Source organism: Labrus bergylta, chromosome 3, assembly GCF_963930695.1.
Source record: "Labrus bergylta chromosome 3, fLabBer1.1, whole genome shotgun sequence".
In the NCBI taxonomy this organism is placed as follows: Eukaryota; Metazoa; Chordata; class Actinopteri; order Labriformes; family Labridae; genus Labrus; species Labrus bergylta.
In genome coordinates, this window is record NC_089197.1 from 32,161,376 (window position 1) to 32,281,879 (window position 120,504).

Genomic DNA, 120,504 nt, shown 5'->3' on the forward strand with positions numbered 1-120,504 from the left:
TAAATGTCACATTCAGTATGTTTACAGATTACAGTAAGAAAAGCAGGTTCAGTTAATTGCTCCCATAGCTCTCAAATTATCAATAGTATCTGACTTTGCCCCTAAATGATGGTGACTACTGTTTTTGTTTAACTAGGTCAATATACAAAAAGATATTAAAGAAAACATATCAGCATCACAAGGCAAGGATGAAATAATGTATTTTTGATGCTTCTTACTCAGATAAATCTAATGAAAGATCTCTCTTTGAGTTTAAATGAATTGAGCAAATTACAAATTCACGTGTTTAAACACTGCTTTGTTTGCTGTGATGGGGGTTGAACACATTTCCTGACAGGGTTTGCAACCATCCCCCATGTTTTTCAGTTCTCTTCAAACATGGAAGAAGAAACAGACAGGAAGGGGGATACAGATTGGTTTCCAAGACCCCTTCCATCTGCCATGTCTTACTGCTTATATGATATCAAGCTTTGCAAAGACAAGAGAGGAGCACTTCTTTGAGTGAATAACAAAAAAAAAACAGGTCCGCTTTTTTTCTGGTGACGAAGAATTCAAAAATTCTGTATTTAAATAGTTTTTACACTGCGAGTCTTACATCAGCACATTCCCCATTGCTCTTTGCCTGACACTTACAACAACAATTACTGTGACTACTGTATGTGGCATGGCAGGTTTTAACAATGATCTCTGTCTTACATAATAAATAAGTATCTCAAAGGGAACTGTCACTCATTCAGAAGTCTTTATTCATTGTATTGCGTGTGTGCTCGTGGGTGGGTTCAATGTATTTAAATCTCTGTAGATGTCACATAATTATCGATGCCACATGTTCCTTCTTCTTCAAGATTGAACAGCCATGCTAGCTGCTCCGTGAGGCACTGCAATGTTTGGAGCTAAATGCTAACATTAATGTAAACAGTGTCATCTTTACACCTGTCTCTTCCGTTGTGTTTTTTTTTTTAATTACACAAAATTACTCTGCATTTGCCAAATGAATGTTTGACTGATGTACTTGTGTTGTAGTTTGCAGCCCTGTCTTCCTCTGTATTCTTCTTCTTTGGTGATGATAGTGATTTTGCCCCCTCCCCTGTTGTACAATTTCCTGTGGGAGAGGTGGTTGTAATTTTTTCTGCTAATTTATTACCTTCATCCATTCCCTTCTGCAGTAGTGTCTTTCACCATGATGTATACATTTAATTAGCAAGTCACATAGAATTGTTTTGTGTGTTACAGCAAGCTAGCTAATAACATGCTCTGCAAATTAAGCTAACATTTGTTTTATGTATATGTGTAGCTACTAAGAGCATAGGCGGGCTGAGAAATGTCATGGTGGTTTTGTGTCTCATCCAGGTATGTTTTGTACATTTATTTTTTTGTTTTGTCACTGTTGCCCTATTGTACAATTCCCTGCGGGAGAGAAGAAAGCAGCATCGTCTGGTGTTGAAAAGGAAGCCAATGGGGAAGTGCAAAAAAAAAAAACACAGTTCCTCGGGTGTCACATTGACTCTGACTCCAAGACACCCGGAAGTCAAATAAACACCACGTAAAAAAAATGTCCAAAAACGATTTTGGTCTGATTAGTTATTGTCTTCATCAGCACACACTGTACAGGGGGTGCCTAACTAAGCTCCAGCTCTTAGCCTGTCGATAGGTTGACTGAAAGTTGGGTTGAGACAGCATTCCAGCATGGCGACCTCTACCGATGGGTTTCCAGAGCCCCCCTGCAGCAACAGATGGATGATGTTACGCCGGCTTCGTCCATTAATATTTACAGTCTATGGAGAGGAGCTGGATTATGTATCTCATTCAGTCTCTGCAAGATTAAATCATGGTCAACGACAAGAATCCAGGCATCACAGCATCATTTAAAACTATCACAACACAACACAGAAACCCACAGATAAGTCACTTAATTCATTCATTCATTAACAAGCAAACATCAGCAAGCTATCATGATCTAAATGACAGTGCTAACATGCTAAATTGAAGTTTACAATGTGTGCCATTTTGGATTGCATTGTTAGCATTGTAACTTTTGCTCCAGTAGGCCCGAAACACAAAGTACAGCTGAAGTCAAGCCTGTTTGGCAAGGCAAAGACAAAATTGGGAGAAAGAAATAATTGAAAGAACTCTAAAGAACCACCTTACGGAGAATATTTGGAGGGTCAGTGGTACAAAATGAGCCAAGGATGAGATAATGACAGTCTTCAAGAAGATGAACCAGCAGAGTGTAATGTGAATAAGAAAAACAACAACAGAGGTGTTGCTGCAGTAGTTTCCAGCTTCATTGTAAATCTATATAGAATGTCCAATGTCAACACCCATTTTCATCAATTACAGTTTGAATATATGACCTGTGTGTAAAGCTGCCATGATTGTGAGATTGTGAGGGGTGACTGATTAAAGATCATGCATGTGAAAATAGGACAACTATGATTGCCTGAAAAGAGGAGACAGCAAAAAATGACCCTAACAGGCAATTAAAGCAACCGTGAAATCTATTCCTGGACAGTTTGTCACACAGTTTCTAAACACTAACATCTTTATTTTGTTGGTTCGGTATAAGTTGAGAGGCCTGCATGTTGTAATGGAAAAAAAACACCATGCTGGCAGACTTTTTTCCCTTGAACTCACAAAATAGTAGTCTGAAAATCTGAATGCCTCTGCTTATTTGTTGACAATCTTCCCCTCCCTCTTTCTTTCACCCATTGTCTCTCCCCCCCCCCCCCCTATGATGCATTGTGCACAAGCTGGAGTCCTGTATTAGGCATGTGGTGCAGGGAGTGAGTCAGACTGCCCACCAGCTGAGAGCACGGCTCGCCGGTGAGGAGGTGTAAAGACATTTCATGCAGGGCAGGCAGAAGCCAACAACACTAGTGGGTGATTTACAGGGCAATTAGGATGGAGGCCAGCAACAAGCTACCAAAACTTGAGATATAGCCCAGAAAGACATTTTCAGATGTGTGTAATACTGTGCTTTCAAGTGAACTTGCATATGCTCCCCAGCTCCGAATCAACAAACCAGTTAATCAGAGGTTCAATTAGGCTACCTTGAATAAACATTAATCATAGTTTGCTATGACCTTTATTTGACTGAGGTTTTACAGGTTATAAACACTATAATGGTGTCTTTGGTTTAGTTTATTTGAATATTTATATCATTGGGTAAACTTAAATACACATAGCAATGAGGTTTTCAAAGGATTGTTTTGCTTCTTTATAAAAGCTCAAAATGATAAAATACATTTTAATAAAGATATTTATTTTTTGCATTTTTTGTGTTGGGAATGACGTTAGGAGCAGGCCCACCAACAGAAATGACAGAGTCCCTGAAATGAGCCCTCATCGGACAAGTTTGAGCCCTAAATCTGATTTATTAATATCAATGCATGTGCCTGCTCTCTCCACATGCACTTTTAACATTAACAAATACATTTCAGGCTATTTAGGCATAGACAATCACATATGCACACAAACACATTCCAGGGCTTTTACAGTGTTTGTCCACATAGTTTACCTCATAATTAAGGTTGCAATTCTGACATGTTGGCTTTAGATTAAAAAAAATAAAAAAATGACATGACCAGGATACATTGTACTTGAGAAAAAACAAAAATAATATGGAGTTTTATTTGAAGTCACAGTGAACATCTGAGTTCATCTATTGCATTGCTTATCTTCAGTATTAAGTTTATAGGTGACCTCCATGGGCCATATGGTCTAATCTAGCTTTCTCTATCGACGGCCCTGGGCAGACTATACTTTCTCAGAAGGAGTTAAGGTAGGACTGGGAGTGGCCTTGATGACACTCGTTGAGTCGTGACAGTTTATTTGAAACCATGGCAATGAGATTGCATGGCCAATTTCCAAAACTAAATGTAACCAAATTTCATGTAAAAATTTGGCATACGCCAAAGTGTATGTCAAACTAATGTGGAGTGTGGACACCCAATTTTTTTGCTATCAAATTGGATTTACGTACGTAGGCTACATCTCGTTGGTTTATTAATCTCATTCATCTTTCTTTCAGGCACATGAACCACCTGCCCTGTGCGTGTAACCCCGACGCTGGAAGCATATTATCCAATTAGCGGTGTTAGACAAGGGGTCGTCCTTGGCACGGCAATTTGCCAATTAGAGAGGAGCACGTGAATTGGATCCCCTACTTAGAGAGCCATGTTAACGGGACAATCGTGTTTTTGCTTAAAACAGACCAAACTGTGAGTGGGCAAAAAAAAAAAAAAACCGGAGTGGAAAAAAGCCAAACATGCACGCTTTAGTGAACGCCTTTATGCGTTGTCTCTCCTTCCTCCTGCCTCCCTCTTGGCTTTGTGTCACATTTTGCTTGTGGGTTGGGAATGAGTGCGAAGAGACGCTGCCGCGGTCCAATCCCAGAGCTCGTTTCAAAAGCAGAAAGCCTCTTACATATGAGGAAGTAGCAGCCGTAGCAGCAGCAGCAGCATTAGAAGCCCGAGGAGGCTCCAGCCCGTCGGTCTCGTCAGGTTCAGGCTGCGTCTCGCTGGCTGCTAAAACCCCCGCTGCTCCTCAGGGCCCTCATACGGGTCGGATCTGGATCGGGGGTCTCTGGCGAGCCGTGGAGCGCGTCTTCGGAGCCCCTTTGGTCCTTCTCCGCCATCACTGGTGCCCTGAGAAGCATCGAGCAGGTTTACGCACCCCGTATCCTGTCTGTGCCTTCGAGTCGAGCAAGACTGTAAGCTTCCAGGGCGGCGCTGCTGCTGCTGCTGCTGCTACATCCGAGGACGAGAGGCGAGAGGCGGGTGGAGGAAGCACCTTGACTTATCCGGGGAACATGAGCGGGTCTGTGGGGATCCTCGATCCGAGCTCAAAGGAGTGCGCCTTGGAAACGTCAGTGGAGCAGGGCGTCGATGAAGTAATCACTGTGGATCAGCACACGCAAGAGATGGGGACGGTGACGATAACAGTGGCCATTCAGGCAGCAGAGGACGAGGAGCCTGAGGAAGTGTCATCTAATATCATTGACTTCCTCGGAGGAAGCTGCAGCGAGGATGACATCGGAAGACATGATAAATCAAGGTTTGACTTTTGGCTACTTTGGGTTAATTTTCTTAACTCACGATGCTCTTGGTAACAAGGACGCAAAGCTCATATTGGGTCAATTGTATAATTCACTATTAAAATAATGTTGTCTTGGCAGAAAAGTAATCTATAAAAGTAATACCTGGAAAGTCAATTAATGCAATTTTAAAAATCCAAAATCACGTGGAAGAAAAACTTAGTTCAGCAAAGTTTGAGATTGAATGAAACGTGTTGCTCTTTTTGCCAAGGATACTGAAACCCTGTTTGCCTTTCTTAGTTCCCTATTTGATACGTTCTTTGCACATATCTTCACTTAGTGGCTAAGTGGACTGTCAGGTGAGCTGTGAGGATGCAGTTGAGTTATTTAACTGAAAGAATGCCAGCCGAGTAAAGAGAGGCTACTGTACAAATACAATTGTAATCCACACAGGTAGCTTACCACTATGACAACAGGAGCCAGTCAACAGCTTCACAATGTGCCCTGAGAACAAAAAGCTGGCCACAATTGTGGGTGTTGATCCTCCCTGAAAATAATACTTCAGGGTTATTATTATCTCCTGCCAGCTGAACAGGAAGTGTTAAACCACCTGTGGGCAGCATCCGTGCTGTTAAAGCAGACACCTGAAGGAGAGTGGGGAAGGGGGGGAGGGCTAAATAGAGGAAGGATGGCACCTTCACTTTAATCTAATTCCCCTGCGTCATGCACTGCTATTTTTATCCTCTGGCCTATAAGTTGCCTTCTCAGAGTATGTGAGCAGAGTGAGTCAGAAAGGCCAGAGGGGAAAATAAATCATTGTGTCCAAATCAAGCGTTTGCGTGTAGGTCACACCATATTGTTTCTCAAACATAAGAGTCTACAACACCTGTGCACCCCCGGGGCTTTGTGACATCTTGAAAAAAGGTAAAAGTTTGGAGAAAAGATTGTGCATGTTGCTGTTTTAACTAAATTTTCCTGCAGAACTCAAATTGAACTCTCTCTCATGGCTTTTTTTTTTTATTTCCCTACTTTTATGCTGTGATTTCTTCTTTCATTCACATTTTTTTAAATTCTCGTGTGTGTATGATGATGTTTCCTCCTAAAAGGCTTCCCTCCTGGCTGTCTTTGTCTGGATTACTTTGAAAGCAGAGTGCTCGTGCCAGCTCTGCGGTCAGCGTGCTGGAAAGCTATTGACTGTGAGGGTGTGTGTGTGTGCGAGTAAGGGAAGAGGTGATGAGTCATCCACCAAATTTTGTTCACTCTCTTTTTAATCTTCAGACTACCTGACCGTGCAGCTCCACAGCTCCTGCCAGGTGTCTGATTGGGATTTAACTGTGCCTGAAAGCTTTGACTGTAAAGTGAGGGCACCAGGTTTTTGTAGGTCATGTGAAGTTGATTTGTTGAGCCTCCATATTATGTGTAGGAGGGAGAGCCTGTGACTCTGCACTCTTCATATGGAGAGGTCTTGGCAGGTTCAGGGTTGGTGGGACACTGTGGTGGGTCTGGCACTGAGCCCCGGTGACTGTGGCTGGAGGACTCAGCCTGTCAGCTGCTGTGAGGAGAGCTATGTCAGGATGAAGATGTAGTCATGCCAACAACTTGTAATCCTCTGGCTGTATTGTGAAAATGTGTAACGGTTGTAATATTTGGCAGATCAGGATGTGAAGCATTCTGCTGGTTCAGTGATAAACTAGAGAAGCGAGTCTCTGCTGACCATGATGAATGTTTTTTCTTCCCACGCAGTGGAGCCGGGACCAGCGGAGGGGAGCTGGAGGAGGAGAGCTGGCAGCCCCCGGATTCAGAGCTCATCCAGAAGCTGGTGGCTCAGATCGAGTACTACCTGTCCGATGAGAACCTGGAGCACGACGCCTTCCTGCTCAAACACGTCAGACGCAACAAGCTCGGCTTCGTCAGTGTCAAGCTGCTCACATCATTCAAAAAGGTAAACATTATGGAAAGGAAAGCAAAATATGAAACAGTTAAACATTCCTTTTATTGTAGATATCGTGCTCTGTAAGTAGATTGAGATAGAAACCATGCTAAATAAATGCCCCGAAAACATTTTGTAACGACCAAGTGATGATGGAGACAGAAAAGGTGAGAATTAAATCAGTAACTGACAGTTATAGTGTCAACATACTAGCTGTTGGTAATATGACATTCTCGTACTACTTCACAGCAGCTGGTGCCACTCTGGACTCATGCATGCAGATTTGTTTGGGGTGTTTTTTTTTTCTGTTTATGCCACAAGTGAACTGAATCCCCTCACACACAGTCATTTATAAATATAAACAAGGATGCAAATGTGAGATTGAGAACGCTGAGATGATGCATATCTCTCCATTTTCAAATCTCATCTCAAAACACATCTTGGTAAACTGGCATATTATTCAGTCTGATCATTCTCCATCTGGTTCTCCTAACTCCTTTACATCCTGTACATTTGTGTTTTTAATGTTAATTTGATTGTTGTGTTGTTTTTATCTCTGCTCTGTCAGGTGACCTTGAGAGTTTTGAAAAGGTGCCTTTAAATAAAATGTATTATTATATTGAACATGGGTAAATTGGTGAAGTGATTAATGCAGTGAAACCAGAATGTTTTGAGTGTGCGAGTCTGTGATTATGCCGTCAGCAAAGGTATCGATTGAAGAAGTGCAACTGATGGAAGATGGTACGCCAAATTGATTGAGCTATTGTTTAGCCAATTCTTCAAACCAGAGCTTCATGACTCTCAGTTGAACCTAATGGTCCTTAGATGAACCTCTTAAACCCCCTTGACAGCTCACCCTTGTAACACGATTATTGTCTCTCTGTAGGTGAAACACTTGACTCGTGACTGGAGAACGACTGCTTACGCTCTGAGACACTCGAAGGTGCTTGAGCTGAATGATGAGGGCCGTAAGGTGCGGCGTAAATCTACAGTGCCAGTCTTTGCCAGCGAGTCGCTGCCCAGCCGCATGCTCCTGTTGAGTGATCTGCAGAGGTGGCCGGAGCTGGCTGCTCTCACTAAAGACAATGGAGGCATTGAAGGTGGAGCCATTCAGCAGGAGCAGCTGATGAAGCTGCTCCTGAAGGAGTTTGGAACGTATGGCGCCATCGCTTCTGTCCGAGTCCTGAAGCCGGGGAAGGACCTGCCGGCGGACCTGAAGAGGCTGAGCAGCCGCTACGCACAGCTCGGCACAGAGGAGTGTGCCATCGTGGAGTTTGAGGATGTTGAGGCTGCTGTCAAAGCCAATGAAGCTGTGGGGAACGAGGATGGAGGGGCGGGTTCTCTGGGGTTGAAAGTAGTCCTGATTGGCACCAAGCCACCCAAGAAGAAGGTGCCAAAAGAGCGACCTCGCGAGGAAGGAGGGATGCGCAAAAGTCGCTCGCTCAACAGCCGAGTAAGAGAGCTGCAGTACCACGGGGACGACTCGGCCTGCAGCTCCTCGGACACTGAGAGCAACCCCACGTCCCCTAGGCTAGCCCGGAAGTCTCAGTCCTGCAACAAGCTCAGTCCTACCACCGCAGGCATCAGTTTCCAGAACAATCACTTGAGTCCTGGTATATCCCCGCGCAACAGTCCCTGGTCCAGTCCCCGTGCCAGCCCCTGTCCTCAGCGCAAATCTCCTCACTCCCACAAGTTCCCCTTAGCCAGCGAGGGAAGACTGAGCCCGGAGCCCGGCCGCCGCTGGGCAGACTACTCCTCGGATAGTAGCCTGACTCCTTCAGGGAGCCCGTGGGTTCAGCGGCGTAAGCAGGTGGCGTCTCAGGAGAGCAGTCCAGTCGGCAGCCCCATGATGGGTAGAAAGATCCAGAATGCTGACGGTCTACCACCAGGCGTAACTCGGCTGCCAAGGGGTCCTGACGGAACACGCGGCTTTCACTGTGTCACTGTTGCCGAGAGGGGGAAGACGGCCGCCACTCAGACTTAGTGTGTGGAGCTCCCTTATGCATTCCTGAGAAGTGTGTAGTGATAGGTTGGATATTTGAGCTGTTCTTGGCCATGTCACTCAGCCCCCCCCGCGCCCAGCATTTGAGACTGTGTAGATATATTTTTGTTGAGTGCATCAGTTTTCAGTCTTTGTTATATTTTTATACGACTTTTTCAGTTACCATGGTAACATTAGTGATTTACCAATGGGAATTTTGAGTGAATGTAAATTGACAATGCTTTTCAAAATGGACCATGTCATCTCCACTGTTGTCTAATCTTGTTCAACATGGGGCAGGTTGGAGAGGGAATTCCACTTTTATTTGAATTGAAAAATGTCCTCTGTCTTGTGTGTCTGTGGATGGCGTGTAAATGTGTTCTTGGTTTAAGTGACATAGGCACATGGACTTGATAGAAGTATCACCATATGCCTTTTTCTGTATTTGTCTACTGTGAGCTCCATTTTTACATGCTATTTAAACTGAGGCCATAATAGCTCCACTGCCATACAGGTTAGATGGTCAAACCAGGACATGACGTTTATTTTTTTTGTTTTTATTTTGCCTTTTTTAATTTCAGTATTTTCAGTACCTTTTGGCACTTTGTTGGTAGGGGTCTCTATAGCCCTGTAAATGTTTATTTGTTCAGCAGATGTCTGCTTATTTATTTTTTAGCCTTATTTTATTTTGTTTTGGCATATCTTTTTTTCCATCAGTCTGCGCTTGCAGTGAGGTTTGAGGGATCAGGTCAGGCAGAACGAGTGCTCGTATGTTCTTGCCTTTACATCTAAACCGGGAATGTTTGTACAGTGCAATTCCTATTGTACAAATAAATCACTAAAAATGCAATAAGACTTCCTTCCTTTTTGTTTTTGACACATTTCAGGTAGTCATGGTGGGTTGAAACATCCATAAACCAATTGTGTTTTTTTTACTTCAATATGTAGGCAGGATCTAAGTGTGATATCGTTGCTTTGCCAGGACTGAAGGAGCTTTCCAGTAGAGAGCAGAGTTGGCACAGATTTTGAAAAGGGAAGCACAGATGGGAGAATAAAAAGAGGGAAATGATGGCTTATAAGCAACAGCAACCCTCCATGAGAAGACAGAATACACAAAACGGTGTAGCAGACTAGTTCCATGAGACATTTATGCAGACTGCCTGTATCTTGGCGGGTGTGTGTAAATAGTTTTCTATGCCCAATGGCTTCTTTAGTTTGACAAAGTTGAATGTAGCACACATAAGATGTTTGTGACACATACAAGGTACCTTTTAAACGTGTGCACATTATGTCAAACAAGGCATTCCCAGTTTTAAAAGAAGCTTCCGGTGCATGTGATTGAGGCCGTCAGGTTTGAACATCTTTAAATACCCTTTTTTACACTGCTACAGCTCTGCCTGTGTATGGAGAATCAACTGAAATTAAATTCTACCCAGACTGTCAATTGGATTTAGATGTGTGCTCTAAACTGGACTTTATAATTGTTGTTTTGAATGTGGTTCACCCCCATCTAGCTTTTAACAGTATGTTTGGCGTTGTTGTCTTGCTGAAAAATAATCTCCCAGTTATTTTGCAGACTGAAACCAATTTTCCTCCCATGATTTGTCCTTGTTTTGTTGCATTTATTTCTTCTTTCATACGCCTTCTAGGACCTGCTGCAGAGAAGTGTCCTCACAGCATGACGCCACCACCCCACCAGGCTTCACGCTGGCAGCCGTGTGTGTCTGTTTATATGCTCTTATCAGACAGAAATATCATTTTTTTAGGACAGAGCATTTTAGGGGTATTCAATGCCAAATTGCCTTGAATCCTTGCGCTCTGGCGGGTCCTTTCCTAAGGTTTTGTTGAAAATGTATCTCGAGTGTCCTGTCATTAACTAACCAGTTATCAGAACATCAGAGAAAGGTGTGTCAGTTTTAAAATCACTTATTTCTTGTTACACACACACAGGTGTTCTTCATTATATTAATCATGGGACGTTAAAAACATTGCCTTCAGTAGTGTTGGTTTGCATGCCATTGGGAGGGGCTTTAGCAGTTACACAATCACTATTTTTTCTTTTATATGTTCTACATAAGATCACATTGTCAAGCTTTTTTTTTTTACTTTGTAATGAAAATGGTCCTCTCTGCAGCTAAGTTTGGAAAAAAATAATAATCCTTTGTGATTCGATGTTGCATTATAAAACAAAAAGAAGTCCAAGGGTGGTGCATACTTTCAACTAACAGGTAATTTCCTCCCTGTCCTCAGATGGTTTCTCCTTAGAACAGTCCAAATGTAAGAAGAAGGCGTACACACAGCTGGCCGTTTTTGTAGAGCATTTAGACTTTTGAATTCATGTGGTTACAGCTTTGTTTATCCACTTTTAATTTGGAGATGTAATCTCCTTTAGGAGTGAGCACAATGGGCGGACACAGGCTGAAAACTGAGGGTCAGAACCGATGCTAAAACGTTCAGAGCTGCAGAGGGACTGTAAGTGGGATTGCGTAAGAGGAGTGAATAAACTTTTGTTCTCCTTTTTTTAATAAGCTATTCAAAATCAGGAAGTCCTGACACTGTGTCTTTAACAGACAATATTTTGGCTGAACTGCCAATTACTGTGTTTTCTAAAAGTGAATAATGACTAATAACATAACTACCTTAAAATTAAACTATTATCCTTATAAGAATGAGTTCTCTGTCAATGTAATTAAGTATACTCTCAAAAACAGAAAAAGGGAATATCATGAAAAGATAATAGCTGGACCTAAAACCCTTATAGCCATTATGTCTAATTGGTCAGCAGACATTAGTGTATGAATAGAAAGTTACGTATTGCTACAATTCAGTTATTTTCTACTGGCTTGGTTTCCTAGATATGTTTGATCAGGCTACATTTGTTAAGACCTACCATTTTTATACTTTGGCTTAGTACTGGAGAAGTGTGTTTGTGTAGTGTTACTGTGCGCACAGATTACTGTTAAAATAATCTACAATTATATTATTTATCATAATGGACTTAAAAGTAGATGTACATGTTAAAAATAAACTCATATTTAGATGTTTATACACAAGTATGTTTCGACATGTCCAGTCAGTAAGTCAGTTTGCAATGGAAGTAAACATAATGACAGTATATCATACTGAGGTCACGGCAGAGCAGTCATTAACAACAATCATAGGGATCATTGTGTAGATGGATTACAGAGTCTTCTGTCAGTATTTAAAGCTTCCCTAAGGTAGAAAGACTTCTTACAGGATATAGGTGAGCACTTCAGTCTCCCCCTCAGCACAGAGCATATGACAAACACTTGCATCAGTCAGTGGGAGGGAGCTGAAGTGGTTGTGAGTGGGTGGTGTCAAAATTGAGGAACTGGAATCAGGGTGGAGTTAGTATGAAAGTGACTCCGCAGAGCAGCCAATTGGAAAAGTCGACACATAACACAAGAACTTACCAGCAAGAAAACACTTTTTTTTTTTCTTACTCTCTCACTGAACAAAATGAGCAAAGACATATCTACTGAACCTGAGCAGGCAGTGCTCCTCAGCCACTACGGTACCCTTCTGACCCCTCCATCTGTCACAGGCTTGTGAGTAATAGAGGCCTCTGGCACCATTCACTGAGTTTAATGAGAGAGAATGCACAGACATCTGTGAGAATGACCTGACTTATAATAAAGTGCTCTGAATTCCTATCAGAGGCTGCAAGGAGAACAGTGTACGAGCAGTATTATGAGCTCACATCCTTTTGAAACAAAGCATTCACCATGTTCAAGATCCCAATAGAAAGAATATGAGACCTTCAGAAAATGACAATCACCACTATTAGATAACAAGAAGACATGTAGGGTAAAGTGCAATGAAATAATGCATATATTTTAACAATTTTATTTTCATAACTTAAATGTAATTTAAATTATAAAAAAAATGCAATTTACAGTGTTCAACAAAAAAAGACCAGACACTTGGAAAAAAACATATTTACATGTAGTGGGAGGTCAGCCACACAGTCCCAAGCAAATATCTTACAGTGTGAATACACGTTTATTTACAATGTGGAGAATGATAACGGGTGCAAGGGAGAATAGCATTTAGGTGCAGAGAAGATGTCTCATATTCTCAGACACCAGAAACCACAGGCATCAGCAATATGCAAGTAACACACATGAGAAGTGTTTCAGGGTATATCATATTAAAACATTAACTGTTCAATTATAAACTGTGCATTTTCCATTAATGAGACGAATACATTGTTCCCCTCTCTGCTGTTCTTCTTGTTCTCCAACAGTTCTAGATGCTGTTTAAATGTACGGTAACGCTTTGTGTAGTTATTAACACAACATATGAACTTCAGAAGTGAACCTGCATTGTCAAACATTTTTCTAGTATCGCAAATCTTTTGAAAGCCTTTTAATGCAGACTTACAGTTGAGACCTTCATGGCTGACCCATTTTAGTAAAAAAAATAATAAGATATCAAATAACTGTTGAATCATGAACAGAAACACACATCAGTCGTCAACATCTCAACATATTCCCATCTGCATATTCATGCCTTCCCTCAGGAAACTGATATAACCTTTCAGCAAGTCTATTGTGTATGGTGTCACCATTAAAAGCTGTTTCCATGGTAACCATGTGACCCCCCCACTGATGCATTTACCTTGCAATGAGGGAGGAGCCTCACAAAGCTCCTAGGTGACAGGATGTCTGTGAAAGCACAGCTTCACAGGAAACCAAACCTATCTATAGATCAGCATGACACAGTCCAACCTGCAGTTTAGTCAAACTGACCAGATAAGATGTAATGACTGGTTTCTCATCCCCCTGCACAGCTCCATCTGCAGGAGACAGACACACAGTGATTGGGATTGATCTGATGATTGTGTGGGTAGAGTCAGCGTTGCTAAAGTGAGGGAAACACTTCCTGCCTGTTAGCAGATGGGATGAGGATGTGTTGCACAGCTAGCTTGGGCAGGCAGACGTGCAAAGAACACAGCATCTCAGATCTTCGTTTTTTTGTGAAGTGGTTCAATGCAGAGGAGGGCACAAACCATCTCCAAATTTGACTTCAGATGTAGAGAGAACCGTCAGCAGGTCCCACATAACCGACTCCTATCAGGAGAACGTCTATTAGAGTCCAAATGCCCAGGCCTCCAAAGCTGAACAGTTTGCCCAGACCCTCTCTCCACTGGCCCAGATAAAACCGGTCTGCCCCAAAACCACCAAGGGTAATGCTACAGAGAGACAAAAGAAAACATTTAAAGTCAAACATGCTTTAAGTCAATAAAATGATTCAACAGACGGTTTCCAGCAACCAAGCTGGTCGTCGTTCTTGAGGAATAATGGGAGGTTTTACCTGAGTGCCAAAGCTGTTGACCATTTGTATCCACCAGTCCAGTTACAAAATAAACGTTTCTGAAAACGTCTTTTACCTACAAGAGAAGCAGACATTCAGTGGATTCAGACAGCTGACCAGATGTTTAAAACATTTTTCAAACAAATTGACTAAACTCAAAACCAGAAAACTTCTAGAGAATGTCAGGAGGACTGCCCCTGTAATCCTCCTGATCTGGTTGTTCACACATACACCTCACAGCGGGAGACTATCCCTCTCGGATGGAAGGGGGGGGCGGGGGTCTCCTAAGGCAAGATGAAAAATGAACAACGCGGAAGTGGCTGATGAAGCAACAGAGTCCACTATACGACACTGTAATAAGAATATTTGCCTGTGTAGTTTGACAGAATCAAAATGTCAATAAAGGAGCGGAGAAGAACATACTAGAGAACAGAAAAACATAACGCAGCAGTTTCATTACATGCACGGCGATCACACCAGTAGGGCACACACAGTCTATAGTTGTGCATCGATCGCAGGGAATAAACATTACCACCCCTTCCCACTCGCTTGTGGTGAATTATCCTGATTACATCCTGCTGCGTTCACACATCAGCTCACTTTGGCAGGAGAACCTCTGGATGAAGTCTGAGTGAAAATTATAGTGTGGCTGATTGCGTTCACACATGCAGCTCACCCTGAAAACGTCTTAAACGTTCTTAAAGTGTTCTGGCAAGTGTGAACAAGACTTAAGTGACACTACAACCACTGGATACTGCAATACCTCACCACAATCTTCCTTTTACAAATAGCCTCAAAAACCTACAAAATCAAAACATGTGGGTACATTTCTTTACACAAAAAGGTTGGGTTGGCCTTATTTTGCATTCATAAAAATACATTGTCCCACAAAAACTATGAAGTGCTCATTAGCTTGTGAAATACAAATGCATCGTAGTTTGTACATTTATTAAAATCATTTGCCTCTTATGTCTCCAAAAATCCTTTTTCATGAAATTTTAATGACCTATTCATTTTACACGTTTACACCTAGATGACCTTAAATAAAAAACACACACTGCTTAACTGTGCAAATCAACTCAAGGACAACCCTTACAGGCTGTCTGTTTACACTTACTGTTGAAGATCAGAAAACGTCATTAATGTCGTAAACTTTAAGCAAACAGTTCAGCAGCTCAAAATATTTACGTCTACATGACAGACTGAGACAGCAACCCGAATGGCAGTATAGTAACCAAGCAGGTTTTGCAGCAAGTCTCATCCTACCTAAACAATGTACATGGTCCAACACATCACAGGTGGCGTTGTAGCGCTTGCGTGGGCAGGACACCGTCATACAGTTTGTAGAGTTAGAGCAGCGGTACTGGGACTCATCCAGCTGCCAGCAAAACTGACAGCTGATGGAGAGAGAGAAGTTGGTTTGCTGCTGTCCCGACTCACCCTGTAAGAACAAAAGACAGCAGGTCATTTTCCCACAGCTGTTCCAAATTAGAGCATCACACCTATTTGTCAAAGATAATTTCAAAGACTTATAGCAGGCTGACAAAACAGCTACAAACACTTCATGACCTTTTAAGAAGAGCTAAATGAGGGATAAACATCCATGATCAAATCTGCAACCATTTATCTTCAATATCAGAACACAGACAAACTGCAAGATGAAGTGCTACTCACTACACAGTGAACTCCTTGTTTTGGTTTACAAAAAAAGGTAGCTGGTTTCCTGTAGGTGCAGTTGTGTTGGTAATTGCACTGAATGCATTTAGCTGGCAGACGACTACACACACCCCCACTGGGACACTCCGAAGAGTAGCTCTCGTCATCTGCAGGCGACACTGCAAAACACAAAACATAGTTAAAGGAGAGTCAAAGGAGTTTCCTTTCCTGGCTAAAATAATCAACAAAATGTTTTTTAAAAATGTTGATGATTGAAGTTAATGATATCACTGCATCATGCCAGTTTCGGGAAAACAATGCTGTGGTGGGTAAATGACTAACAATCCTGCCTCAACAAAAGGACAATAAAGGAGCCTGTGAAGCAGCACAACTCTTGATTGCTCCATTGTGGGATGAGCTTCCAGCCAGAAAAGAAAAGAATGCTTTTACACTGCTGAAAAGTAATTACCTTGTCAAAACCTCAACAAAGGAATTGTTTGCAAATAGTTAAATCTGATGAATTGCCAATGAGCCATGAACCAGAGACTGTGGTTACATCTATGGGTTACATCAGGGGTGGGCAACTGGCGGCCTGGGGGCCACATGCGGCCCCCATCAACCCTCAACGTGGCCCTCAGTTCAATTCTGACATATCAATTAATTAAAAACATGAAGACAACATGACAAAATCTGCCATGAAATCATGAAAACCAGAAACATGTCCATAATAATATTTGATCACTGGTATATGTTGAGATAAATTTGAGACATAATTGACTGTAATCATTTATGGAAACTACAATTTGGCCCTCTGGCAGTGAGAATTAAATTAATGTGGCCCCTGCTGTGAGCAAAGTTGCCCATCCTTGGGTCACATGCATGATTTTGTATTGCTGTTGTAGTTTTGTGCTATAAAAAAGTAGATCTTCAGTAATAATGTGGTGTAAAACAAACAGTAGTGTCAGGTTATTCATGCTGTGTTTACCTGAGGCTTCAGCAGGGACCACTGGGCTGGTGATGACAGGTCCATGCTGAGCATCTCTGGTGTAGTGCGGCTCCTGGCCGAGATGAGGAGAGCTCAGATAACCTGGTTAGGGTCAAAGGTCATTAGATCCCTTTCTGATATAATCACAGTTACAGAACCACAAATCATGTGCAAAATAATGTGGAAACAAATACACAAGAAAACCAGGGCCGGCTTTTTGAGTGTGTAACAATAAGAAGGGCCAAAAACGTATGGTTGATGATTATTTTTACCTGAACATGTAGAAGTGATGAAAGACTTTAAAAACAAACATCTGAGCTAGCTACAACACCTCGCTGGCTAACCAGTAAATGCTAACTCTTTAGCTAACGTTAGACGAATACCGAGAAATAATCCAGTCCCAAACATCTACTGGTCATATAAACCGGTCTCTGTCTCCTTCAACATACCGTGGGCACACTGTAAAGCCATGTCCATCAACAAAACGACCGCAATTCCGTAGGATTTGAAGCACCGTCCTCGGTCCGGTCTCCATGTCCGACAGGCAGCGGCCATTGTTGCAGCAAAACAGCTGCGTTCACGGACTGTAGGAAACTGCAGTAGTCAGCGGTGCACTGGGTTCAGAGCATTGACTGTATAACATTATTTGTCCAAATAACATTATTTAGAGTCAATGTTTTAGAAGGTGAGCAATTTTAAAGCTGGTAAATGCGTCTCTGTAAAAAAGTAAACACAGTAAACATCCACTAAAATCATTGACGGTAATGTTGATCATTATAACTGCATTGTTTTGACCAAACAGTCTAAATGCTATTTTCACCATTTCGTAGGCTATCTTAAGTTAATATTTGTCACACCATCTACTGCTACAAGTCAATCAATTAAATATGAAAACATTATTTCAGGTTTTGAAAGGTGTTTACTGTATGTCCCCTGACATGCACAGCATGACAAGCATCGGAACGTCCTCGTCCCCGTGTTGTCACCATGGTTGTCATATCCAACACGCTCCGCCCACAAAACCCTTTAAATTATATTTTAAACTGTCATATAGATACTGTTATATCGTTGTTTTTATTTTATTTTACTATTATATATTTTTTTAATCATTATCATTATTTTTCTTTAGTATTATTATATTATTTTTGCGTTTTTTAATTTTTATTTATTTTTTTGTGTCTTTTCCTTTTGCCCCCTGGTATGGTTATGTTATTGTAATTTATGTGTCTATGTGTGTGTGCATGTCTGCGTGTGTATATGTATGGGCGGGGAGGGGAGGTATGTGTCATGCTACCAAAAAATAAATAATAATAATTGTCCTTAATGATTATTGTATTATGATACCTGTCAAATTAATAAAGAGATATTTCAAAAATATACATATATTTTAAACTGTTTACATTTGAACAATTTCAACACGTTTTTATTTGTATGCTCTTCTATATCTTGTCTAAATATCGTGTTTAGTTTTATGGGGGTTTTTTTTGTCTCAGAATATTGTTGATCACTATCACTTCTCAAAAGAGCTCTAAAATGGTAAGAGGAACCATGAGAGAAACAGGTTTTTATCTTCTGACCCAATTAGCTCTATCAAATTGATACATTAAGATGTATTTTAATATGTAGACTAACAACTGTAGAATTATTCAATGGAAACTTAAGATTCCTTAACCTACGTATGTCTGTGCACATTGACGTAGTTAGTTAGCTTCTCCATCTCTCTGACTACTGCCAAGACACATGAGGACATAACAGCTTGACACACACTCACACACACACACACACACACACACACACACACACACACACACACACACACATACCCCCACATGCCTTGCTTTGTGACTGTGAATTCAACATTTGCAGGTGGTTGGCCAGCTATAATATCCATTTTCTTTTATGTTAAATCAGTGAGACTTTAGAATTAGAATTAATATTCTAATGGTGAAAAAAAAACAGTCAAATATAGGACCAAATGTAGGCTCCTTGTTTTTTCCTACATTCTAGTTAATTATTGATTAGACACAGCACATTTCAAATGACTCAGTAACCCAATCATTGTAAAAAGGGTCAAACAAATGTGAGAATCTCAGACATGCATTAAGCGGTCTTAAAAAATCTTAAAATAGACTGTGATGTGACTGGAAGTAAACAAATGTACCTTTGTGGTAATTGCAGGCCACCCAGAGAGAGCAAGTATGTGAAGTGCTATAAAATATACAATTTCTCACCCAGAGTGAAGTTAAACTGAGCCATGTGAGTGATTAGAATTTTGAGCCCAAGATGGCAGGATGGATGACGACTGGTCGGGCTTTGTCATCCCCGTCCCTCCTGCAAAACAGCATCAGAAAGACTATTTAAATGTGTCATCTTGAATGTAAACAATCCTTTTTTTCAAGGCCTTTAATATTTATTATTGCATTATTTCTATTTATTTTAATTAGTATATATATATATATATATATATATATATATATATTTATTATTTTTTTATCTAAAAAGCACTTTTGAGGTTGAAAGTGCTTTAAAGTAGAACACATTTAGACAATCATCAGATCAGTCACAAAACGTGGATGCACAAAGAAAGATTCACAAATATATTTTTGGATTTATATGTGAATGACTATCTATAAATATATATATATATATATATATATATATATATATATAGTGTTCACAAAAATATGTCCTTTTATGTAAATGTAAGAAAAAATCTTCGAATAGATAAATAAGGTATAATGATGTAGTGCAGATGCACACAAGCATGTTTCTTCTTTTTAATATATGTAATGGAAATCCAGAAATATATGTCTTTCAAACACAATTTAAGATACCCTTTTTCATCCACAAAGAACAGTGAAAAGAGGAGTTATGTGGTTTTGGGCTGACATCAGAGGGGAAGCAAGTGGTAAACTGTTGGACCAGTGTTGTGTCTTAAAGACTCTTAGGCTACATTATGAAGCTAAACTGTGGTGGTTGCCTTATTGGAAATGTTATTTTCAGCTGACTTTCAATCAAGAAGCAGGCAAAGTGGTGGAGCTGGGGTTGAGCTGCAGCCTCTTGGCAAACAGCTACAAAGCGCCCACCTGTTAGTCAACTCATGTGCACCTAATTTTGCAATTTTATGCAAAACTCTTAAGTTTAATATAATGAAAAAAAAACCCTCATTCAATTTTAGAAGGTAAAAAATTTGGTAAAGAGACAAGAACTTTTTTGAAACATGTTCAATTCATGGCAGTCTTTCTGATGTCTCCTAATCTCTTTTCATCCTCCTCCACTTGACTGTGGCATTTGATGCGGGCGATCACAATATCCTCCTGCACCACCCACACAGCACCATTGGACTCTGACACTATCCTTAAAATGTTTCGAGTCTTATCTCTCTTATGAAATTGTATTTCCTTGGCAGATGTAAAACCCTGGACACACCTTGTCACCTGTGGGGTCCCTCATGGATCGGTCCATGGCCCGACCATTTTCACCCTCTACTGTATATGCTCCCCCCTGGCCATGTCATCAGCAGGCATAACGAGGGCCCAAAGCACTAACGGTGCAAAGGACCCTATTGAAATGCAAGAATTATAAAAACCGCAAGCGAGAGTCCAGCAGCAGTGGGCTGTACAGATTGATTTGTGTAAAATTTGTAGTACTCGCAAGTTCGAACAGGCAACGCTATGAGGATCACAGAATATTTATATGCAGAGCGGTTCAGGCTAGCACTGTCATGATGCACAGCTGCAAAGTGTGCTGCAAAGTGCCGTCTTTAGGCATTTTCACATATGCACTCCTGAAAATATGTAGATCATTTCAGGAGTGCTCCGGATTTTCTCCTGACCTGGCTGTTTCTCCTGCACAGCTGGAGACTCCTCCTGTCAGACAGGAGCGGGGCAGGAAGTTTCCTGAGGTAAGAACTTTGATAGGAACTCCAGCAGAGTTTTTAATTTTCAATTTAAACATCTGTGATGTGTAACTTGTAAACTCTGAGCTTTAATATAATCAAAATTCTTTACATTCAGGGTTTAAAAAAGCAATGTGACCATAAGATCACAACAGTAAAACGTGTTGCAGCTCGTGGTCATCATAATCATTAAGACCTGCAGTTTTATTTAAACACATGCAATATAGTGCATTTATCATCAAGTGTGATTTTTAGTTTTAATAAGGATGACTGAGCGGCAAGATGCACAGAACGCAGAGAAGCAGCGGTGACTTCACACATTTTGCCTTCTTGTTACTCAGCACATCTTCAGCACCTGTAGGTATTTATTCTGTAAATAATTAAAGTGTGGATATTAAGTCAGGGCATCTCTGACACGATCATTAGGTCTATATATGCTCATAATTGGTCACAGAACACATCTAGGTTGTCATGTTAAAATGAGTTTTTGTTCATTGATCAAACCTTTTATTAATATAATAGAGGGAGGGGGACTACTGACTGAAGTGACCTCTCTGACAATATATGAAGAAATCAGTGTGGGTCCCGTAAACATATAAACATTGCAGATATACTCGTGCATAATGATGAACGATGGATGTTTTGGCACTGGAAGAGGACAGCGTAAATGCAGCAGCATTTACATGGTGTCATTCTCTGATTTTTCTTATGTGACCCACCTGCTGCAGTAAACTACCGATATGTCCATTCTTACCTTCACTTCATTCACAAGCTCCTCCATTTCTGAGTCAGAAAGTTTATTTTCTTTTTCTGTGCTGAATACCTTTGACATCATAGTTTGACAGTATAGGCTGCAGCCACACCCTTTGAGGTAGAATCATGGTTCGCTCGACTTTAGATCCTCAACATGTCTAGAACACACTGACATTGAGTTGGAGATGATCCTGAGATGGTTCATATACATTAAAAAATGTCATCCATGTCACTTTACTTTAGCGGTCCGCTCTGCAGAAATTAGGCAGAAACAAATTAAGGTGCAACAACTCACTTCACTTTAGCAGTCTGCTGTGCAAAATTAGTAGGAAGTTAAACTGGCCTGATCAGCGGAAGTTATAGGCAGAAACTTGTTAGAAGTTAAACTAATAACTCAGTTACTCGACTATGAGGCAGAAGTTGCATATAAGGTAAGTCAACTATGCCATCATTTGACAACAAGGCTGTCAACTGTGCCTGGCCAGATTCTGTTTTGCAATGGGCCTATACACGCATCGCCTATCACAATCAGGTAAGGCCAATTTAGATTCCCACTCTCACAACCCTATGCTATCATGTCCATGTAAAAGAATATAGGCCTAATTACAAAGGTATATCATTGCATACTTTGCATGTGATCTCAATTATGCATATCAACAAACTTGGTAATAAAGAACTTGGTACTATATAAAATAGTAAAAAATAAGTAAAAAATAAGTAGCTAACTGCTTATTGGGAAATTGAATACATTTATTTAGTTAACATTTCCAAGGTAATTATAATTACAAGGAACCAAGGGCCTAACTTCATATTACTTTACTTGAAATGTATTTGAGAAATTAGCAGCTATTTATCACCTCCTTCTCTGGAAATAGCAGAATATAATTACTCTGTGATGTTGGGATAATATTCCATACCTTTTGAGGTAAATTTTGATTTAATATAAAAGAAATTAACTTGCTTATTGTCACCTACTTCGGGGGTAATTTCAATGAAACAATAATGTAGCTACTAGCTCAGCTAACAGCGGCTGGAGGCAGAGCAGTTTGCAAAAATTTTAGCCTACACTTAAAAGTTTCTCTTTGTTTGTTTATTTAAATTAATGTGGTGTGCAGGCCATAGTTTTGCCATTCAGTGCGGTATTTAGGACCCGTCTCGTTTTTTTAAATATGTACAATAGTTTTCAGTAAAATACGATAATTTTAAAGCTGCAGTACGATATTGCTGTATTTTCCATCTGGCAACACTGCGACGAGTAAGTATTCTACAGAGCAGGACGAGGAGCAACAGTTTTTCTGACCGTCACCGTTTTAGTTTTAAGCAAATCTGAGAGGTTTTCATGTAGTAAACGTGTGATATTTATAAGAGATGTGCGTTTATTTTGTAACCTGCAATTTTTGAGGAATAAATCGTCTTTTTTGTCATTTAAAATCTGCCTCATTTCAACATTGGATTACATGGAAATTTGTCTTTTGGAAAGCACGAGTTAGAAACTTCTAGTCCTGCAAGAAGTGGCAAGATGATTTTTGAGTTCAGTTGCCACTACATTAAGTCAGAAAAACTGCTCCGCAAGTGGAAAGATAACAGCGACTCATGGAGTTCATTTATGTTAATTAGGTGCATGCTGCCGGAGCACATGCTTATGCTAGCCTGGGAGAAGTTCAGCAACAGGCAGATGATGCTAAAATAATGGATGCTGAGGTAGAACCTACAGATAGTGCCTCAATGATATCATCAGTCAAACACAGTAGTGTATCACAAAGTGGCCGGTCTGTTTCAAGTGTGTCCACAACTACATCTCCTGCTTGACTTAAAGTAGAAGCTGAACGGGCATCCTTGGTAGGATGTGCAGGGGCATTGAAACAAAAACTGGAAATTGTGAGAAAAGAGGCTTTGCTGAAAGCAAGAAAGGAGGAATGGGAGTTGCAGACAGCTAGTGCTGCAGCTAGTGCAAAACTGGAGGTGTTAACTGTAAAAGAGCCAGCTGATAGCACTTCTGCTGTTTCCAAGGATGGAATTACTTCATACCTAAATGCTGTAAGCTATCTTAGGGCAGGCAGCATCGGAGCCGTGCAGTCAGAATGTGTAGACTTCTGCCAAAGGAGTAGGCCAGATGTAACAAAGAAAATCAGACTGCAACATAGCTCTGAAAGAGATGCAACACCCCATCATCAACTCAGTTGATGATATTGGAGATTTGTTAAATGTCATGGAGTGATAAAATGAGATTACTAAACTTTTAGTGAAGCAACAAAAAGTCTCCATTCGCCCACCTCTAAATTTTCCAGTCTTTAACGGAGATCCCCTGGAGTTTGGTTTCTTCATGAAAGCGTTTGAGCATGGGATTGAGGAAAAGACTGCATTTCTTTAAGCAGTTCACCCGTGGCAGACCTAAGATTCTCATTCTGATTTGTTCACATATGCATCCAGACAGAGGCTATGTAGAAGCTAAGAAGCTCTTGAACAAACATTTTGGGAATGAATATCCCATTGCCTCTGCCTACATTGAAAGAGCATTAAGATGACCTGTTATTAGATCAGAAGATGGAGAAGCGCTCACAGAGTTTGCTCTGTTCCTCACAAGTTGCTGTAATAAAGTTGACAGCATGGACTATATTGAAGAAATGGATAGCCCTACTAATATGAGAGCAATCATTTCCACGCTTCCCTTTAAGTTTTGAAATAAGTGGAGGGGAGTTGCTTGTGACATCCAGGAAAGGTCAAGCAGAAGAGCCAGGTTCAGTGATCTGGATCTGGAGCTTCGTGGACAAGCAGGCAAAAAACTGCTTCTCATCCATTGTTTGGCAACATACAAGAGCACACCTCGTCAAGGGATTGCAACAGATGTCAAACCTGTGCCAAAGCACACAGAGCAAGCAAGAAAGGAAAAGGAAAGTACTGGCAGCACAAGTGAGAGACAGTGTCTTTTCTGTCACAGAACAAGGCATAAACTGGATTTCTGCAAGTTCATCAAGCAAAAGTCACACAAGGAAAACTTGAATTTCTAAAGTCAAAGGGTTTATGCTCTGGATGTCTCACAGGGGCATTTGAGCAAAGGTTGTCAACAAAGGCTCATTTGTCAAACATGTTTTCTGAAATATCCCACCATCCTGCACTTAAGTAAAGAGGAGTTAGCTCCCTCTGTTGGTTAAAGCAGGAATGTCAAGCAACCAGTTTCAAATTCTTCTCTCACAACAGAAAGTGAAACTTGCGGTTGTACTGGGGCCAGGGAAGCAGCCTGTGCACAGTCTATTGTTCCAGTGAAGGGCAGATGTGTGAGGAGCAATAAAACAGTTGAGTCATATGCATTTCTAGACCCGGGCAGTATTGGAACCTTCTGTACGGAGGAGCTGATGAGAGACCTTAAAGTAACAGGTAAAAAGGCCAACATTATGCTCCGCACCATGGGAAAAGAAGGAACAGTCAGCACACATGTTGTTAAGGGGCTCGAGGTCAGCGGGTTGGGTAAAAACAATTTCATAGAACTGCCCCAAGTGTTCTCACAAGCAGAGATTCCAGTAAAAAGGGAAAACATTCCAAATCAGAGTGATGTGTCTCAGTGGCGAAGCTGGAGGACCTTACTCAACAGCAAATTAAGTTTGACTTCCCCGAGCAGCCAGGGGCAATTCTAGAGTCTGCTGTGGCCCTAGACAAAAATTCACAGAGGGCCCCTCCAATCAGCGTATATCACCATCATGTTATAAATAATCGGACAACAAACATTTTTTGCAAATAATTAACACTTTTATTTTCTAAAGCTTAAATGTGCATAATTAAAACAAAAAACATTGAACATAAAAATTACCATTTAACAAATATAAATATAAAGAACAATGATAAACAGAACAATGAAAACTAATATAATAAAATAATTAAGTCAAAACAACTGAAAAAGTTAGCATTCAGTAGAGTGCAATTAGTTGGCACAATATAAAAATACAAGACAAAGAAATAAGTAACTTCAAGTAAAAACTAAATTAAATACAGTACAAAAATAAAGTATCTTTACTCTGCAAAGTTCTCCTATTAAATAAAAACACACATTAAGAAGGAGGTGATCATGATTCATCCACGCTGTTTGAGCACTGATTTTACAAATGCTGCTTACGGGCCTTGGCTAGTGCAAATGCTGTTACTATGTCCGCCAGATCCAAAGAACTTCGCACCTTGCGCTCTATTGAAATAAGAGCGAGTCCTGAAAGTCTCTCCTGGCACATAGTTGACCTGAGATAAGTTTTGATGAGTTTTAGGGCCCAGAAGCTTCGCTCTCCAGAGGCAACAGTGACCGGGAGAGTTAATAGTAGATGAAGGGCTATGCTAAGGTTTCCATAGAGATCCAGAAGCTGTTTCTTGTAAATGTGATCCAGCATCTCTCTTGGGGAGGAAGATACATGATCAGGAAAAGAATGGACAGCAGCCCTGAACCTCTAGAACAAGATCCTCAGAATCTATGTCATGTAATGTTTTCTCGAGTTTGCCACTATGAATAGCATTTGACATGTCCTCTTTTGAAAACAGAAAACCATAAAGGTGATGAACATCTTCCAGTTTTGAAAATCTGTCATTTAAGCTGATGAGAGCTGTGTCCACTAGGGGGAGGAAAAAACTCTCTCTTACATTGCTCTTCTGGAGTGGATTGATTTTCTTCTCTGCCCTCATACAGGAACTGCCGGGTTGTTTTCCATTGTCTTTTTGCTGGAAATGTCCTGTCAATTTCAAGTGTTTCTGCTATCTCTCTAGCATCATTCTGACAGTCAAGAAGTCCATTTCCCCTGAAATCTTCCAGATACACTCTGACTGTGCTTGTTTCTTGTTTCAGTGTTTCAAGAGAAACACTGGGGCTCTGAAGAATCTTGCTGACGTGGTTGATCTGATACAGTATCTGTACCAGACAACAGTGCACAGTACAAAACTCCATGTCATGAGTTCACCCTTAATGCTGGTGGCTGTTGACAATGTCTCAGAGTCCTTCTTTTGTACTGAGTGAGTTTGGAGAGCAGACAATGCTTGTATTTTTTCCCTGTTTTTCATGACCATGTCATGGTTTTCCTTTGTGAATCTACGTGGATTTTTCTCTGTATTCTGGGGGAAAACTAGGTATTTTACCTGTATAGGTCCTCTTGTAACAAGTATGCATTGTTCAGCATGACCAAGGACATTTGGCCATTGTGCTGGGTCTTCTGATGTGGTCAAACCTTTTTCAGTGTTGGTAATACTGATGCTTGAGGTAGAGGGGGAAGTGTCATCTTCAATGATGAGTTGTTGCTGTCTCGCTGGTATGGAAGACTAAAAGTGCCAAAATGAAATATATAAATATATAATTAATTAAATCATTAAATGTGTCATTAATTATTTAAAATTGGTAATATATAAATAAATAAATAAATAATTTATGAAATACATAAATAATTAAATAAATGTTCATTCATTCTATGTAAAAACACATCTATTTATTCCACTATTTATTTAATTATTTCATGTTTCCTGCTCCAGCAGTGCATCATGAAATAATTTTATCTGTCATCCTCTCCCATCAAACTCAGTGGGCGGGATTAACGCTGATCGAGTCACAAACCATTGCTTTGGTCTGAAGGGTTGCCAGACTAGGCGGTTTCCCGCCAAACAAGCAAACAAATATGGCAGCAATCACAGAGGATCTGCATGAGCTCTCCCGTGAGTTGATAACAGATATTTTAGACCTGGCAGAGAATGTTGACGCTGGAATTTCGGACCCTGAACATGTGGCTAGCAAAGCAGAGGGATTTATTGAAGTTCTTGGAGTTATTTCCGGTCTCTTTGACCAAGATATTGACCGAAGAGTGTTCGCAAACTTAGAAGAAGTTCTCCAGCGCTTCTCCGGTACGGGGCCGCAGCACACACCCGGAGCAGGGCGCCCGGCTTTTGACATCCCCACTGCCGTTCTTCAGCATCATGTCCGGTGTGGGCTACCAGCGAGTGAAATTGCCGAGAGGTTTGGAGTTTCGAAGAGGACAATCAGAAGGCACATGAAACATAGTGGCCTAAGGTATTCACAGTTAAATTCACGGATTTTATTAAGATTATTAGTAGTGTACTGGCGATGTCATTCATTTTAAAAGGTGTTAAGTGAAATGTAACATTTAGTTTTTTGGTCTGCGCAGAAAGACAGATCTACACACCTGTTGCTGATGAGGAGTTGGACCGTATTGTAAGTCCACAGAAGCCATCCAAACACCGGCTACAAGCTAATGCGTGGATATTTGAATGCTAGAGGTGTGCATGTTCCAAGTGAGTATGATCCGAGCCCAATATGAATAAATATAAATAACCATGAACTAGGCGTAAGGTCAATGAGAATATATATTGTTAAGGTAAGGCTCATGTATGTGTGTATTCTTTTGCAAAGTAGCGGCTGATATATCTGAAACTCATTTCCAGGGTAAATCCAGATTTGTATCCTGTTATTATGAAGTTTTATATATCATGTTGATGATAGATAAGGTGAACTCTGGTAATTTTTGAGACTGGTGGTTTTGTACTGGATTTACAAATTTAAATCCATGGTGTTGCCATTTATTATTATTTATTTATTAACACCCTAACACTATCAAAATACTTCTAAATATTTGAAACTCTGATTTTTTTTTTTCCAGTATTTCTCAGTTAGATTTTTAAGTGTTTTTTTTTTTAAATAAATAGCAAATGAGTGTATGATTCTTTTCTGCTCTAAAGTCTCAAGACTGAGAGAGTCTTTGCACAGAGTGGATGCTGAGGGAGTGTACATGAGACGTCTACGGCTGCATGTAATAAGACGACGGCAGTATTCTGTTCCTGGCCCAAACTCTTTATGGCACATAGATGGTCACCACATGCTTATAAGGTATCAGTAATATTAGTTGATAAACAATGCAACGTTCTATAGATGTCCAAAGAAATTATCACATTAAAGCTATTTTGTGTTCAAAACTGTCTGACAGGTGGAGATTTGTTGTCCATGGTGGGGTGGACGGATTCAGTCGACTGGTGGTCTACCTGAATGTGGCTGGCAATAATAGGGCTAGCACTGTCCTACAGAGCTTTATCAATGCCGATCAGCAGTACGGGCTGCCGTCAAGGGTACAGTCTGATAAAGGAAGAGAGAATTCAGACGTAGCAGAATTCATGATCAGGAGCAGAGGTACCAACAGGAACTCTCACATCACAGGCAGAAGTGTACACAATCAGCGGTAGGTAAAATATATCTGTTTGGTGACTACTTGTACACAGTGGTGGACAAAGTACTCAACTCCAGTACTTGAGTCAAAGTATTGATACTCATGGTCAAATCTTACTCAACTACAAGTAAAAGTTGCTCTGTCAAGATTTTAGTCAAGTTAAAGTAATTATTTTTAAAACTACTTGAGTATTCAAAAGTACAAAGTATATTTTCTAATATCAGTGCATTGCTGTATTGTTTTCTCAGTGCTTATACACAACCTTGTAACTCTCTGAAACCACCTAATGATGTATTGACTTACAAGTCTATAGAAACACCTGTAAAAACTTCAGCGTAAAAATGCAATCAAAAACAATAAGGACAGCTATTGTCATTTAATTTTTTTATTTAAACATCCCCACCCAAAAAAAACAGGAGGGCCTTTTTTTTCTCCCCGTACATTCACTGTGGGGGAGTTGCAAGTTTACTGTTCAGTCCATTACTGCGAACAAACTACAACTCTGCTTTCATGAACTCGTCATCCAGTTGAACCACTTGGCTACATGGCAACATAACCCTTGCCTTAATAAAATCTGTAAACCGCCCTGCATTTTTCCATGTCTGTGGAAAGTGATGAAAATCCCTAAAAGATGGTGCACATTTAGTCTCTTTCCTCAGCTTCTCCTGCCATCTCCATTGCCAAATCCATCCCATGTGTGAGCGGTGACTGTGATTGGTTCCCTTCTATGAGGAGCACAGCGTAAGGCCAATTGCATTTTAGAAAAGAAAAACACCAACAGCTGACTACAAAGCTATGCTGAGCCTAAAAGGAACCAGTAACGACGAGCTTCCTAGAAATGTAGTGGAGTCGAAAGCACAATATTTGTTTTGTAGTGGAGTGAAAGTCATAAGTTTCCAAAAAAACAAATACTCAAGTAAATGTACTCCGTTACTGTCCACCACTGCTTGTACAAACCATAGCAGCTCGATGTATTTTAAAGCTTGAGATTATATATTGATTAACAATTTGTCAATTCCATTCTAATTGCAGAATAGAGAGGATGTGGAGAGATGTTTATGAGCATGCCCTAGACCTCTTCTATCAGATCTTCACTTCATTGGAAGATCAGGGGACACTCAATCCAGACAACGAAGTCCATCTTTATGCCCTGCACCAAATCTTCCTTCCCCAAATTTAGAGAACCCTCAGCTCCTTCAGAGATGCTTGGAACTTTCATGGACTTAGAACTGAAAGGAATCAATCACCTAATGAACTCTGGAGAAGATACAGAGAGCAAGGCCCCATGGAGGATCCTGCAGAGGTTAAAAAAAAAGATTGTAGTTTTACACTATTATTGAAACCTTTTGAAAATATATTAATATTTTGTTGGTCAGGAGATACAGGTGTTTGTCACTGATGTTTAGCAGATTTATTTTTCCTCAAATTTCTTAGAAGAAACATTTCAGACAGATGATAATTGGACCCACTATATTTTAATAAAAGGGTTTCTGTTATCACTTCGTTCTTGTTTTTGAACGAAACATGAGAGAATCTCTTCTGTCTCCTGAGCTCTGACAGAACAACATCTGAGCAGCAAAGTGCCTAAAACTTAATTTGTCACCAACATAAGGACCAATGATCAATCCCATGAATCTTGTGTGATGACATGTCATAGTAGTTTAAACAATATGTCAATCAAAGTTATCCTCTGTTCAGGTTTACGAAGACTATGGGATCGACTGGAATGGGCCTCACAATCAGCATGGAGACACTGTGTCAGTTCCTGAGATTCAGATGGCCCGTGAGCTCTCAGATGAAGAGGTTGCCATTTTGCCGGTTTCAGGAGTTTCTTTAAATGATGCAATTGGATCATATTTGGAGACAGTGCAAGTTTTGTCAAGAATCATTGGAAACTGATACCTTAACCAGGCTTTATATTTTATTTATTAAGCATGTGCAAATGTCACTATGAATTAGTTAACTTGATTTGTCAATACAAATCTGAAATAATAATATGCTGTTTTAATGCAAATAAAACCAATTTTTCTAGCATAAAGAGACATTGCAACAACCTCATGTAGCCAATGACAACAGGCAAGGACAGCAAGGTGATGCACAGTTAAGTATCAAACAGTTGACAGAAGAGCAACAACAAAGCAGTATCATTTTCAGGGAAAGAAAATACTACACTGTATTTTAAATGTTAGAAAAACACTGAACTCACTTCACTCAAATTGACCTTTTCTACTGAATAAAAGCACAGCAACATCATTGCCTGAAAATACTTAAACAAGACCAAATCCAGTGTGTGCACTATTGCAGCAACAAGTGCTTCCTCAAAGTCTTTGTAGGTGTTGTAATGAGCTGGCAGCTTCAGTGTTTCAAAGCATGTGGAGGATGATGGGAAGGTTCCCCCGGAAAACTCCACTTTGAGTTCTGGAGGGAGCATTTCCCAGCCGACCCAGAACTTCAGCAACTGAGCCAGTGTATCTGATGAAGCTAAAACGTCATAAAGTGGATTAAGAACACAGTGCGCTGTAACTGTTCAAATCCCTATGCATTTCATATATTCTACAGTGTTAAGTGAGATGTTTATGGGACATAGAGACATTGGTAAACATGAAAATAAATTGCAAAATACGATAGCTATACCTGTTTCAAGGAACACCCGTAGAAAACCAGTGATGCGGCACTTGCACTCAATGTCAAGTTCTTCATCACTGTCCTCCACAGGCCATGTGATTTTGTCTAGGAACATCTGAAAAAAAAAAAAGTTTGAAAAGTATTTTGATGTCTAGGATAATTTATAATTCAACACTGATGAAAAGGAATATAGATTACATTAGTCTTGGTAATTGAGAAAATATCCAGCTCAGTAAATTAGACAATAAGATTTGCACACACATTTATTAATATTTTAAGTATTGTTAATAAGTTGGATGTACTAAATCACCTGGGGTACAAACTGCATTCCTGCCATTTTCGGAAAAAGAAGTGGGACAACATCTGGCCTTGATGTCAGCAGGGGCCATAGAATCACATCTTTCAATCCCTTTCTCAACTGTTTAATTTGGCGCATGGTCCTCCCGATGACCTACAAGAAAGGCCAAACCCATATTACTGACCAAATATTAAAATTCTACAAAAGTTGGCACAGTAGAAAGTGTTTATAAAACTCTAATGCAGTGCTTAAGATGTATTTTTCCCCAATTATATCCTTTCATATTGCAACACCAAACCACTCCCTGCCTAGATTACAAGTTAAAGAGAGTTTAGGTTCTGTAATAATCCTACCTGCAGTTCCAATTAGTTTGTGATTGAAATACAGATGTGCAAAAGAAATGCAGACGTGATAGAATTGCTTAGCTTGAAACATAATTGATGGATAAATGGGGGGAGAAGGAGAATTCACAAAATCAGCAGGAGAAACTCACCGCGTGTACTAGAAGTTTGTTATGTAGCCACCTCTGATTCGTTTTAGTGACTGCTGGGAGATCCCAAGACAGGGAAAGATCTGACACTGTGTCCTTCTGTTCCTGAGTAAGTTCTTCAAGTTCAAGCTACAGTTTGGATCATAAAAGGTATTACACCTGTCTAGGAATTTTGCAAGGCAAAGGTTTTTTTGTTTGTGTGTTACATACCATTGTTACAATACTCCTGATGTGCAGATCAGGACAGTCCTCGACAACAATTGTTGCCATTTCAGGGTCCCCATTGAACAGTACGTGAATAACAGCAGGACTTAATCCGGTGACATGGGGGCCATCATCCAAAAAGGAGTGGGCTATCATCCTTCCTGCAACCCGGAAGAGGTTGCTCTCAATAAGCACCTCTGATGCAGCTGGAACGAGATGGTCAGGCTCACCTTCAAATAGCAGACTTTGGCCCACTCCTCCTGTAAGTACCAACAGAGCAGGGGTTAAAATCAAACAATTAACTTTTAAAATGCATGACATTAACCTGAATAGTAGCACATTTACCAAGATTCATTCTGAATCCAAACTGGAGTTTGGATATTATTGTTGTCAGAAAGTACCGCATCACTCCCTGTCCAACAGCAGCATCACCGATTTAAAAAAAAAAAAGAATACTCTATACTGTTAATAACACACTGGAAACAAGCTGTAACAAGGCTATAGGTGCTTGACAAGTTTTAGGAAGGAAGGACAAACACATGAACTGTTATGCAGACAGCATGAACAGCCAATGCAGATTATCATATAATGATTAATATCAGCCAAATGACCTGATGGGACCAGTAAACCACTAATACCATTCCATATAAGACATATAATTGATATTAATGTAACAGGATATATTTATATTATGAACTCTATTCTACTAACCATCAAGGGTACAATGAAGTGGACATGCCCATTCCTGTTGCTGTTTATAGAATGAGAGAAGTGCCCGTTCCCTGTCCTCCTCACTCTCCCTTACATCCATTTTCAGTTTAAGAGGCTTCCCGGTTGCATGTTCACTTAGTAGATTATCTTTGAAAACTTGGGCAGCCAGAGTTGGTTCTTTAATAAGCTTCCAGTCTAGACAAGAACAAAGATAAATTTAACTACTTTGCATGTTAAATGCAGATAAACTCTCCCAATCAACAGAAAAGGAGGAACACCTGAAAAATGTGACAGAATCCAACAGCCTTTTAATAGATACTAGGAAAGTCCATTTCTACTTCACTTTCATCAGAATGATGCTTATTTGCTGTTTTAAGTCAACCAAACTTCACTTAGATGTGGAGTCTGTGAACTGTATGAGGAAGTGTTTCTAAGGTTCTATAAAACAGCAGTGATAATGGCATGTCTTATAGTCGTTATTTATTATGGTTAAAAGGTGTTATTCTTCTATTAACTGAGTTCTAATCATGCACAATATTATAGCATTCCTACTGTGATGACACAAACCATTGTCAAGTTCTTTAAGATCAATCTTCTCACTTTCAATCACTACTGGTTCTACTTCACTCTCTACAGATGTTTCAGGCCTCACTGGAACGCTGTCCCTGTCAGTGGGTGGCTCTCTATCATTCTCCTCACCACGGTCTCCCTCTCCTTCTCTGTGTGTTTCCTGCATGGGGGTCCTTGAAGTTCAGAAAATGTTATAGTCATTTCCTCTCATCTGTGTGCACAAAAACTAAAAAGAAATTTCTTATTGAAAAATGTATATGTAATTCTTACATAGCTTTAACAAGTGCATACCCATCACAGTTAGCTCGGTGCAGTTTCATTTCAGAGAAGGGAACCTCCTTCTGACAAGTGATACATGAGATGGCTGGACCAGAGGCATGTCCCGAGCTTTCCTAAGAACAACAAATCTGTTAAGTATTGATTAAAACTCCACAGCGCAATTTATTTTAACTATGTATCAAATGGTGACAGTGTAAATTTCCATACTGAATCAATGGGTAGGTCCTGTTGAAGTGGGCGTATGTAAATTGTAGCCTGTCCAATTGTTGTAGATGGATCTTTTAGATAGGCAAGGGTGTCCAAGATTTCGACTGCGAGTAGATCCTACAATTTTTAGAAACTCAAAGCCTCCCCCTTCTTGCAGCTTTGGAAACACCTCCATCAGTTTGTTTGTTACAACCATGGGATCGTTGTCATTTCCTGTAAATATACATAATGCACATTAACTCAAATGCCAAAAGCTAAGCTGTTATAACAAATACACACCAAGAAAATCACATAATTAAAGTTTGAGTCTAATATGTAAAATAGGTGAACACAAATGGCGATAAAATTAAATTAAAAATACAACTCCTACTAATGTCAGGACTCAAATTTCTTGTTTCAGACCCACCTGAAAAGATCACCCTTTGTTCTCCAAGTCCTGAAGCAAGAAGGTCTGCTTTAAGCTGAATGCTTGGAACTTTATCAGCCTTGTTGTCAGCCAAACAACAGAAAGTGTGTGTGTAGCTTCTTCGGATGACTTGGCTCCGTGCTGGCCGTCTCCTGGCGCTGTTGTTGTTGTTGTTGTTGTTGTTGTTGTTGTTGTTGTAGTAGTTGTAGTTGTAGTATAGAGCAAAGAGCCTTGCTACTTCGGCTGCAACACAGAGAAAATGTTACAGCTCCCATGATCGCCACTCAGCTAAAACATCCTTAAGTCCCTGCTTAGAGTAATTTCAACGAATGTCACTGATAAATGTAATAAAGAAAGCAAACAACAACTAAAAAGAAATAACTAATAATACTCCAACTTAAGGGCTGCTGACATGCTAACACCATTCTGCCGACTAGCTAGCTTCGTTTAGAAGCACATCTGACTATCCTTACCTACCTTGAACAGGTGTACGTGGTGTGCTGCCGGTGGAGTTCTCCACAGAGCTTCTTCAATCAAATTAGCTGCTTCTCTTAGCAGCTCCGGAGAGGTTTTGGACATCCTGCACTAACACTTTGCACCAATGGTGAGGTGATTGATCCGTCTTCACTTGTATCATCAGCAACAATTTTTTCGGCGACAAATGAAGAGCGTACCGAAACGAATATATGGATGAACACTGCCACTTAACGTATCGGAGTGCATTCACTGCTTCAATCCATTATCTGGGATCGATCTGTCATGACTTGCTTTGCTGAGTAACCAATCAGATGTTAGAAACTTTGACGAGCAGCAGTGACAGATAAAATTATTTCAAGATGCACTGCTGGTGTAGGGACCATGAAATGACAAAGTAAATAGTGAAATAATTAAATAAATAGTAAAATAATTAAATGTGGTTTTACATTAAATGAATTAACATTTTAAATAATTAATTAAACATTTCATTAATTAATGATGTGTTTCATAAATTATTTATTTATATATTACCAATTTTAAATAATTAATGACACATTTAAATAATTATTTAATTATTTAATAACACATGCATTTAATTAATTAAATAATTATATATTTATTTATATATTTGTTGATTTATTTCCAATATTAAATAATTGATGACACATTTAATGATTTAATTAATTATATATTTATATATTTCATTTTGGCACTTTTAGTCCTCCATACGCTGGAGGTGGATGTTGCCAGGGCTGATTTGAAAAAAAAAAGAAGCGAAAAGGAACATGCTATGAATTGTCATACATAATCCCAAGAAGGCAGAGAATATGTTTTTAAATAAATTTAAAAAATTAACTCACAGATATTGGAACAAGTACTCTGAAAGGGAGCTTGTTCTGTCGGTGGTGTACCTTCCTGTTCACGATAAGCAGGAGGTGGGGTGGCTGTCCCACAACTGGAGGTAGTTGCTAACTCAGCTGTTAAGACCAACAAAAATAAAGAAAAACTAAACACACAATGTATGGCCATAAATAATCTTGAAAGGGCACAGTATATGTTATCTGTCTGTGGAGCATCTTCCTAGTGATGAAGGGCAGGAGGTGAGGTGGCTGTTGTACTACTGGAGGATGATGCTGCTAAATGCCCGATAAATGTGGACCCCTGAACTAGAGATGCACCGATACCACTTTTTTGCAAACCAAGTACAAGTACTTACATTTGGGTACTCACCGATACCGAGTACCGTTACGAGTACTTAATGCCCTGATCCGCATCGGTTTCTTTGGTCAAAAGTCTCTGAAGCACGGTCACAGCAGGAATTACATCTGATGCTAAAGCATCGGACGAGCTCACTTTTCGGGTTAACCCCTCAAACGGAGCCAAAACAGACCAAGTTTTTTCCAGAAGGGTCCACTGGTGCACTGTAAGATTGTCAGACCGATGCCGAATACTGGTATCGGGTCATCCCTACCCTGAACTGATATGACCAAAATAGAAACATGGCATGTTATGTGAAAAATAATCAATGCATATACAGTATAATTAATTAAAAGTGAAATACTAAACTTAAAGACAGTTACCACTGTCAACTTTTGGAGAGGGCACTTTGTCCGTTTCTTTTGTTGGGGTTAGAAACTTCAGCAATGATCCTTAGGAAAGATAATAACATGATATAGTATATTATGGTTATAATTATAACAAGTAAATAAAGTGAAGTTTCACATTATAGAACTACAGTTTCTAATACACTTGGATAATTTAGTACACTTGGATAATTTCTACTGTTCAAAAAAAGCTACTGTCTAAATTAGCTGTTTCCCTCATCCCCCCTCCAAATCACTCCCATTACTTAGTTGTGGGTCACTGCTAGAGGTTGAAGTTTGTTTGTTGGCAAGCGGGGCCTCTGCGAGCAGCAGCTGACTGAAAGTTGGAAATGTCTGGTGAAGACAGACAATTTATGGACTCTGTGTCGCAAACAGCAAAGCTCGTCAATGGCCATTATAGCATTGGCCTTCCTTTAAAGAACAAGGACATCACATTCCCAAACAACCGTGCTATTGCAGTACAGAGAGTGGAAAGCCTGAAACGAAAGTTGTTGAGAAACCAAGAGTTCCATCAGGATTACAGAAAGTTTATGACAGAAACAATGGAGAAAGGCTATGCTGAGGAGATTTGCTGAGGACAATCATTGAAGATTCAGCTCAGATAAAATAAATACTGTCCTAAGGAACTTTTATGTAGACGACTGCCTCATGTCTGTTAGAAGAACAGGCAGTTGCTCTCATTCAGGACCTCCGAGGCAGGAGGTTTTAAGCTCACTAAGTGGATTTCTAATAGTAGAGCTGTGCTGGCATCAGTACCTGAGGATGATAGGGCCAAGGAGATCAAGGAGCTTGACTTGGAAAATGATCATCTCCCTATTGACAGAGCTCTAGGGGTTCAGTGGTGTGTAGAGTCAGACATGCTGAAGTTCAGAGTTGTTATGCAGAACAAGCCACTGACAAGAAGATGAGTACTTTCAATGGTGAGCACTATCTATGATCCCCTTTTCGGATTTTGGCTCCACTCATCCTGCCAGTGAAGCAGATACTGCAGGAGCTCTTCAGAATAAAACATGCATGCATGGGATGATAGCATGCCAGACGCTCTAGCTCAACAGTGGCAACAGTGGGTTACAAGCAAACATCATCTCGCCAGTTTCAAAGTAGAGAGATGTGTGAAGCCAGTCGACTTTGGTGAGACCACTTCAGCTCAACTTCATCACTTTGCGGACGCAAGTAAGAAGGGGTATGGCACAGCAACATCCAAAAAACAATCAGAACCAGAATCACAGCGCACTCGTCATAGGCAAGGCTAGGGTCACGCCACTGAAACCAGTTACCATACTACGTCTCGAGCTCACTGCTGCACTTGTAGCTACAAGGATGGACTCAATAATGAGAACTGAATTGGAAATGAAACTGGAAAAATCTGTCTTTTGGACTGACAGTACAATAGTCATTCAATACCTTAAGAATGAGTCAACCAGGTACTGCACATTCGTTGACAATCAGGTTGCTGAAATCAGATAAGTCAAATGTTTCTCAGTGGAGATACGTCAATACTTCAGCCAACCCAGCAGACTGTGCTTCAAGAGGTCTTAGAGGAGACCTTTCTTAAAGCAAAGACCTGGATAAATGGTCCAGACTTCCTAACAAAGCCAGACACATTCTGTCATGATGTGTAGCCTGCAAACGCCTGCGAGGAAAAACATAATGTCAAATTGTGGCTGATCTCCCAAGTGAATACCTGATGAGTCGCCGTTCACAAGCGTTGGCCTGGACTATTTTGGTCCTTTTGAAATCAAAAGGGGAAGGACCATGATTAAAAGGTATGGTGTGGTCTTCACTTGTTTGACAATGAGAGCTGTGCATATTAAGATGGCGAGTTCTTTGGACACTGACTTCTGTATTCATGCACTGCGCCGCTTCATTGCTAGGAGAGGGCAAGCTGATGCCTTCTGATAATGGAACGAACTATGTGGCAGCAGAAAGTGAGCTACGGGAAGCAGGGCAGGCTTCGGATAATGCAGAGATTCAAGACATCTTGGATGCAAAAGGTATCACATGGTTATTCAACCCAGCTGCTGCATCTCATTTTGATGGAGTATGGGAACGGCAGATACGCACAATAAGAAAAGTACTCAACTCTGAAGCAGCAAAGAATCGATGAGGAAGGGCTACACACTTTGCTGTGCGAGGTGGAGGCACTAATCAATAGTTGCCCCATCACAAGAGTCTCTGACGATCCGAATGACATTGACGCCTTAACACCAAACCATCTGCTGTTGATGAAAGCCAAAACTCCACTACACCCCTGGCTTATTTGACAGGTATGACATGTACTCCAGATGCAGATGGCGCCAAGTTCAATATTTGACAGACTTGTTTTGGAGATGCTGGACAAAGGAGTATTTACCAGATCTACAAGAGAGACAAAAGTGGGCTTGCCCTTCTATTATACACATTCCAGAAAATTTTCTTCAAAAAGAGTTCCTGTTGTAATAAGAAGACCAGAGAACGTTGGACATTATTGCTTAATGACAAATGTTTTGTCATACTGTTTTTGAAGATGATCGTAACATGGCTCTTATGAATATGGGAAGACGTAATTGCTTTGTAGTTCAAGAACAATTAGGGGCCGTAATGTTAGAGCCATAGAGGACAACAGGTTAATTTAATAAAATAATTTGCCCCAATAGTATTATTTTGTATTTATACGTTTATACTTAATAGAGTTTTTGTTTTTGAATTTTTTTGAATTTTTTTTTAATGTTTATCACGTATTGAAACATTGTGTGGTTATAGTAGGTCTGTGTGGTTATATGTGCTCAGTTTATGTGTCCTGCTGCTGTCGTAAAGCGCAGCTAATTGGCGTAAATTACCATGTGGGTACAGGTGAATAAATAATCAGTTAAGTTGCCACTACAGTGACAATTTCAAATATATAAACTAAGAAAGGCATACAGTGGGTACGGAAAGTATTCAGACCCCTTTACATTTTTCACTCTTTGTTTCATTGCAGCCATTTGCTAAAATCAAAAAAGTTCATTTTATTTCTCATTAATGTACACTCAGCACCCCATCTTGACAGAAAAAAAACAGAAATGTAGACATTTTTGCAAATTTATTAAAAAAGAAAAACTGAAATATCACATGGTCATAAGTATTCAGACCCTTTGCTGTGACACTCATATTTAACTCACATGCTGTTCATTTCTTCTGATCCTCCTTGAGATGGTTCTGCTCCTTCATTGGAGTCCAGCTGTGTTTAATTAAACTGATTGGACTTGATTAGGAAAGGCACACACCTGTCTATATAAGACCTTACAGCTCACAGTGCATGTCAGAGCATATGAGAATCATGAGGTCGAAGGAACTGCCCAAGGAGCTCAGAGACAGAATTGTGGCAAGGCACAGATCTGGCCAAGGTTACAAAAGAATTTCTGCAGAACTCTTCCTAGACCTGGCTGTCCAGCCAAACTGAGCAATCGTGGGAGAAGAGCCTTGGTGAGAAAGGTAAAGAAGAACCCAAAGATCACTGTGGCTGAGCTCCAGAGATGCAGTAGGGAGATGGGAGAAAGTTCCACAAAGTCAGCTATCACTGCAGCCCTCCACCAGTCGGGGCTTTATGGCACAGTGGCCCGACGGAAGCCTCTCCTCAGTGCAAGACATATGAAAGCCTGCATAGAGTTTGCCAAAAAAACAAATGAAGGACTCCCAGACTATGAGAACGAAGATTCTCTGGTCTGATGAGACCAAGATTGAACTTTTTGGCTTTAATTCTAAGCGGTATGTGTGGAGAAAACCAGGCACTGCTCATCACCTGCCCAATACAATCCCAACAGTGAAACATGGTGGTGGCAGCATCATGCTATGGGGGTGTTTTTCAGCTGCAGGGACAGGACGACTGGTTGCAATTGAAGGAAAGATGAATGCAGCCAAGTACAGCGATATCCTGGAAGAAAACCTCTTCCAGAGTGCTCAGGACCTCAGACTGGGCTGACGGTTCACCTTCCAACAAGACAATGACCCTAAGCACACAGCTAAAATAACAAAGGAGTGGCTTCGGAACAACTCTGTGACCATTCTTGACTGGCCCAGCCAGAGCCCTGACCTAAACCCAATTGAGCATCTCTGGAGAGACCTGAAAATGGCTGTCCACCAACATTCATCATCCAACCTGACAGAACTGGAGAGGATCTGCAAGGAAGAATGGCAGAGGATCCCCAAATCCAGGTGTGAAAAACTTTTTGCATCATTCCCAAGAAGACTCATGGCTGTACTAGCTCAAAAGGGTGCTTCTACTCAATACTGAGCAAAGGGTCTGAATAGGAGGATAGAAGAAATGAACAGCATGTGAGTTAAATATGAGTGTCACAGCAAAGGGTCTGAATACTTATGACCATGTGATATTTCAGTTTTTCTTTTTTAATAAATTTGCAAAAATTTCTACATTTCTGTTTTTTTTTCTGTCAAGATGGGGTGCTGAGTGTACATTAATGAGAAATAAAATGAACTTTTTTGATTTTAGCAAATGGCTGCAATGAAACAGAGTGAAAAATGTAAAGGGGTCTGAATACTTTCCGTACCCACTGTAAATGTTCATTAGATGAAGAATTAAACGTTGTCGTTTAAACAGAGTTCTTGAGCAGTGATTTAACTATTAGTTTAATCGTTTATTTGAATCAAGGACAGTGTACAAAAAAAAACATTAGTCTCAGAAGAGAAGAGATGCTTTGCACCAGATTTAGCTAACTAGCTAATTTCCATCTGTTGTCCCTGGGCAGATGATGGCAACAGCAAAATACAAATCAACCAGTCACACACACACACACACACACACACATTTCATAAGAGAGAAGAAAGACATAGAACAATTTACAGATATTAAAACATTATGTACAAGGTTCCCTGAGAGATGTAAAAGGTTGTCGAGATGACACATTATTGCTGACAAGACTGGTTCCTTAAAATTCATTTGTTGACTTCACGGGTGAAAGTGCAGACGTTTGTGCAAAGTTTAAGACTAGTTGGAAGACTATTCCATTCTTTAATGGCTTTAAAAGAAAAAACAGATTGTGCTAAAGCTGAGCCATTTTTGGAATACTGCAATCTCCATTTGAGGCAGACCTTGAAGATCTGCTTATCTGCTCAGAGCAAAGTTTCACAAAGCTTTTCAATGGTAGGGGAGCAGCATCATGGATTATCTTATACACTAAGCGGACATTGGTATAAAAGATTAAATTGTCAAAGCTTAGAATTTTATATTTTATCAAGAATATCACAATGATGGTACTGTTGTGCTTTCCTGTCCAGAGTTTTAAGGGCTTGTTTATGAAGTGACCTTATGGGTTTTAAGACAGTCTTGTTTGCTTGAGACCAACATGATATACAGTAATAAAAAATAAAAAAAATCATAGCATTCAAATACATTTTAGACCCTTCGACTGTAAGTGAGTTCCTGATATGTCTAAAGTTGGCTATGTTATATTTAACTTTATGGCACATCTTTTTAATATGACTTTTAAAAGTAAGGTTGTGGTCTAGTTTAACACCCAAGTATTTAAACTCATCGACCTTTCTTATCATTTGCCCACCTACATTAATATTTGGAAAAAACATTATTTTTCACAAAATACATGACCATAGTTTTGTCAGTATTAAGAGTCAGACATGAATAACGTAACCATATAATGACTTGTTCCATTGCTAAGGACAGTTTGGCAGCTACTTGTGTGTGTCCGTGACCGTGTCATCTGCACCCTGCTGATTTTATGACTAGCAAATGGCTGGGGTTTCGGTCACAGTTCCGTCTTCGAGGTCAATTAGTAAATAGCAGAGTGTTCTGTTTCCTGCTTGGTTGTTTATTCAAGATGTGTAAAAGTTTATAATATAGTTTGTCCCGAAGCTTGTCCGAGAGAGAGAGAGAGACTTCTGCTGGAAAGGTTGTAAAAAGAGAAGGATGCGATTATCATGACAATTGTAGCCCATCAGTGTTTGATCATAGGCAGCAGTAAAACAAAGGTAAAATGCAGTTATAGTTGTAAAACAGAAATGGTTAAGCTGAAGGTTAAATTACAATATGCTTGAAAATCACTTCACTTTAATCTAATCAATCATACAATTGGTTGTTAAATACAATTTGATACTTACGCTTGGCAAACAAAAAACACAAAAAACCTTTTCTCAGCATTTTTGCAGATACTGTACTTTGGCTTTGTGTGGCTTCTGATAAGGCTTCAGGTAGTAAAACACAAGAGAGAAACATTGAGCAATTTGCTTTACTGGATCCATAATCAAAGGACTAGCTTTTTTAACTGGAACATGAAGGTAAGAATCAGCTCTTTCTGTTGCTTGTAAATTATTAAATATATGTTTTTAATGTCATAAAAATTATGTGAGAGAGTAAGTGTTCATGGGAGAAAGGTAGTTTCAGCTTTAGCATCAGGTTCACCTTCTTCTCAGCAGTCCCTAGAAACAAACGCTTGTGGTTCCTCATATGTGGTTTGCAAGTAACAGCCATTCTCTTATAGTTGATAATATAAAAACTGGATATTTTATCCTTAATGGTTTACATTATAATGCATCATTATGAATTAAAATGTAGCATTATAACCCAAACTTTAAAACATGACACGCTGCAACCGTCTACAATCGAGCGCGTGGGACTATCTGGGAATTCAAAACACAAACCGTGTTACACAACAAACCAGTAACAAGATCATGGATAAAACATTAAACTTTATACTTTATTTAAGTAGATTTATATAAAAAATCTACAATATAGAAATAGTTCATCTTTAGCTGACGGTCTATTTTGCTTTTGTAGTTCAAAAAGAGGCATTAATATGTATTTTGGTCAGTTTGATCAAAAGTTTAAAAAACTTCTAACAGGAGCTATTAGACACTAAAGTCCAAATTAAGCAGGATTTAAATTGGTATTGAACAAAGAAAATAATCAGTAAGTTATTGAAAATGAACTATCTTTCCAGTTGTTACAACTTGAGAAATCAGCCACTGGGATCATTACTGGGATTTACTTGCTTTTTGAACCAGCTCCAAGTGGCCTCTCATCAGGAACTGCAGTTTTGGCACTTCAGCTTTACTGACTCTCTGAGAACTTGAAGTTGCTTCTTGGTTAACATTCGTGTGGCGGAGTTACGGAAAAAAAAAAAAGTCCAGGAAGTGTTTCAGGCAGACTTTTCTTTGTTGTATGTGCACTTCATGCAAAGTTACTAAAATAGTTCTGGTATGGAATGTTAATACATCAGTGTTATTGTTACTCATTTTGATCCAGCTCAAGTTACTCTTCTCTCTGGTGGTGACTCTCATGTTTTTGGGGATCCTGCTGATCTGGTACTTAGTCGACAAGTAAGTGTGAAAATGATATTTCCCTTTGCTATGTGCACACACACATAGACTGCTAAACCACAATGCTGATATGTTGCTTTAATTGTTTTCTGCACCCTTTAGCCTACTCCATACTGCTAAAATGGAAGTAGCCTCTGAAGACGTGTTAATCATTTCTACAAGTACAAGTACAAATTTGTTTTGCTACAGACGTCTCACAAAATGTGTTGCAAAACTCTAACAGTGCAGATTCACGCAAGAAAAGTAGTTTTTGCAGTTGTAGCGGCAGTTTTGAGAAGTTGTAACCGCAGAGTTGTGGTTGTAAAGGATAATAGGCACAAGTAATAAAAAACATGTGAGTAAATGTTGGATTACAAGTTTGCAGCTGTCATTTTATTAGTGTAAATATCAGTCTACACATTTGTGAATATTTTTTCTTTGACTTCACATTCAGATCACGCATGTGTGAATATTAACTCTACAGGTTCACATTTTTTCCCCCCATTTGTGACTTGGAATTAATTTCACGTGTGTGGATTTTTATACAAGTAAACATTTTTACATACAAGTTCACTTTTTTTTCCTTCAAGTTCTCACATCGAATTCTACAAGCTCTCCTATTTTGCAACATATCTACCTTCATAAGTTTGTCTACTGGTTGTTCATTCATGGTGTATGAAGTTGACAGTTACTGAACACTGAATTCATGAGGTTTGTATGATTACTCCATTTGCTTTAGCGTTTGTTGGAGTTTGAAATTCCTACAGAATCGCATCAAATCTTTCACTTGTTAAATGCTGATTTATTATGTCTTCTGTATGTTTTGAACAAAGAACACAGCACATTCAAAACAGAGGTTTTTGTTCTCAAGTGATGAAAACTAATTATAAAGCTAACATGTTGGCTTATGTAGGTCTAGAAACATAGCAGAGGTTATTAGTCCAAAACCTTGACAACAACACAGAGTTCAGACCAGGAGGCAGAGCTGTTGTCTTACACGCTTCTCTGCGCCTCCCTTAGATCTGTCTCCCAGTCACTATAGCTGTAATTCTGAATCGAACTGTAGTTATACTATAGGTACTGTGTCTGTCCCCCGGTCCAGACCCGTTTTTATAAGTCATCCAAACGTAGAAAAAAAAGGCATAAATCGTCAAAATCTCATTAGAATCAAGACTACGAATATGATTTTGCAAAAAAATCAGAAAATTCACTGCAGACTTTTGAACATTAGGTCCTTAGCATCCAAATCTCTTTTTGTGAATGATCTGATATCAGATCAGAATATTGATTTACTTTGTTTGATTGAAACCTGGCTGCGTCGAGATGAATATGTTAGTTTAAATGAATTATTAAACTATTTTTAATTCTAGTCTTCTAGTTAACCCTCGACCAAAGCTAATTTTTTCTTCTTTTGAAAGCCTTGTTCTTAGGTTCTTGAGACTGGATGTGAAAAACTTTCAGCCAGTTCTAGTTTTTGTAGTTTACCGCCCTCCTGGCCCATATTCTGAATTTCTATCTGAATTTGCAGAATTTTTATCAAATGTAGTCCTTAGCAGTGATAGAATAATTGTTGTAGGTGACTTCAATATCCATGTGGATGTTGATAATGATAGCCTGAGCACAGCTTTCATGTCACTATTAGACTCTATTGGTTTCACCCAGGGTGTAAACGAATCTGCTCATCATTTTAACCACACCCTGGATCTTGTTTTAGCTTATGGCATTGAAATCCAAAACCTTATAGTTTTTCTAGAAAATCCTCTTCTATCAGACCTTTTTTTTTATTACTTTCGACTTTGTCCTACCAGAATTATCTCTGCTTAATAAAAATGTGCTCTCTAGAAGTTTATCTGATAGTGCTGTAGCTAGATTTAATGAAGCTATTTCAGCTGCTTTTGATTCAGTACTGTGTTTCAACCCAGTTGGAAACTCTTATGATAGCTTTAGTCCCTCTCAGCTAGATCAGTTTGTTGATAGTGCAGTGGATTCTCTGAGAGTTACTCTTGATTCGATTGCTCCCCTAAAACAGAAGGTTATGAAACGGCAGAGGCTAGCTCCATGGTCCAACTCAGAAACCCGTACTCTAAAACAAACGTCGCGAAATTTTGAAAGAATATGGCGCTCGACCAAAACGGTAGAATCTCGTTTGTTCTGTCAGGATAGTCACAGAAAATATATGAAGGCTCTACGTCACGCTCGAGCTGCCTACAACTCCTCTCTAATCGAGGAAAACAAAAGCAATCCTAGATACCTTTTCAGCACTGTAGCCAGGCTGACAGAGTGTCATGGCTCCATTGAGCCTTGTATTCCTTTAGCCCTCAGCAGTAATGATTTCCTGAGCTTTTTCAACAACAAAATTTTAGACATCAGAGACAAAATTGGTAACCTCCTGCCCTTACCTGGTGCAGATACGTCTGATATGGCAGAGACAGTTCCGGGACCAGATATTAGTCTTGACTGTTTTTCTCTAATCAACCTTTCAGAGCTATATTCTATTATTACTGCGTCGAAACCGTCAACCTGTCTTTTAGACCCAATCCCAACCAAGCTGTTTAAGGAAGTCTTTCCCTGAGTTAGCAACTCTATATTAGATATGATCAATATGTCTTTACTGGCAGGCTATGTACCCCAGGCATTTAAAGTAGCGGTAATCAAACCTCTACTCAAAAAACCTACTCTGGACTCAGGAACTCTGGCTAATTACAGGCCTATATCCAACCTTCCTTTTATCTCAAAGATCCTGGAGAAAGTGGTAGCTAATCAGCTGTGTAACTTTCTCCATGACAACTGTTTATTTGAGGAGTTTCAGTCAGGGTTTAGAGTCCACCATAGCACTGAGACTGCACTAGTTAAAGTTACAAATGATCTACTTCTAGCTTCAGACAGGGGACTTCTCTCCGTGCTCGTCTTGTTAGATCTTAGTGCTGCTTTTGACACTATTGACCATCATATCCTATTACACAGACTAGAACATTTACTTGGAATTACAGGGACTGCTTTAAGTTGGTTTGAATCCTACTTATCAGATCGATCTCAGTTAGTACATGTTAATGTTAAGTCCTCTATGCACACCAAAGTAAGCCATGGAGTGCCACAAGGCTCAGTGCTTGGACCAATTCTCTTTACATTATATATGCTTCCTCTGGGAAATATTATAAGGAAACACTCCATACAGTTTCATTGTTATGCAGATGATACTCAGCTTTACGTATCAATGAAACCCGATGGCACCAGTCAGTTATGTAAGCTAGAAATGTGCCTTAAGGACGTTAGGACCTGGATGACCAGAAATGTTTTGCTACTTAACTAAGACAAGACTGATGTTATTGTGCTAGGCCCTAAAAACCTCAGAGAGACTTTTTCTAGTGATTTGACTGTCCTTAATGACAACAGCCTGGCATCTAGCACCACTGTTAGGAATCTAGGAGTTCTATTTGATCAAGATATGTCCTTTAGCTCTCACATCAGGCAAATTTCAAGAACAGCGTATTTTCACCTTCGTAATATATCTAAGATCAGGAATATCCTGTCGCAAAATGATGCAGAAAAACTAGTTCATGCATTTGTTACCTCCAGGTTGAATTATTGTAATTCTCTTTTGTCAGGGTGCTATGGTAAGTCTCTAAAGACTCTTCAACTAGTCCAGAACGCTGCAGCTCGTGTACTGACTTGAGCTAGGAAAAGGGACCACATTACTCCTGTGTTGGCTTGTCTGCACTGGCTCCCTATACAGTCTAGAATAGAATTCAAGATCCTTCTTCTCACTTACAAAGCTCTAAATGGCCAGACACCATCTTAACTTAAGGAGCTACTAGTGCCGTACTACCCTTCGAGAACATTACGGTCCCAGAATGCGGGCCTACTAGTGGTACCTACAGTCTCTAAGTGTACTATGGGGGGTAAAGCCTTCAGTTATCAGGCTCCTCTCCTCTGGAATCATCTTCCAGCCAGGAGGCAGACACAGTCTGTATTTTTAAGAATAGACTTAAAACGTTCCTTTTTGGTAAATCTTATAGTTAGGGCTGGTGCTGGTGTAGACCAGCTCCTAGTTATGCTGCTATAGGCTTAGACTACCAGGGGAACTGGAACCTTGAGCTCCTCTCTCTCTCTCTCTCTCTCTCGCTCTCTCTCTGTGCACATAGAGTACATCATATTACTGCATGTATCTATCTGTAAATCTCAGTCACTAACCACCTACTTTCCTGGGAGCTCTTGAGCTCTCTTTGGCTCCTCAAGCTCGTTGGTTGACGGCCTGCCAGAACAGCTACTGTAATATAGCAATAAGTAAGGTCTTTTACCTGCTTTTTTGTAATGTTAAAAGACAAAGAGTAAGGTATTTTACCTGCTTTTTGTAAAGTGTCTCGAGATAACACTTGTTATGAGTTGACACTATGCAAATAAAAATTGATTGATTGATTGATTGAATTGATGATGTGAGCTTTTGGATTATGGGTGATTTTCTTTGTGTTGGCATGAGGAGTGTCTTACCACAAAGTAACTATTAATAACTGGAAATGTGGGGAGTGGTTCATAGCATAGTCTATATGCAGATTCAGAATGTAGTGTAACGCCCCTGATTACATTATCTGATTTGTGCCTGGCTTCTGAATCATCACATCTGTCCTTTTTTTTTTGTTCGACAGCGATGTGGACCAGCACTTCCCAGTCCCTCAGCAGAAAAGAGCCCCCAAGACCTTTAACCTCTGCAAAGGCTGCAAGTGAGCGTGCAAACACTGTCACTGCTTTTCCTAACGTGACCTTTTTTGTTCATGACTGCCATCAGATGAAGGCATGTCAGCAAAACACAGGGATTACTCACCTGGTTGTTTATGTGTATCTTAATTTGTATGTTTTTTCACAGTAATACGATCAATAAAATAATGCAGAATTACTCTCAAGCCTGGAAGAAGCAGGAGGACAATCATAAAAAATTCAGGTAAAAAAAAAAAGATCGTCTTGGTTTTGAACTTTTAACATAATTGTCAGCGCATGGTATGCTACATCTCCAGTCACCATAGCTAATGTGCACTACAAACATTTACAAAAAGTATTCAAAAGTAGGTAAGAATTAGGTACTTTTAAGTTACATGATGCTGGGTGGTAAAGGAGGTCAAAAAAGCCATGACCAATAAAACCCAACATAGTGCCTAATAAGATGGTCAAGTGTGATTAAAAGGTTAAACAGTATGAAACATGAATTAGATTATAGAACTATAACCAGTGTTTGGGCTTGTTCCAAAAAAAATGCAACACAACTTTTGGGTTTTGGTGCCCAACAGCATGCAGCTGGTTGGCCTTTTTTTAAAACTTGTTTTTATCAATGCCTCTCACGAAACCTGAGTCTGCCCCTGTGCAGATCAACAAACATAACTTGGTTACAGCTGAGTCCATTTGCATTGTGATATAAATAATGATGTACACTCTTCTAAAATCCCAGTTTGGGCCTTTACCATATAACTTTACCAGCTGGGTAACTAAAGAGAGACGTTTTACCCTAGGACGAGCTCAGAAAAGATGAGTCAGAGTGCCCTCGTCCGATTGTCACAAATAGCTGAAACTCATCATATTAAGTCTATCCTTGAAAAATGTATGTGATTCACGACTTTAAACTGGTATGTTTATTTGCTCTTTTTAAAAAAACAAAACAAATATTTGAGGGAGCATCAAAACTTCAGAGTCTCTTGTACATGGTTTAACAAAGTCCTTGTGGTTCCCCAGATCTCAGCTGAGCAGCAGCTGCAGTGGTTTTGACAAAGCCATCATTACCCAGGCCAACACTCCAGTGGGATCCAAGTTCAGTTATGATGGGGGAAAGAGCAGCTACCTGGTGTCTCCGGAGGTTTTCAGCACTTTTACAAAGGTATTTTGTGAGGCACTCATGAATAAAACCAAAACATCCACAATATCTGCTACTTGTTCGGCATTTTCATTGTTCCTGTTATGTCTGACTAAAAGATTACACGCTGATTAACTGAAAGACTAAATAAATACAAAAAAAAGTAGCATGCACTTAACATGTGTATTTACACAAATAAATGTACACAAAATGAATACAAAAAGAGGCTAATAATAAAATGAATAACAATAAAACTACAAGGAGTTTGACAAACCTGAACTGTTAATTTAGAAAGTTGCGTTTGGAACAGAGTAGCCTACCCTTACATATGGGGTTTCATTTATATCAAAAGTCCTGAGCGTGATAAACTACAATCGCGAGATAATTATAATATTTCACACATGCAAATATTAACTACCGCTCGCAAATTATACGTTTTTCTGCACACAGCAACACACCTGAGCAACACCCTGCCCTGAGCATCTCTGCTCCTGGAGTGGAAATCTGCTTGCGTGTATAAACCTTACGTGGTAGATTCGGGATGCCTCAAACTATCTGAAGGGTTAACAGAGCTCCTTTGCTAATATAATCCCTGTCCTTTGAGCCAGACATCGGGCATAGCCAGCTGATAGCACTGCTAGCCACGTGGCTAACTGTGCTGCAGTTGCAGGAAGTGACACTAAGCAGCTCTTAACTTAGGCTTTCATACTCTCCTCGGTGCATGGCTCTGGACACGGTGGATGTTGTTGTGCTCGTGTTGGATAAAAAAATTGAGGGATTGCTAAAGTATTTAAATATTGTTTGGGGATTGTGATTTTCTGTATGAAGTTTCATGGCAGTCCAGTTTATTATTGCTAGTTGCTGAAACAAAATCCAACCAAGTGTACTTTGTTATGCTGCAACTGGAAACAGGTTGACAGAAAAATAAATGAACAATAAATCCACATGAATCCATCTGATGTTCTTATAAGAAATAATATACTCACTTATTTTTAAATAAAGTGAAAACGTATGAGGTATTGGAAGTGAGGAACTCTTTTCAATCCAAATCTCAGGAAATGTTCCCCTAACCACTTACAGCATGTATTGTGTAATTTTCACGACACAAATTAACAACTGTGTCATCAGCAAGTTCAAAGCTGCCAGTATACTTCACAACAAAGTAATACACTGCTGAATTTATCCATTAAAAACAAGTTTGAAGCCCAAGTAGATGTTGGAAATTAAAACCTGAAGACTTCCAGGGGGCACCCATATTTCAGCTGGCAACCTCTTTTAGGGGTGTCTGCTGCAGAGAATTTCTAAGAGGGAAACATTTGCAAATGAGATCCAGCAGTAATTTTGATCTACTGTATTATATCATCAGTATAATTATCATTATGTGGTAATACATAACCATTGATTACAATTCCAGGAGCATCCTTTCTCAAATAAAACATGGGACACGTGTGCTGTTGTTGGGAACGGAGGAATCCTGACTGACAGCAGATGTGGAGAGAGAATTGATTCAGCTCAGTTTGTCATGAGGTGAGAAAGGTGTCCATTGTGGTGACAATGTCAACTCAGTGTCAAAAATAATTTATGTTGAGATTCCATAAAAAAGATCTCTGACTTTTTTTTCTTGCTTCTTCAGGTGCAACCTTCCTCCTTTGGGAAATAGTTATGCGAAGCATGTCGGTGTCAAAACGGACCTTGTGACAGCAAACCCAAGCATCTTCATGGAGAAGTGAGCAAGAGGCTGGATTTCACTTCACTGTCATTACAGAGTTCTTTTGTCTTGTTTATTTAAAGCTGTTGTTTTGTCTCCAGGTATGAGTCTCTGATGAGGCGTCGTCGTCCGTTTGTGGAAAGTCTGCATATTTACAGCAGCTCCCTGCTACTCCTTCCCGCCTTGGCCTTACGCCAATACATTCCTGTATGTATGCGGGCCATCTACAGTATTGAGGACTTTGGAAGCCCCATGAGGCCTGTCTTCTTTAACCCTGAGTACATGCAAAAACTGACTGCCTTCTGGCGTGCAAAAGGCTTGCGATCAGGGAGGCTGAGCACCGGGATAATTATGGCTAGCATAGCTTTGGAGGTCTGCGAAAATGTGCATCTGTATGGGTTCTGGCCCTTCGATAATCACCCCTATGGACTCTACGACCTGACGAACCACTACTATGATGACAGAAAAGCTAAAAGTGTCCACGCCATGCCCACTGAGTTTGGGCTCTTGATGGGGTTGCACAAACAGGGGGTGCTCAAGCTTCATCTGGGAGATTGTCAACATTGATGACTATGAGTCATAATTGTATGTAAGAGTTATTATTTGGGTCTGTGTTTTTTTTTTTTTGGATGTTTCTTGTTAGCGTCTGTCTTTGAGCTGGCAGCTCTCACACCTATTTTATTTATTATTATTCCGCCTTTTTTTGGCTTGTATCTCCTCCTATACTAATTGTGCTATCAAACAATCAATCAGTCAAACTTTATTTCTATCGCACTTTGACAGGGGCCATTGTAATAAAAAGATGCCTCACCGTAGGTTTTAGTTTGGACATTTGGAACAATTAAAAGACCACTACCAGAAGACCTGAGGGCTCTGGTGGGCTCATAAGTTAAAAGCAAATCGGATAAATAGGGGTGCGCAAGGTCATTAAGAGCTTTAAAAACTAATAAGATAATCTTGAAATCAATTCTAAAACAAAGGGGTAGCCAATGCAGAGACTTTAAAATCGGTGTAATGTGTGCTCTCTTTCTGGTCTTCGTCAGCAGTCTTACAGCTGAATTTTGGAGAAGCTGCAACTAAGAAGTATGCTTTTTCGGAAGACCAGAAAGAAGAGCATTACAGTAATCAATTCTACAGGTGATATAAGCATGAATAAGTGTCTCTGCATTGTCCTGAGAGAGAAACTGTCGGACTCTGGCAATGTTATTGAGGTGATAAAATGCCTTTTTTGTAACATCCGAACTGAGAACTGATATGAGTTAGGAAGCTGAGGTTTTTGTCAAATATGGCACCTAGATTTTTGACCTGCTCACAGGGATTAAAAGACTTGGAGTTTGTCATTCAGTTTTTTCTCTCTGGACTCCTGTACCAATAACTAAAACCTGAGTTTTGTTCTGGTTGAGCTATAAAAAGTTGTCTGCCATCCATAACTTAATATCTAAAATACATTTAAAAAGGGCATCAATTGGCCCTTTGTCATCAGGTGACACAGCAATGTAGAGCTGTGTGTCATCAGCATAACTATGAATGCCGTGCCTCCTGATGACATATAAAGGTTAAAAACCCTGGAGAACACCACATTTCATTTTATAAACTCCAGATGAGAATTCACCCATACTTATGTAAAATTTTCTTTCAGTGAGATATGATTCAAATCAGTTAAAAACAATACCAGAGATGCCAACGATGTTACGGAGTCTGTTTAAAAGAATTGTGTGGTCTACCGTATCAAAGGCTGCTCTCAGGTCAAGTAGAACTAAAACAGGCATTTTTTATCCATTTAGAGCTGAGGTCATTTACAATTTTAACTAGCGCCGTCTCTGTGCTGTGATTCTTTCTAAACCCAGATTGAAACATTTCCCACGTGCTTCTGGAGTTCACAAAATCATGTAACTGAATAAATACAAGTTTTTCTAAAATGTTACTTAAATGGCAGGTTAGATACTGGTCTGCAGTTATCTGCTTGCTTGTTGCCTTGTTATAAATGCTCATTTGCTCACGAAAAATGTCATAACACCTTCTCTCTGCTATTCGACAGTTTCTCTTCAATTTAATTGTCTTTGTTTCTCCAGGGAGGTGTTGGGTTTGTTGTAATTTTTGTCAGTTTTAGTGGTGCCACTGTATTAAGCATTGACCTAAGTTTACTGTTAAAACTGTCTACCATAGAATCACAAGAGGAAGGTAAAATGTTTGCGGGAATTTCAAATAGAATATCATTAAAATTTGTAGCCACTTCAGTTGTAAGATAGCGTTTCCTCACAGTCTGTTCTGGAATTTCCTGTTGCTTAAAATAATTTACTGTGAAAAAGACACAGAAATGGTCAGACAAGCCCACATCCACAACAGAGGAGATGCTTGCTGACAAGCCAAAGGTTATAACAAGATCTAAAATATGGCCTCTGTTGTGAGTGGGCTGTGTTGGATAAAACTCAAACAATTAATTAAGTTAAAAAAATCTGATGCAAAGGAGTCTGATTGATTGTCTACATGCAAGTTAAAATCACCTAAAATAATAATTCTGTCTTATTAGAGTGAATAATACTGAGCAATTCTGAAAATTCAGAGATAAAAGAGGTACATCGTTTAGGCCAGGGATGTCAGACATACGGCCCGCGGTCCGTATCCGGCCCGACAGCAGGTTTCATCCGGCCCGCGAGACGTTTTGGGAAGAAGGAGGAAATGTATTGAAAAATATTTCGAGATTTTTTTACAAGTTAAATATTTGTAATACGTATTTTCCCCGAATTGTATTGAAACCTATGTAAAATGAGCAACGTAAACGTAAGATCATGATACGAATATTAATTAAACGGGGCACTTTGAACTATCTTCTCAGTAGGGAGTATCATAAAAAAGACGAGTGGCCGAGGGCACGAGCTGCTCCTGCATAACCCTGGTAATACATTGTTAGGTGGGGGTTGTTTCTGTTGTAAAAATCCAATGAAGAAATCGTGAAACAGACTGGAGATTATAACGCCATTTAATCGGCCGAGGTCAGACAACTTCATCAGACAAGCATGCTTCCAAATCACTTGACTGACAAAGTGCTGACAAAGTAACAGTGTTCACAGTGCTGCTTATATTCTGTTGAAAAGGTGCAACCCACAAATTCCTTTCTATTTGGGTGCATCACCATAAACCATGAAGATGACACTGATTTGTATACGTATCAGATGTAGACTCTCTGTCGAGCAAACAGTTGCTGACAACATATAGTTGGCTCCTATCCATATATAGATCTGTTACTACTTAGGTGCTTCACCCATATAAGGTCACAGCTTCAGACACCTAAAGGTAGGACTGTTAACACGTGGTAGACAGACTTGAATAATACATTTCACAAAGTTACCAAGATGAATGAATTTCATGAAAATTCGTATTAACATACATCACATCACACAGAATGCAGGAGGGATATTTCTTTAGTTTTATTTGTCTACAAGTCGCCAGAATTTCATCAAAGTTACGGGACTTAACCGCTGCACTGCGCACGCATCATGACGGTCTTCGGTTCTTTGCACACTTCTTACCAGTTTCTCCTGTCTTGACTGATGTAAAACAAAAGTTTTACTAATGATAACAAAGCTTCCTATGGAGTGAGCCACAAAGAGCAGCTCGTGCAAATAAAAAACAATCATCTCCGCCATGCGTAATGGCCCAGACCGTCTCCACACATCCAGACTGAATGTAGTTTGCGGACACCGGCATTGAGCCTGATGCATCTCCCAACTAGTTTTACCTCTGGTTATTGTAAAAACAGTAAATTAAAATGAATATTAACTGATTTTATTTACAGATGGTTCATTTTCAGGTCACCCAGAGGTGAACGTGTTGTGTTGATCACCTAAAAGTTTCAGCGTGACATCACTTCTAAATGCAGTAGCCTGCTGTTGCGCCTTTATCACCAGCTTTCATCAGACTGTAAAACTATAACTATTACTGAACATTTCATTCTTATCCAAAAACGATATCACGCACAGGCTGCCCGATCATACAGAGGTCCGCTGGTTTAAACGTGGAGCAGCGCTAAAATGCTTCCTCGAATTGCGCAGATTCATGGCGCAAAAAAGTCAGAGACAGATTTAGATTATGATATTGCGGACACGAAGAAGAACGGACTGCCAGACTCATATCAAATGTCGTTTAACTGAGTTTACTTAGTTGAAAAACGTGCACTCCACACGGAGCTGATCAGACTGCAGTGCGCAACGCTGAAGGATCAATTCAAGTCTGTTGGTTTGGAAACATTTTATAATGCCTAACACTAAAATACCCGAAGATGCATCAAAGACACTCTGTTTGTTTGTGACAACTTATTCATGTGAGCAGGTTTCATCTGTAATGAACCTTAACAAGTGCAAACTGTGCTGTGGCCTGACACACACAGATCTAAAGTCTCTCGCTCTCTCTCTCTCTCTAGTAATGCACTGATCCCAGGGCAGGTAGAATAACCTGAGTCAAAGTTTCTATAACCTTGAACAGTAATATTTAAACATGATATAATAATCTCAAACAAAACATAATTATTGATATTTTCTTCTGTAATGTGGTAAGTTTAAATGTGCCAACATGCAGTTTGCAATGACAGTTAACCCCTCTGCTTAATGTTAATGTTAAAGTTTTCTATACAATCATACATTAGCCTATATATCCATGTGTTGAGTTATAGTGATGTTGGCAAAATTAGTCCGGCCCACTTGAGGTCTCATTTGAACAAATCCGGCTCCCGACCCAATAGAACTTTGACATCCCTGGTTTAGGTGGTCTGTAAACTGTTAAACATAGTGTAGGAGGACTGCTAAAAGTGAAGGAGTGATATTCAAAAGATGTGTACTCATCAAATAAAATGTCTTTAAAACCATATAATGCTGCAAGAATTGTGGCTGTACCCCCAACTTGTTTACCTTTTCTTGAGGAGAATGATGAAAAATGATAATTTGGCGGAGAGGCCTCGGTAAGTGCTGCAGGTCCATCAGTGCTGAGCTGATGTTAAAAACATGCTATCAATACTATTATCTAAATTCAGGTCTTTGATAAGAAATGTTTTGTTTAACATTGGACTTTTGGGGTGAATCAGAAGGAGGTCTATGTGTGTTTATGGGTATAAGATTATTAAAATTTGTGTCTGAGGACGGTTTTGCGTTATGATATTTAATGTGCTCTCTGGTAGTAGTAATGACTGGAATAGATGCATAGTTAAGTGAATGATAGGGTCCGAGTCTGGTAGAATGTGTAGGCCGACTGTTAAAAGGGGAATTAAAATAATAGTGACTAGGACCTGGTGGACATCAATCTGTAACGGACTGGACAGCATGAGCGGGTTTGTATCTGCAAGGCTTGGAAGAATGGACCACATGTTGAACGCATATACACTTGTACGCATATTATCTTGGTGAGACGAACGAAAAGTTACATTATGACCATACTTTTAAACATACAGGAAGTCCGCTATTTTCACTTTAATTTCTAAATAAGAAGTTTTTGCGCTACCTATTTCATCGAACTTGCCCGAGAGTTTCCCAAACTCAGTGTCAGTGTGTTCTAGACGTGTTGAAGATAGGTAGTTGTGCGACGCAGAGTTTCGTCAAAGGGTGTGGCCTTGGCGTGCGTTCAAAGTTTCCAGTGCGTTTTGGCAAATTGCCAAAAAAGTAAACGCTTATATCGCTGCTATGCAGTTATCAATAGTATCCAAAGTGAATTTCTTGATTATTCACAGCGCCACCTGTTGACAACAGGAAGTTACTGCTTCTGAATAAGCACTAGCCATTGCTACACGGTAGCTCATTTCCCCCTCGAAATTGGTGTGGACCATGCTAACACCTTGGCCATACAAGACTTTCAAGCTCAAACGCCTACGTCCAACGCTGTCGCCATACGGACGCATTGTTCGCCATCAAACAGGAAGTAGTTTTTTGACGGCCTTAACATAGCCGTACAGTCCCGAAACTTCATGCAAATAATCCTGGTAGTAAAGTCAAACATCTGATGCCGTTTAAGTCAGTGGGCATTTCTTAATGGCTCAGTGGCGCCCCCTACAATATTTCAAACATTCAGCCCCCGCAGCACGTTGAACCTACAATTTGAATTTTCCTATGCATATCCATCATGACAAGACCTACAAAAAAGCCTCTTGGACCCATGCCAAAAATCAAACAAAATCAAACAAGTCCACAAATTACATTTGATTTTCAAAATAATGCCTCTTTAACAAACAAAAATGAAGATGAAGAAGATTTACTTTTTTCAATTTCAATTTAACTTTATTTGTGAGGGACCATGTGCAATTAAAACATAAAAGTAACCATTTGATGCATTGAACCAGAGCTAGCCTAAGTCCCCTACTGGAAAGAGGTATACTACATCTCATATACCTTGGGTGCATCCGAATTGTCCCTCCTATCTCCTTTCACTATCCACTTTACCTTAACCCCACGAAAACGTCATGAGGTCAAGGAAAGATGTTAGGAGAATTCATAAAGGACTTAGGGAAAGGCGATCTCGTTGCTCTGACAATCCGACCACATTTCCACTAGGCGACGTCATTAAATGTGACGGGCTGGCGGAGGTTAATGACGTGAGTCTGCCGTGTTGAAACTACAATGTTCCGAAAATGGACTACAAAAAAACGCATCTAAAAAACTCTTTCTGTGCCTTCTTACCGGTGAAATAATCCTAATTACCACAAGGTTGGGATTGAAATAAAAGAAATATAGACTACCAGGCTATGAGTAACAAAAGTGAAACCATCACCTTCCTGTCCAATCAGAAATCAACATCAACATAAATATGAAATTAATTGTTACATGTATGCAAGACAAGAATGTACAACTGAAGAAATGCACAAAACATTCTTAAGAGAATGAAATATGTTGAATAAAACATCATCTGATAAAAATGTCTCTTATCTTTTATCCCGCACATCATCTGTGTCACTTTACGATCATTGTTAATGTTCGTGAACGGTCGGATGCGCGAGTCGCTTTAAATGTTGCGGCCGCAAGGAATTGTGGGGCGGCATATCTCATCTCCTTTGGTAAAGGATGGTCCAGTGTATCCTATGCTAAAGGAGGTTATAAAGGAAGCATTGACCCACCTTTCCTTAACTTTTAGAGAATTCAAACGGCTCTTATCATGGCCGCCACTTAACTGCTTCCGGGGTTAAGGTAAAGTGGATAGTGACAGGAGATAGGAGGGACAATTCGGATGCACCCCACGTCTGATCTGCTATGCTATGATCAGGGTTGGACTCTGAACACGTTCACATAAAAATAATAAACTGTAAACATAGCGCCCCCTACTGCAAGGAGTGAGTACTTCCTCCTCTATAAAATGTTTGATATCCTCCAAATTTCACAGGTATCATGACAGTGCCAGCCTGATCTACTCTACATAAAAAATATTATGTGAACTTCATTGCGTTGCCTATTTTAACTTGCCACAACTACCACTTTTACACAAATCGATCTGCTGGCCTGCTCCTTGGCCACATCTCGCTGCTGCTGCGTTCCCTACGGTCGAGACACACCCCGACATGCACAAAGTGAAAGGACCCTTCATCACTGCTTGCGGTTTTAATTATCCCATTGCTATGCTGCTAACTCTACCTCCAAACTGACCCCACCCCTTCTGCAGCCATGTCATCAATCACATCACATCATGCCTGGAAGGAATAAAGGTGCAGGTGAATCATAACTTCCTCCAATATAATAGCTCAAAGACTGAAGTTATTCTAATCAGCACTAATCAAATTTGACCATCAATTGACCTTTGAGACTCACACCACAGAAACAGCAAATATCTCATCCACGCCTTTTTCTCCTCCCGAGCTGGATTACTGAAATGCATTATTTCAGTATCCCACCAAGAACCTTCAAAAGCTCCACTATGTTCAGAACAGTGCCGTTTGCTGATAAGATTGTTGAAGTATGACCACATCACACCAACCCTCCACTCACTAAACTGCTCGCCCAACCACCTCAGAATTCATTACAAAATCTCCCTTCTCATTTATCAGTGCATCTACGGCAGCAATTCTCTTTAAAATAGCTTCCCTTGATAAAATGGACTTTGTCTGGCACATTGACACCACATAACTCAAGCATTAAAATATCATTTTAGAGAGGGAGAGAGTCATTAAATATAAATTCATTATATATTTGTGAATCCTTCTGTGTGCATCTATTCTGTATACGACTGATCTGTCTCTATATTTACAGTACATCACATCTACACATAAACCCTTTTCACACATACGGAAATCTCCTGAAAAACTCTGGAGATTTGGCTACCTGGAGGTTCTTCATGTGTGAACGCAAACAGCCGCATTTTTCGCGTGGATTTTACCCAAAGTTTCTCCGGCCAGACCCCAAGTATTTTTTCTGCAGAAAATCCGAGTGAGCTGATGTCTGAACGCGGCAGCATATACTCCGGAGATTTCAACTCGACCAATACAAAGAGAATGACGTTTATAAACAGTGACTGCCTAAAGTGTCTGCACGTGACCACTACGATCTCCGTGCACTTAATTAAACGGCTGCATTATGTTTTTTATTCATCAGTATGTTGTTCTCTGCTCTTTTGTGGATATAAAGGCAAATATTCTCATTATAACATCGTGTAGCGGACTCTGTTGCTACGGCCGCTACTTCCGCATTGTTTATTTATGTCACGTCTTACCTCAGGAAATCCCCCTCCCCTCTGACAGGGAAAGTCCCCCGCTGTGAGGAGCATATGTGAACGGCTAGGTCGGGAGAATCTCCGGAAAAGTCCTCCTGTAATTATCTAGATATTATCCGGAGTGCATATGTGACAACAGCTTTAGTGTATCATTCAATCTGAAAATAGTGTTCACTGTTTTTTCCTGTTTTCTTGCTCCTAGTGAGAAGACAAATCCAACTGTCATCTGTGCCATGAGTTCAAATCTAAATACAACTCTTGACCTTAAAAACACAAACTGGCATGAGAAAACAAATGGCATAAGATTAGGCTCTAACTCAGGAGGATGTGACATCCCTTGCCATGTGTGTTTTACCTTGTACTGTTGTTCTGTTTCTGTTTCAGAGTTTTGGCTTCCTCTGGTGGTCGGTTATAGAGCTGGTAACTTGGAGACCTTGCCTACCTGTGATTGTTGACTGGCTTCAACTGAGTGGAAGGGCATATAAGCCACTATTACTCACAGATGGAGGGATGTACATCTCTACAATTCTACAATTTTACAATTCACTTAGCAGACACTTTTATCCAAAGCGACGTACATCAGAGAGTAAGTACAACACAAGCAAGGATCTAGAAAAAAAGGGAACAATGTCAGTAAGAGCAAACGATCAGCTTTGAGTCCGATTGGACACACAGGTGATGACAGGAAGTGACCAGAGGCAAAGCACAACATTGAGGGCAGTTCTTGAGATCTCTAATCAGTATAGAAACCATCTTATAAGTCATCGTTATCAAACAAAAACCATCGTCATTACCATCATCATCATCAATGATATCAAGACCATCATCATTATCACATCACATCTCAGTTCTTATTAAGCTAACACATTATGGAAATTCATTAGAATGGAATCACAATAAATACTTTAACTTAAGGTATGACTTTTTTACTTGACATTGTTGAGGAAAAAAGATTCTGAAGTTAAGAGATGCTAAGTTTGTTTCTGAGAATCTCTAGTCTGCTACGCTACCATTGTGTCTTTTGTCAAATGTTGGTGACCTGAGGGTTGAAGAAATGTAGCTCAAATAATCAGGAAATCAAAGGGGTGCACGGTAACCCCTATCACTCATTTGCACTACAGAAGTGAATGGAAGTGGATAGTACAGTGCTTGGGCTGCAAAAGATATTTCGGGTTTTACTTGGAACTATTAGGTTAGGGTTTGCTATGCTAGACTCCAGCAACATTTAAGCTTTAGCCATGTTAGCCCAGTTTTACCAGCCATCCCATGCATTACTTTTAAAATGTCCGAGAATTAAATTGAATTTTAGTTGGAGGTAATTATCAAGAAATGTTAATGAATTAATTTATGAATAACCATTAATGTAAACTATACTGAATGGTGTTCTGAATGAACTATTCCTTGGTGTTCATAGTGTTTAAAGCCTTTATTATTACTTTTTTTGCACCCAATCGTTTTTACAACTTGTGTACATTTATAATTGTTTCTCTTCTTGTGAGATTCAGTTAGTGAATACATCGTATGGGGGGGTCAATAAAGCTTTTCTCATCTCATCTAATTCATCATAAAAAGAGAGGTACAAACCCTATATGTACCTCATCCTGCAGATCATATTAATGATTGCAATATAAGTAATGAATGTTTTGAGCAGTATTTAGCTAGAGGAAATGCATGGCATGCTTCTGCTAATGAAGCGTGTTTTTTTTCTGAACTGTGAAAACAGATTTAGGTAGGTGACGTGATAACGATCTTACACTTCTTCTGTGCAATGTATGCTAAGTCTTCATGGCTTGCTCTGGTGTGTTGGTGTGATGTCAAAGTTCTCAAGATGTGAGAACATAATTTCAAAATGTTGCACGGACAAGTTTGTGCACTGTCACTAATTCTGGCAATTACATTGTAGAATAACATCAACTTTTATTTTCTCATCCTTGGAGAAGATTGCTGTGCCGTTCAGCCTAATTACCAGTTCTTCTATTTTCAATCAACCAAACAAATTTGGGTGATTCAAGGTGGCTGAAAAAAAAAGGACAATGTATTTCTTTTCAAGACTGTGAGGCTAATCCTTCAAGTTAAAATACATCTTTAACAGGATTACCTTAAATAGAACAGCACCATATTATACAGAAAATATAATCAGTAGTTTTTTTTAACATCTTTGGGGGAAAATGTTGTACCTGCATCAGTCAGACCGAAAGATAGATTGTGACTGGTGAGGCCTGACTCTTATCCTACCACGACCATGCTAGCTGTCTGTAATTACAGAAAACTCAAGTTGGACTTATTATAAGATCCATATGGAATAAGATTTCTTGAACGGGCCTAATTAACTTAAATAAACAGGGATTATTCTCACTCATACAAGAGTTCTTTTGTTTTCTCCATGTCGCAGCAACACAACCCAAACGCAATTGTCACCTTCATCAGAGCCTCAAGGTTCAAGACGAGGATGCTACTACCTGTCCTTCACATGGCCCCTAATGCCCCCCAAACAAACACACTCACACACACACACACACACACAAACAGTAAAACATGTTTGATGAAATATATATTATATATATATCCATTAAAACCAAAGATCCCTGCTGTGCACCTAAAGTCCTGTTTTTATTTCAGTGTGGTTGTTCACTAATACAGGACTGCATACAACCATTCTTTTAACTGCACTTTTATTACGCACTGTTCAAATGATTCGGGTTGATTTGGGATAATCCCACAGAGCCCCACCTTTAAAACAACATGCCAGTTTTGTCAACTCCCTCTTAATGGTTTCAATAATATCCTGACAGTCGCGTTCAATATGGAACTGTGTTGTCTGTGTCTCCCATGCTGGGTAACCAGCTGGGGTGCTCAGATGGCTCACAGCAGTGAAAAATATGGGCCAATGTGAAAGAACACAGCGCCCTCAGCTGGTATAAACAGCAACAGCTGTTCAAACCAAACCCAAAACCCCGGCTGCAGTCAACTTCCGCTAAAACATAATCATTACACAAACTTTCACCTCTCACACCACAACATTGTTTAACATATTCAACACATACCACTGCTCAACTCTCAACTCTCTTCGACCTCTCAAGTCCCCTTTACAAAGCACCTTCTCTCCCTCCCTGTTTTAATTATTTATAGTTTATCCCTTAAGCATCGTTTTTATTTTCATTTTTATTTCAGTTCGCGTAAATATTTTTTATTAATTTACATTATTTTGTTAGTTTTACGTTAACGATAATAACCTTGGTGAGAGCAAAGAGCAGTGACAGACCTGTGCAGTCAGAGATCAGATTAATATAAAGTTATAAAGTTAATATGGCAGATTCTCGTTAGCAGCTAATTTACTCTGTGTCTTCTCAGTTTAATTTATCAAACACACTTATTATCAGAGGCGTTTTTGTTATTCGGATTCCCCAGACAGAGACTAATGTGAGACCCTTCCCCATTTTGCTCAAAGTAATCATAATGAACACAAATAGTTTGAGGCAATCAGTTGCGCAGTGGTACAGAGAAACATTTAAAGTTTTTCCTATGGAACACCTCAGTGCTAAATTAAAGGGCAATAACAACCTATTTTATAATATTTGGCAACCCTTCATAGATTATCTTCCCACTGATCTGGTTGGCTTATTGCAGAGAGGGTGCCCACGCTTTATCTTTTAAGGTAGATAAGATTGTATCTGATATGATATATGTTATTACGACCCATGTATGTTATTATTGTTTTTTTATATATATATATTTTTTATTTTTCTTCAGTAATTTGGCGGCGTCTGTGCTGTCTTGTTCTGTGTTTGTTATAAAAAATATTTTGAGGTTTCTCATTTAGGTCAATAAAGCCACAGAACTACAGGACAGACCCGAATGTGAGTTGCAAATATTTTCAAATAACGCTAAGTCATTGATAAAAAATACAATTTGTCAGGCTTTTGCACAACCACAGGTTCAGTGCCTTCTTACTCTACATCTGTAGTAGTAAGATCACTTAACCTGTCCTACAACTTGGAGTTTCTGGTTGTTTTGTAAAAGATCATTGTCTCTCTTTGGTGGCTTGATGTTCAATTATCTGATGACTAAAAAGATGTATTCATTGGTGTTTACTTTGTTTCTTGTCATCCTTGAGAAAAGACCCTCACAAACTCTGCTGTCTGCTAATTACCTCCAACCCAAACAGCATGCACATGTGTTACCCATGGCAACCACGCTCATCATCACTTCCCATGAAGCTCAGACAGAATACAAATAAACATCTTGCATTTTTAAGAGGTGGATAATTGAACCCTCTTGTGTGTGTGAGTGTTTTGGTGACCTGTAGAGATAGACTCAGCAGCTGCTCCTCTACCTCTGCACATCTGCATTATACCTACAGATTGTATAAGCTGCAGACATGTGAGGATATGATGTACCCTCCTCACTGTACTGAATGACATGATTCATCGTCATTCTGAGAGCCGAGGTGCTGTTAGAAGAATAAACTCATCACGTTATAACATGATAATTTATATAGTTATAAAAATAAATGCATCATATTATAACGTAATACTGATCCAAATTTATACATTCCAGACTTGCAGCAATACGGTTCAGTAGCTTGAGGATTGGACACCTAAAAATGCAAACTGGGTGAGACTGATTTTGACACACTGGTTTATTCACACCCTTTCCCCGTGGTAAAACAATTATCCAATTCTGACTGCTTTAATGAATAATGAATGGTGTAGGAAATAAGCCTTTTTTCAAGCCTTGATAGTTCTTTTTGCCATGGATGATGGCTACACCTAGACATTTAGCTCCAACTGTAGATGGACGCCAGCTCTCGACAAAGTTAGAGTAAACACTGCCGATCCAACTTGTTGTCCAAAAGTGGTCTCTTGAACCTTCAAGAAAACCAAAATAAAGATAACTACAATAATAAGCTCATTTTGAGCTCAGAATGGGTAATGACTTTGTGGTCACAAAATCTTAAAGAATTTGGTGTCGAATAAGGAAATAAGGAATTCAATCTCTGTGAAACTTCAGCCAGTACTCTTTTGTGCACACACTGATCAAATGAACCAGACTTTGGGGTCAAGTATACTTGTAAACAGGCCTGGGTTACTAATGTGAAACCACCCCGAGTCTACTCCAACTCCTTCATCAAATTAAACTCTTTACTCGTCTGTCTCTGAAGTGTAAACCAGCAGAGGGCAATCTTGGCACATCTATTCTGGTCTTGCCCACAGCTTCATACATTCTGCTCAGATATTTTCAGGTGATTCTCTGAAGTATAGTTCAATTTTAGGACTAGGCGATACAATCCCTAATTACCTGCACTAACCTGAGACAACACGAGTGGGGATGATCCTGTCAACTGAAGGGGCTTGCCATGTTGGGCACTTGAGGGGTGTTTTGATGACAGGCCTATAACACCTCCAGAGGGCTCATCTGTAATATCTGGCGTTCCAGGTGTGCCGCCAACTGCTCACCCTGATGCTGCCTCTGTTGTTTCTCAGGCTGTAGGATCATCATACTTGAGGCTTTTGCTCCTCCACAGCATCCTCCCAGGGCATCGTTAGCTCTACTATGAAGGTAGTCTGAAGTGAGGAGGAACAAAGTACAAGATCTTGTCTGAGGTTTTTTTTGTGGTGATCTAAGCTGGGCTTGAATGTATGGGCTTTTTTATTTTTGCATTGCACATGCAGTGATGAGCTCTATTACAGCAGTATGAAGTAGAATGTATAAGGTATATAACTAATATTACTCCAGCAGTTGGTTTGATCAGCTGGTCTTAAACTTCAACGATGGACACCACCAGCACTCAATAAATGGTAAAGTTGGATGGACGGATGGATAATGCCTGGGAAATATCATGCTTTCTGCATGACTCAAATTTCAGGTCTAACCGGTCTGAAATGGTACAGTGTGTACACTGTGCACAGGACACCTAAGCTGGGTACAGACTGTACGATTTTTGGAACGTCCAAGCCCAGTGGCTCTAAAACGTTGTGCCACTGTAAGTAATAATTGAGTGACCAACATGGAGATAAAATCCTCGATTAGGATGAAAGATTTCTTGTCTGTTCAATGTTTTATTTATTGCTCTTACACCGTGTCCTAACAGCATGCGAGTGTTGGATGTCATGCTGCATCGCGCATGGTTGCTGTCCACACTGCATCCCTTAAATATTTAGTTCTTTACTTGTGAATTTCAGTTTCCCCTTGCAAAGAGTATGACAGCTCGTGCTTTTGTACTGAAGGAGGAAAAACCGAAGTGTTGTGCTTCATATTGACGAGCTTTAGACACAAGTCAAGGATGCCTATAAATGGCTCCGGGTGAGCGGAATAAAGTTCTCCTCCGGTGTTGACACAAGTCAAAGCACAACATTTCAATCACAGACGTGATATTATTAATGCATCACTATCTTCACTTATGTTTTTACTAATGTGAAACAAGCTCACAAGATCTGTTAAATGAGAAAAGCAAGTGCCGGAGTCTTGTAAAGTCTAGAGCGATAGAGAGGAATAAAAAATATAAAATATTCTCATATCTCATTTAGGTCAATAAAGCCACAGAACTACAGGACATACACAAATGTGAATTGCAAATATTCTGATAAAAGAACTCCAAATTACGCTGAGTCATTCATACATTTACAATTTGTAAGATTTGTCAAACTTAAACTCTTTGGAAGGTCTGGATGCAAAAGACAAACCATTGTCTTTCTATGGTGGCATGATATGTTAAATGATCCGATAGCGACAATTCATAGGAGCTGGGTGGGTTCAGGGTCCACTAAGAGAGAAAAATCGGTGAAAATACGTTTGAAAACATAGAGATTAAATTAGGCTACAAACAGATTTATTTTTATCTTCAATGAATTAACAAATGTTTGGTGTGACAAAATTGGCAATAATCTTTGTAAATAAAGAAACAGATTTATGAGGCCCCTTGGTGGACAAGGCCAAATGGTCAAACCACCTGTTCCTTTAGTGCAGGTTATGGCTCCAAAAGTTTCAACAATAAAAATCCAGTCCATACTTCTGCTTCTCGTCAAAGGAATTGTTTGAGTCAGATTTCAATATGGCCTTTCTCTGAGGCGTAGAGCTTTGATGAGATTTGGAGAGGAGAGGTTCTGTGCTGTGTGGCTGCTGCTGCTGGTTTGATGTCGTTGCCTGATCTGGATCAAGGAGGTTTGGGGAATGTTTTGAGTCCAGGACGGTCTTCCATATCTGCTGGTTCTCTCTGGTTGCTGCCTGCCACACCACCTCCAGCTCTTCTTCTACTTCTCTGGAGAGGAGAAAAAGAGAGAAGACGGAAAAAAGTCAGAAAAGTGCAACTTCATAGTGGGACATAAAATGAACTTGGCTGTGTCTCAGTTGGTAGAGTCGTCGCCTCTCAACTGGAAGGTCGAGGGTTCAATCCCCAGCTGAGCAACATGTCCGATGTGTCCTTGGGCAAGACACTTAACCCCGACTTGCTCCCGCTGCTTCAGTGGCGGTGTATGAATGGATTAGTTACTTCTGATATCTGCTAAAAAAAGCACTTTGAGTAGTCCGAAGACTAAAAAAGCGCTTTATAAGCTCAAGTCCATTTACCATTCAAACTTCTTAAATAATAATTTAAGAAAAGACAGAAAGGTTTTACCCAGCCCATGGTTAGAATAGTAGTCTTTATATCCTTTTGATCTGTTTGTGCAGTGAGAGACATGACTTAAATCCATTTGATTCAGACTTTGTTACAAACTCAAGGTCCAGATAAAATAAACACAACATATAGAATAAATAAAATACAAAAGCACAATCAGAGTTCATGGTTAAAAAGGCTAAATGTATTTGTCAAGTACTTCACGAGTGCCAGTCGAGCTTTTTCAAGACTGAAAAAAAGGATCTATGAAAAACAATGACTTTCAGGCCAGAACCAAAATCCTGGTCTAAAAAAAGCAGCAGTGATGCCCACCCAAGTCTTTATCATCATAAATGCCTTAGATAAATCAGAAGTAAATAAAAAAACAAAAAAAACAAAACACAGTGCTCTGGACAAAACCAATAGCCCCACCATCGCTGCTACCATCGCCCAACACCAGCTGAGATGGGACAGTCATGTATTCTGAATGCCTGACTCTCGCCTTCCAAAACAAGTCCTTTATTCCCAACTGCTCACAGGACAACATCAAAAGGAACACCATAAAGTGTGACATCAACCTTGGAAACCTGGGAGACCAAAGCAGCCAATAAGGCGACTTGGTCAAAGCTCGTCTGTGAAGGTGCTGCACTAATATAATATCGACCTCATCAGCAATGCAGAAGACATACACAGACAAAGAAAGGAGAGATGCTTCACCCAAAGGCCCACACTAAACCTAACACCACCAACGCTAACCCCTGCCCACACTGCACCAAAATATGAGGCACCCGCAAGAAGACTCACAAGGACGAAGGAGAACAGTCATACTCGAACTGACCACCGATGATGACTAGACTAGTGTCTTTACATGCAACAGTGCTGTGTCATTATTAGATACGGTATACCTGTGGCTGGATTTATGGATCAGGCTGAACTTTAAGCCAAGAAAAACCTAAAGAAGTGTTTGTTTTCTTCTGTTTACTGATACAGAGACAATGATGAGAAATATTCTGTCATGACTGATGGCTGATTCTAGTTCAGTTTACAATGTGATTTAAATCAGTGTCAGGGGATACATCTGTGCTGCCATCATCACTAGTACAGCTAACCATCCTGAGGACACACTGAGTGCATTACTCACACAGCTTCATTTTAGACGTGTATCGACCTCAGGAGCGGCAGAGAGCATTAATGCATGCCTCATCTCCTCTCCCAATTATGGCTGGAGTAGCGCTTGGAGCATCGTATTTAGTTATTAAAATTAGGCACATAGAAGCGATAAAAATGGTTGTGTGAAAAACAGCAGTGTGGCTTGAGGGTCTAAAAAGGGAAAAGTGAGCAGACGTGATTATGTTGAAACATTAAAGAAGACTAGTTTTTTAAAGTGAATCATTGCTTTAAAAAATTATTCAGAAAGGTCTTCAAAGTAAAAGGTTGGTCTCATTGTTATGGAGGACGTGGCCAAAATAGAAGAAATATAAGCCCTTCAATTTTTCACGACATGAACTCAACAGGCACACGGCAGAAAACGGGAGAGTTTCTAAATAAAGGAGTCATTGTGTTCTGCCGGTGTTAGACTGGATTCATATCGTATGGGGAATAAATGTAAAGGGGGTGGGGGTGGAGGAGTCGTGAGTCGGGTCACATCGTGGTTATAAATTGAGCATACTGCTGTGGGATGGTTAGAGCATGACTGAAGAGAAGGAGGAGTCTTTAGTGAGGGTGACTGTTAATATCAGTTTATAGAACTAGATCACGTATGAGTACTTTTTAGTTACACAAAAAACAAAAGTAGAAAACATAACACAGAGAACTGAGGCTAGCAGGAAAGAGTATAAGGAAGTGAAACTCTGCTCAACTTAAACAACAGGAACAACATGAAACATCACAACAACCTTTTTCATCACGGCTGCAAATAATGGAAAGGCTCATGTTAATCGTTTATCACAATATAAAGATTATTTGGAAGAAAACAATTCTTGTACTGAGCCTATTCCTCAAGAACATTTTGGGGGGTTGGATAATGATGAGATTAAAAAAGGGCTTTCAATGTAATTTCAATTCTCTAAGCCCCTTAGAGACACAACTTTTCAGAGCATAAAATTCACTGTAACAAAAAAACTCTCATTCTTATTAACGTAAAGATGTATTCATTGATGTTCACTTTGTCTCTTGTCATCCTTGAGAAAAGACCCTCACAAACTCTGCTGTCTGCTAATTACCTCCAACCCAAACAGCATGCACATGTGTTACCCATGGCAACCATGCTCATCATCACTTCCCATGAAGCTCAGACAGAATACAAATAAACATCTTGCATTTTTAAGAGGTGGATAATTGAACCCTCTTGTGTGTGTGAGTGTTTTGGTGACCTGTAGAGATAGACTCAGCAGCTGCTCCTCTACCTCTGCACATCTGCATTATACCTACAGATTGTATAAGCTGCAGACATGTGAGGATTTGATCTATTGCTCTGCGACAGAACACCTCCCTCCTCACTGTCCTTGTTCTGTCAGTGCCGACACTGACATGATTCATCGTCATTCTGAGAGCTCGGCTTTACGAGGCTAATCGGGCTGTTAGACAGACAGGCAGGCAGCAACACATTCAGCTGAAAGAGAGAGGCCGCTCTTTACAGTATGTGACTTAATGACAGTCTTTATACTTGTGTGTGTCATACGTTGCCATAGTTGTGACCCATAAATGCAAATAAAAGTTAAGTAATTAACCTGCTATGGCTTCATAATAGTCAATTACGATTCACTTTGCCTAGATCTATACCCCTGTATATCAGTATCTTAAGCTACAAAGCACCTTTACCAAAGCAAGTTACAAAGTGCTTTACAATTAAAACAAGACAAAAAGAAAATAAACAAATAAATAAAAGTAAATTATAATTTAAATAAGATCCGCTATAACAATACAAACCCATATATCAATAAAAACATGGTTAAAAGTATAACAAATTCAAGTGTTAAAAGAAAGCCAGATGAAATGGTGAGATTTAAGATGATACTGAGATAGACTGTTACACAGCTGTGGTGCCAAAACCTCTAGTAGAGCCTTGCTGGAAGACCTCAGACAGCGGTCAGGCTCATGGGGAGCATCAGATCACAGATACAGGCTGGAGCCAGGCCATTTAATTCTTTCAAAACAAGCAGTCACATCTCTAAAACTCACAGGAAGCCAGTGAAGGGGAGCAAGGACTGTAGTTATTTGGCTGCTTCTCATTGTTATGTGTGTAAAGCCTGGCAGCAGCGTTTTGATTTAATTACAGCGTATGTACGTTAGGCTCGCTTATGAAGAGTGGGTTACAACAGTCGAGTCTGGAAGATAAATGCATAGATTACTTTTTCTAATTAATGCAGACTTTATCACTTGTTGGAAAAACAAGCTTTTAAACTCGGCTGTTGTACTAATCCAAGCATCATGCACATGTGTGTTACCCATGGCAACCACTCTCATCAATGCTACCCGTGAGGCTATACAGACTCAAAGCAAGGTCAGAATTATTTGATGTTGAGTAAGCTCTGGAAGATATATTTCCTTAAAATAGTTTTGTTAGGGAGGCTGCACGGTGGTGCAGTGGTTAGGGCTGTTGCCTCACAGCGAGAAGTTTCATAGTACAAATCCCCCGTTGGCCAAGGCCTTTCTGTGTGTGGAGTTTGCATGTTCTCCTCCTGCATGCTGTGTTCCCTCCAAGTACTCCGGCTTCCTCCCACAGTCCAAGGACATGCTTGTTTGGTTTTATTTGGTTACTCTTAATAGCCTATAGGTGTGAATGTGAGTGTGGCTGGTTGTCAGCCCTGTGATTGACTGCCCTGTGATTGACTGCCGACCAGTGTGTGCCCCGCCTCTCGCTCAATGACAGCTGGGGTTGGCTCCAACCACCTGCAACCCCGACCAGGAAAGGCAGTGTAGATAATGGATGGATGGAGTTTCATTTGGATCGTTCTGTCCTGAATTTGTTCACCATTCAATATGTTTCAATATGTTCTTTGTTTAATGAAATAATGTTTTACTGCGAGGTAAATACATTGTAATACTAAGCAATAAAACCGGTTTACTCTGGTGTCTCTATATTAATGAAACAGTATAATATTATTGCAGCTCTACAGACGGTTTATAGATGATCAATGTGAGCTGAGTGTAGCTATTACTCTCACTGTGTGTCATGGCCAGACTTCACCTTCTACTCACTTTAACCACAGATATACAAGCAAGAAGAAGCTTCAGAGCAACAAGCAGCAAAAACATAGAGGCTACGCTTGCAAAGAGACACCCCACTAAATACTGACAATGTGATACTTCTCCTTTGTTTAAAAAAAAATGCATTCTTGAAACTTCTGATTTGTTATGAGGAAGATTGTGTTTTAAGGGATTGCATCACTTCATGAGCTTTTCTTTCAACCTATGATGGATGATTCCAGGAAAAAGTTCAAGATGATCAGCCATTGTCCTCCCTGTTCCTCCCTGTTCCTCCCTGCAGCAGACACAGGACTCGATGGGAAACCAAAGGGAGAAGTAAGTACTGCTGAAATGTGTTTATCTGCATTCATGGACTTCAGCATTAAATATGTATGGGGTTCCAAGTGTTTGGACCATTAACATACAGTAAAGTCAGCGATTTACACAGTGTGTGAAAACAGGGGAGATTAACACTGCAGCAACCACAAGCTCAAAACGAGCCAAACACAGAATTTACAGTGTTTCATCAGGCTGAAACAATCTCGAAATAAACCAGGCTGTAACTGCAGTACAAGTCCACAGCGGTACCCCTGGACTTTCTAAACCATAACACTACACATGATGCAAAGAATTATAAATGAAAACTAAAAATACAACAATCTTCAACAATCCAAAAACCAATTAGAGATATATTAATTTATTCTCTAATCCTAAACTCTGTGAAGCCCAAAACAAATTCTAAATGCACCGATAATGGACTGTATAATCAGCCAGCAGATTGCAGAAATGGCATGAAAGAAGTGAACTATTCATTGCTATGCAAATCCACTAGAAACTTCAGCTGCTCAACTTAAAATCACTCTTTAAAATATAAATATGTATCAGTCTGCTCTGGTTTGTGTGGCTTGGTTTTGGAGGACAGTACTGCTTTTAGAGAGAGAAAAGGGCTCACTGATGGCTGAATTTCCTCCTGAGTTCCTGGAAGAATCAGGCAGTGCTGCTTCACTGAGGGCTACAAAGAACTCAGCAGAAATCACAACCTATCAGCATCTCTGCTTCTGTTACATGAGCAGAATACAAAGCAGTGGATCAGAGAGAAAAGAGAAGACAGATTTTTTCCTAAGAAGTTTGAATTCAGATGGGTGGATAGCTACTTGGCTGAACTCATTGAACCTTAGCTGAGAACCTGGAAATCTTTGTTTCCCAAAACCTCACTTTGGCCAGATAACTACCACTAACTATTACACCCGTACAACTTCTCTCAAGACCTATTAGTTATTTAGTCTACAAACAAATACAGACTATAAGATGCAACTGTATATAAGATGCAGTCTGTTTTTGGGGTCCCCCAAAACTATCTTTCTGCGTGACAATTCCATAGCCCTCAGCAAAGTCTGAATGTACAGTTTCTGTGCAGCTGCAGCTCTTTTTAATGCGATCTGCTGGAGTTTGCAATCGTGCTAACCATACAATAGTTGAGCACTCAGCCTACCACAACGTTGATAGTTGTGAAGGACAGACCCAAAGCCCATGACCAATTCCTCTGGAGTTGCACTACCCACCTCTGCTGGTCTCTTTCTTTAATTGAGGAGTATTTTCAATCAAACCAGCACTCCACACAGTTTATTCACAGAACAATTATTGCACTGTCTTCTTCAAATGCATTATGACCTAATGACAAAGGAAAGCCTCATCCCTGTCCCTACTTATGCCAACATGTTTTGCACAGACAAACAACTGCTTGCAATGCACAATTGAAATGTGCATTTTAAAATGCACCAGGTAGCGTGCCGTGGCTGATGGTGGCTGCATGTCTCAGCATTATATACTGGTATATTGATCACACCAGTATATAGGACACAGCCCACTTTCTTTAGATGGAAAAAAAGGTATTGAAAGTGCATCTTAGAAACAGGATCTTATGGTCATTTTAAGGTTGGTAAAATACAAGACTCAGACTGAGGTTCATGCTTTTGAAAGCTGATGTTGAATGCATTCTCTCAATGCCAGCAGGAAAGCATGCGGGTTAGTGGTGTGAGTGATCAGTGTGGTAGTGTGTGTTCTTGTCACTAAGATGCCCTCAGGGTTGAGTAGGAAAGTATCTCCTAACAAGCTGACTGGCTAGCTTTCATTTGTTCACAGCAGGCAACAAGCCCGGAGGCTGAGCTAAAACAGTGAATAACAGGAGAATAAAGGGGTAGTGGTACATTGCTTCAGGAGAAACAATGTGCCAGTTTGGTTTTTAAAAGGGGATGTCAAACTGTGACGGTAAAAAGAAATCAAAAAAATAATAACTATAATTATCCGTGACATCTCAAATGTTTGGCCAAATGACATTTCTAATTTTGTCTTGTAATGGATTGTTTTGCTCTGACATCTAAAGTAATTATGTGTTTGCCACAGCCAGGGGTCATATTCACAAAGCCTCCTAGAGTACAAATAGTCACTGCTAGTGACACAATTCTCAGAAAAAAATGGACATTTCCTAAGAATTTCCACTCAAAGTTAAGACTAGATCCTGATGAAAGGTATTCACAAAGCTTTTTACAGTTTACTGTTAGGAGGAGTGAAGAGGCTTAAGAGTTTCTCAAGTGGAGGAGAAAATAGAGAAATGCTCTGCAAACACTACATGAAGAATATTATTGACTCATAGTTGGGCGGACAGACAAAAAATATTAATGCAGACATTTTAATCCATCTCTGACTTTTTTCAGTACAAAGTGAGACATGCATGTTCTCTACATGTGGTTACCTCGACTAGTGCATCCAATCACTAATTAAGGCTTTTCACGTGCTGATATAACCCACTGTATTTAGTGGGCATGTGATTTCAAACATCTTGTATACAGGCTATATACTTTAAAAGTACGTCTTACAATTTATTTAACAGAGAATTTCATAGTCTTCATAATTACACACTGTCTGACTGGATTCTATGATTGGGCCTAATCAATTTCACTGTTCATCAATGCCCATTATCACTAAGAGAACAATTTTTTCATCATCATTTTTTTTGGATCAACCAATCAGGTCTTCTAAAGTAATATAAAGTAAAGTAAAATATGTGACATAACTAGCAATCAGACCTCCTCACTAAGATAAAAGTTTCTGTCCCTTCCTCGCTCAGAGCTGCTCTGAGAATGTTCCTAAATCACTCCTAAGATAAAAATCCTTGCTAGGATTTTTTAAAGTTTAGTTAGGAGCTCTCTGAGAGGATTCTCAGAATGTTTGTGAAAATGGAGGTCTTTGCAGAGAAGAGGTTGTTGCAGAGGTTTTGGTAAATACAGTATTCCCCTAACAAGGGCAATGTACCACTTAGATGCAGTGTCTTATCTTTCACTGGCAGGCATGATTTACTAATGTGCTCTTCTCTCCTCTTCTGACATACAGACATACAGAGAAAATATCCTTTAGACAAACAAAAAGAAACACGTTATTGTAATGTATTTCAAGTTTTAAACATACTTATTTTCAGTCCAGTTGTCTCGCATTTACCAAACCTAATTATTGCCCACCACCATCTGCTCTTTCTAACTGCAGCAGGTTTCTCCCTGTTATTCTAACATAAAATGCTTCAGGCTGTTTATGTGAGTGTTTTTGAAAAGCAGATGTAGTTGTTCCAGTTTTAGCAATTCAGAATCTGTGAATGAGGACACACAAAGAGGATTAGAGGATTGGTGGAAATAGACGGTCCTAAGGGGGTTAGAGTGCAGAGAGAAATTAAGAACTGATCTGTGTGATCTGTTGTGTCCTGTGGTTTAAGGGATGTCAGAATATACAGAGAGACACAACAGCAGAGGAGTTAAGGTTTTGCTTTAAAGAACGTATGTACATTGTGTAGTGTTGTGCTGGGTCACATTGTTGTGTTGGTGTTTTGCTCTCTCAGTTATTAAGGTAAATTGTTGACCTGTTGTCGGTTGTATTTAAGTTGTTTAGAGCCAAATTTAAACTGTATTGCAGCCTGATGCAGATAATAACATTTGAAATGAAAAAATAAACATAAAAATAAATTCACATGTTTTTTTTTTAAGCTTCCTTGATTTATTTTTTTTGCCCCTCAAACAAACAGTCTGTTATTCACACCACCTCGCTGTTCAAATCCTAAGATAATGCAGTTCCTTGAGTGTCCACTTGTGGCCGGATGCAAAAGCCAATGAATCACTGTTACTTCACATGTTGAAATGCCCACTTTAACAGCAGAAATACACGTTTATAGCGAGGAACAAAAAAACGAGTTTTGTCTTTATAGCTCATTTCTTTATTGGTAAAAACTGTTTGGGGGAAATCAAGCTTTTATAGCCGATCCGTTTTGATGATATTTTGAATGATAGTTTTGCATTAATTTGCATACTAAGAGGGGCGTACTGAGTTGAGTGACAGGTAGGTGCATTGTAGCTGTTTGCTAGAAGGCGTAAAGCCCACCTCAACTCAACCTCTTTGCCTGCTGCGGAAACAATGCAATGCTTTGTTTACAAAGAGTTTAAATCTGATCTGATCGTCTAGACGTCTCTATCTGTTTCTTGTCAGAAATTGTTATGTTGATGTGACCGGCTCTGCCTCGATGCACACTGTACCACTACCTCTGCTGTCTCTGGGATCCCCCCTTTTTTTTTTTTCAAGCTTCACACTATCTCTCTCTTTTTCTCCTCTTTTCATTCACACATCCCCCCCTTATTCTCCCCCTCCCTTTCTCTTGCCTGCCTCCTTATGTGTGTTCCCCTCTCTGTCGCTCTCTCTCTCTCTCTCTCTCCCTCGCTCCCCTCCTCGCTCCCCTCCTCGCTCCCCTCCTCGCTCCCCTCCTACCGTTTGGACTGCAGCAGTCTCTCCTCAGCCTCCTGTCTTTCTCTCAGCAGCCTCTGCAGGTGAAGGATCTCCCTCTGGTAAGAATCTGTCCTCCCCTCCGCTGCCTCCTCCAACACTGCCAGTCTGCTTGACGCCTTCCTCCGATACACCTGCACACACACGGACACACACACACACACACACACACAGGAATGAAATGTGGAGTGTTGCTATGAAGGAGGAGGATATACATGAAGGACAGCACAGCAGAGACAACTGGAACGGCGGAGGGGGAGTCACACACATTTGGACAAGGTGAGGAACAAGACACACACACACTGCAGTTTTTTTGTGTGTAGAGGGTGGTGTGAGTGTCCCTGTTTATTTGTTCAGAGGACGTGTGCTTGTGTGAAAGGTCCAGAAAATGATAGTTGTTGTTAGATTTATTTTTGAGTTGTTGTGACAGCAGATCAGCAGCTGTGGAGCTGCATATAGTTCTGAACTACTGCAGGCAGTGCAGCACACAGACTCATACAAGTGGACTACATAGTTAATGTTGTGTGGACTATTTAAGTTCAGCTGAAAGAGATCAACAGTCATGAGGAAAAAACAAAAGAAGATCCCATAAAGTAAAGGAGGAATCAGTGAAAATAATTGTCAGAGAGCAAGGGAAGCAGAGAATAAAGATGAACAAAAGGAGGAGAGATACTGTGTGCTGCTGCTTTGTGCTCTGCAGTTAGAGAAGATTTAGCGATTCAAAAACACAAGGTCTATGTGAGGACAGACAGTATGCTTGCCTTCTCACAGTTTTTGTGCAGATTTATTACCCTGTCTGCTTGTGAAGGTTAAACAAACACCAGTTTTGACCCCTTGCTCTAAATAATCAAGGACTGTCAAGTAGCTGGCTTGTCAGGATGTAATGAGGAGGCAAGTATAGAAGATGTTAAGCTCAAAGATTTGATATTGATTTATATAAAGTGTGCAGACATGTCTTCTTCTCTCTGCTGTTTTCGTATTGCCCTGCACCTACGCATATAACTAGCCCTTTTCTAAAATTAGATTTGCACATATGAACTACAATCATGATAACACAAACTGGAGAGTTTATATAAAGGTCTTTTGATAAGGACACGTTTATGTGTAGGCGTGCTCTGTTGGGATTTTATCAAGAAAGCCATTTCAAACTGACACAATATTAAATGTTAAAGAAAAGTTTGAGTAATTCTGATTCTGTCTATTTCCAAACCATAAAGTTACTATTTCTTCCACATGGTTGGAAACTGTTGCAAAGACGTGACATCACCTTTTCCAAAACAACCACACTGTATTTTCACATAAATAGTCCAACAAAGATTAAACTTAGATAAAGGTACAAACAAATGAAATAAGACCAAAATCCAAAACATATCAAAGCCTTGTGCATGATCAAGTAGTGCCCAGTTTTATACTGGATCAATAACATCCTATACCACAGCTGACAGAGGGTAAGATCAATAGAATGTGCTTCACATGCATTTGGTGGGATTAACCAGTGAATCCATTATGCAGCTTTCAACCTTGTCCTATTGACATTTCATTTACTTTGCTCTTCACTCAGTCAGACATAATAAGAGACCTCAGAATATACACCGACCCATAGTGGTGTCTGACCAAAGAGAGGCAATTTAAGAGTCCAAGCAATTTGAACTATTTGTAGGCGTTGTGTGAGATACACTAAGTCCAACACAGTTTGGAATTTAGGCCCTTACCTTGAGCACTGAGTGCTGACACACCATAAACATCTCATCCATTTCATAATCATCTGTATAAGCATACAATGACCAAGATATCGAACCCCCTCACTGTCTCTTGAATGTACAGGATGTCACAATTCCCCCAAAAGCTCCATGGAAGTAATGTGATGTATAGTAGGCACTTTCTGACTAAACTGGATTGTTCATTTTTCTTTATTGTGATCAGATCTATAATTATTCAGTCATAATGTTAGCAACTCGTGTGTATTAACACTCATGCTGTTTCCCTGCATGGCTCAAATACATTTTTGTTTCCAAATCGGCAAGGCCACAAGCAGTGTTATAACCACACTGAATCTGCAAACGTTGAGCTAAGTCATAATTAATGTGACTGACTGATGAAGTATCTGACCTGGCTTTAAGTGATTGACCTGTGTTGTTTGGGGGTGAATGGAAGAGAGAGATGATTTCTAACACTGCTCAGGGCAAAAGTGATGGAAAGTAATCTTTATCCAGCTAAGAAACACATGAATCAAAACATAAATACAGAATGCCCTTTCACAAGGTTTACAAAGGATTCACCAACTGAGGAGTTGTACAGAACATGTAGTTCAGCCCACTCAATCCTGTAGAGGTAACACACTCACCTTTCTACTACCAGTGACGGATCTCTGTAGGAGAACGTCTGGGTGATTATAAGGTGTCAGCATATGCCATCAGCCACCACCATGCAAAAATCTGTCATATTCAGAGGCCAGTAACAAGGACAGGCAATATTTCTTTGCTCTGCTTCATGGCCAAATACTGGGGGTCTCTACAGATAGCTTTACCTTACAAAAAACAAAACGCTTTTGTTGTTTGAGTTAGGTCACAGAGTAGTTAATCGAACTATGAAGGAAAACTATGAGAAAGACGCCAATATATCTTAAGATAACTAAAACCACAAATGTAACAATGGGGCTGAGAACAGGCTGTTTCTGTGTCTGTAGCTTTAAATGCAAGTGAGCTGTGTGTGACCACGCCCCCTCTCTGTAATGGGATAGCAAAGCAGACTCAGAGGGCAGAACAAACACCTAGATATGGGAGTGTCACCACCTGGGGGCGGGGTTACTTCCCTTTGTGATGTCATAAAGGGAAAATCTCCAAACGTCCTATTTGAGCACACATTTTCTGAAAAGTGGAGCAGGCATACAAAGGAGAGGATGGACTTATATTGTGGGGTTTGTAGACAGGCAAGGGACACTTATAAGTGTCAAAAAACATTGGTTAAGGGTAATATGAACAATATTTGACTTAGATATTTTGACTTTATGTATCGATTGATGGCCATTGTCCAATAATGCTTTTTTTGTGCTGGCAGTGGCAGTTTTCTATACAAAAACAAATGTGTTTGCAGCACTTAGTGTTCAAAGGAGGAAAAGCAGCCCCAGAGTTAGCTGTTTTTTGTGACTGCACTAACAGTGCTCTCTGTTGAAAAAAGCTTTTGGACCAATGCGACTTTGGTCAATGTCACTACTCCCTCACATACTTATCAAAACCAAGACTGATGCGACTTTTGATAACGGCTTTGTCAACAACACTTTGTCTTTTTTCATGGACTAAAGCTACTGTTTTGCCGAGATATACTTCCTTTACATTCTTGTGTTGTCTTTGTAAAATTTCCTTAAAAAAAATCCAATATAAAACATGGACAAATTTAAAACCGAAGGGTATAAAGCCGCGGATTAAAAGTTGTTATAGAACAGTATTGAAAGTTCAGTGACAGATGATTGAAAGACTTGGGTCGCTGACAAAATCAAACTTCTTCAATGAAAAGAAGTCCTCAAAAATAGGTTGTGTGTTGACGAGCAAAAGGGCACTTACCTTGTCTTAGCAGGGTCAGCGTTATATTCATTCACATCTAGTCCATTCACATACTTTTTAAAACCTTCAAGAGAGCCTGAGCCCATTCCCTAGCAGGGTTGTTTTCCTGGTTCAGTTGAGTACTGGATTGGCATTTAAGGTCGGAGAACTACAATCTGGAAAGCAGAAATTCTACATTGCTTGGTCTAAATCTCCAGCAACCCCCCTAGAGAGGCAGCAGGGTGCCAGCATCAGCCCAGCTGCAGCATTGACATTTAGCTCTCACAACATGCTGAGCTGAGCCAAACCAATATATTCCACCTGCTAGCTGTAGCCCAGGGGCTGGCTGACCTTCTCCACACAGAAACAACAAAAACAATAAGAATTCAAAGCAGAACTGGATTTTCACGATCCTGCCAGGGATTGTTATGTATTAATGATGTTTTTCAAGATTTATTTCTTAATAACACTTGATTCTCCATGCAAGCCTCATTGAGCACAATTAATTTATAGTACAAACCCCTGAGAACTGCAAAAGCAGTCTCCAACTGTTGTCTACATGTTTTTTTAATAAGCACAGACTGAGTGCCAGTTTATATACGGATTAGAAAAGGGATTGAACCTCCAAGCAGGAGGATTTCTAAGGTAACAGTAAATTGTCTGTGTATTAATTTGACTCCATATCTTTGTATAAACTTTGCAAATATTGGTAGTATATTCTAGTATAGTCTACTCATGTTTAATGGATTTTTCTGGATATGTATGATTTGTAAATGGCCTCTTCCTGGATTCATTAAAGTGAGTAGCCGTACAATAAAGTTTTGGAAGTAGAGGCTTTCAGGCCTTGACTTCAATATTTTTATAAAATGACAAATCATCTGGTTCCCTTGTTTTCTGATGTAAGAAGCCAGCTAAAATCGTTCCTTTATGTCCAACCACCTGTTCAAAGCCATTCACATGAATTCACATTCACTACAATATGTCCAACCATATGTGAAGTACCATTTGTGCTGTAGCCAAAAACAGCAGCTTACGCTCTGAATGCAGAGGGCATTTTATGTGCTTGTGTTAAAGGCTAATGTTTACATCCTCATCTCCTCCTATCTTCTAATTAACACCCCACAATCTTACTAACAACATCTTACACTTAAATCCAGTTCCTTAAATTTATAATCCAAGCTGTGTATAAATTCCCTGCAGCAATAGGGCCCCCTCTCAGATATAAAACATCTGTTGCATGTGTAAACAGAATGACCTTTACAGCTGAAATTGAAGTGTCTTGACTCATTAACAGACGAAAACGCAGGAGGTGTAATAAAGCCATTCCACTGGGCAGGCAGAATTCAACTACATAATACCTCACGATACACCTGACCTTTCTGCATCTAATAAGAGACATGTTGATTTATTGGATTTAATTTACAAACAAATGAAGACGATACAAGAAGATGTACTAAAGTGATAGAACTGCATGCCTGCTATACAGCCCTACATAGAACAAGAAAGTATTGTTGTGGTGGGGGGAAAGCAATGATTAATACAAGACTATTTGCAATACTTAGTTCCCAGAGGCCAAAAGAAAGCTATTGTGTTTCTACTTGTTAGCTTCCTGTGGCTAACTATTGTATAATGGAGTTGAAAAAGAGCATTCACAGTTGGGCAGCTATCTTGCTTGGCTCAGTAAAGGTTAGAATTTATGACTTTTCATCTTTAAGCAGAGGTGTGCAGCAAAAAAAACACTGTTGGCCCTCTTCTATTGAAAATCTCTGACCTTTGCTGAGGAGTGAAGCTGTTGTGGAGCAGACAGTCCACAGGTGTGTGAAAGTCTGTTTGAGGTTAGCCTGAAATTGCTAAAGTTAACACCACAAGGACGGTGTGATGAAAAAGTAGGCCTGTTTTTCTGCTGGCTTAAATAAATTAAGATAAATAGCATTCTGAAAATAGCACACTAACATAGACATCATTCACAGTTGCTCAAACAAGAACGTGTCTTGGAAGAGAACCGGGGAGACAAAACATCCCACAGCTCATCAGATTAGCTCAGCCCTCCTGCTCAGATGTGTCACACACATCTGCCAATGTCGAAATCTATGTCACAGTTAATGTTGGCCCGTCTACAGGCTTTCACTTCAGTCAGGCTGGGAATGAGCAGGAGCAAATTGTTAAACAAGAGTATGCATGACTTATTAGAAGTCTTAGTGTAAAATCTGAATGAGAGCTAGATTAATGCAACTGGTGCCTCCAGAATGTCTTTTCCAAACCTTACCAAGTTGCTTTGGTGCCAAATGAGGACGAACAGTGTGTTTATGACTGCTAGGATGACGATGGAGGTCCTGTAAGATTTTACCAGGGAGAATGAAGGGGGTTGCTGATGCTTTGATAAAAAATGCACCTTCTGTTTTATGGTACGGTCTAGTTTGTAATCTCAAGAACTTTAATGGTAGTAATAATAACAATACTCTGACATTAAATGGTCTGATAGTTAATGCAGAACACAAATGTTTTTTTCTTTTTATAGAGCTCACTGTGTTTCCATTGCATGACCCTTGGCTAACCCTTGTAGCATTTTAAGAGCATAGCCATCAGTGCAAAGCATACCATTATTTCTATTTGTGCCATAAATGGTTGAGCCAATGACGTAAGTGTTCGCGACTGAACATCTACAGTTCAGCCTGTTATGAAGAAAGTGCTTCCCAGTTATGGAACACCTTTATTTTTAAATTGATGTGACATTCACTGATACTTGTAAAATGGTCCTGAAATGTGGTTCAAAGAACCAAAAAAAACATCAAACTGAACTACTGCCGTCATTGATTGCATTTATTTTCTGGGTTTTTTGTTTCTGCTTTCATCAGATTTCTTCCATTTTGGATGAACCAATGTTTCAATATAATAATTTGATGCTATGTTGTCATGTTGAATGTGCTGATTTTTGGCCCAGATGTTGTTTTGCATTAATTTCCTGCACTCCACATGGACTTCTTAGTATTATGCTTCATCTGTTCAACTGCTGTTTTGCTTTTCTCCCATTGTAAAATGTTTTTCATTGTTAATTTAACATTTGGACACAACGGTGCAGAAAAACAATTAAAGGGTTTATATTGTGGCTGGATCAGCTAATTGCCTTATGCAGATTGTAAACTCCCAACAGACATAAACTGTACAAATGGCTTTATGCTTCTGTCACTGGAGCTGCCTGATGTTTCTGCACCTAAAAGTACAATGTTCTCCTTTCTCTGTGAGAATTCAAAAATACAGTATAATCTATTGACGCTGGTTACAGTGATGACTTGTTTCTAACAGAGTGAAAATAATCAGGTAAACAGAGGTAACCCTCAGGAATATGATGGTGCAGTATGTTGTAATGTGTTAATGTGATACAACTACCAAATTTTCAGTTTTCAGACAAATGTTCCCAATGTGCTTTGTATCAAGGAGTGACCAAAAAACTATAAACTTAATCATTTTGTACAACTGATTAATCTCATGCCTTACATTCCCAGATATTAGATGACAGCAGTCAAAATGATTCAAGAGTGCATAATGTGGAGAAGAAAAACTGTAACTGATTAAGCAGCAATTTGTTCCAATGCAGCAAGCCACCAAAGCTCAGGAACCCATTGTTCTACTAAACGGCTGAGCACTAGCCCTTATTACCCTAACCATATTACAATCTTGATTCAAAGTGTAAAAACCTTCCAAATCTTTGAATTTAGTTAAATAAAGGCAGACATTCTACTTCTCGCACACTGAGGAAAATGTGAGCTGGTACTACAAGTACTGTATCATTGGATTCTTTTTATTCATATTTGTGAATTCAACTTGTATAACTTCTTACAGGTGTGAAGGTTGCTTCACAAAGCACATCCTGATATTTGGTATGTGGGAGATGTGCACATCGGCTGCTATGAAAAACACCCCTTCCAATGTAGTTATAAGTGATTTATATTAACATGTAGTTAAAGCATAATTGCAACTTGAACTACTCATAAATCAGTTGTTAAAAAATGATGTATGTCAGTTGGAAAACTTGAATATGGAGACTTGTAATAAACACCAGTTATCCCCTATGAGAGAAAAATGATGAGGTGATCTGAAAAAAGAGCTTTTTAAAGACTCAACTCCACGGCTCTTAGTTGTTTGTAGTTCTATAGATGTAGACACACAGATTATTCACCTTTACACTTGCCACCTAGAAAAATGATTTTTAGAAATATCATTGGCAAAAGGCGACATGAATATGCTTCTCTACAAAGAAATACATGTGAAAAGTTTGAACGTTGTTTTCCAAAAAGACTTCTCTGTATGAGTGCGTAATTGTTTTAAACAGGGATACAAGATCTGCCCACAGCTCCAAGAACATAACATAATAACATCTGGCTCAGAGGCATAATTAGGAAAAGCATCACATATCAGATGTTCTGAAGTCAAAGTCAAGGCCATCCTCTACTGCTAGGGATGAGAAGGATAAGTGTCCAGACCTGCCTGCCCAATATTTAATTAATTACAAGCTACACAGAAAAATATTTATCCAACAAAGAACTCAGAAACTGATGTGTGCATTTGTTTGGTTTTACCCACTTTTTTTCTTCAGGTAAGTATTTTTTTTTTTAACATGGCACAAGTCTGTATAGGACAAATGTTGTGTAAGTAGATAGTCCACTGTTGTGGTTACTCACATTTATACGTTTTATTTCAACCCAACAAACACAAAAATTAAAACATATGTTCATATAAATGAACACTGCACAGTCTAGCTGCTCTAATATAACATTTGTGACATTAGAAATGTTTTGGTTTTTTTTGCAAATGAATAACAGTTGAGTAGTACAACATTTTAAATCCAAGTCATACTTATCATCTGAAACTAGAAATACATTTCATTTTTAGAAGAGAAGACGACCACTTTCCCCTTTCAATCGGCACAACGCAGGAAGATTGCTTTGTTTGATTGTAATTGTCCTGCCAAGGTCTATACAGAGTATTGACTGTTGTTGTAGAACCAACAGAGTGGACTCAGACTTTGTAGTTGAGCTAACACAGCTTAGACTTTGCTTTTATCTTGGCGATCAAAGTAAATCCCATTCCCACAATTTGTTGATCAAAGCCCTCTTTGCTTTTAAAAATACTGATGCAAGTGGTAGGGGTTTATGGAATAACTTAATGCAATGCTTAATTGATTTTTTCTTCATGGGAAAATCTCCTCTGGTTGACATCCTAGCAGAGCTAAAGGCCAGCTACTTAACAGCATAAATGAGGTTGAGCAGATAAAAAAAACTGACTGTATTAAAGCCTGACACTTTGTTAACCCATTCATCCATTCTGACCCTTTTACCGCTGCATAAACACTTTGTCCCTTGAACATTAACATTTGACATTTAACGGCACATGCTGAAACATCTAATGATGTCATTTGACTTTGAAAGGAGTTTTTTTTTTCCTTACTGCATTTGTGCAGAACAGAGTATACTTTTTGAGCAAAATAGATACAACTGGTGAATCCAATTGTAGTCATAAACAGTACGTGTGTGTGTGTGTGTGTGTGTGTGTTTGGGCTGGACATCTTCACTGGTCTCACGATAGGATTCAATTGCGATTATCCTGTCAAAGATTTGATTCGATTGCTTCGACGATGCGGGTTAGATCCTCAATTTTCTATATTACTGCACATGGCCATTTTTTCATCAATGACAAGCAGTAAGATTAATATTGAGTCCTTTTTTCATTTTGACCAAAGTGCTTTAGAAACCAATGGCAACATAAATGTTTTAACATTGTAAACCAAAATAAATTGATGATATAGGTCCAGTCAGGGACCGAATATTCTACAAGCAATGTTAGTAAGCAATAATCAGTGATGTTCTGTCACTGCATCGAAGCAAAAATCTTCCACGTCTGCATGACGATGCATCATAAAAACAATCAGTTTTAATACACCAAAGTGTGTATGTGTGTGTGAGCGTGTTCATGGGTGTCTGGTGGATATCTGTGCATAGACTTTTGCTGCCTGACTACCTAAAAAACATAATCTATTTTCGGAATGGAAATGCATGGTGTTTTGTTGAATCAGAGCAGCCCAGTGGAAGACCTTGATAGTTCCAGATGACAAAATTGCTGAACTGCTCTGGACTATCTACCATTCACTAACATTTCCTTCCTGAACAAGAATCTCACAATGCACTATCAGCAATGTATGTTCATTAAAACCTGGATTTAAAGAGCACCTACAGTATGCAGCCTTATTGTGACCACTTATGCCACATATTACTGGCCTGATGGCAGGAGATATCGCTGAAAAGATTATCAGAAAAATAAGTAGCTTTAAAGAATGGTAACTTCCTGGTTAAGAGTATGATGTGCAGAATTGATTGAATTGTATACAGCCTAGCTAGAAATGAATAATGGATCAAACTGCATTTTTTTTGCCAGTGCACATCTATTACAAATATGAATTCAAGATTCTACACTACTTAAGAGTTTTAAGGTATTCTAAGCACACACACGAGGCACGCTTAACCCCTAAAGTCCAGTTTGTACACTTCCTTGGCCATTAGAGTTAGCCATGAGCAAATACAAGAGCAAAACAATTAGCTGACGTAAACCATAATGCAGGCGTTTGAAAAAGTCTGAATATAGTTTTAAAGAAAAGACAGATAAAAGACCTGAAGTCTTTACATTTCATCTTCCGTCTGAGCTGGAATATATGTTTTGTCCTTTCATTACAACGTTGAAGTGTCTAGAACCTGAGGGGTAAAGTGTCCCACTCTGCCCCAGGGATGGATGCAGAAGGAGCTGCTTCTTTCTGACATCTTTTTGACGTGTTCCAGAAGGCTTTTTAACGCAACAGACTGCTGGCTGAAATATTTAACAGTCAGCAAGTCATAGAGCGGCCTGCTGGGCAATTACCAGCCCAACATCCACCTATTTAATCTATATTTCATGGTCATGAATAAATGAGTGACTAGCTTTTCTTTATATAGCATCTTTCTGACGGGTGGGGGACTTGTTGATGACCAAAGGTAGAGTTAAAGTCAGAAAGTAATCAGAAATACGAAGTCAGTGAGTCAGGGGTGAGACTACAGTTATAGCTTATGAAAAGCCTCTTTTCAAAGGTTTCACTTCCTCCCTCCTAGACCCTTTTTACACTTATCAAATCTAAGTGATTAAGTGACCTTAACAAAAAATAAGAAGGCTGGATTCTTGTATAATTAACACAATCAGTTCAAGGAGGGATTGTTAAGCAGTTTTTCCAACTCGATATATTGGCGCCCATTTTCTACTCAAAACTAATGCAGCTCAGTGTTTTCACAGTCCTAACCTCAAAGCTTTTTTTGACTTAGCTTCTGTGATATTTCACATCAACATGACATGCAAGCTTAACAGCTAAGGGATAAACGGGTGAACAATGTGAATCTTTAGTGTTCAAAAAGGTTGTGTTCACCAAACAGACATTCCTCTCCTGTGTGCAAGGAGAAAAATAATCCCTCTACCTGAACCAGGCGGACAGTTCCACAGGATGCTCACGCATACTGTAGCTTGAAGTACACTAATAGCAACTTCTTCAAAAGATGCTAGTCATAAAATCAGTGCAGTGCGGGCACAGTTTCTGGTTCTATACGTCTGTTGACGTAGCCACAGGCACTGTACCTGCTCATTAACCTCCTGTCTGTCAATTGCTGTTGGCACAATTCATAATGAGAACACTGTGTGGGCTTTATGGTGGGTGTGCTCTAGGGCACACACAAATACACTCATACACTGGCATGCTGACTCAACATTGGAAAAAAGAAAATATGTCAATTTTTAAAAAAAGAAACCTCTTCATAATTCTCTACTGGAGGAATCATACTTCATTCCTGGCTGCAGGCTGTTTCAGGAGGGGATTCAAATTAAATGCTGTTTTGCATAACTCTGAAAAAGTATGTGAAACTTTAAGAAATGTCATCCCATTGAAAAGTTGAAAAGTGACGTAAAGGTCTGACCTCATTTATTTGCAATTGATTAGAAATCTTTGAATGATTCATATCAAAAACAGATGATTATGTACTTACATCAGGAGGTCTTTATCATCCTTGATGGACTTAATGAAAATAATTATCTTATAAAAGATAGGAGAATTATTCTAAAATAAAGTATGACACATTGTTCACTGGTTAACACAATTGGGCGGCACAATATTGTGTCATTATCTATTTCAAGGTGTTCATGTGAAAAATTGGAGGACAAATTAACTAAAACTCGGGGCTCGCTGGTGGCGCAATGGTTAGGGCGCTTCCTATGTATTGAGGATGTCGTCTCAAGCGGGCGGCCCGGGCTCACATCCCACCTGTGGCTTCCTTCCCGCATGTCGTTCCCCACTCTCTCTCCCTGGTTTCCGACTCTATCCACTGTCCTATCTCTCCATTAAAGACACAAAAGCCCAAAAATAAATCTTAAACATTTTTTTTACTCAAACTCATCTAGCTACAAACTATGTTGCTGGTTAATAAAAAAAGACAAATTCAAAACTTAAAGTACTGATTTCCATGGAGCCTTGTTTTTAAAAGTTACTCTATCAGGGATGGGCCCTGTGTTGTTTATCTTCAGCCAAGCTGTGAGGCCTGTTTGTCTTGTGGATTAGGATTCAATTTGAAGTTGATTAAAAAATGTGTTTTTACCAAACATCTGTCCAACCCATCTTTTATCTACTTGTCTGAGTTGCTGGCCAAGGCTGAAGAAAGCGTGTTAGAAGTAGTGGAGGTTTTGTTTTTCTCTGCTCAGAATCTGCTTTAATTGCCCTCTTGTGCAGCTCTTTAATACCAGGATTGATATATTTTTTAAAGGAAGGTAATACAGCAAAGTATACACTGCTTCGAGTACACTGGAATAAACAGTATCATATTACCAATCTGATTACTGTTTTGATATATTTTTTAACACAGTACACCAGCATTTCCACTGGGTAATGTTTGATGCCAGCAGCTGGAGAAGAGAGAGTGATCAGAATTCATAATATGAAATGACAGTGTGATAATTACAGGTCTTGCATTCACTCCCTTTTGTGTGATCACATCTCTTTTATAATCCCCGTTGACATTGTAAGAAGTCCACAGTGGGGACAGTAGAGCAGTTTTCTGGCCTTATCTCTGGTGGAGAGTTACAAAGGAACAAATCAAAGCTCAAACATACAGGGTGTTTAAGGTACTAAAGAGGGTTTGTGATTGGACTAAGGTATTTTTGATGAAGGGCTTCATTAAATATTCAGAGAGCATACTCCAGGAGGCTGTGCTTTTTCCTGTATTATAACACCATTGAAAAAAAATCAAAGGTGTTTGTCATTATTATACAAAACTATGACTGGTTATCAGTCTAGTCAGAATTCACACTGATTGAAAATTTGGCCATTTTCTACACAGGTTTCTTATTTTTCATTTTGTCTTATACATTCAAGCTCTCATGCTGAATGTGTGTCGTTTGCTTGCTCTACATTTTAAGAAGCAGTAACTGAAATGAGTATTAGTACTTAAAATACCTTGTTGGTATCTGCGGATGACAGTGATCTGCTACAGTAAAGGTTTCAGGAGTAGAGGAGATGGGCGTTCCTTAACCTCATTTCTATTCATACTTGGTATCTATGGATACATGCTTACAGCTATTTGACCTTATGAATCTAATCAATGACTGACAGTTTATTGCTGCTTCCTTGGAGGAAACTGATAATTGGAGTTTTTTTTCATCTAAGCCATTTTGGACTTTAGAAGCCGTCAGCAATGAACTACAATCAGCTGCAGCTGCTGGCATCAAGAAGTACTAATGCAGGAGTAAGTGTTTATCAGTTCAACACTGGCCTTAACCTTTATCTGAGATCAAAACTTCAATTTTATTCTTCTTTATGGAGAGTGGGCGAGGGCAGGTCAGTGCAAAGTTTATAGCATGTAACTCAGAAGTTATGTGCTAATATTGGTTGTTGAATATTACAATAAATGATCCATTATGATGCTTTCTTACTCCTTTTCTCTCTTTTGTTCAACTCTTTTGGTATCTTTTATATTAATTCTATTATTTATGATCTTTTTATATAAGCACAGAGTTATCTTGGAAATAATAAGGGTGAAAAATGATAGTATGGTTTTGTTTTTCTATCAACAATTGTCACTTCTCCTCTATTTGTAATCTCTAAATACAGTTTTTAACAATGATTTTCATTTCCTGCATTTGACATGGACTAATCTAACGAAAAGATGATCATGAAAAGCCCTTTTGGTGTGAGGCTTCAGTCATTAAGAAAATGGGAGTGTAAGGCTTTAATAAAATGGTATTGCTTTATAGTTCCTTATTATAACAGAACAAGTAAAAACAGAGCTTCATATAAAAAAGTGAAGTATTCTTTGCCTTTTGAAGGAGCAGCTGTCCCTTCCACCTCTTCCAAATATCAATAGAAAAACTGGCTCTTGCTCTGCTACAAAGAGCTCTGGGACAACCTACTGATCCAACTCCCAAACCATAAATCATTTATCAGCAGCAGGTAGAGAAAATAGAAGCAGACAGAGACCTGACCTTTCCTGATGGGCAGCAACACAGCAGATAACAATACTCAGAAATATCAGCTTGCTGCAGTGAGATTGTTAACTTTCTAGCAAAAAGTCACATAAAGCGCTGGACTACATAGAAAAAAAAAAAACACTCTTCTGACTCACTTTTTTGACAAGGCGTTGTCTATATTTTTCTGTCATTCCTAGAACATGTCTTGAAGATGAGCTGTCCTCAGGCTGAGTTCGAGGAAAAGGACCGTCCTCCACCAGAGGAATTAGAGTGTAAGATCTGTTACCAACGCTACAATGCACACAACCGCAGGCCTAAGATCCTGGACTGCCTGCACCGGGTCTGTGCCCGCTGCCTTGCCAAAATCCTGGACATCGCCGATGGAGCAGGATTTATCTGCTGCCCCTTTTGCCGACATCAAACCGAGATCACGGAGTATGAGGTGTCGGCCCTGCCCGACGATGCCAACATCATGTGCCACATTGCAATGCGGGACAAATCCTGGAGTTCTGAACAAAACAAGGAGGTGGTCCTGACTCCAAAGAGCTTGTCCTCCTCCAGCCCGTCTCATGAGTCCTCCAACTGCTTGGTCATCACTATAATGGACGTTCAAACGGACATGCACAACTCCCCAAGCAGAAATGATAGCTCTGACATCTATGCTGAGCAGAGCCTGGACTCGGTCTCATTGGGCTCCAATGGGCTGGCTAATCAGGACACCCTGTCCAAGCTCTGCAATCATGTTCCACGTATCCTGGTCTGGCTGCTGGGTTTCTTGTACTTTGGCTCCCTGCCTCTAGGAATCTACTTGTTAGTGATCCAGAGAGTGACACTGGGCATTGTTTGTGTTAGCTTGGTCCCATCAAGCCTTACTGTTTGCCTGGTCTATGGGTTCTGCCAGTGTCTGTGCCAGGGCATGTGTGACTGCTCCTCCAGGGCCTGAGAGGATGCTGTCCAGTTCCTCGGATATGTCGGAGTAATTCCATGCGTTTTGTGAAGATGATACCCAGTCTTACACAAGCTTTACAAGTCTACAATCTTTATGGAAATAATGGTCAAGTGAAAGAATGGCTTATACTGGTCTATACTTTTGTTAGGTCTACCGCTGCAACTCAGAAACCAGTTTAGCCAGCAGAAACACATTGCCCTACAAGCTCTGTTAGTCCGAGCAGCACCAATATCAACATCTGTGATATATGTCAGTATTTGTTCTTTGTTGTGTCTATGGCCTATACTCAAATGTCATTTTTGAGAGCAGATCTTATATTTTTGTCTTAGTCCTGGGCCTTCAGTTATAAACGCTGTGTACAAGGTAAAAACTTGCAATCACTCGCATGCAGTCAGATTAAAATGAAAGTTGGGGCTCATTCATTTGTATGTCTGTTATTTTTTTAATAGCTTTAGCCGCAAATGCAGCCAGCCCTTTATGTTGCAAAAAAGCATGAATAAATAAAATACTATTTACCAAAAGGCAAGAGTATTTATACAATATAATGGAAGTGAGCAACCAAGAAAAAAAAACAAAGTCCTTCTGTAGTCTTCAACAGTCAGAGATTCACTGACAATAATTGTCAATGTTTTCTTCAGGATCTTACAATTACATTCGGAATGGACTGATATCGGCCAATAACAAGGAGGAATGGTGATGCACTGATGACAGTATAAAGATCGTAGATATTTTACATCAAACTTTTTTATTATTGTATAGGTTTTTCCCCTATATAATACAGAATTATTAGTAAACCCCCATGTCTCCAAAAAGTTTTCTTTTTTTCTCCTTAAGAATTCGGGCAACATTAAACTTAATATATGTCAATCCAGAAACTGCTCTTGGAATTCCACCGTATTCTGACTGACAGAATAAGACCTTTTAATAAAAAGTATCCGTCAACTAAAGCTGCTTATTATGTTGCAATATCTTTCTAACCTAATCTAACCACATTGCTCTAAGGGGAATGTAATGCAAAGCTTATGAATAAAGTTCCTGTGAGGACATGTTGTTTTTTGTTCATTTCTGCAACCCTTCGCACAAAATGCTACCGTTACTTTATTTTTTGCTGATTTTTTCCTCTTTGTTAGTAGTTTTTATTTTTTGTTCGTCATTCAGAATCTTTGTTGTGGAATATGCTTGAGAACCTGCCCCACAGTTTCAGGCGTAAATAAAAACCAGTAAAGAAATGATCGATCTTTATGCTGATGGTCTTGTTAGCTCTTCTAGTTCATAAAAAGGCATCAATATTCATTTTCAAAAGCAGATACACGGTCCTCAAAGGAGCTTTAAGCTATTGTGAGAATAGTGAAAGTCAAATTTCTCTTTATCGTCAAACAAAAAAGAGGCCAAGAACATGACAGGAAATGTTGATTTTACCATTCTGTTCATTTTTTCACTGTTAGAATACTTAGTAAGAAAGAAAGGGATATTTTCATGCATTGCTAATTCTAGCATTGACTAAATACAAATGACCAAATTAACTGTGATTTGGGAATAATACACTTTTTTTTTAAAACCATTTTACTGTCATAGCAGTAGCCTTGGGCATACTTGTGATGAAGTTATTAGGATCACTTACTGAATGTGCCCCTCGCCTTCTCTCTCTGCCTCAAATACAGAAACAAACCTTACAGGTTGTGTCGTTGCATACATTTAGAGCGTAGGTACAAAAACCAGTCCCACATCTCAGGTTTTTTGATAATTACATGCTTCTGCAACTACTGTACCAACACGTTCTTTGTTACTCTGAACAAAGCAAGGCTGCTGTGTTTATTTGGCTCCAATGTGCAGTTTCTGTTTATAAGAATACTTTGCTCTATTCATGTATTAAATCTTAGTGCACAGGTGTCACACTAGAGCCATACAGATGTTTTAGTTGGGATATATTTCAAGGCTGTGTGCATAGTTTATCTGGCATCATGATTTTTTTTCCTTTGCTTGTAAGAGAAATGCATCCATACATGTGAAATTAAAGGATCAGTGCATCAAATGTATGTAAAGTAATGTAAAGTTTATGTTTGAAGCATTTTATTTTATTTCCGCATAAACATTACTTTGGTGGGCGCTTGAAGCAACTGTCTTGCACTCTTCATATTACTCCAGAGAGACAATATATAAAGTGATCTGTACACTGTTGAGGGCCCTGGACTAAAACCTGTTAGATGTATTCAGACAGAAATTCAGGTTTTTCTATTCCTATTAAAAATAATGAAATGTAGCATTTATGAAAAAGTGTTCATCTTGTGCAAAACACTTACTCTGAAATGAAAGTCCTATTCATTCAATGTTGTTGTTTATTTTTTATCTTTCATTTTCAACTTCTTTCATCCACTTTTTCTCAACCTCTGTATTCACTCCCCTGTGTTTCTCTCTATGATCTGTTGACAATAGCTATCAGCTTAGTGCCACACTGCTGATTACAGAAGCTACTAGACAATGAAATAATAAATGGAGAATTATTTTCCATACCTTGAGCTGGGTTCAGTCCACTTTCTGGGTGCCAATCGAAATCCATGAAATTCCAGGTTTAGTCTGTCTTTCATACGCAAATGATAGATTTCTGTTTTTATACTTTAATGGCATCATAAAAGGGGAGAGCTTACTGGTTATTTTAAAAGAAATTGAGAGAAGACAGCCTTTTTTTATCTTCAGTTACGGAGGTCTGGCTGGCACACGATTACTTTCATGTGTCAATGAAATAATGATCGCTCAAAGCGGAGGTAAGGCAAATGAGACGAAATGTAGAAAGGAATGAATGGTTTATCAGAGAAACCAACTGAGAAAAGACTAAAAAGGTCGTTCAAGAGACAGAGATTTTCTTTTCTGCCCGAGTGAGCCGAGCTGTTTGACAGAAAGCTTTTCAGGCACAGTTTGTCCTGCTGATTGTATGTCTGACAACTACTCTTTCATTTGTCTGAGCACAGAGAAAGGTTACATTAATAAAGAAAAAAAACTTTCCATCCCTGCCCAGAAAAAGAGAATCATCATGTTGTCTGAAATAACAGACAACGCTTACATCAGAGAATACTCCACAGGTCGTCAAACACTGACGCTTCATAACTCAACAGCCCTTTGGTCTCATTTAGACACACAAGGTAGCTCCTATTGCGTGTCATCAACAAGTCTATAATTGTGTTGGTTTTACTTCTAGTATATACGTATATCACTTAAAACTGGGTACTTTTACAGTGTGGGAAGAGAAGTTTTACTTCACAGAAGAGCTTCAACCCACCCAACAGCTTTTTTATATTTGTATAAACAGAAGACTTATACGGTTACTAATATTATCATACCATACAGTCCTTAGTCACTCACTCCTTGGCCAGGGTATCTTATTAGCTCATTAACAATTGTTTTCGCATCAGCTTATGCTCTCTCTGTCGCTTTGTCCTACTAAAACAAACCCACCCACACATCTGTCCTCTCTCCTACTTGTATTTGGACAGACAGATGAGATGCACAGTGGTAAAAAATAAAATGGAGCTGACTTCTATCATAATAATTTTTGTTGCTGTGTTCACACTTCAGCTCCCCCCCCCCCACTAATGTTGAAATTTGCCTTGGGGGCTGGCAGGAAAAAGTCTGGATAAAGTCAAGGTGAAAAATGTGGCTGTTTGCTTTTACACATGAACGTGAACAGGGCTTAACAAGGGCTTAATGGCAAACCAGTGTCCTTTGTAGTTTGACCCATCCACCGTGACAAAGGGTTGATTTGATGCAGGGGAATGAAACAGGATTTCCAAAGACCTCACTGTCATCACTTTAAAAGGGAATTATTGTCCCTCAAAAAACAACATTAGTGTGGTGTATGGAAAGTTTACTTAGTGAATTAAATGTTGTATTAAGGATCCCTGAGAGTTTTAATTATTTATTAATACCCGAGGGAAATGTTATTTTAGAAACATGCTTCTCTCACACATATGCCCATAATACACACATGACCAGAAATGATCTATAGACATGCATTAAAGGAGAGATGTCAGAGTGAGGCTGCTACACACTGCTATGCAGAAAGCGCACCAGAGCTTTTGGGGGTTCGGTGTCTTGCTCAAGGACACCTCGGCAGTACTCAGGAACATGCCCTGGACTCTCCAGCTACCAGACCAACTTCCATATTATGGTCCACACCGGGACTTGAACCAGCGACCCTTCCAGTTCACGACCTACAGACTGAGCTACTGCCCTCCCCTTATAACTCAGCCTTTGTGTAGATTCCAGAAAGAGACTTTAAAAGAATTAAGTTCTAGCTGACACAATCAGCCAAAATGATGCAAAGTGCTAAAGGTAAGGAGGTCAAGGGTGTGACAGGAGTTATATGTTCCTGTGATGATGAGTCCTCGCTGTAATGCTCAGGTTTGTTAAGAAGACAAGCTGCAAGCTAAGAGTGGGGATGATTTCAAAAGAGAAAAAGGTAATCTTACAGTGACTTCAAGCAGTATGGATCATGCAAACATTTCAGGCGGCTATATTTATGCACTAAATCAAATATTAAACATTTTCAGGTGTTTCAGGGAAACGGAGTGGCATGCATTTTAATCACATATGAATAATGTAATGACAATCTGTGCTCTGTTTCTGGCACACACTAAACAGAACATCCATGTAGTTGCAACAGACATAACACCCACCATGAATAAGAGCTTGATTTGGGTATGGAAGTTTTTAGTTTGTGTCAAAGGTGTCAAAAGTGAGAGCAGAAAAAAACACTTCAGCAGACACTCCAACCTGAGTAACAATCACCTCCTGCTGTGAAGATAAGCGTCTCATCAACGTCAGCAGGACACCCCCCCCCCCCCCCCGAGCTGAAGTGAAATCAAACGTTGCAGTGCAAAATGTGATTAAAGTAGATCAAAAAGAAAGGCCAGAAAGATTTGAGATTACACTATTATGACATTGTTTTTTAACTGTCTGGCTTTATAAACGATTAGAGTTTATTTCTTAGAAACAGGGATGGTCTCAGGGAGCGAATGGTAGGGGAAGGCGCTCTGATGGAAATGCTATATCAAGCATTCAGTCATATAGAAAATGAATTGATTCTCTTTTCAAAGCAGTGGCAGAAGAATAAATACACTGATTTAAAGTACCGGTATTTAGGCTGAATTGTGACTCTATGTTAATGTAGATATTCCTTTCCTGATTTCCTGATTAGAATTCCTTTAAAATGTTTTACTTATTTTACAGTTCTTTTAAAAGGGATTTTCTCTTAAAGTGATTGCTATTTCTTAATCTTGCCTTGTTTATTATTCTATGACCTGCCTTTTTTTTTTTTTTTTTACATTTGCTGTCCTTGTAAAGCACTTTCTAACTTGTTTTTTTAACCCTTTAAGTATCTAACATTTCAAAAGTACATTAGCTAAGCCTGATAAGAGCTGGGTTTGTCATTTATCATGGGACAAAATCTGCAATGATAAGTCAACAGTTTAGGCTCTCTTAATTTTGTCATGGCTATTTTAATCTATTCCCGTTTTATGCAATGATTAACAACAATAAAAAAAGATTGTGTAATTTAAAATATTCGTATTATTATGTCTTCTCAAATCATAAAGACACTCCTGTACCTGATTACATACAGGCGCCTTTATTGTGTTGAAGCAGTACTTTAAAATCTAATTGCTCAAAAACAGCTCAAAAGAGAGTTCAAATGACATAATGGCCTTTAAAGTATCCACTCCAGTCTAGCTGGCAGGGAATGAGGACGCAAAGAGACCCCTGCTATGGGTCACCAAAACTTCCCTGGAGGTTGCAAAGCCCTCTTGAGTTCAAGGGTATAAGAATTGACATTGAAGGGGGAAATTTTGTTTTGTTTTAAATTACGAGATTTTTCATAAATTCAATATTTGTAATACGGATTTTACCAGAGTTGTAAAAAACCTTTGTATAATGAGCAGCGTAAAGGGTAATATGAGGATACAAAAATTAATTAAACGGGGCACTCTGAACTATCTTCTCAGCAGGGAGTAATAAAAAGACGAGTGGCCGAGCTAACGAGTTGCTCCTGCATGACGTTAATCAGCAAACAGGCTGAACAGAAAGACAGAGGTGACACAGAGTGCAGGTTTTTAAAGAGAGATAGAAGGAGCCGTATTTCTTTAGTTTTATTTGCTCACATGTTGCCAGAATTTGATCAGAGCTAGATCAGAGATTCTCTCTCTTTCTCTCTCTCTCTCTCTCTCTCTCTCTCTCTCTCTCCCTCCCTCTCTAAGTTTCTATAACCTTGAACAGCAATATTTAAAAACAATGTAATAAGCTCAAATATATTTAAATACAGAACATAATTATTGATGTTATATTCAGTATTGGGGTAGACTACTTTTCCCCCTTTTTTGTAATTGTATGTGGAGGGGGTCGGTGGGGGTCGTCAGTTTTATACAATGGTAAAATAGGGGTCTCTTAAGAAAAAGGTTGGGAACCACTGTCCTACACCTTACATTTACATGTCTCCTCTTCGGTCTGATCACCATCAATAACACGTACACACCACACACACCACACTCTGGTCCGTTGCTATAGAGACACTAATAAAATTGTCAGAACTGCTGAGATGATGTTCCCGCTGTGGTTTGAGTGACAAGAGCTGCTGACAGCCAGATAAGACTGAGCACGCTCACCCCGGAGCAAAGCACAAGTACAGCCAGACCCCTGTCCTGTTCACATTCAGCCCAACAAACAAACTAACTAAAGACTGAAAGGCTGTACATGCATGTTGCAGGACGTCTGTCAGCTATAGTGGTCGCTATCAAACCAAAATGGCACAGAAGGTACTGTAGATGTAAGGAAGGTTGCCATGGTGATTAGCAAAAATAGTCTCAATTATATTTCCATATAAGAGACAGATAACAGGCAGTTTTTTAAACCACAGAATAAAATGAAGGGTTGCCTTCAATAGAGGTGGGAAAAAAATAATTTATGCAAAAATCAAGATTCTGCTCTTCTAAGATTTAAAATCGATTGATAATTTCCAAAAATCGATTATTATTATTATTATTATTATTATTAATTTTTAAAGAAATTCAGCCAGTCTCACAGATGACTGGAGTAGATCCTGCAGTATGTACTAATTCATAAATAGACTTTGAATCTATGGATCCATGAATCCTGAATCTTTTTAAATCGAAAATCGATATTCTGAATCGAATCGTGAGACACCCAAAGATTCCCAGCCCTAGCCTTCAGTCTATTTTAGGTCATATGTGCTTCAACAAGATGCTGTGTCTGATTATGACCTTTGTGACCTGCAAGCTGTCTGTACATTTTCTTCTTACTATTCATCCACCTTTGCTGACATTACAGCACCTCTCCTTCCAAAGAACATTTGATTGCTCACCTAAAAATGATTACAGTTTATGATCAACCCATTCAGACATGGGCTTGGCAGAAGACAATAAAGGTTGAAATATGTGTTTCAGTGAGTTCACTGATTCCTATCTGTATCACTATGTAACTGACTATGTGTTATATATTCAGGGTCTAGACTTAGTTTATAACCGCAGATCCACCACTTATCTAAACTGCGAATAACATAATTCACAGCTGCAGTGCCAGGAGGGACACGTGATCGTCCAGGGAAGAGAGGCTCAAAAGAAGGTCAATTTAATAAACAAATGAGGCGGAGTCATGAGGCAACTTTTAAGATAATGGTCAACACTGCAACATTTTATAAAACCACTATCTAAGATCAATAAAACAGTGGAAATTATGCATCTGCTCTCTACACCTGCAGAACGGTAATCACGTCTGATAGAGACGTCTGCTGATAAGCCTCTCCTTAAATGCATGGAATACGGATTCAAATGAGTTTCAATGTGTTCCTGGGCAATTTTATTTAAAACTGTTGTCTTTATCAGAACAAGATTTGCCTTTCAAATGTCTTTTCTAAATAAAAGCCTTGAAAAGGGGGCCATCTTGTAGACATAGCATGCGGTATGAACAGTAAAGTCCCTTCACACAGGTCTTATCTGCAAAGGTATTTGACATATAAAGTCTTTCGATTTATTTTAGATTATTGTTATTTTGATACATTTTCATCAAGCAAATAATAGCAGTTAACCAACATAATAATCAGTGCACAGCAGCAATAGCAAAATGCAAGATAAAGTGCTATGAAGCTGTATAATAGTAGATGTAACCAAACAATGTGTTACTGCTTTTATGGTTGTGTCCAATGCAGCAGATAAAAGCAAACAAGACCCATACTGTAAGTACCACGTCAGAGAGCAGAGCACACAGGGCATCACTGCTCATCATTGTCTTGGTGTTTTCATTCCATTTAATTGAAAAAATAAGTCCTTAAAACACCAACGAGCTCACCTTGTGATGATAATCTGAGAGACAAGTGTTTATCTATCAGTTTAAGTGTTTATCTATGTATGCTTTCTGAGTGATGAAAAGTGATAGCAGAAGAGCAGTGGAGTGGACTGATCAATAGGAAGTAGATTGAAGAGCTGTTCCACTGAGGTGCCAGATGTAAGGCATAGTGCAGTACACAGGTTAATGCTGTGAATTATTTGGCCAGTGAAACATCAAATATGTCTGAAAGTAATGTTTTGAACCTCTTTTGAAAATGCTGACACGTGATTGTCATGATGAAAAGAGCCTTTCAAGGTGAATGGATTCAGAATGAGAGTGTTGTTTGAATAAAGGAACTTACTTTGACTTCTTCCTGTAGTTTTCCGAATCGGTCTGTGCCTTTCAGAATCCTGCTGATGAATCCCTGCTTCTCCTGCTGGAGGGCCGAAGCCTGAGGAGGAAGAGAGGGAAGACGTAAGGTTACTGATCTAAGAGAGAAACACAGAGAGGGGATCACACGCACAATTGGAAGAAGAAAGAAAAGGATTAAGTAAAATGTGGACAAAGGAAAGGAGACACAGGTAGTCGAGACTGCTGTATAGATACACACAGAGTGTAAATAAAATGCTTTTTTGAACCAATGTTGCATTATATAACTAAGGTCCCTGCGCAGTATATTATAAGTGTGATAAATAATATATCAAAAAATCACCTCATTAGTAGTGAAATGGCTCTACTATACCTTCAAGTTTTGCCTACACACGTAAAGAATAAATCTGGACTGGTGTACAGGCATGTAAGAAAAAAAATGGGAAGTGGGAAAATAGCAAAATAACATCCTAAATGTTTTGGGAGTGTTTTTTTAATTGTGCAAAGGAAATTTCAGAAATAAAGCTTTATATTAAAGATGATTATATGAATTGAGACCCGACTCCAGGCACAGATCAAAGGTTTGTGATAACCTGCCCTTAAAGAGTTTTCAGCCTCTGTGGATCAGTCATCAGCCACATGCTGTGCAGCTTTTCCTCATTACCGACTTGTTCAGTTAGTATATGCATTAGGGTTGTCTGGGTACCGGATTTTTATACTTTGATACAATTATAGTTCAAATCAAACAATATCCATACCTATTTCAATACCACAGTAACCTGAATAGAGTGGGATTCCTAGGCAACCATTATTGGATTATTTCTTGTTTTTATTAACCAAAGATTGCATGCAGACTCCTGCACACTGTCTATATTACACACATACAGCAGATGTATTTGTTTGTGAAATATAGACAGTGCTCTCTGTTGATTATTAAGACAATAGAGGTTGTATCATTTTTAAACAAGTGGTATCAAAAAGTTTCTGAAATACTGACAAGCTAAATATGTGCTGGGTTTCTGAGGTGTTTTCTAGATTGTCTCTGATACCTTGCTTCATTATGGCATTAAACTGATTCCCGCCTGCACGTTTATGTTCTTCCACTTTTCCTGTGGTTGTTTTTCTAATCCTAACTGCCTTCATACCAATTAAAAGCTGCAAAAAATGTTTTAACTACCTTAAGCCCCAACTGGTTGGGCTTTGGTGACTGTGTGTTCGAGTTGAATCATCAGTTGCCAAATACCCAGCTGGCACTTCTAAAACAGTCTGAAGATTAAATAAGAATTGCACTTCCAGAAACAACTGTCAGATTACGTTTACATATTTGGTTTCACTATTAAAAACTGGGAATAAAAATGAAAAGAGTTTACAAAGAAATAGATAAATGCTTTGATTTGTGATTATGGTCTTGTTGTTAAATGAGAAGCTCAGGGAAACGTTGTATGTGTAATAGCTTGTTTTCCCTGCAATTACAGAACTGTCAGTGACTTCTGCATGTACCTGTATGAACATGCCTGGTGTCCCCAGAGTGTCATTAGTACCATATTTTTTATGTGCACTGTGTGTAACACAAATGATTTCTGCGGTATCAGAAGCATCAATAGTACCATCTGTAGCAGTTGATCTCTCTCCCGGGAAACGTGCTCCGCCACGGAAATGACAGCTCCCATGTAATGACGAGTATTTTCCTCTTTTAGTACACACTCATCCTTCTGTTTCTTCAACACGCTCATCCTCCTCTCAGCCTTCCTGGATAACCGAGAGAGAGGAGAAAAGGAAGAGATAGGTCTTAGATAACTGAACAGAGTGAGGGAGGAAAAGATGGAGGTAAGTAAATAATGGGGCAGAAAGGAAATGAAGGATGAAAAACCAGGAGGACATCAAAATGGATTTAGAAAATACTTAGGAGGGGAAATGAACTCGGGGGTGGTTCAATGGTTGAAAGGGGAGTTCAACCCAGATATGTAGGGAGAAAGTGCTGCTGGTTAATCAAACACCTTCAGACAATCTTCACACTTCAGAATGAGAGAAGGACAGCGTTAATCTCAGCTCAAGTCTACAGGGAGCGGAGGAAGGTTCCAGAGACCAGAACAGATTTAAACACATGTAAAAAAAATAACCCGATGTGAACCCTGGTAAAGTGCGTAATACTGCAGAAATAACCCTCTACTTCATCTTTTTCACATTTCTATCATATCTAAGTTTAAAACTCAGTTATCGTGGCAACCTTGGTGCACTTTTTGAAGATGAGCCCCGTCATAACAAAAAGCACCTTTGCACATTGTCTTCAATGCTGTTAAAATGCAGCAAAATACAAATACAAAAAAAACATCAACTCAAATCTCACTTCATCATGATAATGAACTCATGAATAGTCAGGGGCTTTAATGTGTGTTTTCACTTCATTTTATGTTTTGAATTATGGGGCACTTCATGTTGTTTTTCCTTTTTAGTTCAGTTCAATGTTCTTTAATTAAAGTGGTCATGATGTGTAGTGATAGGTAAACATTCAAAGTCCTGCATATGTTACTTTGATCCTTCACTTTTATTACTAAATCTAGGTTAAACTCAGGCTCATTAAATAAGATGTTAGAATTAAAAATGCATCAGCCGCCTTGTTGTGATAGGTGCAACAAAGCAACACATTAAGAGAGATGTTAAAAAAACACTTGCCGGCACACTGTTCAAACGTGTGTAAGTGGAGAGTTGGTGTAAAAGGGCTTTAAATCACCTTCTGCATGACAGGAAAAATGTTCCCATAGTTTAAATTTCAAATGTCAGGCCCTTCTAATAAAATACAAAAAGATGCTGCCTGCCCTGGATCAGTGTTGGCCACAGTTCAGACATCATAGGTTTAGAAGTTATCTTAGTAATAGTGACGTTAACTAAATTATGCACACAATGTCACTTTGGTCTGAAGATGGGCATTTTGCATGGTCAAGTATTTGGACATCTTAAAACCTAGTTTTTGTTGATGTAGATGTGTCACACAACTTGACAATTAAGGGTACATAATTGTATCTTTACAGGACCATGGAAATTAACTGAAGTGTTGTGAGGTGTTTCTCATCTTTCTCAATACCTGTCCAAATGAAATCAAACATTTCTTTAATTAGACCATCTGGCACTTAAGAAGGCTCAATGTTCAAGATAAACAGAGAATATTTATTATTACATGTCTTACCTGCTGGCTTGTTCGGTGACCTCCAGCTCAGTCTCCAGTCTCTTTAAATTTGCAGACAGGTTGGCTTTGTCCACAGCCAAACTCCTATTTTCTTCCTGCAGGCTAGACAGCCTGAAAAGCATTTCGTCCAGCTCACTCTTATTCCTGCTCTCCTGCTGTTCCAATTGCCTGAGAGCCAAGAACATGTTGTACAGCACATTATAACACAACATCTGGTAAGAATACTTTTTAACAAACTGCATCCATTGTCAAATAATGTCACAGTCTAACCAAAGAGAATTGTCCTGCTTTTAAAAAAATCCAGTGAACGTTCATCTTTGTAACTTCTTATTTTGATCAACTTAAGGAAACCTTTATTTTCTGTTTATCATACTGGCTTTGTTTGGCACCTTTGTCAAATATCAATAGCAATTACAGCTACAGTATGAATACACTCTAATGCAAGTGTAAGCCCTTCTTTACCAGGTGCTACACTTGTTTGTTCTTGTTTTTATCTGTTACACAGAGATCCACATTATAACTGCCTGAAAAAAACAACAACCAGTAACACATTATTAATGTCACATCGCTTTCCTGCAATACTGGTATTTTGGCAGTAATTATTTTGAGATCTTCGTGTTAATAATCAATGTTTTATAAGAACTCCTGCGCACAGTTGAAAGGCAGCCCACAGCACTTTCGCTCACTACATTTGGATTGTACACTCGCACACGGATTGCCGTTTAAAAAAGTTTTTTTTAAACGCCGGATCCCGACCAAAAGCTTGGCTAAAATCAACATTTAAAAAAAAAAGTCATCGGAAGAGTTAAGAGTAACAGCAGGGCATGACAGAAACAGAGGGGAGAAAAGTTTCAGCCACAGTGGCAGACAGTTGGAGCTGGAACACGCTGCAGCTAAATGTCTCCTTCGAGTAAAGACTAGATCCTGGTGAAGATAGAAGTGCTTCACAAAACATCTTAGCCCTTAAGAGAGCTCCTAATGTGAAAATCTGAAGAGTTTCTCACAGAAACAGAGAGGAAAGACAAGAGATCAGTGATCAAACACACAATTAAAGCTCTATCACAGCCTCATATTAATAACAGCTTAGTAGTAGACTACTACAGTTAACAGGATGATAAATGAACATGAGTGAATAAATATAAGAAACATATGGAATATGTTATAAGTAGAGCTCAATTCATTAATGACTGTTATTTTCCGAATCAAAAGTAATGTTCTTGGGCTCGTGGTTACAATGGTCGGGCCAGTGATATCTGAAAACCAGTGGCCCGGAGGGCGGGGAGGGCCAGTGGCAAATTTAACTTAATGTCAACCCCTGCTGTTACAGATCAATACTGAACAGTTCATGCAATCATGTATGTAAAATAATGTGTAAAAAAGAAATACAACGAAACATGTGTAGGAGTACCGTCTAAGTTTCCCAGCAATGTTGCAGTGTTCGTCCCAGGTGACTGAATCCTCCAGGCGGGCCTTTAAAACTTGTACCTCCCTTACATTTTTCTCCAGCTCCCTCCTGCTCTCTTCCAGGTCCTTCTGCAAACTCTGCTTTTCAGCCTCCAACAACATCAGTTGCTTCGACACCTTTGAAACTACAGAGAGAAGGAAGAGAGGTTGGGAAGCACCCTGTGAAATACTAATGCTCAAAAGGTAGTTTCTACTACCCCTACAATCTAAGCCATGGATAGTATCTATTCATTAATCCATCATCTGTACTGCTTTATCTTGTTTGGTGTCATGTGGGGATTGAGCCAATCCGAGCCGACACCAGGAGAGGCGTGGTACATCAATTACATTTAGAGGCAAACAACCATTCATGCATGCTTACAAGCGATTTAGAGTCCCTGGTTAACCTAACAGGCATTTTTTAAGACTGTAGCAGAAGCCAGATTACATAAGAAAACCTGAGCATGCAAAGGGAGAACATGCAAGCTCCACACAGAAAGGCTCCTGACCGTGCGATGACTCAAACCAGGAAACTTGCCTTGAGGCGACAAGGAAACTATGCAGCCTTTATAAAGTATATTTAAACAATTACATGTAATAATTTCAGATGTCTAACACTATTAATCAAGTCCATACAGACGTCCTCACACGTCTGTCATCATCAAATATTTTTTTATTTACTTCTTTCATCAGTGTATAAGTTATGGCCATTACCAAAAACAGCGGGCACAATTCCTAGCTTTCAGTCACATGACCAGTGCAGAGGCCTGGAGGGTAAAAAGAGCTCGGCTCAGTAAAGTAGCGGCCACCATTGAACACTGTGGAGCTGCAGCACTGCTTCAAAACAACACATGTTAACATTACCTGACTACTGCAGAAAAACAGAGATATAAAGATAAACTGAGAGTTTTGAGCACTTGAGGCCCTCATAGAGTGCACTGGACACTATTTCAATAGCTAACAGCAAAGTCTTCACCAGAACTGTATTTAGCCATGTTTACTTTGATAGAGTGGAGAATCCTTCTCCTTACACTGCCGCAGGATGAAACACTACAAAAGTACATCCAGCTTTAATGTAATTTCAGTCTGGATGGGTCTATAAAGCTGATAGTATCAGTACCATTGTCAGCTGTGACTTTCAGTCAGTGTTCTGGGGCAGTAATATTAGTTGAGAGGCAGGAATATTATGATCAAGTAAACATAATATTTGATGTCAGGATTAGGAGAAGTCTCTTTTCTCCCCTCACAGGGACAGCAGAGTATCTAACAGCGTTGATCCACAACCTCCCCCTATCTGGGCTTTCTCAGATTACATTATGTAGATGTAAAACCTGGGCTTGTCTCCTCGTCAGTTAGTGCATCACATTCAACAACAACCATCTCTCATTTGAAAAATATAAATAAAACTGGTTAAAACACATCAGGCAACAACTGAGACTGAAAACTTCTCCATAGCATGCAGCAGTAGGAAACTTTTCTTGCCTGCCAGGTGGGGGGTTTACATAAGTGTGTGACGCCACATGGAAGCTATGAATAGCAGACCCCACTAACTCCCAGATGTTACAATATTAGGAATGTTCCAAGAAACACATTTTCTAGTCGATTCTATTTTCGATTCAAAGCGATTCTGGATTCGTGGATTCAAAATCTATTAATGAATGAGTACATACTTCAGGATCTACTCCAGTCATCTGTGAGACTGGCTGAATTTCTTGTTGCTCTATTTGGCATTCTACTGAGTAAAAGAGCTAGCCTTAGCACTTAGCAGGGAGTGACTGATTAGCCAAAATCTAGGACTCTATTTTAAATCTCAGAAGATAAGAATCTCCATTTTTACATAAATCAATTTTTTTCCAACCTCTAGCCTAGACACAACATTTGAATGGCATTGAGTGCCAACATATTAAAATATTGCTTATTAGAAAAGTAAGCCTGGGCAATAATTATCCCAATGTCAAGTTTCAAAACATTCAAAAATGTTTAATAGATTTAAACCTGTAATCACACCACTCACACACTGGGAAAGGGGGGGCGCTAATGCTACAGCCTACCACGGTAGCTGCCACGGGACATTAAAGAGAAGAAAAAAACAAGACAAACAGCCAATCTTTTCGCAGCAATATGGGTGGGCGGGGCTTACAGACGTTTTGAGCGGAATGGAAACTTTCACTCAGGAGCAAAAATCAGCCTATAAATTTGAAATAAATAATGATTGACAATTGATCATTATTGATATTGACTGATTTGATTTTTCTCTTTCACCCCGTACCTTCAGAATAGTGTCTGCTGTGACTGGTTTTGGCCTTAGCATGCTGAGCCTCGAGCTGATCAATTAGAACCTGGTTCTCCTGCAAAACCAGCAAGGCTTGTTGTTGAAGTTGATGACTGTAGAGAAACAGAAAAAGAGAGAAAAGAGACAGATATGTAGTCTACAGTATGGAATCAGAGTCAAACGCAGATCAAAATGAGAACCAGTGAACTCTAAAAATATACAAAAAACACAAACATGGTTCTAAGAAGGTGTCTGATGGGATGTTCTTCACCGTGTACCACCTGACATTATGTTTATTTTCTGTGAATAAATCAATAAAGCTATAAATACTGTGTCTCCACTGCTGCCTTGTGATAATATGTTACGATGTTAATGTACATTAAATGTGATTGTATACCATTAAAGTTATGGTCTTACCACTTTTGTTTTATTCCAATATACATGTTTTTTTTTTTTTTAAGATTTATTTTTGGGCTTTTTGTTCCTCTAATGTAGAGATAGGACAGTGGATAGAGTTTGAAATCAGGGAGAGAGAGAATGGGGAATGACATGCGGGAAAGGAGCTACAGGTGGGACCCGAACCCGGGCCGCCCCCTTGGAGGACCATGGCCTCCATACATGGGGGGCGCACACCAACCACTGTGTCACCAACGCCCCCAATTTACACGTAATTAACAGAGACAGGCAGAAGTCAGGCAGAAGAGAGTCATTCATTTTCACCACATCATGGGAATGAGTGGTGACAGCAGAGAAGTGCTGAGTCTCCGACAGTGCAGAATCAATAAACTCACACAGAGTATCGTACTTCTTACCAGTCCTTTTGGCTGAGCCCTCCGATCTTTGCAATTTCATCATGGAGTCCATCATTTTCTTTGATTACCTCCTCCACATGAACTCTCAACCTCTTCACTTCCTCCTGTGGCAAGCAGACAAAGACACACAAGGACTTTTTTTTTTTTTTCGACAATCAGTTTGAGAAGTTTTAAATTGGGTTCAACAATACAGAAACCTTCTACTCTCCTTCTACACCTCTGCTAGAAACTGAGAACCAAAATCTTTGATGTCTCCAACCACTTACTGAACTATGTTTGGGTTTAAATTATGGTTTTGCCCAAGGTTTCTAAATTATTATTCTCAAACTCATATTGGGTCAGGGCTGAATTTGCTCAAATGAGACCTCATGGGGGCAGGACTATCAATTTTTCCCAACATCAAATGTTTTTGGTATCCACTTCAGATTAATTTATAGGACTGCAGGTAACAGCTATAAGACACTTAATTTCTCTACTTTCATATTGCAAGTTGGCACAGGAAAATAATGAAAACAAATGATAGCACTCAAGAAAAGTATCAAAAATAGCCTAGAACAAGTTGCTCTGTGAGTGTTTATCCTATGAACACAACTCTAAGCAACATAACTAAACTATATTTAAATGTCTTATTACTCACTCACTTCAACACTTTTAATATTGCTGTTCAAGTTTATAAAATAGCAACACATTTTACAGAATGTCTGATCAGATCCCAGCGTTATTTCACCTGCCCTGGGATCAGTGCATTAACAATACAGAGAACAGTGAGGACAGAGAGAGAGAGAGAGAGAGAGAGAGAGAGAGAGAGAGAGAGAGAGAGAGAGAGAGAGAGAGAGAGAGAGAGAGAGAGAGAGGAGGAAGGAGCAACTTGACCAATTTGGTTTGTGGCTGGCAGAAAAAGTCAAACTTATAGTAGAGAACACTTTCAATTGCTGGTCGACACCTGATCGTTTTAGGTATTTACCAGCCTGTCAAGATCAGGGACGAGTTTCTGAGCAGTTGCGTTTTTAAGTTCGGACTTCTTAAAGTTAAAAAACGACTTTTAAAGAGGGAGTGTTTTTTTTTTTTTTTTTATCTGAATGACCTGCTTTTTTGGCTCACTCAGGGGAAGAAGCTTTGTCATAAGCAGCACATATGGCATATCTCACATAAGTTCAAATTAGAATTTGGATGATACTGGTGAGAAGTGTGGACAACACTGAACCAGGTCAGGATGAGAGTAGTGCAGTGCAGCTTCAGCTCTGATAACATCTTGTTGTAACTTGTGATAAGACAGAAGAAATACCCCTCCTTCCATCTCTCTTGAGAAACCCTGCATTCTGTGTCAACCCTTCTCTTTTTGGACATCATGTCTGCTGAGCTAACGTCATGCAGCAGCAACAAAAGTCAACAATGATGTTGGACGATGATGCTGAGAAAATAGTTCAAAGTGCTATGTATTCATGTATTGTACCATCAAATGAACCTCTTACTTTGCTTATTACATATTGGTTATAACTTGGTGAAAATGTGTACTAAAAATATTGTGATCTATAAAGAACTCAAATATTTATTTCTAAACATTTTCCCCTGTCTCCCCAGAATGTTTCAAGGGTCAGATAAAACCTGCTGGCAGGCTGGATTCAGCCCGCGGCCGCAAGATTGACATTCCTGGTTTAAATGGGTGGTTCAGATTTTTGTTGCAGCGTTGTATTAGCTACGTTTCAATAGTCAGTGTATGATCTAACTACAGTAGGTGGTTATCAGAACAGATCTATTGTGAGAAGCAAAACAGAGTACAACATGGAGAAGCTGAGCTTTGCTGCTGCTGTCTACAGTGTGAATGTACCAGAGTATACCTGCATGTTTAGTAAATGTACTGAAGTCATCTGTCCACTGAAACATGTGTCAGGTTCTCATCCTGACAGTTAACTGAGGAGAAAATAAAACATGCACAGAATCTCCCACTCACACTTTACCTCAGTAATTTGTAGAAGTGCATCTTTCTCATTCATCCTGTCTTCATACGCCAGCAACAGAGGAGATAAGTGCTTCACGTCAAGCTGCAAACAAGAACAAATAGAAATGATCCAAATCTGCTTTTGCAAAGGACTCAAGGACTTCAAAAATAACACAAATGACACCACAGATGTTTTTCACAGGTTTTCATGTCTCAAAATATTTGATTTAGATATTTTTGTCATTGTAGTGTTAATGGATGGAGTTATAGAGGGGACAACACAGCTTTGACCTCTAAATCCCCCATCAAGGAAACAGGAGAAACCGTGGACCAGACTTTTACAACCACTAGGATACAACATGAACACCAAGTATCTCTTGGTGAACTATCTGGGATAATGATTCTTTGGTTTCAGGTATAATTTGGTTAACTTACCTGCTTCCAAACTATCGGATCAGTTATATGTCAGCAGCATTTGTTTGCCAACCAAATCTTGGAACTTTAGAGAAAACTACCTAAATAAATGTACTTGCCTATTAAACTAGAGGAGCATGTTAAACAGATTGATCAGTCAGAAAGGTCAATATCATAAAGTGATGTAATCTAAAGCAGTGGATGTAAATACTGACCAGCCAGGGAGGAGGAGAGCCTGTCTTTGGTAAGCAGCTGATTCTGGAGCTCTGATTAAGTTAAAAAAAGAGAAAATAGAGTGAGTTATCATATCATTATAGCCATAGTCAATTACGTTCCTCTCAATTATCATATAAATAAAACAGGGATTTGGGTAGTGTAGTACTAAGTTATAGAGCTACATCAGTGTCAGTGTCTTAGATTATGTTTTCATTTCTCCTCGTGTTATTTATTTCCTGTTTTATTTTGAGTTACTCGCCTCTTCTCTCATTTCAGATCCTCCACTTCCTACTTCCTGCCCTCCTGTGAGATTGTCTACCACACCCTGATTGTGTCCAGCTGTGTCTCATTTTCTCCCCCTTTCATATCCTGCATTCCACTGTACTCGGAACTCTGGGAAAAACTACCTCTGACCCATTCATGTCGGGAATTCCAAATCGGAAACTCAGGCAAGATCCATGTAGACCATAGAGTCGGTAGAATTGAATGCACAGTGATATGGCCATGCACACAGTAACAGGTAGGCAGAATGACCTGTTTGTCCATTTTTAACTCAGATCGGAAGTCAGAAAAACTGACACAGAATTATCGACTTCGGACTTCCAATGGAAAGCAGCATTAGTCCTTAGTCAGTAGTTGTGTCCGAAATCACACAGTCATTTCCTACTTCCTACTCCCTACTCCCTACTCCCTACTCCCTACTCCCTACTCCCTACATAGGGAGTTCTCTGTAGCGCACTCATTCAACACTATTTGGACACTACTCTGTTCGCCTAACTAAAACGTGTGCTCGTACAAATCTTGGAACCACAATGCATGATGGTATATACTGCTTCAACAGTGACCATTGGTTGTACACTACTTTTCACAATGCATTGTGGGAAACAATGAGTACACTATATAGGGTATGACAATGCTCACTCAGAATTCGGACACCACTACAAGATAACATATTCACTATACAGTGAGTAGTTTCTGTGTCCCCGCTTCCTTCTGTGTCAAGTGAACAAGCCTTTGTTTCTAGTGAACTTCTTTTATGATATCGATCTCAGCTGTGCTTTCTGACTACGTCTTTGCCTGTTCCCTTTTTGGATCCGTTTGCCTGTGCTTATTACAGGTACAGACTGTTTACCTTTTTACAGAGACTGTGTTCAGGAGTCGTGCTTGTGAGTCCTATCACTTGTGGTTTTGTGATGTTACACAACAGATCTTCTAACAAGTGAAAAGGGTGTTTCATGTTTAGCAGATTCTTGTGTGAGTGTCTTGTAGAACAAATGGTAAATAAAATGTAAATGCTGATATTCTACTATTCTACAATTCACTCAGCAGACGCTTTTATCCAATGATATGATCTGTGGACGCAGCTTTGCTGAAGAAAACCAACTCATGTCTCCTGGCTCTTATTACAGCATTTTCTTACAGTCAAACTACTCTCTAATCTTTACTTTTATCTTTCCCACAAAGACACACTGTAAGTCTGTCAGTAATGAGGACTAGAAGCTACAGGCCGAGTATCTCATGGTGTGAAGACACAGCGTGATGTGGCCATGATTAAAAACCAGAGGCATGTTTTGTTCTGCTGTATAAGACACATAGAGGGAACAGACCGTCACAAGCAGGAACGAGAAATTAATTTAGTGCAAAAAAGATCAAAAATAACAGACGGATAAAAAGAAACCTTATTCTACTCAGCAGGGTCTTAGATCAAAGGAAGGTCTCTTTCTGAAAGGCTTTGGAACAAAACAAAACAAAGATTTTCATGCTATAGCTGAAAAAATAATGGTGTGAATTGATAAGAAATTATTTTTGAAGCTGATTTAAAATATACTAGAGTGAGGTAAGGATTTTCGTACAGAACGAAGGCAACATGTCCACTGCTAAAAAAAAATGTGGATATTATCAAGAGCAGTCCTACCTGCCTGAATTAAGTAAACAACACTCCTTGTTATTTGAAGTAACTCGTTTAAATCTTAACACTTGAGAGATTTGATACCAATTTGTTGATTACAGAAAGGTTTCTGCTACACTAGCGCTCCACTAAGGGTTAGCTTTTTAAAGCCGGTTATGTGAACCCTTCACCCAAATTCTCCTGAGAGGACATAACTATCACATCACTCCGGGCTTCAACGGAGTTACAAAACATCCACTTAAAATCTGATCAATTTAAGCGTTTGATACAGAGTCATATTGTTTCCCCACAAAACACGATAAGAGGCTGAAACAATATGAGGTAAGATTCTAAAAGCAGAGGTGTTATTTTGGAGCTTGTCGTACCTCCAGTTTGGACAAAGGTCTGAAGCGGGTTTGATAGCCGCTCAGCTCCACATTGAGACGGTGAACTGTCAGTTTGAGGGCGTCGTTTTCATCCACCAGCTCCTGAGCGTGTTGCCTCAGGTTCTGTAGCTCTGCTTGGCTGCCTGTCAGAAGAGAACATCAGGTTATAGAGTTTATTTAAGACATTTAATTATGCTGTCATTCAGAGGACTATGACAGTGACATGGGATGCACTAGAATTGTTCTTGAGAATATTACACAATTCTTTATAGACAGACTATAAATAAGTAGTTTGGATGATGCTAAGGGTGTCGTTTAAAGCAAATGTGGGGGTGATTATCTTTCTCCCTCTTCTATCTGTCCCCCAGTATACCTCCACTGAGTCCTCCACTCTACCTGCAGATGATCTCAGGTTTGAAGAAGCCCGACTGTGTCTGTGATCCTGTTCCAGGCGTTGCAGTCTCTCTTCCAGAAGCTTTTGATCATCTACCATCTTGCTGTTCTTCTCTGCCGGCGGCGCCTGCACTGCCTCTCTCGGAGCTTCACCGTACCTTCTCCTGGGCTCTGGGGACTGCTGGGTTGCTGCTGGGGACTGCTGGTCGGTGGTAAGGACTGGTAGTGTAGCTGAAATAAGGAAGGTGGAAAATTTAAATAGCGGCAGCGTATGAATACAAATCCAGTAGAAAAAATGTGTATATGCAATTATTCCGTTTCCTAAAAAAAATATATTCTCAACACAAAACACTTACTGGAATTAGTAAGGAGTGTAACAAGGCAAGTGTGGTCTATGGTGGTTAAAATCGAATAACAAATAAAAACAGAATAATTATTACAAATTTGAGCTTTTTTTTTTTTTCCAAAAGGCACACACTAACAGGACAAGGGAGGGTCAAGCATGGATCCTCTCCACTTTAAAGATCAATGTACACAGAAAGGTAGCATGCTTTATAATACTGAAATATAAGTCATAATATAAGAACACACACACCTGGCTTCATGATCAGTCAAGTACTGACACTAGGCAAAGTTGTCCCGTACTGTGCTTAAGCACGATTGCCCCCCTTCCTCATTCCCCCGCTGGCCTGCCCTCACACTGCTCCAGGACTAACCGGGCCTGAGCATGGTTACCTCTTGAACATAACGACGTAATACAGCACATGCATGGCTTTACCTGATCATGAAAAGTGCTATGTTTACAAGACAGGCGGACTCAAAAATATAAACTAAAAGGGACAAGCACATCAGAGAACAACACAGAGAACATGACAGTTACTTTACTGACTTTGTGTCTTATTTTGAGTCGTTTTAGTCAGATACAGACAGAACACTTCATGATATCTCAAAGATGAAGGCTGTCCAAGTTGTGTAACCGCGTGCTTGTGCTTGTGCATGAAGTGTACCGTGCCGAAGCACACCTCTTCCAAGCGTGCCAGGGCCAAGGAATTGTACTGTGCTCAAGCACAGGCCGGAGCACTCATACAAGTCAAATGAACTGGACTTTAGGGGTGAAGCTTACTTAGGCACAGTACATATTGCCTCCTGTGAGTGCGCCCTCAATCTTTATTTGTATGGCACCAATTTATAACAAATGTTATCTTAAGACACTTTACAAAAAGCCATTGTTAAGTTACAGAGACCCAACGTTAATCCATCAAGAGACTAAGCAACATTAAACAAAGTTACAGTGGTAAGAAAAAACTTTCTTTTAAGAGGCAGAAACCTCAAGCAGAACCAGACTCATGATGACCAGCCACCTGCTGAAACTGCACCTGGTTTGAGAAATGGGATAGAGGAAGATGCAAGAAGAAGGATAGGGACACATGTTGGGGGTCTTGTATTTACCGGTCACATCTTCATTTCGACTTCTAGATCTCCGGCTGACAGAGGCTTGTTTCTTGGAAGAATTACAGCTGTCTTCAGGTGACTGCACACTGGTTTTTTCAATCAATTCTGAAAAGGGCAAAATATTCCTATCAGTAAATGAATGCAATTGTTCCAGTAGTGGGGGGTCCTGTATGCATATTAGAAGCAATTTTCACCATAAGCAGCATTTTGCTCGTGAAATGTAGATTTCCTTTGGAATGTGTTAATTTGCAACACAGCAAGCCTGTAGTCAGCATTAAGAGGGCCTTTCAGGGACACATCAAAGATTTTAATTTAGTTCCACCTCTAACCTGAAGTCAGCTCAGGTAATAACAGCTGTAATGAGGCTTTCCATTTAGCTCTAATGATGCAAGGCTACGTCAATGATGTTATGAAACCTGTGTTGGTGGAATAAGAGCTTCTTCCTTTGACTAAGGTAGGGGAACTCATATGTGGTGCAGGTGAGTATCTCACTCTTCTTCCTTTCTTTACATCACTAACTCTCACTAACAGAAATTTGTACGTTGTTGCTGGATGTGTTTGTGAAATGTTACAGAACTTTTGCAACATCAGTTTTTTTTATTTTATTACTTAAAAATGTATAATTATAGATTAAGAAAACTGTATTTAGGCCAATGTTTTTTTTTTTACAATCAACCTAGATCATACATACATTTACATACAAACAGGAGTATGTTCTGACACCCTCATATGGCCCCTTTAAGTAATGACACACATGAGGGCCAGGTGAAGATTGATGGGGAGCTTGTATGGGGAGCTAACACTTGATATGAGGTCATGTTAATATTGACTGCTCAAATAAACTATGCACAGCATTTTGTTCTACTTACATGTGTGCTTATTCTATCCCTGCTCACACAGAACGAGCTTGTTCTTACTTTGTCTACATACTTATGTGCTGTGTGGGAATAATGGTGTCCACCCCTCCCCATGAGTGTGAAGTCTGTACCTGGAGAAGGAGCTCTTCCCTCTGACATCTGAGTCAGCTGAGTCGTGCTTGTCTGGAAGACAGACTGACACACAGACACACACAGACAGACAGACAGACAGACAGACAGACAGACAGACACACAGACAGACAGACACACAGACACACAGACAGACACGTAATGAACAAGTCTTTTCAATCAGGTTTCTCAAGCCTCTCCGCCTGGATACCTTTAAGAACACTGATATTTCAGAGATCACTGCCTTTTGGTTGTCTAGTAATGAACATTATCAATATGTTACCAATAAGATGTTGTCAGTGTGATTATTGTTGTGAATCTTCAGAGAACCAATAAATCAATGTGAATGAGACATAGGTTTGAGTTCACTGTGGGGTAAAGACACAGCTGAAAGTGAAAAACATGAAAGAAACAAAAATTGAATACATGAATGTGTGAAACTGAAGCTGTTCTGAACCTTACCACAAGCTTTAACTTACACTGCAATTAACACTAATTTACCTATTCATAATGTACATCCATCCTTAAGAGGTGTTAAAGCAACTGTATGGATGTTTTGAGGCTACAGTCAAGATGTTGTTAAACTACACTGAATGACACCGTGCTGTGAATTTGTCATGGTGCTTATTTTGATTGATAAATAGGGTTGACAAAATAACAGAAACACCTGTAAGTTTAAGCTAGGTATACCTAAAAGCTCGAGCTGAGTGTACCATAAAAAGGCGGCTGATAAATGCATGAAGGTACATCATTATCTTTCATTTTCAATAGCTTTAGATAATGTGAAAAATGCAGTGTGATTGTAAGAGTTAACTTTCAAAAATGTTTTTTATGTCAGTGACTTCCCTTTTCCAGGTCAGTTTTCAACAAAACTAAGAGAGTTTAAATGGAGCAAAATGACACCACCTGTATAACAAGAGCATCAGATGCAAATACTCTGAAAAAAATAGATACTGTGAGGTTGAAAGGGGTGTATTGTCAGCAAACAAATAAATTACCGGTACCTTCAAACGTAAAAAAAACTGTAATGTCATAGATGAAATATGGGCATGAAGAGTTATTCAGAAACACTAACTTCAACACTGCAAGGTAATCTCTATTCTAAGAACAACTATGCCTCCCAGTGGATCAGACTGGTATATATGCTTTAGCGATTTTAAAAACTGTAACAAATATGATAGAAATTGAGAGGGAATAGTAACACTCAGTCAAAACAGTCATTTTCTATTCATAGCAGATATTCTGACTTGTCTTAGCAGACAAAGAACAGATTTAACTGACTACATTATAAGAGTCAGAGTAGGTCATTGAAGTGTACACACCTGCAAATAGGTTGGATGTATGTCATAATGTCAGAATTTTGCCTGTTAACTAGTAAGCAATTTTTCATTTTGTGTGTGTGTGTTAAAAATAACAATGAGATGGTCCCCTAGATTTAGGTTCCTGGTTCTGTAAATCCTGGAGCATCTCACCTTAGGTTTCAGTGACACGGCATAGACAGGTTCTGTGACTGAGCAGTTCTCCTGTCGGCCTAAAGTTTGGTAAACATGCTCTTCTCTGTCCTCTTCATCATCCACCTCATCTTCCTTGTCTTTCAACTCCTCTTCCAAGTGCTCAGGGGAGGACAAGCGTGGCCGGCTGGCCAAATCTTCTGACCATCTGTCTCTGGGGATGTTAAGAAGAAAGTGACAATCAGTGGAGAAAAGTTTCTTCTTCACTAATCATGGAGTAGTACAACCAACTTAACATTCTGCAATATGCCTTTTTCACAGCAGACATTTTTTTAAATGTCATATTACGAAAGTGCAGGTGTTATTATGGGCATAATAACATAATAATAGTTATATCATTCTGAGATTCTTTGAAAAATTGGCGACCACAGAAATAACAAAAGATTTGTCACATTTGAGTAGTAAGAACTGTCACAGTTCTTCTCATAATGCTTGTCGGTGTATTTGCCAGAAGGAGTTTACCTGGTGTAAAGTGCTGTGCTGATGTTTGGTTCAGATATGAAGGACTCTGATTGGTCACTCTCTGAGAAAGATCTCGGTCTGATAGGAGGTAAGGCCCATGTCTGTCCAGTGAGTGAGGAAGACAAGATGGCCGCTGCTAAGGCTGACCTGTAGACAGAAAGACATATTTCATATGAGGATAAACACTGACATACGTATAAGAACAAGGAAGTCACGCTGAATTAGACATCAGGAAAGGGTCAAAGTTGACATGATCAGGATCAGTGATGATAAAAGTTAATTGATGGTCTATAATCTGTGGGACAGCAATAGTTGGTGAAAACTATTTTTGGGAAATGAACAGGAATTAACTTGAGCCAATGTTAGCCAATTTTAATGAACTAGCAATAAGATGTTACTGGGGAAACACTTGTCCATCAGCTGCCCCAAAATATACACCTAACAAAAACTGCATTGTGGGAATGAAGTGGAAAAGATGACCATGTTACCTCTCAATTAAATCAGAAGTTCACGCAAGTGATGATGCGTTTCTAACCAAACAGATTTAACTGGGTCAATTCCCATACACCCAGAAAAGAAAACCCAGTGATAATTACAAAATGGTTGTTGATCAGGAAATTATATTATTCAAAACGCAACAAAGTGGAAGACTGTTGGACGATGCATGTGATGGAGAGGGACAGGTACCTGGGTCTCTCAGGTGAGGGGCTCGGGCTGCGAGGAGGAGGAGTACGGGGAACAGCAGGTTTGGGAGCAATGGAGGCAGCAGGGATCAAACCAGGAGCTATATGTCTCTACATCACACATCCAGAGGGAGGTTAGGGAGAGGATTAAAATCACATAGGAACAAAAAAACGAACAGACACAATGCTGGACCTATTAGGTTGAGGGAGGCTCAAAACTGTACATGATATAGCTGTTTGACAACCAAACAGGAGGGACACCTAAGAGGTTACTGCATGCACTCTACATGGAAAGGATAGGGTAGGCAAAAAAGAATACAGACACACATCATGACCATTTCATCAACAAGATACCACCAAGCACTGGATGTTTCAAACTATCATCTTTAACAGCAGTGATCGCTTTTTCTTTTTTTTTTTTTTTTAAGATTTGTTTATTAGGAAAACATAAACTTTACAAGCAAATCCACTGTCAACATGAACATTTTGTGGTGTGTTTCAAACAGACACAAAAACATAGAAATAAATAATAATGATAAAAAAATAATAATGTGATGTATATACTTACATAGATTTAGCAAGTGTACTTCTAATATACCCCTATACCAATTAGGCAATTCTATATAGTTATAATATAAATACATTACAACTATACTAATAATAATACTATTAAAACAGCATCAATAATTGTAGTAACAATAATTACAATAATAGTATGTATGCAAAGTAATGATTGAGAAAGAGATAAGAGAATCCAGTCTCTATTCACTTGTAATATATCTAATTGTAACAATTGCTTTTATTGTTTTAAGTAAAAAATAATAAAAACAAAGAATTTAGACAGTGGTGGCTTTTTCTATGTGAATCACCAATGTTATGTAGACTAGGCACAGTATGTCACGTATTCAGCTGAAAACACAATAACAGTGAATTACAGCAGAGATAAACCTGAGTGTGATGTCCACACGGTAAGAGCTCAACTCTCTTTTACTCAAGCGAAGCTGGATTCATGAAAAATACGTAAAATATCAGCTGAGGGAAAGAAAGAAAGAAAGAAAAAAACATTTGGCGGCTAAGTTAGCTTGGAGATCTTTCATTTCATTTAATAGATAAGTGAAACTTACAAACTCCTGCGCTTTCTCCCTCCTGAAGCTGAATTTCAGCATGTTGTGAAGCTACTCGTTAGGTGAAGATATTGTTTCACTTCAGGTCGACAGTTTGACCTGTTTGCGGAAAATTCCTGCTTTCGAATAACATTACAAATGCGAGTTGGTCCTTTTCTGCCGATTTTAATTCAATAACGTGATATATCGGGGAGAACTGTATTCAACAGGCTGTTTGCTAGCTGATTCCTCGTATCCACACAGACGCTTCACCGTAAGAAGACACTACGCTACAAAATCAGCGCTGATTGGCTAAAGTGAGTCGAGAAGCCAATCAGCGGCTGGTATAGTTCCCCTAGCAACGACTTGCTTACAAACAGGGCGGCTAGGCCACCAGGGGGCGACGTCGTACCATTTCATGATGGGTTGCCGACTCTTTCTTTTTCTTAATAACATTTACGTTGCTGTATAGTCCACCGTTTGTCTTTATATCAGCTGTACATTTCAGTGTAAGAAGAAATATCCATAAACTGTCAAAAATATCCTAAATACAGGGGATTTTTATTTTATTTTTTTAATATTTATTTTTAAATCTATTTTTTTAGTATCTAATTTTTTGTACATTCTTAATTTTTCTTTTTTTTTAATTTAAATTGTACTGTGTTCACTTTTTGTTTGCAATCTTTGCTCTTTTCTGCTGTAACAATGTAAATTTCCCCGTTGTGGGATAAATAAAGGATTATCTTATTTTACTTTGACCTTCAGGAGGATTTTCTTTTCTTCAGAAGTGCAGGATGCTAGAGTCAGGTTTAACTGAGATAAAATGTCCTACCACAAATGAAAATCACACTCAGACTATACCCACTTCTTTCACACAGGCTATGACTGATGTGAGGTGAAGAAAGGCC

At 39.4% G+C, this 120,504-nt stretch overlaps 6 protein-coding genes and 1 long non-coding RNA gene across 26 annotated transcripts; 4 read left to right on the forward strand and 3 right to left on the reverse strand.

Moving 5' to 3' along the window:
• Positions 1-4,225: 4,225 nt before the first annotated feature.
• larp6a (La ribonucleoprotein 6, translational regulator a) lies at positions 4,226-9,799 on the forward strand. Its single transcript, XM_020657752.3, has 3 exons — positions 4,226-5,055; positions 6,779-6,977; positions 7,852-9,799. The coding sequence occupies exons 1-3, from the start codon at positions 4,268-4,270 to the stop codon at positions 8,947-8,949; spliced, it is 2,085 nt and encodes a 694-aa protein (XP_020513408.2). The 5' UTR covers positions 4,226-4,267; the 3' UTR covers positions 8,950-9,799.
• Positions 9,800-12,797: 2,998 nt separating this feature from the next.
• On the reverse strand, positions 12,798-17,523 carry tm2d3 (TM2 domain containing 3). Its single transcript, XM_020630669.3, has 6 exons — positions 17,374-17,523; positions 16,925-17,026; positions 15,958-16,118; positions 15,550-15,724; positions 14,284-14,359; positions 12,798-14,161 (listed from the first exon to the last, which is right to left on the reverse strand). Exons 1-6 carry the CDS (start codon positions 17,477-17,479, stop codon positions 13,996-13,998), a joined length of 786 nt encoding a protein of 261 aa, XP_020486325.1. The 5' UTR covers positions 17,480-17,523; the 3' UTR covers positions 12,798-13,995.
• Positions 17,524-27,066: 9,543 nt separating this feature from the next.
• Positions 27,067-31,021, forward strand: LOC114920128 (uncharacterized). Its single transcript, XR_003808432.2, has 6 exons — positions 27,067-27,600; positions 27,716-27,842; positions 28,287-28,434; positions 28,532-28,780; positions 29,801-30,071; positions 30,467-31,021. It is a non-coding gene; the product is annotated as an uncharacterized lncRNA (long non-coding RNA).
• On the reverse strand, positions 30,677-35,310 carry LOC109976147 (uncharacterized). 18 transcript variants are annotated; one of them, XM_029276396.2, is made up of 12 exons: positions 35,036-35,292; positions 34,559-34,801; positions 34,153-34,365; positions 33,937-34,058; positions 33,697-33,839; positions 33,097-33,291; positions 32,731-32,797; positions 32,392-32,645; positions 32,185-32,310; positions 31,704-31,844; positions 31,403-31,508; positions 30,677-31,249 (listed from the first exon to the last, which is right to left on the reverse strand). In XM_029276396.2, exons 6-12 carry the CDS (start codon positions 33,097-33,099, stop codon positions 30,954-30,956), a joined length of 993 nt encoding a protein of 330 aa, XP_029132229.2. In that variant the 5' UTR covers positions 33,100-33,291; positions 33,697-33,839; positions 33,937-34,058; positions 34,153-34,365; positions 34,559-34,801; positions 35,036-35,292; the 3' UTR covers positions 30,677-30,953. The 18 variants fall into 18 exon arrangements, 17 of the variants coding, with proteins under 17 accessions (XP_029132229.2, XP_065809227.1, XP_065809225.1 ...); XR_010665985.1 differs by having other exon boundaries at positions 31,704-32,286; positions 35,036-35,310; XM_065953155.1 differs by lacking the exon at positions 32,731-32,797 and having other exon boundaries at positions 32,185-32,286; positions 33,664-33,839; positions 35,036-35,304.
• A 7,230-nt stretch (positions 35,311-42,540) lies between these two features.
• Positions 42,541-53,714, forward strand: LOC109976109 (alpha-2,8-sialyltransferase 8E-like). 3 transcript variants are annotated; one of them, XM_065953167.1, is made up of 9 exons: positions 42,541-42,906; positions 43,569-43,770; positions 43,874-43,947; positions 48,570-48,644; positions 48,788-48,862; positions 49,645-49,786; positions 51,177-51,289; positions 51,396-51,488; positions 51,572-53,714. In XM_065953167.1, the coding sequence occupies exons 3-9, from the start codon at positions 43,907-43,909 to the stop codon at positions 52,035-52,037; spliced, it is 1,005 nt and encodes a 334-aa protein (XP_065809239.1). In that variant the 5' UTR covers positions 42,541-42,906; positions 43,569-43,770; positions 43,874-43,906; the 3' UTR covers positions 52,038-53,714. The 3 variants fall into 3 exon arrangements, with proteins under 3 accessions (XP_065809239.1, XP_065809240.1, XP_065809238.1); XM_065953168.1 differs by having other exon boundaries at positions 43,633-43,770; XM_065953166.1 differs by lacking the exon at positions 43,569-43,770.
• Positions 53,715-66,958: 13,244 nt separating this feature from the next.
• cep89 (centrosomal protein 89) lies at positions 66,959-119,876 on the reverse strand. Its single transcript, XM_020644846.3, has 18 exons — positions 119,618-119,876; positions 118,498-118,604; positions 117,811-117,957; positions 117,310-117,502; positions 115,840-115,903; positions 114,849-114,956; positions 113,403-113,630; positions 113,007-113,149; positions 110,732-110,782; positions 110,122-110,205; positions 108,164-108,267; positions 107,349-107,464; positions 105,045-105,225; positions 103,637-103,804; positions 102,060-102,201; positions 100,445-100,534; positions 76,732-76,880; positions 66,959-67,404 (listed from the first exon to the last, which is right to left on the reverse strand). Exons 1-18 carry the CDS (start codon positions 119,657-119,659, stop codon positions 67,131-67,133), a joined length of 2,391 nt encoding a protein of 796 aa, XP_020500502.2. The 5' UTR covers positions 119,660-119,876; the 3' UTR covers positions 66,959-67,130.
• Positions 76,876-94,271, forward strand: zgc:165481 (uncharacterized protein LOC100073327 homolog). The gene is made up of 2 exons (XM_020645987.3): positions 76,876-77,025; positions 91,004-94,271. The coding sequence occupies exons 1-2, from the start codon at positions 76,962-76,964 to the stop codon at positions 91,747-91,749; spliced, it is 810 nt and encodes a 269-aa protein (XP_020501643.1). The 5' UTR covers positions 76,876-76,961; the 3' UTR covers positions 91,750-94,271.
• Positions 119,877-120,504: the final 628 nt, after the last annotated feature.

Excerpts from the sequence above, each read along its gene's own strand:
- larp6a (XM_020657752.3), top strand. The coding sequence starts at position 4,268 with ATGCACGCTTTAGTGAACGCCTTTATGCGTTGTCTCTCCTTCCTCCTG. Across the intron at positions 5,056-6,778 it reads GGAAGACATGATAAATCAAG|TGGAGCCGGGACCAGCGGAG; the intron begins GTTTGACTTTTG and ends CTTCCCACGCAG. Across the intron at positions 6,978-7,851 it reads TGCTCACATCATTCAAAAAG|GTGAAACACTTGACTCGTGA; the intron begins GTAAACATTATG and ends GTCTCTCTGTAG.
- LOC109976147 (XM_065953153.1), bottom strand. The coding sequence starts at position 33,986 with ATGAAACTGCACCGAGCTAACTGTGATGGGTATGCACTTGTTAAAGCT. Across the intron at positions 32,646-33,096 it reads ACTTCATTGTACCCTTGATG|GAGGAGTGGGCCAAAGTCTG; the intron begins GTTAGTAGAATA and ends TGGTACTTACAG. Across the intron at positions 31,845-32,184 it reads ACAAACTTCTAGTACACGCG|GTCATCGGGAGGACCATGCG; the intron begins GTGAGTTTCTCC and ends CCTTTCTTGTAG.
- LOC109976109 (XM_065953166.1), top strand. Across the intron at positions 48,645-48,787 it reads AACCTCTGCAAAGGCTGCAA|TAATACGATCAATAAAATAA; the intron begins GTGAGCGTGCAA and ends GTTTTTTCACAG. Across the intron at positions 51,489-51,571 it reads CCAAGCATCTTCATGGAGAA|GTATGAGTCTCTGATGAGGC; the intron begins GTGAGCAAGAGG and ends TTTTGTCTCCAG.
- zgc:165481 (XM_020645987.3), top strand. The coding sequence starts at position 76,962 with ATGAAGGACAGCACAGCAGAGACAACTGGAACGGCGGAGGGGGAGTCA. Across the intron at positions 77,026-91,003 it reads GTCACACACATTTGGACAAG|AACATGTCTTGAAGATGAGC; the intron begins GTGAGGAACAAG and ends TGTCATTCCTAG.
- cep89 (XM_020644846.3), bottom strand. The coding sequence starts at position 119,659 with ATGCTGAAATTCAGCTTCAGGAGGGAGAAAGCGCAGGAGTTT. Across the intron at positions 108,268-110,121 it reads CACTTCTACAAATTACTGAG|GAGGAAGTGAAGAGGTTGAG; the intron begins GTAAAGTGTGAG and ends TGCTTGCCACAG. Across the intron at positions 100,535-102,059 it reads GAGATCAACTGCTACAGATG|GCTTCGGCCCTCCAGCAGGA; the intron begins GTACTATTGATG and ends CTTCCTCCTCAG.
- tm2d3 (XM_020630669.3), bottom strand. The coding sequence starts at position 17,479 with ATGGCCGCTGCCTGTCGGACATGGAGACCGGACCGAGGACGGTGCTTC. Across the intron at positions 15,725-15,957 it reads AACAAGGAGTTCACTGTGTA|GGTGAGTCGGGACAGCAGCA; the intron begins GTGAGTAGCACT and ends TTGTTCTTACAG. Across the intron at positions 14,360-15,549 it reads GGACCATGTACATTGTTTAG|GTAAAAGACGTTTTCAGAAA; the intron begins GTAGGATGAGAC and ends CTTCTCTTGTAG.